The sequence below is a fragment of the Lytechinus variegatus genome, chromosome 14, assembly GCF_018143015.1.
Source record: "Lytechinus variegatus isolate NC3 chromosome 14, Lvar_3.0, whole genome shotgun sequence".
Lineage (NCBI taxonomy): Eukaryota > Metazoa > Echinodermata > Echinoidea > Temnopleuroida > Toxopneustidae > Lytechinus > Lytechinus variegatus.
Window position 1 is genome coordinate 26,987,672 of NC_054753.1, and position 143,645 is coordinate 27,131,316.

Consider the following 143,645-nt stretch of genomic DNA (forward strand, 5'->3'; position numbering starts at 1 on the left):
GTAAGACCACAGAGCTGTGTGGAAAGTAACGACTTAGATGAAGATGAAGTCGTGTTCGACATCGTCTCACTGCTATCTTTGAGGAATGGAAGCTGGAGGATCCTCGCTTCTGACATAGCAACAAGTGTTGAATCCTGCTGCATTAAGAATGCCCGGGCGACTCGGGCGTCGTCGATTGTGATGTCGAGCTTGACTATGAGGTCGAGATCGCATTCTTCGATGAACCTACTTTGTCGATCCAATCGTAGTTTATTTAGACCCACTGTAATATCCTTGGTATTTTCCTGGATAGCGGATGGGGTTACTGACCGGTTACTTGCAGATTTGACCGAGTCTGATGCGGACAACGACTGACACGACACAGCACTATCTCTATCCTCCTCGCCGCCGTTAAGGCAAGCCAATGTAAGTAGCGAATCCTCGATTAACTGATCCGTCTCATCATCCGGATAGTCGTCGTCATCATCGCCTTCGTATCGACTTTCCAGTCCTTGGTCATCGCCGAGTTCGCTTACGGTCCACGAAGAGCACGACGACATCGACAACCGATGCACTGCGTGCAATAAATGATCATCGTCTAAATCGGTCGACAACCACGATGACGACTCTGAACAGACGAAAGAGCCAATGCTCTCGATGCTACAGTTTGACAAGGGTCGACCGCCAGAATATCGGTAAGGAAGATACCCAATCATTGGCCTACTCGACGTCGCGCCTCCAGATACGCTGATAATCGGCTGTTGTTGCAGCGGGTGAAAGGCTCTAGCGGTTTGGATTTCACTCTCCATTTTTAAAGTAAATTCCACCGAAATCCTATAAAAACACGTGTATTGTTGTAGGAAACAATTTTCTCACTCTCGACACTCTAGAACCTGTACAGAGTTTCCAAGGTGCTTGCTTAATTGTAGGAAGCGTTAGATCGGCGTTGTCTTTGCAAATGAGGCGTTTGATTTAGAGCTCATTACGGTGGGGGTTTGTCGTTGCTGAATGAGTGAAATTAAGAACAATGACGTGGAAACCTAGGAGATAGAAAACAGGAGACTTCCTGAATCCTGACTAGGGGTGATATATCAACCCCTCCCTTGCCCCCTCACCTGAACAGCTGCAGGCAGAATGATGATCGCTGTCTCTATTACTCATTCATTCGATATATATACATACCAGATCCGTGAATGTGGCACAGAGGGAATTGATATATGCATGTATCGCACTATTTTATCCTTTGAAGAATAAATGACATATAATATCTAACCATTTAAAAACTTTTTAAATTTTTTTTTAGCATGAATCGAATGCCAAAACAATTAAGAAATGGGTACTTGAACAATCAATTGCATAGTTGTCTATAATTATGTTAATCTATTAATCATAACGTTTTATCATTATCAACATCATCATCACCAGTAAACGAAATTGCTAGTGGGAATTAAACAACCCTTTCTACCTCCACCGCTCCCCCCCTCACTCCCTGGCTGCCTATCTCATCTCCCTCTCTCTTTGGGGCAAATTGGAGCAGGTTCCCCAACCTTTTGAGGACCTTTTTTAACAAGCGGGCCCTCTTTCTGGTATATACTGAATCTGTTCTTAATATTGGAACAATAAAACAAAAGTTAGTTTTGGTCCTTTAGTATATATGCTGGCTGGCCTCTAATTTTTTTTTTATGAATTCAATGGTTTAACAGAAAAGTTGACCTTTGAAATTTTGAGCACAACACCTGACATATAATTGGCATTGCAAAACACAAAACAAGAGGAAGGAAAAGAGGGAAAGTCTTTAAAGAAAAACACAAAGAAAAAGGTGACATCTGAGAACAATAATTATACTGTCAATATCTTTTTATTGCCATATTATTTCAATTGGCACCCAACCAGCAAAATTACAAAGCTGCTTTTAAAGGGCTGTTTTCAAAAAGTCAAATTGTAACAAATATTTACATCTCTTCATATTGCCCTTAGTGACTAGTCATGAATATTGTTACTATCATATTTGTATAACATTCTAATTTGTATCGTGGTATGAACTATGAAGTAAACAGATGGAGGCCTACATGTTTCTTTATTCAAATAGATTGCAATATTGTTTTAAAACAAAGTTACATTTCAAGTACAACGTAGGATATCATGCCAAAGGTGTGCTGAAACTGATATATCTTGGTTCAACTTTCATGATCTATATTTTGAAAACAACCTTACAAAGTGCTTTTATTTGGCAAGTGTCATGATCAAAATTCAACAATGAATAGTAAAATAGTAATGTACACTGTTTAACATTGAGTATTTGGACTGTGACACACATATTATGACATTGTAAAACTCACAATTAGCTGTAAAAAATACATATCATCTGATTTGATCTACAGACAATGAACAAAAACTGAAAAGTCCATGGAAAGTCTTGTTCTGAAGGGGGGGGAGTGAGTTACCCTTGTTGGAGTTCAAAAATATCAACAGCCATGGGCCAACATTCAATTTGGTTAATGAATAAGGGGAAAAACAATACAAATTCTGCGTGGCTTTGCAAATGAGGCTCATAACATTCAATTTAAATACACGTTCTTTGAATTTGATTACTCAGATTAGAATCAGAATTGTTACTAGTGCATTGTCACATCACCTTGTCATTTCAAAAGTTACTGAAAGATGCAATTAAAATCTCACACCACTTTATCACACGAACATAGTTATTCTCTTCAGTCAAATATATATATTGTTTGAAAGTGCACGACAAACATCACTTAATGTATATTATGTTTTGGTAACAAGAGAGATTGATATCATAAATGACAATAGGTCCCGAAAACCCCAAACTCTGATTTGTAATCTTTATTAAAATTTCCATTCAGTTTATTTTTTTTAACCAGGTCCACCATTGCTCCATGATAAAAACTCTGTAAAATACAATTTCCCAAGAAAATAATAAGTGATAGGACTTTTGCCATATTAACAAATATAATACACAGTTCTAAGAAAAAAATATTTCCAGTTATCACATCATGAACACATATTCCCATAAGAATTGGAAATACATAAACTGCTAGCAGGCAAGCTCCCAAAATCAAGCTATAAAAGATTCCTAATGCTCTTCTTCTTGGTTGGATTTTCATAAACCGTCATAATTTTGTTGTTGCATTTTAATTCTATTTGTAAAACCAACTTGATGCAAGGATACCCTCCCCCCCCCCCCCCCCCCGCATTCTTTAAATAAGAAGGCAATGTTAAAGCATGTGGCACCCTCTACAATTCATATGAATAACATAAGATAGAAGAAATGGAGAGAACACTATACACATAGGAATTGCAGGATATTTCGAATGGGTAAAAGGGGGAGGGGGTGGTTCAAGATTACGCCCAATGGTAATGTTAGTTCTGGGTTTTTTTTTTCAATTAAATAACTATAATGTAAGATGGCAAAGAACTCTCTCTTTCATACTTTTTTTTTCTACATTCTTCTCCCTCTTAAGATATTGCAACCTGAGAAATCAAATATCATAACCCCCCCCCAAAAAAAAAAAAACCTGGCCCTGCCCCATTGAGTTGATCAAGCCAATACACTGAATATATGTTCTATTGGTGCATCTCTTGGCATAAATATTTGAGGCTTCATTAATAATTTACTGCACAATTTCATCTCTAGTATTTAAAAATAATTACACATTTACAAAACAACACACATCTTTATTGACAGAAGAACATAAAGCATATATTCCACTTTAAATACAATACAGCACATTACTGTCACATTCAAATAAAGACATAAGCAAAATTTTCCAAGTCATTTAGTTATAATGCATCTTGCAATACTAAATCACAGTTGAATTACTGATCACCTTATAGTAAATATCAAAAAGATTTCAAAATATATTTCACTTAAATATGATTTTCAAAGGATATGAAAAAGCAAAATTAAAGCATAATTTCATTTAACTTACAATGAAAAAAAATAATCAAGGCAAGATATTTGTATACATGTAATAAGATATGATAGGATATATTTACACATATATATATTTATATAATGCACACAAAAGTCACTGAGTGTGAGTGCGTATGACATACATTAATCATAGTACTTTTCATCACGAAGAAATGACAAATTATGATAAAACTTCTTGAGTATCAAAATGCAGGTCCATGCTTTAAATAGTCATATTTTACATACGATAAACCTTGCTGCTCCACAATTGGTCAACAGTTCGTGTAATCGTGGCTCGAAACACAATTTGCTCATAAATCACCCAAGAAAAGCTGCTTGATGAACTCATACAGGGTGGTCCGTGCATGTTTTGTGCACCTTGCCAGTTCAGGGACCCGTTTCATGAAACTTGTTGCAATAACAAATTTACAAAAACAGTTAAAAGCTATTGAAATAATTGTATCTGATTGGCCGATAGTAAATTTGCTATAGAAATTCTGAAATTGTTACTGTAACAAGTCTTTATGACACAGGACCCAAAGTGCACAGAATATATTATCATACTATCTCTCTCTCTCTCTCTCTCTTTCTTACTGTCTTTTTCTCAAAACCAAATACCATACTTTGTAGAGATGTTAATTTAACAAGAATTGATTTTCTTTATATTCAGTGATTTCATTCGTCCCCAAACATACTAAAGCAAATTTAATGGTGCAAGATCAGGCAATATAAAAACACCTTTAGCTTTCAAGCGATGGGATGTACCAACACTTCCATGGCACTTATCAGACCTATATGCTTTGACATCATTGTACCGCCATCTTAGAGGCTGAATCCATTGCCTTGCATGTGTTGGTGATCTGCAGCTGGTGCAACTCTGACAACTCCGTTTATACACATTCCTATATCCTCTGAGGGAGGGCGCTATGAGATTGTGATGTCATATGCAGAAGGTTTATAGAAATATATCTCTTCTCAATTTCAATTTAAAAAAGATAGCTACATCTAAATTGCTTACGACATCTAATCATCAGTATACATGGTGGCTAATTATTCACCATGTTGACAATTACTGGTACCGAGTAATTCTTTGCCTGCATGTACAAATTCATTTATTGGATTCAATTTATTTACAACTACATGTATATTTCTCTACATTTTATTGCTCATTTCATTCAAAGAATGAGTGAGTTACTTTAAAGAATACATTATGAAAATACAAACTTCAAATAAAATTTTAAAATCCAGTATGAAAATTTTTTGAAAATAAATATTTCCTGTAAATGATTTGCATTAAGGTGATGAAGTGAAATTCTACCTGTCCGAATAATTTGATTACATGTATTTGATAGAAACTAAATAACCCACTAGTAAATTGATTATTTTGGGTTTTACATGAATATTTGTATGTGAACTGCATTTATCTTTTGAATGATGCAACAATGGCTGAACTTTTCATGGTATAACAAGAGACCGGCTAATGTGAGAATGCTAAATTGTCTCGGCAATAGCTCAGGTAGCTCTGTTGGTAGAGCAGCGGTCATGCAAGACAGGCACCTAGGTTCAAATCCTTGTCAAGGCAGGATGAGTTCCAAGATGTACTTAAAATTCTAATCTTATTGGCATGATAATGAATTTTAACAGAATCACAAAGCAATCTTTAATTGTAAGCTAGCTACGATAGTGGTCCGCTGAAGCTTGTACTACGAAGCACAAAAGTTACCCAAAACGGGTGAATTTCCCTGATTCTGAAAAAAAAAACCCAACTAATTTCTCCACTCATTAAAGTAATGAGCTACTCTGCCTCCAGATATCCACCTAATCAAACAATAAGGCAGGCATGTAGATCCACTTCAAAGAAAATATTGAACACTTCGCTTCTCAAAAATTCATAGTCTTTGATCCTAGGTTGTCATACTGTATCATTGCTTCATCTGATTGAATTAAGTTTCTGAAGGTCGTATTGGGCAAGGTTTGTGAAATCTTGGAAGATACTGAACACTTCGCTTCTCAAGAATTCACAGTCTTTGATCTTAGGTTGTCACTATACCATATCATCGCTTGATCTATTCCGATTGAGTTTCTGAGGGTCGTATTGGGCAAGGTTTGTGAAATCTTGGAAGATACTGAACACTTCGCTTCTCAAGAATTCACAGTCTTTGATCTTAGGTTGTCACTATACCATATCATCGCTTGATCTGTTCCGATTGAGTTTCTGAGGGTCGTATTGGGCAAGGTTTGTGAAATCTTGGAAGATACTGAACACTTCGCTTCTCAAGAATTCACAGTCTTTGATCTTAGGTTGTCACTATACCATATCATCGCTTGATCTATTCCGATTGAGTTTCTGAGGGTCGTATTGGGCAAGGTTTGTGAAATCTTGGAAGACATCTTGGAACGTTTCATCGTTGGGATTGCCGAGCTCAGCGTCCTTCATCTCCTCATTCAGTTTAGATAACCGGAGCCTAGCAGATGAACAAACAAGAAAAATTGTGTTAAGTCTCAGTATATATTTCATGAATGATTTTTTATCCAGTTTATCATGAATATATAATGAAAGAGCTGATTATAATATGATGGTAGAGGTATTACCTAAAAAGGAATGGATGGCAGGATAACATCCTTAGAATTTCTAAATTTGTGTCAGATCTAATATCAAGTATGTGATCCTTATAATAAAAAAAAAGTGTGTGTGTGTGTATTTGTTTATAACCCTTTTTTTATCAGTTATGTTATTTGTATATTTGTAGGGCCCCGGCTATAAGCAGTCTTGCTTCTTAGGGGTCCTGACCATTAAAGAAACTTGTAACCTGTTACATTTTGAATTTGTTGTATCATGTTATTTTTGTAAATATTTTGATGTCTTTTTAATGGTCAATAAATTGAATTGAATCGAACTATAAAAAAATTGAATTGATCTATAAAAACCAATTTTGGCAGAGGTATATCAGACCGTTCCTTGGATTACACATTTTCTGGGCTTTTTTATGTCTACGATATGGGATTAGGTTTATAGGTTTGCAAGAGGGTTTTATGTAAGGTTTAGGATACATGTAGGTTATGGTGTGATATCAAGGGTTGAATTGGTCATTCCACTAGTGTGTGGAATTTAAAGTGGAGTAATTGTCGCTGGAGCAGATTTCATGGACCCACCTTGATGGGGATGTCACCACTGGCCCATTTCATAAAACTTGTTAAAATAATAAATTTGCTGTAACAGTTTACCCCCCCTGCCCCCCTGAAATAGCCCAATTGAAATACTGTACATGTAGGGTTAAAACTACCAAAATCATTCGATCTGTTTGGCTGAAGTCATAGTCATACGTCCCACTTCAAAATTTGCTATTTGCGTGAGCCCCCTCTATTTCAAAATCCTGGTTCCGCCTCTGTGCATGCCATGATAATTTGAGACTATTTCAACTTTCCATGTGAACTAGAAAAATTTGGGTTCATAAAATCAGGAAGTTTACACACATTTGGAGTCACACATTGTCAGATACTTTCCTGAAATGCATATAAAAATCAATATGAACAAATAAACAAACGAATGCAAAATTATCAAAAATTTATCTCTTCTGCAAAGTGAAGAAAATTAGAAGAAATACACCGGATTAATACTCACAATGTGACTATATCTGCATTGGTTGTTGTGATGGCGATCTGCAGAGGGTTCTGAAAATAAAGAGAGAATAGGTCTATAAATACAAAATCAATTTCATTATCATGGTAAAATTGGATATTATGAAGTGCACTTTGAAAAGACAAGATCCTTGGACAATTCCAGTATCATCCTGGTCTGGCTTTAATGGTTTGTTTTTGGTGTTTTGGTGTTCAGATGACTTTTTCTACCAACACAATGTGCTCAAAATAATTCAAATAACACCTATCTTACAGTTTTACTGTACACTGTAGGTCACATAACAACAGTTTACTTAATCTATTTTCTATTTTCGCACATGGGGAGGTGTACAAACATGTAGTAAGAACTTAATTGGCAGTTCACACTTTGTATCTGCCCTTGACACTCAAAAAGCAAGAAGGGAGGGACGAAGAATAGGAAAAATAAACAATGCACAGTCAAAACCAAAGCATTTTTCATTATCAATTCAATTACAGTGTAAATGATTTTCCACAATTTTCCACAATTCAATGAAGATTACTTCAAAATTGTGGAATAATCAAGAAAAAACAATGAAGGAAACAATAAATACACATGCTTAAGAAATGCACAACTCTATAATATTAGTATACACAAGTAAGATTTTGGTTTATTAGGTGATCTGTCAATTGACAGATCACCTCTTGTGTTTCCAGCGTTCTCGCCAGTGTATAATACGCATGGTGCAAACACCATGCGTGCGGAAATGGAGACCAAGTGGAACCATGCGTAAAATTTCAGCGACATGCGTGGAAAAATTAAATGGAAATATTCAGAAAAAAATAATACACTCCATGAACTCATCTTAGTGATAGCAACTTCATTATCGGGTTGCGCCGAAGTCCCACCAACTTAAGACCACTTACAGGCCTACTACGGCTAGGAAAGTGGCAAGGCGCCCAGCTAGCTCGCGGCTGCTATTGCGGGCATATGACGGCACGGTACAGTCGTTCCGTTGCCTATTCCCCCGTCTGCCCCGCACATCACACCGGCTATGCTCCATGACCTACCGGTAGCTGCGCTTACTGATATGATGGGAGTGGAACTTGGAATAAATGCATTGTATATACAAGGAACATGTACTTGTACTGTGTTTGTCATTTATCCCGCCCTCTATACACACAATGAACGAATAGCAAAGGAGTTGTACTGTGTCTCATTTTATCCCGCCCTCTCTGCACACAATGAACGAATAGCAAAGGAGTTTGAGAACTGTGCATGACCGCTATGGTGCATGGATGTTAGGCCTGGGACAATTGCCGTTTTTACCATTCAATTATTTCCTGAAAAAATAATCGAATGATTCGATTGTTCGTCGGGAATCAGGTCTTTTAAGTCACAATAGTTGACCTACTTTATGGTGAAATCTCCATCAAAGTCACATGTTTAGAATAAATGAAAGTAGGACCTTTTTCCCCTTCTCCATGATATATATATCAAAAGAAACTACATGAAATGAGATTAAAACTTTCAGTTTATTGTTCCAATGAAAATCCTTCCTAAATCCATGCTGGTACTCTGGTATTATGCATGCATCCCTCCAAGTGCCACACCCCTGCATATGAATGAATCAGCCCAGATCAGCCAGTGCAAATTCCAAAGCCCAAAGATGTAAACAACTCATTCATGAACTATTCTTTGAGACTGACCCCAGGTGGAGCATTTCTTGAACAATTTCATCCCTTGCCCACACTATGTCCCCGCCCCCACTTGTGGCACTGCCCACGATTCTACACATGTATTTCAAAAAAATATTTTGCAAAATATTTAATTTGAAATACCTTTTAAAATTACGATTTTTTATCATTTGAACCTACATGTATAACTGGGTCTATTTTTGGAGACTAGTCGAGAAAGTACCAGTGAAGACGGGCGCATGTTGGAATGTAGTTTTCATTGTGTGAGGGGGATAGAAAAAAGGTTGCATTATTGTTTTGAAACAAAGGAATTCTCCGGCTCCCACTCTTATCTTTCTCTCTCCCTCACACACACACAGATGGGGGAGGGGTCAATTTATTTCTGAAGTCATGACCTCTCCTGATAAGGGAACCACTGCCTTCTTCTTTGTTTCCCCAAAAGTTTCATTGGCTATCCGAAGGTCCAATCAGCTCAAGTGAGCTTGGTTTTTTTTTCTTATTGTTTTGTGCACGCAGACAATGAACTCATTTTGTGTATCGAGGGCAAGGTTGGGTGGGATTAAAAAAAATTCGGAGCGCTTTCATGTTGGTGTGTAACTGTGAATGTAATACAATCATTGATTATTTTTGAAAAATTATCTCGGTAACATAATTTTTAAACCTGTATGAAGTGTCATCATTGTTTTCTTGTCATTTTGTTATTATTACTTGGGTGAGTTCTCCCAATGTCATAATCGGGATCTGCCGAACATTCGATTTGTGTAAATTTTGCTTATCGATTGGTGATTGGCGGCATGCCAATCGAACCATTTGATCAATCGATGTTTACTCCCAGGCCTAGCATTTATGTGCATTTGTGTGGGCTTAAAAATACGCCACAATGGGGCTCCCTTGGCGTCTCTATTTCATGAAAAGGCCGTCGCTTCCGTGCTCCGCACCCAACCCCCGGGAGTGGCAGCAAAAGACCCCGACATGGGTGAATTTTTTTCTGAGCGAGAACGCTGTGTGTTTCTACGAATTTTCTTTTTTATTTACTTCTTTATTTATTCTTTTTATTTATTTTTCTTTTTCCACCCTTTTCTTGTTCCACCAAAATCATCAAAACTATTCAATCAATTTTCATCAAAATATTATCAATTATGGACAGTTATCATACAATGTGTACGAAACAAGTTCAACGTCAAATGGTCATCGTGACGTCATCTACGCGCCATTTTGTAAAATCACATTATCAACAATATCTCCATTATCAATCATCAAAAATTAACAATATTAACATCAAATTAACTTCAGATCAAGGGTCAACTGTCCATGTCATCAAAGGTCATTTACAGGTCACGACGCGCATGTACGCGCGCGTCAAAATTTTAAAATGCTCAAAATCACTTTTTGATCAAAGTAACGTCTTTACGCAACACACAACTGCACTTTATTTTACATCAATGCATTCTTTATGAAATTCCCAATAAGTTGATACCTTAACCGACCTTCTACGACCAGTAATAAAGGAATGCGCCTCCGTCAAAGTTTGAATTACGCGCGCAAGCGCGCGTTCACAATAGGCCAAATATGTGCAAAAACATGCTTTTACAAAATTCTATATAACTCTTCAGATAGTCCGTTGACCCCCAAATTTTCTTTTATATTCGGATAGAGTAGGACTTGTAGATGTGATTTCATGTCACATTTGACAATACATTTTATCATAACGTCTTCAAATTGGCGTCAAAACTAAAATTTTCAATTTTTGTTTCATGTCGTTTTAATAATTTTTCAAATATGACTATAACTCCGTAATCATTGGTCGTTTTTCGCCCGGTTTTCGACATATTGTAGTTAATTATATATTCTTCCAAATTATGTTACATTTGTAATATTTTGAGCAGGAGATCATCATAAATATTAACAATGTATAGAAGTATAATTTATAATATAACTTTCACCTTAAAAATTCAATTTGAGGTTATATTTTATCGTTGCCTTGCAAGTGTATGGCAGTTACTATGGTCTGATGGTTAGTGCATCTGCCTTGTAATGCGAGGGTCCCTGGATCGAAACCCATCAGCATCTATTATTTTTTATATTAAATTTTGTCTCATTTTGCGTGTAACCCCTATAAGCCAGTTTGGGGTTCATTCTGCAAATGATAAGAAAAAGTTCATTGGTACTAAAGTGACATGATTGTTTTATATTTAATGAGATATTAGTAACAACCTTGATGTCTTGATTATTCTTTTAGATTGTGCGATTCAATACATGCAAAAAACAACAATGCGTGTACTAGCAACTGGTATTTCAGAGTTGGCTATGTATTGTTATAAGAACACGGCTAACGCTGCACTCCAGAAAGAAATGCAACAAATGCCTCCGTCAGTGTTCATTGCTTTGCTATTCTATTCACCTGGTCTATGCAATTGCTCCAACCTGCTATGTAAGGCATGCTTGTATAATATCTTGCAATGAAATCTACATATCGTCATGTAAGAAATTAAATGTCATTTAGTCATTACTGCTCATGAGGCAACTAAATACTGGTCAATGCATACTGGTTTAATTTTTTTTTTCAAAACTGGATTCTAGAATCTTGCTTTCGTCAACACTATGCTCACTATTTCGTGTTATTACTTGCTAAATTGGAATTGACATTCTTTAGAAAAACAAGATTTATAAAACCTTTTATTTTAATGTTTTTCAACAGTATTTAACAGGTCCTTTCATTGATAAAACTACGTTTATTGTGATGATATTCATATTGATCTGCATTGAAATGATGATCATGATTAAAAAAATAGATTGTGATCATGAGATTCACAGACAGATCACCTAATTCGTCCGTAAGACGAATTAAAATTCTAGTTATTCATTGCATATAAAAAGCCCAAGGAGGAAATATGCAGATGGTATTTTAGCTATTATCATTTTTTTTCATGGCAAAACTAGTGATTGCTAAAACTGTTCGTGACACTGGGACACAGATACTTTGTTCAAATGATTTATTGGACCTTTACCTGTTATTTTTTTATCAAAAGTCATATGTAACTTATATATCCTTAACCCTTGGAAATTTGTATACAATAAACAAAAACAAAAGAAATAAGAAAGAAAAGACATACCTGTCCATCACTGTCTTTTGCATTTTGATCTGCACCTCTCTTTAAACACAAACATACCAGCCTGAAAGAAAGAATTATCAGAATGATCGTTACTTGGAAGAGCTTTAGAATCTAATAATTCTTTGAATGGCGTAGTGCTCTTTCCAAGCAAAACAAAGTACTACAGAATTACAAGGATCGGATTAATAATAATAATAATATAGGATATTTATATTGCGCACATATCCACCTTGTTAGGTGCTCAAGGCGCTCCTATATTACCCGGCTAAGCTAGGCGTTCATAGCGCACACAGCTTCTTAAGGAATTACTTCCTACCGGTACCCACTTACCTCACCTGGGTTGAGTGCAGCACATTGTGGATCAGTTTCTTGCTGAAGGAAATTACGCCATGGCTGGGATTCGAACCCACGACCCTCTGTTTCAAAGTCCGAAGACTAATCCACTGGGCCACAACGCTCCACGATTAATATCGATTGTGTATCAAACTTTTGGCCACATTAAGAAATTAAGAAATAAGAAAAGTTCTACATTAAAGAATGGACAATCAGAAAGCTTAAATTGTGTCTCTGCAGAAGGTCTTGGCCAAAAAAAAACATCGACAGAAGCATGTAAAGCAGAAACAGCCACTAGGTGAAGTACTGAAATGAAGCCCCTTCGAACTTTCCAGTGCTTCATTTTTTGGAATGCATTGTATTTCTGTTGTCTTACATGTAGCATCAGCTTGAAAGTGCTGCCAAAGAAGCATAGCTCACTAGCTCTCCTCATCATCATCTCTGTTTTTAGCTGTGTTTCTGTGGCCTGAATTCTCAAACGTGGTTTTGAAAACCCGCGGTTGAATCCATTGTTTATGCAGATTTCTTGCATAAATGAAAATTAATATAGCTCGTATAGAAAATTTTTAATGTTGATGTGCGCTTTGCCATAGTGTGTCAAATTGATGCCTGTTACCATGGTTAGATACGCTACTTTATTCATGAGTCCACTATTTGAAGAGCGGACTCATTAATTCAAAACAGTGGACTCATGAATAAAATAGCGTGGACAACCTCAGCAACAACCTCGGCACCAATTTGGCGAACTGTGACAAAAGCGCGCATCAGCATTGGACATTTTTTAATATACGTGTAATTTATACAGGAAATCTGCATAAAACATGGACTCAACTGTGGGTTTTCAAAACCACCTCTGTGAATTCGCGTCTATACATGTCTTCCTGCCTCTTTATCATTCTCTATCAATCTCTCTGCTCATCTCTCTTTTTTTCTATCTTACCCTGTATTTCCCAGCATGGTAGCTAAGTGGAGTATTGTCCTTCCATTTGCATCAGGTATGTTCACTTTGGCACCGTTCAGTAGAAGGGATTCCACTGAAGTTAAACTTCCCTGGAATGAATAAAAAAAAATTTAAAGGTCTAGTCCACCTCAGAAAAATGTTAATTTTAATCAATAGAGAAAATTAGACAAGCACAATGCTGAAGATTTCATCAAAATCAGATGTAAAATAAGAAAGTTATGACATTTCAAAGTTTCGCTTATTTTTAACAAAAGAGTTATATGACAAGCCAGTTACATCCAAATGAGAGAGTCGATGACGTCACTCACTCACTATTTCTTTTGTTTGTTATTGTTTGAATTATACAATATTTCCATTTTTACGAATTTGATGATTAGGACCTCCTTGCCTGAAGCACAAAATGTTAAAATAATGTAATTCCATGTGTTCAGGGAGGAATGAAACTTCATTTCACATGACAATGATGAGGAAATCAAAATATTTCATGTTTCAAACAATAAAAAACAAAAGAAATACTGAGTGAGCGACATCATCGACTCTCTCATTTGGATGAAACTGGCTAGTTTATATAACTGTTTTTTTAAATTAAGCGAAACTTTGAAACGTCATAACTTTCTTATTTTACATCTGATTTTGATGAAATTTTCAGTGTTATGCTTGTTGAATTTTTCTCTTTTTATTCAAATCAAGTTTTTGTTGGGGTGGACTTGTCCTTTAAAAAATAAAAAAAATTAGGCAGGTTTGGGAATTCAATTTAATCAAGTATTCAGGAAGTTCAAATGTGTTTTTGAATTACAAGATTTAGCATTTAGTTCTGACTGGCAGACTAAAAAAATATATAAATTTTGTCAATATGTAGATGATTAAATAAAATAATTTATAAATGAATTAATAAATGCATGGGAGAATGGATGGATTGATGGATGGATGAATGAACGAATGGATGGAAGGATGAATTGATAGATGAATGAATGGATAAATGAATACATGTAAGTGAATGAATGAATAAATGAATGAACGAAAAATGGATGAATGGGAAGTGTATGAATGAATGAATGAATGAAAAATGTAAGAATGAATGAATTGATAGATGAATAAATTGATAGAGGAAGGAATGAATGAAAGGATGTATGTATGAGTGAATGAATGAATTGATATATAAATGAATGGAAGGCTGAATTGATGAAGGCTGCATGAACAAACATTGATAAACGAATGATCAGCTACTTACCAATGATACAGCTTTATGTAATGCCGTTCTCATATCATCATTATGATCAGGTTTGTTAATATCTGCCAAGTGTGCTATTGCATTCATCATCACCTGTTCACTGTTATTACAGGCTCCCTGTCACATTGAAAGATTGGAGGAAATAAGAAAACATTAATGTGGGTATCTCCATAAAATATCAATATTTGTTTGGCATTCATCTGTGCCTTGAGGAGAAAGCGAAGTGAATCACTATGGCCCGCAGGTCTCTTCTCCCGATATAACTGATTGAGGGAAGCAGGTGGACTACTACACCAGGGTTTTCCTTTACTCTTATACCAATAATGCAGGTTATTCCCTATCTAGGACGGGGGGGCTAGTAGGCCCCCCCTAACGAATCGCGCAATATTTTCGCCACGCAAAATTTTTTGACCGCGCCGCTTGCTGACTTTTTACTTTCAAGTCTTGCGCAACTTTTGAGACCAATATTGTGTCACCCGGGTACGTGGTTCCGAAATTACACAACATTATGTAAGTGCATGTCAGACCAAAAATTGCTCAAAAACGTGATTTCGTGTACAAAGTCAATGCAAATTGTGTTTTGAACCAAAATTCAAAATGCATGATTATTTTTAGTTTTGCTGGTCTAAATGTATTTATTTTATGCTTTTTATGATCACAGAAGAGTCCACAACAAATTTCATTGAAAAAACAATGAAAAACAAAAGGTAAAAAAAACCAAAGAAATACATAAGAAATTCCAACAAACAATATAATACATAAGAAAATGATTTGATATCGCAATTTTTTTCATTTACACTTGCTAAGAACACCTTAAAGAGTTTCTATACCAAAAATTAGTACATTTGGAGCTTTATTTAGGGAGTATAGAGGAACAGGTATAATTTCGCATACTAATTACGCATAACTTAGCATAATCACTTAATAGCAATTCTCATGAAATAAATTACAATACGATCTTGTAGATTATGTCCCAGGCAACCCGCGTGCCAATTTTCGGCGCGATCTCGCAGTCGACGACCGAGATCTTAAGGGGGGGGGCTGGGAGGCCCCCCCCCCCCGGCCATATGAACTCCAAAAATACCCCGGCCTAGATAGGGTTAACATGCAAAGGTGGTGATTCTCCTCTACACGGGGCATCCATTTAATGTCCTATCCATGGGACCTTTCCAACTTTTCATTTGAACTGAAAACAAAGACAAATCATTTCAGGAGGTCCCACATATTGGGCGTCTGACATTCATATTTCATGGCATTACCCTATAATAATAATAATAAAAGAGAGTATTTCTAAAGCGCCAAATCCACATTGATTATGTGCTCAAGGCGCTGTGAAAAGGAAATGAGAGAAAAATTACACGGTACTGGAAGGGACAAAGATAAAAAGAATGAGTCATGACAATGAAAGGAAACTACTGGAAGGCAATTTTAAACAAATGGGTTTTTAGAGTAATTTTGAAATTATCGATATTTGATATACTACGAATGGAATATGGCAACTGATTCCATAAGGATGGCCCAGCATGTGCAAATGACCGATCCCCCCATGATAGGTAATATTCCTCGCAAATGACCGATCCCCCCATGATAGGTAATATTCCTCGCAATGAGAACCACCACATGAAGCTCAGCAAGGCTATCGCTGACAATAAAAAAAAAAAAGCTTTTAAGGAATAATGGCAGCATCAGCAACCCAAATCTACTTGCTAAACAGTAGATTCTCTTTTGACCAGTTCAAGAAAGCCAATAAATTTCATCTATTTTGCTACGAGAACAATTGATTGCAATGGACTAAGCTGACCATCTTAGGTGTAGAATTGTTTTAGTGGCCCAAACATGGAGTAGTGTATGTATTTTGTAACCCCCCAAAAAGGTGCTCTATCAAATTCCAAGTGGATTGGATTAGACATTTTGTTCTAATACTACCCGCTATCTCAATTTTTGAGAGGGGGGGGGGGGTGTTGGGCTTACCAGATAGAGCAGTTCTTGTGCGGTGATAGGATCCCCTTCTAAGGGTGAAGTAGGTACTTCTAATTCTCCTTCTGAGCTGTCACTTGTTACGAGTCCTACACATGCACAGAAAGATAGATGGTTAAAGCTATCTGCTTTTCCATACAAAGTACAAAATGATTATTCTTCCGGTCAGATTGACGACATCTTTCACGAAGAGTGCATTTTGTTGACCCCAGACTTTGTGGAAAGTATTGGGAATGCCTGTAACATTACCGTCTTATAGGGGTAAGCAAAATCCGGTGTACAAGCAAGAAATTGCTTAGCCTGCTTTAATAGCCTCGGCAACTGTCAGGCCAGGGAAAGCAGGATGATTACTTTTCCATAAGGCACTTTCCAGTGGCATTATACATGTATAACATCTGCTTCCCCTGTGAAAACAGACAATAATCTCTGTTTAATAATTGTATTCTGATGACAAAGCCGGTGCTCAGAAAAGAGACATTTGAAAAATTTGTTCGAAAATGTCAAGATGATAAGAGGCAATTATAATAGTGGATAATATGTTGTTGCTGATAATAGAAGAAGACATGACGGGAGGAGCAAGATAAGGTCCAACAGATCAATTAAAAAATTCTTAGTTATAAACTTGTGAACTGTTGGTGTTTCATTATTACAGCTGTTTGCATATTTATGATAACAACTATGTGCGAAATTTATATAGCGCTTAATACAAATGTCTTCAAGCACTGCATACTATTACCCTGCCTTTAGCACGGCTATCTTGATCCAACAATTGAGCATTCAAGGAATAAACGCTTGCCAAAGGACACAAGTTCTGCAGTGGGATTTGAACCCCGGACCTTGTGGTCCAAAGTCCGGAGTCTTATCCACTGAGCCACAACAACACCTATTTACAACGTAACACATGAGAGGAACTTGTCTGGGTGCTAAAAAAACTAAATACTCATTCATTTGAATTAACATGGGGGGTTGGGGTGCCCTAAAACATATCAGTGTACAGAGAGTAGAATATGTTTCTATCCTTTTGACAATGAGTAATATGTTCCTTCCCTCTTACCTTCATCATGGTTTAAATCAGGTGGTATCTTGTCTATGCTTCCTCCAAGACCACTGTCATTTGACACGCCTGCTGGAGAGAACAAAATGATACAGCTTATAAACATGTACATGTAGGATTTTATTGTATGAAGAGCAACTGGCTTGTGGTGTCGGTACTAGTTGGGGTATCAAAAAGAGGAATTAGAAGAAAATTCTGTATATTTTTTTGAGGGGGGGGGACGACGCGGTGGGGTATGTAATTTATGGGAACATAAAATGGCTGTTGCGTATTCTTTAGTTTGGTTCTTGTTACAAATTCAGATACTTATTTTTTTAGCTATCTTTTCATTTATCTATATATATACATATAACTGGGTGCCCATTAAATCACTGCTCCAAGTTCCAATCTACATTCATCCATCCATTAATCTGTATACCCATCCATCTATCTTTTTATCAATCCATCCATCCATTTATCCATCCATCCGTTTATCCATCAATCCATCCATCCATCTTTTTATATACCTTTCCCCATTCCATTCGTAACATCACCGCTCTCTTCATCATCCCCCGTCACACCATCACTGCTCGTCCTTCCAAGTTACGTCTACCCACCCACCCATTCATCCCTCCATCTCCGCATCCATCCATCTTTTTATATACCTTTCCCCATTCCATTCGTAACATCAGCACTATCTTCATCATCCCCCGTCACACCATCACTGCTCGTTCTTCCAAGTTACATCTACCCACCCACCCATCCATCCCTCCCTCCATCCATCTCTGCATCCATCCATCTTTTTATATACCTTTTCCCATTCCATTCCTCACATCACCACCCTCTTCATCATCGCCCGTCGCACCATCACTGCTCCTACTTCCAAGTGACATCTTATCTGCTGATGCCAGATGACTCTGACTCTGTCTCTTTCCTCTTCTTTTTCTTCTCCTCTTCACGATGGGCTTCGTTAACCTCTTGGCAAGAAACTGGTGCTGGACATACTTTGCTTTGATCCAGCTCTCACGAACATTGCTATTTATGAGAAAATGTAAAATGGGAGTTTGTTTCATCAAATTATTGCGGGACATACCAATCATAATTATTTTATTTTGAACTAAAAGGAGAAGCATCATTAAGAGGAAAAAATAATGAGAAGACAAGGATCGAAAAAAAAGAAGCAATTTTGAAGCAATTATAAATTAGTTGCATCACACTACAAAAAAGTTTAAAGTTATGAAAAATCTCAATTCATTTTGCTTTGAATTGTGGGCTCAAGCTAATAAATGCCATTTTCTTCCAATAAAGAGATTTATTAAACACTAACCTGTTACATCCTGGTGAAGGGTGGACCAATGATAGATCACTCAGATCAGCTTCATAAATCCTGTTTATTATTGTGTTACCAAGTTTCAACATCACCTGGAAAAAATATAAATAAATCACTGATCAACTTTTAAATTGGCAACATATTTCAGCAGAAGATAAAGCCAGAAAGAAAGTCTATTTCATAACCATGATGGGTACAGTGGCTATTTAATTAAATCATATATGCTTTTACTGCAAATTACAAGGCACTGTTACAAGCCCCTGGCCAAGATGAACCATTTCAAGAAGGGTCTGCATATTGGGGATCAGACATCAAGAGTTTTTTTTTAACAACCATACCATTATTAATTCATCACATGCAATATTCCGGTTGCTTATTGAAATAAAGAAGTTGATATCAAGATTTAAACACAGTTCTTACCTGATATGTTTCTGGTTCCCATTGGTCAAGTAGCAATGACCTGACCTTTGATATGTGGACACCAAGACTTCTGTGGACACCAGAGCATTCTATACACAATGTGATACCAAGATTGATGCTTGCCCATTTAGGATCTGTACAGGAAAAAAATTAAGATCATTGCACACCTTAGAGTTTGGCCCATGATCCAAATATCTGTAGACATGCTTTACATACTTTATATTTTTTAGGCAAGGCCACTGGGGGCATCAAGGCCAGTCAACAGGGCATCCAGTACCTAGCCTAAGATGGCTTCGGATTGGATTAATCTAAGCCCTGTGTCTTAGCAAAAGACATTTTCACATACATACCAGAGAAACTATGTGGTCCTGGACCTCATCAACCCGAATCATTTAAGATCTCATATATCACCTGCTTATGACCTACTAGTAATAAAGTTTGGTACAATTCATCAATTATTTTGATTAAGTCAGTTCTTGTATAGCGAATAGCACATTATGAATAACTTCTCTATGCACTTCCAAAGGACTTGGATATCATTACCCCGGCTGTAGCTCAAGCAGCCTTCAAGCGCTCAGTGCAGCACAATGTGGATAAATTTCTTGCAGATTCCTCAAAAGTAACGCCTTTAATAGGAAACAGTGTCCTTATGGCTATCTCTGGCTACCAGTCAATGGGTCTTTCAGTTTTCAATGTATTTGTATTCCTTTTGCCAGAAATAAAATGAATAAAATAAATGAATAAAGTATCTTACTGTCAGCTTTACAGTCGCAGCATTTGTCATTTCCTGGCATAGCCATGATCTCAGCTCGAATCCCTTCTTTCTTAGACTCATTGGAGAGTTGGATACTGACAGGAGAAGGTGAAGCATTATCAAAAGCACTGACCTACGAGATAATAAAAAAAACAAGAAGACAATGAAATAATAAAAATATTAATATAATCAACACTTCATCCAGCTTGCTTTAACCGAGAGTCTGAAGCTTTCTGTGATAAAAGAAATCCATCAAATTCAGGGAAATGTTTTTAACAGTGTTTGATGGTAAAGTTACTGCCTGGCAAGCATGTTCAAATTCCACTGGCTATCACATTCTTATCAATGTTTTTTTCATTTTTAATGCTATCAATTATTATAAGTTTTCAATATTAGTTATCTATTCTTTTATTTATTACCATTTATTTGTCTCAATTTAATCTACAGACTTGCATGCAAAATCATGGGAGTGTTTCATAAAGTATTTTTTCCATGATTTTAACTGACAAAGTCGCTTTCAGCCAATCAGAAGCAAGGATTTCAGTAGCTTATAACACTTTCCAGAGCAAATCACTGACTACATGTTTCATGAAATGCACCCTAGGATAACATACTCACCTCTCTCTCTAAGGCAGCAGGTGGAGTCTTAGCGATAGGACTGTTGAAAGCCGAGTTAATACCGGCTTGTAACGCCTGAATCCAGGCGTGACGGATGTTGTCATTATCGGCTTGAAGCACCGTGGTTCTGGAGCAAGACAAGCAAAGGAAAAATTACCTGATAATTTGTAGTAAACCGACATAATCCCCTATCTTCTGCAGCCCACTGTGCGTTAGTATCGTGTACAATCATCATTTTAATTCTTTTTGCCTTTTGTATATTTTGGAAAGTAATATCTTTAAGATTAAGTTGATGAAGTCCTAAAGTCAAATTCAAGTAGAAAAAAATATCTCATTTGAAGTTCAGAGTACACGAATACTAAAATTTGAGCTAGGATTTAAGATGGAGTAAAAGCCAAAGAAGTTACATACCATACCAAGGTCCTGTTGCACAAAAGCTACCATTATGGCAACTTTGCGTTTTGTATGTTTTGAAAGAAATATCTTTACGATTAAGTTGTTTGAAATTACTTTAACATCAAATTCAAGAAGAAAAATAAAATATCTCATTTGATGTTCAGAGTACACGAATACTTAAATTTGAGCTAGGATTTAAGATGGATTAAAAGCCAAAGAAATTGCATACCATACCAGGGCCCTGTTTCACAAAAGCTACCATTATGGTATCGTTGCCATACAATGGTAACTTGCATGGAATCCTTGATTTTGATTGGCTGTTGATCAGCGTTACCATGGTAGTTACCATTGGATGGCAAAGTTACCCTAATAGAAACTTTTATGCAACAGAGCCCTGATCATAAAGACTGCTGTGAAATCTATAGCAATGGGGCTCACTTTTGTACTTCCAATAGGGGCTCCGATTAGCCAAGAATGTCGACTATCAATATTTCCACTTTTATATATTTAAAAGAAATAATTCAGTATGTAACTGGGCGTTGTGGCGTGTGCCTGTAATCCAAGCTGTGGGGAAGTTACAAATTGATGCACAGGTTCGAGCCCTGATCACGTCTTTCGGATGGTGACGTTAAAGGTCGGTCCCAGACGTAAATAATCATACATGATTGATACACGTCTGACAAAACTCAAATACACACACACACGTACATGTACATTGGTTGTGCAGAGTATAGGAGGTGTTTACAATGAAACATATTTTACATACTGTGAACTAATTCCGGTGGTTACCCCGAAAAGGACAAATGTTTCATTAAAAGAAGGAAATGATGGCTCTAAGAATTGTTGCTAACTTACTTGCCAGGTGAGACCACTTCAAAGCAGAATCGTCTATCTATCTCATCTAACGGTTTTACATTGCACAGTCTAAGATCATCGGAAGCTATGCTCACTTGACCCTGCCAAAATGAAAATTCACAAAGATAAACATAAAGGTGAATGCCCATTGTCGGAACAAACTCAAAATGAATCAAAACGGAATCCAATAAAATGACCATCCAAATGTTCATATGTAAAAAAAAAAATATGTGCCTATTAATCTCTTATAAATTGTGAAATGATAAAAAATGAGCATGGCTTTCAGCCAAGTGAACATTCTTACCAAGGAAAATAATAGGTCAACTGTCCCACGTGTGATTATCTGTGTTGGTGATCGTCAGTTTAGTTGTTTGGTTGACACTAAAATTGTGACCACATTATAGAATGTATTTCTCCACACAAACATTCAAGGGGGTGTTTCATAATCCTGTTCATGATTTAAGAGCAACTTTAACTAACGACCGGTGAACCTTTCTTACAAGCTAAATAATCACAAATGAATATTCAATGGTGAATATCATTTACCACAAGAAAGGATCACCAGTCATTCTCAAAGTCACTCTTAACTTACAGACAGCTTTATGAAAACAGCCCCCAGCGTAGTCCTTATCTAAGAATAACGTTGTGCATATCATCTCAATATATATTTCATACTTATTGTCACTCATTAATGATCGATCTTTACAAGTTGAGATTGATTGAAATCAATGTTCATTAATCACATTTATTACATGTAGGTACTTTTTAAACATTATTACATGCATATATGCATATAATAACGTTTAAAAAGTACCTTGTACATAAAAAGTACCTAGTACATATATGTCAACTGACTTTTTCACTTCCCTGAAACCAGACTATCCCTTCCCTTCCCCTCCCCCTCCTTTCAATCATGATATTCTCACCTTAGATCTTTTCTGATATATCAGTTGGTTGTCCTTTATTGTAAACCATCGTCTGAAAATTACAAATTAAAAAAGAGATCAAACTCATTATGTATCATAAAAAAGAATTTTCACATACAAAAGTGGAATTAAAATATGACAAATACTAATAAACAGATTTTCCTAAAGAATGATGTTCAGGGCATGCAACTGATAAAGAAGTTCCCTGCGACTCCCCTCTTCATCTTTAAAACCACTCCCGAATAGCCTAACATAAATTGTTGTTGAACGAGGAACAGATCCCCAAACTCAAGCTGGCATACAAGGCCCATTTCATAAAGAGTTAAATGAAAATCCATAATTTATTGTTCGAAATAGACATGAAATGAAATACTCCGAAAATTTGCTTTGCCCAATTGATCGTGGGCCCGGCAGCCACCATGCAGCACCAGATCGACGAGTCTCTATCCCTTTAATTGATGAATGCCAAACAGGGAAGCAGCAACTCCCATCTTTAAACGTCTTTTGGTTTGACGCGGCCGGGGTTTGAACCCCCAACCTCCCGGTTGTGAGACGGACGCTCTACCAACTGAGCCAACACACCTGTACACACAACTACATAGATGGTAAATTTGCCAACATGATATGCGAAGCTTGATTTTGATTGGCTGCTGAGCCTTGTTACCATGGTAGTTTACCATAATTGATGAATTTTTCCCCTGCAACTCCCCTCTACATCTTTAAGCCCACTCCCAACAGTCAAACATGGAACATTCTTCAGCGAGGAACAGATCCTCGTGAACAAACTCCTGCTGGCATCTGGATGTCATCCAGAAAGATGAATTTCCTGTTTACATGTCTAAGGAAAATAGTTGACCTGATATGTGTACTATTTGATGCATGCAATAGGGGAAATTGTCACATTCCTAATGTATGGAGGATGGGTTGAGGAAACAGACATTAGATGACAGAATTTGTTCACAGGACTTCCAAGAATATGTAGAGCTCAAGGAAAATACAAGATTTTGAAGTTTAGAGCAAGGCGCATGTCCACGAAGGCATGATCAGAGCATATACTCAATGAACTACAGAATCTTCTAAAAGGATACATATTTTGAAGTGACACTTTCTTTAAAGATACTCTGTTGTCTCCCTCTCAAAATAAAACTGTGTTGAAAAGCAAATGGGGAGGGAGTCATTATCCCTTCACTTACACGTAAGTTCAGTTGGACTTTGCAAATGGCTTGAATTAAAGCACAATTGTTTCTACAACTTTATAGAGTATGAGTTGTTAAAGGTAGGTGTTCACTATAAATAATATTGTCAGTACTCATTTTGGTGGGTAAGAGATATCTTTTCCCCAATCTGTATGAATTTATCTGAAATACTGTAGTATTTGAAAAAAAAAATACAAGCCAATTAAAACTGTGATACCAGAATTTGACACTTCAAAATGTAGTCATTCACATACATGTAGTCAAGTGCAACCAACAAAATGCTTGACAAAACCCATTACTGGCTACTATAGACCAGTTTAGATTTCATGGATGGAGATAAATGACCTCCTGCAATTGCACTTTAAAAGGGGGTAACACAATAGATCCCCATTCCCCCACCCCCTGAATAACCCTATGATTCCTACTTGAATCTATGCCAGTGGCATGCTATAGGCAGAACAGCAAAACCGAGTCCAGGGATTTGTAACAAAAAGGTTTGCGATGGATCGGAAATATGAAAGAACTGCAACTGATTGGTCCCTGGTCAGTATTTTAAACCAAATGCTCCAGTAACATTGATCTTGATTGATCAGTTCATCTAGCGATTGATCGCTAATCTTGGTGTTACGGAGCCCAGATCAACAGAAACACCTGTCAATAATAATACCAATGACATAACATCGGCAGGTTTGGAGTCAGTCTCGTTGGTGTGCGACTGTAGGAAGCATAATTGGATGTGAACATACCTGTGCCATGTTTTGAATGCATTCGTTGCCCGTTTGTACAGGTAACCTTCCATAATAGGGGTCTTGCTCGGGTCAAAGGTCATGTTCCACAAGGTATCCTGTTTCAACAATCAAAGTATAAATATCAAGAGATCATAAATATATGAATCTCGGATTTTCACTAAATGTACAATAAACAAGGAAGAATTTCAAAAACAAATTTTGTTCTGGATATCTTATACACAAATTCTTTTTGAAATAAAATGACTTATACAAACTGAAATATATACAAAGTGAAATGAATGTGATATGATGAAATTAAACTAGTTGTCCAACCCTTTCCACACTAATCTAAAAAATTTATTGAACTAAAACACATATGAAATCAATGACAGCTTTTATTCAAGTTTATTAACAACTGAAATCCTTTATAAGATTGGCTAACAGCAGCTTTGTAGGTGAAAATCCCAAACAACATATAGTATCAATTCTTCTTCAAGACTTTACTCAAACAATTTTTAAAAATCAATTCTTATAACACACCAATGCCCTCAATCCACCATCATATTCAGAGCTATGAATGACCACAATAAAGAGATCTTAGAATATCTGAAATTGCAAAATATCCTTTACTTTAATCAGGAATGTGAGTGGTAACAAATAAAGATCTAAAAAAAAGCTGAAGAGTGTTTTGAGGGCTGCATTGCCCCCAGCCCCCGTGTAATTTTTCTGTGTGGTATACAAAATTCAAAAGGGCCGTATTTTCTCTGAGAATGACATGTTACACATAAATCTATAGAAAATTGTTTTGATGTGGAGTGTCGTGGCCCAGTGGATTAGTCTCTGGACTTTGAAACAGAGGGTCGTGGGTTCAAATACCAGCCATGGCGTAATTTCCTTCAGCAAGGAATTCATCCACAGTGTGCTGCACTCGACCCAGGTGAGTGAGGTAAATTGGTACCGGCAGGAAGTAATTCCTCAAAAAGCTGTGTGCACCTGAATAGGAAGTCTAGCTTAACCGGGTAATGTTTATAGCAGGGTCTACTGGGAGAACAATTTTTGGAACTGAAATGGCTACCCTGGGTAAATATACCGTTATTATTATTATTGTTATTATACAGTGCGTCCCAGAAAAAACAAAACCGAGATTTAGTGATGATTCATCATAACTTAATCATAAATAAAATAGACAAATGACCTACCAACGTAGAGCTTAGAATCTCCTCTTTCATCTGGTACCACTTAGATTATTCCTCATTCACGCATTAGTGAGCAAAAACAATTCAAAGAAAGGATGCCAAAAACTCATTTGGCAGGGGTATCTAAATTTTAAAAAGTCACAAAACTAAAAAGTTCAATATCTGCTCTTTTTTTTGATACCTTAATCACAAAAAATGGTCAAGAAGTAAAAAAGTTATGATCCCTCAAAACAATGCCTTTATTTCCATAATTTCAGTAAATAAACATGTTTTCATCAGTTTCCCAAAGAAGCTATCGCATGGTAACAAAAGAGTTAATGCATGGCTGATCGTCAACAAAACGGAGAGTCGAGTGAGTTTGAACGCTAGCCTGTAAAACCTCTTCATTTTATGAAGTTATTGAAATTCAAGCCTTATTTCAATAACCAGAACTTTGTTATTCCTTGACCATTTTCTGTAATTGAGGTATCAAATTAAAGAGCAGATATTGAACTTTTTAACAATGTGGTTTTCTTTTTAGAACCCAGATACGGCCCGCCAAGTGACTTTTTGGAATCCCCTTTTCAAATGGTTTTTGCTCATTAATGCGTGAATGAGAAATAATCTAAGTAATTCCAGATGAAAGAGGAGATTCTAAGCTTTAAAATGGTAGGTCCTTTGTCTATTGTATTTGTGATCAAGTTATGATAAATCATCGATAAATCTCGGTTTCGTTTTTTGTGGACCCACACTGTACATGTATATCTTACCATTTCTTGGACCAGTGAATGTCTGTCTTCCATTTTTCTCTTCTCAGTACTTGCCTTGGTGGTCATTCCTTGAAGCTGAAAAGACATTTAAGAACTTGGATTGAATACATATATCAAAGAGTAGTTCTGAGAGAGTATCGGTAAACAAAATTCTCAAGTGTGCATGTATACATGCTCATAAAGTTTCACTGTCGCGGTATACAGAGCATATTCATAGCCAACGCACACCCACTGTCTAGCATTTGTGCTTGGAAGCCTTTGCAGAAATTCTTCCCCAGGGAGTGAAGAACATCCATAAAACTGTGTTAGTGGGCAACTCAGAATCCAACGACAGGGTAATAATTTATTTGTAAAGAATTTACAATATATCGTTGCACGCACCACAAACCGTCCTTTCTGCGCACTTCGATGCAAAAGTTAGATTTGCAGAGAACGCATTTAAAAAAAAGGGTTTTAAAACCATCAATAAGTGCATCCACAAGGAGAGCAAATTATTAACCGGTGTCTTTGTTCGATAGTTCAGGTTCCAAAGTTTCATCCCATATCTTTACATTTTCTTGAAGTGATTTATTTACGCTACAGTGGGTATCGTAACAGAGAGGACGGTTCGTGGTGAAATCACGAGGCGAGATAGCGCACTGTATCTGCGCAGAGAGGAGGGTTCGTGGTGCGTGCGACTATATGTAGTATCATCATGTGTTCTAGCTGGACCCATTTTAGCAGTGGTCGCTATTTCATGGCATTACCACGATTTTTCAGGCCGAGTTAGCGGTCTTAAAGCCAAAAGTGAAGGAACATCAATGTAATAAAAATCTGACATAAGAATCTTTAAAGATAAACAAATACTTAACAAATATAAGAATACTTAATGTAAATTATGCAAATAAAACAAGATTAAAGTCTTAACATGGAAATTAATGCAAAAGCAATTCTGATTGTAAGGATTTGGTTTTGAAACACTTTTCATTTTAAATTAATGGTGGACGGAAGCAGTGTTTTTCATGAGTGGTGGTTGGAAATCTGTGCTGGTTGGGCCGACCACTTCTGTCCAATGTACAGTATGTACAGTGGTTATAAAACTGATCATCATCATCATCGTCATCATGATCATCATGATCATCGTCATCATCATCATCATCATCATCATCACCATCATCATCATCATCATCACCATCATCATCATCATCATCAATTATCATCATTATCACCATCAACATCATCATAATCATCACCATTATCATCATCATGATCAATCATCAATTATCATATACTTCACCTGTATAGCAATATAGTTCTAAGGAACAAGGTCTTGAATACCGGTAAATATTTTGAAAGAGAATTGTAAAAGAGCAGCATATCTTTAGAGAGTTCTCCTTACCACATTTCTTATCAAAATGTACTACATGTACATTTTATATGCAACTTTCCTTTCAAAAACTCTTCCATTTTTAACCATGACTTAATTTCACCGAAGCTTCTGTAATTGACATTGAATATATATGATTTTGAGAGAGGGGTTTCTACAGGAAAAGCATTTTGAATCCTACACATGCATTACAAAACCTTGTTAAAAATCATGTTTATATTTAAAAAGTTGTTTATGTTACAAATACATGTATTGTGCAAACGCTATACCAGGTTTCAAAACCATGTTTCTAACCATTAAATTGTTATTAATAATGCAATCTGTATCATAGAAATTCCAGGATATCAAAGACAAAAAAAAATATTTAAAGAGGATTCAAGTGGGGATTCCAGAAAGCCGATCTCACATTCGGTGCCATACATTTATAACCCTCAAAAGAAAATGAGTAGTAGGGTAATAAATCAAGTGAATCCACAAAACTTTATTCATCCTTATGAAACAAAAACTGACTTTTTGTCAGTCCTGAATGACAACAAAAGGAGTTGGTGTAATTGGGGTTAAGTAGAGTTTTAATCTGAAATTAGTCAATTCCAAAAATATTGATGATTCAATAACCTATTGATTTTCTAAGGATTTTCCATATACATTTTTGTTATTAAAGGATTGATGTATCACTTGCAACTTTCACATTTTAAAGCACATGTGAAGCACAATTGTAAATTTAAGGCTTATTTTCAATGGTCTAATTCCAATTCGTCCATACAAACTCGTCTACTATCATGGTCTACTGGTATCTGTTCATCCACTTTCTAACTGCCATTTCGGCTACTCACCATTTCGTCTAATAACCAGTTGGTCCAATAGCCATTAAGTCCATATACCATTTGGTCTAATTGGACTATGTGTTCATTGGGTGAAATGAATGAAAACGAAATGGGTATAAGACAAACTGGTAATGAGACAAAATGGTAATTATACAAATTGATGATTAGGCCAAATGATTTTTAGACGAAATGGCATCAGACTATAAAATGAAGGTATACCATTTGATGAGTGGACGAGTTAGAAATAGACAAATCGGTAACTTACCAACATAGATTCCTTAAAAATCAAAAGAACAGGTCTGGGGAGTGTTTCATCAATATTTTTGTCTGACAAGTTGTCAGATCTGACAACTTTCCTTGATTCTGATTGGCTGAGAGGTACTGTTACTATGGCAATTGGCCAGATGAAACAGGACTTGCCGGATAAAATCCTTTCATGAAACGCTCCCCGGATGGTGATCAATCTATAATATTTTTTGAAACTATAGAAATCATTGCATTGAAGTGGGGCTTTCAGCATGCAACTGATGTCATAAAATTCCTTGTCCTATATACAGTATATGTACAAATCTTTAAAGGACAAGTCCACCCCAACAAAAAGTTGATTTGAATAAAAAGAGAAAAATCCAACAAGCATATCACTGAAAATTTCATAAAAATCAGATGTAAAATAAGAAAGTTATGATATTTAAAATTTTGCTTAATTTCACAAAACAGTTATATGCACATCCTGGTCGGTATGCAAATGAGGACACTGATGACGTCATCCACTCACTATTCTTTTGTATATATTATTATAGGAAATATGACATATTCAAATTTTCTCCTCATTGTCAAGCGAAACAACAATTAATTTTTCCCTCAAAGTGTGGAATTAGCATTGTTTAATAGTACATGGTTCATTCAAGTTGGTCCTTATGTAAACAAGTGGAATGCCTCTGGCCGTCTCACCTGCATCACGCGGTTCAATATAGCAGCAGTGCTGACTTTGAAAACTACTCTAACTTGCACAAGATGTTCAGTGATACATGGTTACTCTTATGTCCACTTTTTATGAACTAGACCAATAAACTTACAGAAATATATGATGGTTATTCAACAAAAAAACCCAACATGGCCAAAGTTCATTGGCCTTACATGACCTTTGACCTTGATCATGTGACTTGAAATTCGCACAGGTATTCAGTGATACTTGATTACTCTTATGTCCAAGATTCATGAATCAGATCCATAAACTTTCAAAGTTATGATGGTAATTCAACAGATACACCCAATTTCGGCCAAAGTTCATTGACCTTTGACCTTGGTCATGTGACCTGAAATGCGCACAGAATTTTCAGTGATACTTGATTACTCTAATGTCCAAGTTTAACGAACTAGTCCAATAAACTTTCGAAGTTATGATGGTAATTCAACAGATACCCCCAAATCGGCCAAAGTTCATTGACCCTAAATGACCTTTGACCTTAATCATGAGACCTGAAGCTTGCACAAAATGTCCAGTGATGCTTGATTACTATTATGTCCATGTTTCATGAATCAGATCCATAAACTTTCAAAGTTATGATGGGAATTCAACAGATACCCCCAATTCGGCCAAAGTTCATTGACCCTAAATGACCTTTGACCTTGGTCATGTGACATAAAACTCACGCAGGATGTTCAGTGATAATTGATTAACCTTATGTCCAAGTTTCATGAACTAGGTCCATATATTTTCTAAGTTATGATGACATTTCAAAAACTTAACCTCAGGTTAAGATTTCGATGTTGATTCCTCCAACATGGTCTAAGTTCATTGACCCTAAATGACCTTTGACCTTGGTCATGTGACATGACACTCTAATAGGATGTTCAGTAATACTTGATTAACCTTATGGCCAAGTTTCATGAACTAGGTCCATATACTTTCTAAGTTATGATGTCATTTCAAAAACTTAACCTCAGGTTAAGATTTGATGTTGACGCCGCCGCCGCCGCCGTCGGAAAAGCGGCGCCTATAGTCTCACTCTGCTATGCAGGTGAGACAAAAATGAAATATTTATAATTTAAACAATAAAAAAACAAAAGAAATAGTGAGTGAAGGACACCATCAACAGTCTCACTTGCATGTCACTGATGTGCATTTCACTGATTTGTGAAAAACAGAAATGTCATAACTTTCTTATTTTACATCCGAATTTGATGAAATTTTCAACATTATGTTAATTTGATTTTTCTGTATTTATTGAAATCAACATTTTTCTGGGGTGGACTGGACCTTCAACCTGATACGGAATGTTCATAGTCTTCTGTTCCAACAGTTCACTCAATGAACACACAGCCTATAATGGCTTGTGTACTGAAGGCCTTCTCTCAATTGAAACACCAAGTTTTATACATTGTGGCCTGTATTCTGAAGTCAGGTTTAACTTAGACCATAGTCTAACTCTGTGCTAAAATTATGGGAAGCCAAAAGTGACAAAATTTTAATCAAGTTGTATGTTTCTAATTTTTCACTGTGCTCTTTCCTGATTAGCGATGGTGAAGACAATCATCTATTTATACTTCCTATACAATTTTTGAGAGCCAAATGAGCTGATTATGATATCTTTACCATTAGTGAAGTGATTTATGTAGCAATTGGCTTTCCATACTTAAACCACAACTTTAAACCTGAGTTTAAGTTAAACCCGACTTCAGAATACGGGCCTGTATGTTTAATCTTTGATGTTTGATCAAAGTTTCAATCAGGGTCTGTGCCTGCAGTCTGTACAAGGGTGAATGCATGCATGAGGAGAATTGAGAGTATTTGATACATCCCTGGGTATTGGGTGAACAGTTGCTTCAATTTCTGTTGCCATTCACTCCATGATTTGACAGATCGGGGAACAAAACTATCTGACTCACATCCTTCAAAATAGTAATCAACCTTGTGTTTTAAATGTTCCGTTTGTTTATATTTTTTTACAAATCTGTACAAAGTTCGATATAAAAAAAATAAATTGATATACACAAAACATAATCACAATACTGATCTTTTTATTTAAAATACACTTTAGAAGAGAATTGCAATTGGAAAATTCATGTTCGACTCATCATCAGTGGTATAACCTTTAAAGCAGTTGATCAGTTCTCAGCAGGTTAATTTTGAATTGAATTATCAAATTAAATCGCTCAATTGTATCAAGAGTCTAAACTTTACATTGGGCACCAGATAAAAAAGTTAAACCATTCTAATTCCCAAATTGAAGTTATGTACAATACATGCATCTGTTACATTGCAATGATATTTTTCTACCAATTGTGGTAAGTTGTAATATGCATACTGTACAAATATCTAAAAATATATAAAGAAAGAGAATGTATACATTGGAATGGGCCATGGTGTATTAGGACGATTGTCACTAGTATGAGGTGAATTTGGCTTTTTATGTTCAATAGGAAAACAAAAGTCATTGAATATTCAGAATTCTCCTGATAAAGGGACATTGGAGCTCTTCATGTTGGAGTCTTTCCTGTGACAAAAGTCATACATAAGTTCAAAATAATATTTCACGTTAATGAAAAAAAAACCATGATAATAATAATAACGGTACGTTTACTCAAGGTAGCCAATTCAGTTCCGAAAACTGTTCTCCCAGCAGGCCCTGCAATTATTAATACCCCTGCTATAAAGCTAGGCTACCTATTAAGGTGCACACAGCTTTTTGAGGAATTACTTCCTGCCGGTACCCATTTGTACCTCACTTGGGTCGAGTGCAGCACACTGTGGATGAATTCCTTGCTGAAGGAAATTACGCCATGGCTGGGATTTGAACCCACAACCCTCTATTTCAAAGTCCCGAGACTAATCCATTGGGCCACGACGCTTTACTAATGAGCTATTAATGGCCAACATTATTGGCAATATTGGGTGAGGTCATGCATGCTACTGAACAGCATCAGGAAATCGACTGATAATTTTCTACTTTTTAAATCTTGTGGTGCCACAAGTAATGCCATGTATAAATCAAATCCTTTCATATTTTTTTCTCCAGACCCATATGTTTCTCTGATCTTTTTCTTTTCTCCTATTAAAACCAACCAAAACCAAATTAACAACGTAACTATAAACTATGCCAATTATAGCTTTTACACGATGCCATCAACTGGGAGAGGGTTGAGGGTGCATCACTATTACATATATGGAAACCACGCTGTGTCCACTTAAAAGAATGGCAGTACCCCCACCCCCTCCCTATCCCCATGGCATCAGACAAAAAAGATATTTAAAGAATCTCTCCAGGTTTATTCTTACCTGTGGAGTCATGGCAAGTCCAAGATAACGGAACATTTCGGCACAAGAGCACGCCTGACAATCTTTCAGTTTATTTCTCATGAATCGTCCTTCACACAGATTCAAACACAAGGAGATCAAAGGAATCTCAATGGAAAGGCACGTGGAGTGACTGCAATTTTCTTGATGAATTAGATCTGGATCAAAGCCCAAAAAGGAGTCATACAAATGATTGTGATTTCCTTGCTTTTAGAGTCAAAAGCCCATTTCCTTCAAGCTTGAATCAGACACTTGATGTCTTTCCTACTGGGGCGTCAGTGAAGGAACACAGTTCAAGTTGGCTAAAGAATGAAGATAAATACATCAAGGTACTACCCACTTGAAGCAGGTGTTTGAAAACTAGTTCTCATTTATTTTTTCTAAAAACAATTTAAATGCCATACTTGTTGTAGGACAAATATTGTAAGTCAGATCTGACAACTTGTCAAATGGAAAACTTGATGTCTTTCCTACTGGAGTGTCAGTGAAGGAATACAGTTCAAGTTGGCTAAATAATGAAGATAAATTCATCAAGGTACTACCCAGTTGAAGCAGGTGTTTGAAAACTACAGTAGTACTCATTTATATTGAATGCCATATTTGTTGTAGGATAGATCTTGCAGGTCAGATCTGACAACTTGTCAAATGAAAAACTTGATGTCTTTCCTACTTGGAGTGTCAGTGAAGGAATTCAGTTCAAGTTGGCTAAATAATAAAGGTAAATTCATCAAGGTACTACGCAGTTGAAGCAGGTGTTTTGAAAACTAATTCAAGGTGATTAATATCCTTTGTCCCACATGTATTTATGTAGGCCTACATGTATGTATGTGTATTCATGGTCAACTTCACTAACCACACTTGAAAAATGAGCAACTATCATGGGATTTGTATCCTGACAAGTCCAATTTTATCCGACAGTTACCATAGGAACAGTGCCTCTCAGCCAATCAAAATCACGGAGAGATGTCAGATCTGTCAACTTGCAGATGAAAATATCGATGAAACGCTAATCATCTTAATGTGACAAGAAATAACCCCTAAAATAAAGATGGATTTTCTACCCTGGTAGAAAAGGTGATAATCTGAAGCTTCTCCTTGATGAACCACCTACATTAACTACTGAGGACTCTCAAAACTCGAGTATCTATGAAACTAAAACCGATTGAGGAGAAACCAATGACATTAAAGAGGCATGAATGGTTTAATACCTGATCAAAATAAAAACAAAATGACCCAGGTGCTATTCTGCACTTGGGGCCATTTCATAAAGCTGTTCGTAAGTTAAGAGTGACTTTAAGAACGACTGGTGATCCTTTCTTACACGCTAAACCATCGCCAATGAACAGTTATATACTGTGGGTATTGGGTATATACTGTTCACCACAAGAAATGATCACCAGTCGTTCTTAAAGTCACTCTTAACTTACAAACAGCTTTTTGAAACACCAACCATGTCCTCTGTGTAAGCTGTAATACTAGATGTATAGTACCAATTTATCAGAAAGTGTCATTCATCTATTCAATTTTCTTGCACTAGCAAACTTATCATCAAACGATCCACACTTCACACTGAGTAAAGACAGTCGAAAGACAGTTCCTGTTACTATAATTGATGCCATTTGAAGCCAAATATACAGGAAATACACAATTATTCTCCAAATCTCTGTTATAAAGTCATTCAAAGCACAGTGCTGAATCCATTTATTCCTCGATTGTCCAATTGAAAGTATCAAGATTATATCACTCCAGAACATGCATTTTTTTTACTAAACCTCCTACAAGTTAAGTTACTCTAAAGACAGTGCTGAATTCATTTATTCCAAGATCGTCCACTGAAAAGAACCACAAGATTATCAACACTGAACACATCATTGTTTTATAATCAAACATCTCAAATGAGAGACAAGGGATACAGCCCCGAATCGGCAATCGAAGCACATGAACTTGGTGTCTTGGTGGCAGGACAGACGTATTTAATCATCCACAGAAAATCCAATATTCAAGGTCTCAAACTATTCCTAGAGGATCAATTGGAAAACTCCTGTAGTATCAATCAACACTTCAGAAACAATTGTATAATCACATAAAAAATGCAGTGAATTCCGAGAAACCATGTCTACTTGGCAATCTCTTTACAGTAATTAGCATTACCGAAGTACTAACAAATATTGACATTCTTCTCAACCCGAATCACTATCAAGTCTTAGAGAACATCCTAGCCTTGATCTTGGCCTTCAGGTAAAATGATACAGTCATCTCTGCAATCGTAAAGCTCACACGAATTTTACTGCATAATGCAATTTCGATCCACACACTGCTTGTCAACAACTACGGTGGCTTTGCTTTCTTAAAAAGTTCCCAAGATTTTTCCTTGAGGATAAATCTCATCTAGCTCAGGAAATTTTCTTTGAGCGATCTTTTAATATCCCATCGGGGGCCCTGTGCGGTTGTCAAGTCGAAGATCAGCTAAGCAAATGCTTCATGAAAGCATTACAAATACACCCTGATCAGGAAAAGATGACAGAGCAACATGAAACTTGAAATTGAGAAGAGTTCAACTATCTTGCAATTCCAAATATATAAAACCGATTTTTATCACAGGAACTTGCAGCTAAGGATATGGAAAATCTCCACATTGATAAGCGAGATTAGCAGCATGTTCAACACACAAGATATTTTAAAGACGAGTTTCATATTCATGTATGTCAGACCCCATTCTCACACGCTTTCTTAAATCAGACTATTGTGCAATGGGAATGCTCGAAACAGACTTAGAAGCAGTCTTAACAAGTGGTGGATATGGCCAGGTCAAAACGTTCAAATGCTGTTCTCATTTGCTTTCTTAATTCGATTGTAATGGGAATGTTTGACACGTCTGAGAACCGATCTTAAGTTGTCTTCTCAACCAGTTTTTAGAAATCCACCTCGCAATGTGGTTTTCAAGACCACTTTGCCTCATTAAACTGGTTTAAGAGTAGATGAGGACACAACTCTTCTTTGGGAAGTCATCCTCCGCCCGGAAATAATACAAGAGTGTGCCATGCTCGGCGTGAAACTCAGTACACACCGTGTGCAGAATACATACGGTGCCTTTATCAAAATTTCATGCAAAACATACGACCCAACGAGGTGCATTCCCATAGTAACGTGACTGCTTTATGTGAAGTGGTTTTTAAAAAATTTCACAAGACTGTGATGAGATCAATAGCAAAGCGATCTTCTACACTGGTTTTGGAAAGTGGATTACAGGAAACCCGTTCAAGAAAGTACACACCGTGTGCAGAATACATACGGTGCCTTTATCAAAATTTCATGCAAAACATACGACCCAACGAGGTGCATTCCCATAGTAACGTGATTGCTTTATGTGAAGTGGTTTTTAAAAAATTTCACAAGACTGTGATGAGATCAATAGCAAAGCGATCTTCTACACTGGTTTTGGAAAGTGGATTACAGGAAACCCGTTCAAGAAAGTAGATTTAAATGAAGTTGAAGAAGAGAATAGTCAATGAATACTCATGGGCTTGAATTCTGTTATGGTACCTTCTGCAAGGAAGACATTACATGTACATGTAAGTGTTTATTTCAATTACTAAAATTATGAATCATTTCTATTCTTAATATTGGTCTACTGTAACTGCAAAATTATCGTTTCCACCAACATCATCATAATCATCATCACCATCACAACCACCACCACCACCACCACCACCATCATAATCATCATCACAACCACCACCACCACCACCACCATCATCATCATCATCATCACCCCCCCCCCCACCACCCACACCATCATCATTATCCTCATCATCATCACCATCACCACTCCCACCATCATCATCATGAGTGAAAATGTATCACATATTATAACAAATGGGTTGCAGAGATTTTACGCATCAAGTGAAAGAAAAAGTCACATTGTGTACATACAGGCAGATATACTGTGAAATTAAAGAACAAACAAAAACTGAATCAAATTGTATTTCAATCCTGCATTTTGTAATGGAAATTCAAACACATCTAGGCCTATATGCACTCTGTACACTGTTCAGTATCAGTTTGTCATATCGTTCAAGTACAGTATAAAGATAACTTGTGATCATGCCATGCAACGTAAAATAACTGCACACAAACCTGCAAATTTGAACAATACCATATCGCCATCTCAACAGAGTTTTTTTTCTGCAAGTTTCTTTAATATCCAAAGTTTGTTTTCCAGAACCCAACTTAGGTCCACAAGGATTATCAGGAAGAAAGCATAACCTCACAAAGAACTGTCAAAATGCTAGAGATACTTGTATGAACCTTGTCAAAACTATTGATCATACAATGCAATTTAGAGTCCTAAACATGTATACATGTACAAACATATCTTGGCTCAATCCACAGACAGTTCAAAATGAGTTTTATTTTACTGTTGAATAGTTTTGGCACATCATCTAGCATTGTTGCTCTCGTAAACTGCTTGTGGGTGCCGGTCAACACTTGCTGTGATCAATGCATTCCCACGCTATCTCGTCAATCAATTAAGACTGATTAGTAGGCATGTCATATCAGTTCCTGTTATTTGCTAACAGACCATGTATTTCGTAAGACGAACAGCGGAGAAAAGAGGAAACTTCCAATGCAGAATGATATTGTCTAAGAATGACACTTCCAGCCAGTGGGCAGTCATTGAAGTGGGTGTGGCTTCATGTACTGACCAATGAAATACCCCCCCCCCCCTCCTTTACGCTTTAAAACAGTACTCCCCCTTTTAAATCCATTCAATTTTGACAATTATTGCTCACCACAATTATGATAAATATGAGATATTCTTTACAAGGGTACAATTAGTGACTGACTTTTCTAGAACTTTTAAAGACCATCCTAAACTGGCCTTTATTGGTAAATTACTTTAAATAAAAATTGATATTTTTCTGCAGATTCTCAATCCCTCTATAAATAAAGTGTGAATAGCTACATGTATGACTGTATAAAAAAGGGCAGGATGTGTGGATAAAAGACAAAATAGGACCTTGATGTAAATTTACTTGTTATCCTACACATATCCTACTCCTCAGTTTTATGCTACCCCTGTATTTGTAATATGTTTTTTTTATCTATAAAACGTTTTTTGTAACAAAAAACCAACATTATTATGACAAAGAATCTCAAATTTAAATCCATGATGGATCCCACTTCATGGGACTCTTAAACTGTACCACAGTACCAGTAAAAAAAATCCAAAATTTCTTGAGGAGAGCTAGCTTGTTTGTAAGATGATACATGTATGTAAAGAACAATCACATACTCACAAAGTTAAACAGATTCTTTAAAGCACAATTCTCTTCGACACCAATTTTGAACATGATTTGTTCAATTATTGACTGATGCATGCAAATCAAATATTCCCAGAGATTCAGGAATAAATATTAAATCCAGTGTATAACGATCACAGTGACATTACTCTTAAATGGATAAATTATGCTACATCATTACAGTTTATTAAACTACAAAAACAAACCAGTAAAAAGTAGGTTTATGAAGTACAAACTGCAGATACAGTATTTCCATAAAAGGATAAATGCACTATACCACAGATTGTGGGTCGATAGTATTTTCTTACATGTATAATTTTCCTGTAAGTGTCATTCATAAAAATCATAAGGAGGAAATCAGCTGGCATTGTTTCAATGTCCAAGCTATAAACCATGACTCACACTCTTCCTGTGGGAGTAACATTGTCATTCTACAATGTACACGGAGATAGCAGAAAATGAAAGTCAATCCATGACCTCATCAGACATCATGTATTATTGGACATAAAGGCATGACTCATTTGCCATGAAGCTCTGGGTGAATAGTGTATACATTTAGATGTACATTTAGATGATTTGTGGTAGTTTTTATCTCATATTTTAGTGCCTTATTTGGAACATTGTATATGATCTGGGGAAAGGCGATTTACCTGTGACAGGCAAAATAAAGTTTCATTTTAAAATATCATTTTTGGGGAAAACTTTCCACAATCTTATGCACAAATCTTCAACACTCGGTAAAGCTTTAAAGGTCAAGTCCACCTCAGAAAAATGTTGATTTGAATCAATAGAGAAAAATCAGACAAGCACAATGCTGAAGATTTCATCAAAATCGGATGTAAAATAAGAAAGTAATGACATTTCAAAATTTCGCTTATTTTTAACAAAATAGTTATATGAACGAGCCAGTTACATCCAAATGAGAGAGTCGATGATGTCACTCACTCACTATTCCTTGTTTTTTATTGTTTGAATTATACAATACATGTATTTCAATTTTTACGAATTTGATGATTAGGACCTCCTTGCCTGAAGCACAAAATGTTTAATGGAATTCCATGTGTTCAGGGAGGAATGAAACTTCATTTCATATGACAATGAAGAGAAAATCAAAATATTTCATATTTCAAACAATAAAAAACAAAAGAAATAGTGAGTGAGTGACATCATCGACTCTCTCATTTGGATGTAACTGGCTCGTTCATATAACTGTTTTGTTAAAAATAAGCGAAACTTTAAAATGTCATAACTTTCTGATTTAATATCCGATTTTGATGAAATTTTTAGTGTTATGATTGTTGAATTTTTCTCTTTGTATTCAAATCAAATTTTTGTTGGGGTGGATTTGTCCTTTAACACCGCAGTGAATGGGGTTATCCAGGGCTCTGTTAAAGGGGAAGTTCACCCTGAAGAAAACTTTGTTGTAAAAATAGCAGAAAAAATAGTAAAAAATATTGGTGAAGGTTTGAGGAAAATCAGTTAAAGAGTAAGAAAGTTATTAGAGTTCAAAGTTTTGGATTTGTGACGTCATAAACGAGCAGCTGCCCCATGTGTTATGTAATATAAAATGCATGAATTTCAAATTTTGTATGGTTCCTGATGACTTAATTTTGTTTCCTATTCATGATCGGGTGTGAAATGATTTGTCTATTGATATACAAAAGGTACAGTGAAAACCATTTTCAATTTTCTGAGAAAATGACATTTCATTGATTTTTTACCATTCGCTATGTAGGAATGCTGCTCGCATATGACGTCACAAATCAAATAATTGAAATTCTAATAACTTTTTAATTATTTGATGAATTTTTCTCAAACCTTCGGCAATATTTTTTATTATTTTTTCTGCTATTTTTACAATAAACTTTTTGTCAGGGTGAACTTCCCCTTTAAGCATTTTTATGGTGAACTCTCCCATACAACTGACTGTGTGTGTATTTTTTTTTCTGACCTGTGATATTTAAAAATATGTCATAAGTGCTGACACTTGCTTTATCAGGAGTCTCTAGAGGCGCTCTACAGAAATGCAGCATCATTACCATAATAGTGTTTCAAAGATTAAATATTTATCAGGTACCAATTCACCTCACCTGTGTTGAGTGTGCACAGCCTAAAAAGTGGGTAAATTTCTTGCTGAAGGAAACACGCCAGGGTGGGATCGAACCCATGTCCCTCAGATTGAAAGACTGGTGTCATAACCACTTAACCACGACATAGGAAAAAGCTGTCCCAGAAACCTGACAATACAAGATTGGCACAACCATTTGTTGTGCCACAAGGGAATGGGGTCTCTTCATCCCCTACCCCCTTCAAATTTCAATATCAAATTTTTGTGCAGTAGCCTATGGGAGGGGATCATTGTCTCGTCTTACAAAATCTTACAAAATCGTTGCCCACTGGCACAGGATATAGCATTCATACCACAGCTCATCTGACTCAACTCAACTCCTGGATTGGTTCCTGAAAATATTTGATTGGTGTCTCCATGTCTCGCTAGCTAACGCTGGCCTTAATACAAAAGCGCCATCTACCATGTTTGTACCATGTTTGAGCCTTCAGTCAGTATAACAATGCTGACATTGTGAAGCTGCAATACCGCCGCGATGACCTAATTGTATAACTTAGTTTCATTGAATCATTCTCTTTCTTTCGAGGTATGCTAGATGTATAGATCAATCATTTTAGCAGGTAAATTATCCAACAGTTTTGGCCATCAATCGATTTCGTTTGGACCGTAAAAATACCACCTATAATTTGCACTGACACTGCAGTGAATACTGTCTGGGGAGGCAGCTGTATGTATTTAATATTGGGTCTCCCAGATCCGGATAAATCCGTTATCCGGATTGGTGCTGGTCCCAACGTGTCCGGATAAGAGAGGTCGGACTGTAGTTTGATTTTCCCACATGACTCATTTTATTCAAACAGTAGAGGGAGCTCTATCTAAATGTCTATTATGCCACTTCAATTATACACACCCCTGTAAGAATGAAGATTCCATGCTTGTCCACATGCAGCATACACTTACAGTCAAATTTCACACAAATTTTCTATGGTAAAAATAATAGGATAAATGTATTTACCATATATTTCAAGAGGAAATGGTTACTATTAAGAGGTACAATAAAAATGTACATTGCTTTATAACCAGGTACGTAAGAGGTTTTACAGTTGCTTAATGACAGGCACGCAGGATCATTAAAATATGAAACCAAACCACTAAGCCACTTGTGGCGGCGAATGCATGATTGATTGTGGTTTGTTCCTAGACCTATATATAAACAATGTGATTTCTTATTGCCCCAATATTAAAAGCATGAAGCACAGCAGGTTGAAGAAATGAAATAAAATGTTTTATTTGCAAATGATCGAAAGAAGAGTAGGGAAAATTCTACAATGTATTTATTAACATCTCTAGTTTTACGCAAAATGGAAAAAATTTCTGGAATTCAGGAAAAGCACAAAATTCACAGCATTTCAAGAAAATTTTGCAAATTTCAAGGCAAAAAAAATACAGTGTAAATCATGAAAAACAAAGCAAACAAAACACAAAATCATCACCTATCTGCTGATTAAACCATTCTGCAGTATTTGCCAAACCTTATCTGCGTTGTTTTTCCATGTATAAATGGAATTATATGTTTGTTTATTACAGATTTTCACTATTCATGATAATTGTTTTTATCTTGTTTTGAACATGCAATCAAAAAGAAAATATAATTTGCATTCTGGTAGACCAGAATTCAGCGAGTCATCAAGAATTCTCCAAAATAGATAACAGATAGTTTTCTTGATGCAAGTTCTGGATTATAACTTGGTTATTTAAAATTCCTTCGCTAGAGAGAGCTGGATATTAAACATTTTTAACACAGATCAAAAATTTTGATTGCTTCATGGCTCATTCTCAGTACAACGTAAACACTTTAAAACTTCTGTTGATTTGTGACAGGTTTAATTTACATTGTACTCACAAGTGGTTGCTCATTTTCTGTTAAAAATTTCCCCATTTCTAACAATCATTTCCAGGTTTTCCATTGTGCGATCACAAAAAACATTCTATTCACGACTTCATAATAAAAAGGTGGTCATACCTTGTTGCCTAGTTCCTTGAAGGTTGGGTTGAGATCCTTTAGAAGATCATAACCTTGATGAAAGAATGTGAACTGGGCATGCATGAAGGACAGCAACTGTACGTGGAAGGAATCAGGAAATGTAAGGCATGAACAGGTCAGTTCACATTTACAAATTAAAACTAAATTAAATTGGTATAAGTGTAAGTATGAAACACTGACTTACAATGTACAGTAGACTAACAGCCAAAATAAGGCTGGTAGATGTTCAAACATTAATTTCATTTGATCATCGAAACCATTGAAAGTTTTCTGTATCAAAATTAGAACATCTCACAAAGTACAGACAATATTAACAAGAAACAAGGGTTGTATTTTTCTGCAAATTATGAAATACTTTAGAATTAAGGTAAGGAAGTAAGAAAAGCATACTCAGATATTATTGAACACAAATCTGTTTCCCCATCAAAATTATCATTTTTTCCATCAAATCTACGATTGTTCTAGATACCTTTACTCTTTTGATCTTTACAACGTAGGTATTAGATGGCATTTATAAACAGAAAAAAAACATACCGTGTTAAGAACTTCATGTCTCTCTTTGGACTGGACAATGTTGATCTGTAAATATTAAGAATAATCATGAAATTTGTCAAAAAAATTTGAAACAATTATTAGTAACATTGATTCATTATTGTGCATCTTGCAATACTGAGGGTGCTACACTCATTAACAAGGCGTTAGTTGCAGCTTTATCCTTCCAGCATATACATGTACAGTTCATCCACAGAATCAATCACCCTGGGAACCATACAGTATGCTACCATCCCTGCCAAAACCCCCAATACATTGAAGTTGCTAGGGAAAGTTCTGTAAAAGACGCTCTTATATGCAACAAAATACTATTGATTTTAGGGCCCATCGAAATTCCCTGACTGGAAAAAGTTATTTCTCCTGATTTCCTTTATTTCCCTGAATGGCTGGGAAACCTGTGGCATTTTGTCCAATCTGGCAGGATCCACCACCAGCATAGTCTCAAGGTTTCACGACGAAACACCATCTTTAAGGATTGTTGATAATTGTATCATAAAATACCTGAAACACATAATCGAGCGCAGTGTGACCAAAGGCGGAACGAGTTGCAGTGAGGACGTTGAGAGTTTCTTCCGCTTCCAGCGGTTTAGTCCGGACAGTCTGGGCATTCTTGTGTAAGGCATTGTCGTAGTCGTCACTGATCTTGTAAAACAATCGCTTTGCTTCCTTGACCTTCTTCAAGTCTCTAGAGTAAAGGAGGGAATCACATAAATAATAGCATTCAATTTTTATACAGTGCTTGACAGATGAATATTAATCTCTTGGAACACTTTGCTGATGTATATCATCTCTCCACTTATCAATCTCTGGCACACAAAAATGTTTACAATTATGCGATTGTTTAATTTCATGCGTTTAAACAGAGTCAAATACAATGACCACCCATTCAATGTGAAATGTTTCTTAGAAACTTGGCATTCCAGCTGAGTGTCAGGACTTTTTTCAAGCAATGAAAATACAATGTCCTACATGTGCTGTCGATAATCTTCCTTATGCGTATTCAGACCGCCTCGATTTATACCAGAATACCTGTTAAATTACTAGAATTTGTGCAGGCCTTAAAATACCCAATTACTTTTTTTTGCATTCACACCAACCTAAAGAAGTCCCTAAGTCCCCAAAGTTACAAGCATGCCAAGTATCAGAGACACTACAATGGGCAGACCGGACGCTTTGACAATTTTTTGCAATGCTTGATTTCGCTCATGAGGAGGGGCGTTCAACAGCGTTGAGTACCGGTATTAAAAAGTGAACCTTCTCACATCGGCACACGGCTGTGTATGAAATATATGGGGAAAATGAGGGGTATTTAGGAGAGGGCAGAAAGGCAGTGCATGTGGATAATTCCACCTTTACTTTCCAAGAATTCTCTAGAAAATAATTTCATATCTAATTTTAGAAGAAAAAATAATGAAGAAAAAAAAAATTGAAAATGTAAAGAACTTCTATTCCTTCACCCCTCCACGATTTCTCATACAAGTTTTGTACACAACAAAAAATGGCGCTATACGACTGTCTACTTCACACTCAACAATGTAGGGCACTCTTCCCAAGCGTTTCATTATACGCTCTACCAATTGTCGAGTCTTCCCCTTGTACAGTCTTTGGAAGTATCGTCTGATAAGAAGGCAAGGCACAAGAATAAAAATCGGCACACCCAGCAGCCACCCATGGCACCAGAACCCTACTAAACACTGGGGTAGGAAAGTTCCCGTAATTTGCTTTCACACTGCCTAAATACCTGTGATCTTCGAAAAATCTCCACGAAAATTCTTGTAATTTCGACAAGTTTTTTTCTTTTGGGGATATTACACATGATCTGTTTTCATACTGCCAAAATTACTTGGCATTTTTTGATCAGGTTAGATCAGGGTACATTTCCCAATCAGAAAATACTTGGAACTGACAAATAGTAATACCAACATGCTTATATAGCGCATATCACTGCCAAATGCGTCCCTATGCGCTCCATTGGATATTATTACCCTGGCTTTAGCCCCGCAGCCTTTTACAAACTTTGAGGCGGTGTGAAAACACCTTATGTGATAATTTTTCAGCTCAGTTTTAATGATTTCAAAAGCTAGTTTCATGTACATGAGCCAGATCTAGATTTATTTCAGATAAAGTGAAACAAATGATATTTATATAAATAAAGAAAGTGATCTCACCCTTTAATGAAAGTGCTCAGACTTTTAGAGACGGCTCTTAGTGCCTGATCCTCAAGTATCTATAAAGGATGAAAAATATATAAATAATTTCATTGCAACATTAATGATGCTCATTTACAGGGCTATTTATGACACACACTATTATGTAAAAAGACAAATTTACTTTCAAGTGTAATTTATCTCAACATCTACATTCATTACATCGATACTGGACTAATTAATGAAATCATTAATATTACATGAAGGATTGTTCTAATAATTAAAACTTTCAGTGCAAATACACCAGTACTCCTTCACCTACATTAAGGGTACATGTACCTATAAAACATAACTAAGAGCGATTGACCAATACGTTAACAAATACATGTAGTTTTCCTTTCTGTTTCCATATTAATCTAAATCAGGCAGGTGTTTTCATAAAGCTATAAAGTTTCGATCGACTATATGAATGACTGGTGATCCTTATTAATCCGAGAATACTATAATTATTACTGGTGAACTTTCTTAAAGGACAAGACCACCCCAATGAAATGTTGATTTAAATAAAAAGAGAAAAATTCAACAAGTATAACACTGAAAATTTTCTCAAAATCGGATGTAAAATACAAAAGTTATGACATTTAAAAGTATTTTCTTAATTTCACGTATTCAAATCCTGGTCAGTATGCAAATGAGGAGACTGATGACATCATCCACTCACTATTTCTTTTGTATTTCATTACATGGAACATGAAATATTCAATTTTTTCCTCGTTGTCGAGTGAAATAAATTTTATTCCTTCCTGCACATGTGTAATATTATTGTTTGAACATTGTTTTTTTCCAACATGAGGAAGCATACATGTATTTTCAAATCTGTAATAATCAAAATGTTGTATAATTCAAACTTTACAATAAAAACAAAAGAAATAGTGAGTGACATCAGCAACTCTCTCATTTGCATATCACCGAGTTGTGCATATAATAATGTAACTGTTTCGTGAAAAATAAGTGAAACTTTGAAATGTCATAACTTTCTTACTTTACATCCGATTTTGATGAAATTTTCAGCATTGTGCTTGTCTGATTTTTCTCTATTGATTCAAATGAACATTTTTCTGAGGTGGACTTGACCTTTAAGGAGTACATCAACACCAATGAAAATCTGGTGAGCATCATTTACCATAAAAAGAGATCACCAGTGATTCATAAAATCATTCATTCTTACGAACAGCTTTATGAAATTAAGGTACCAACCCGCTTTTGCATTTAATAGCCTATATGTAATACACCATAATCCTAAAAAGGCAAACAAATCAAAGCTCATCAATTTGCCTATTTTTTTCTTTCATTCTATAAATGATTTCTATTTTGACATTTCATTATTCATTCTTGTACATGTTGTAATAACTTTCATTGGTATACTTGGAGGCTGTTAGATCAGTTTACCAGTTCATAAATAAACCTCAGTACAATGAACTTCATTTGATCAAAGTACGCTACTATAAAAAGAATATCAAAATCTGGGGCCTGTAACACAAAGCTTTATAGCAATGATCATCCATGTAGAACATTTTTCTACGATTGATTGCATTGACTACAATGCACAATCAATCGTAAAAATCAAGTGTACGATCAATCGCTAACCTTTGTGTTATGGGACCCTAGGAACCCGTAACACAAAACTTTAAAAGCAATGATCACTAGAACATTTTTCTATGATTGATTGCATTGATTACAATGCACAATCAATCGTAAAAATCAAGTGTACGATCTATCGCTAACCTTTGTGTCACAGGCCCCTGGAGCTTTATTTTAAGGTTGAGATAAAGAATGGATAACTACATAAATCATGCATAAATTAACATTTAATTAACATTTACTGTAAACATATCACTATTCCAAAAGATATTGGACACTATGCCATTACACTACATGTATGTTGTACTAGCCACTCCCAAACAAACAATAACAAAATATCTCAGAATAGCCAATGTAAGAACTTACCGCTTGGTAATTTCTGGTCTCATTCATGGCACCCATGAATTTCAGGAGGTAGTCCTGGAGGAGATGAATTAAAATTATTTATAAGCAAAGTTGACTACAGTCATAATCTATTAGATTTCAATTTTGAAGAATACCAATCATTAGTATCCTCCAGTGTTGTACAAATGAAACTACATAGTGATAACTACCGACAACAAAATTACCATCAGGAATACATGTATTAAAAAGGAAATGAAAAAAAAAATCTATTTCCTCTCAAAAATAGAGAAATAGAATCAGCTGACACCAAATGGTTTACCTAAACCACTCCTGATAAGCCTCCAAATCACTAATTGTATTCAATCACAGGGGCCGCGGAACCGGGGGGGGGGGGGGGGGGGGCTGGGGGGGCTTCAGCCCCCCCCACTTTTTTCCAAAACCGTGTACAAAAACGCAAAAATGATCATACAATTGTGATTTTTAGCATGTTCAGCCCCCCCACGTTGAGAACCGTTCCGCGGCCCCTGAATCAATTGTTCTAAAAAATTACACAGCGAAACATTCAATCTTCATCAATCAAATAGCCAGCATTGACACCCAAGGCAAATACACAGAAGTTCATGATCTGGTCAAATGTCAGTCATGTGTACTACATGATAAAAAGTGTATCACTCCTACAGATCAAAGTCTATATTGATACAATCCATGAGTCAAGATTAAAGCTACCATATATTTTTTTTCTTTTTGTACTGTAACTATTTTGCAATACGTATTCTTTATTGAACCACAGATTAAGGAGCTTTAAAACTTTCACAGGAACTTAGAAGAGCCCCCCCCCCCCTCCTTACACCATCTATATATGAGGTGATAACTTCCAACACCTTTGAGTCCCTTTCATATCCTTTTCTTTAATGAAATCATTATTTTCATTATTTAAAAGTGAATGAATTCTACAGTAATTCTACATGTACAAATATGCTTTGAAATCTATTTTTTAAAATCCCTTTTCGATTCTTTGGACCCCCCCCCCCCGAAAAAAAATTACAAATCGTTTCTTTGAAAATAAAATAGTATCCTGGGGAGGATTTCATTCAACAAATAGTGAGTTTCACCAACAATTTTGCTCTGAGCCAATCAGATGCAAGTATTTCAGTAAATTATAACAGTTGGCAGGGGAAAGATCAATGACAATTGTTTTGTGAAACGGTTTCCTGTTCTCACCTGTACGGTATCGTCTCCTTTGAAGTACTTCATAATCTCATTAGTACCTGTTATAAAAGACCTGAAGAAAGTGACAAATTGGTAAGCTGTACATCTACATGTATATGTACCTGTATAACATCAGTATCACATCATGCATGTTGTATTGTTGGTTTTGAGTCAAATCCCTTCAAAAAATAATTGTTATGGTTATAATTTTGCTCAATTAAAGAGAAATGCCAGTAGTTACAGTAAACACTGATTTCATGAGAAAGTCTGTAAAACCAGGCTTAATTGTAAGTATATCATCAAGGATCTAGATCTGGTACAGTCACATAAACTGAACTTTGTGAAATCTTGAAATCTACTCTGAAAAATGTTCACACTAAAGATCACGAACACAGATAAGCGCACGTGGGACAGTGAATTATTATTACTTTGAATGCCGTGCCCGACGCTTGACCCGAATCCTGTGCTTATTTGCTAATTTCTCAGAAATTACACAATTTCTTCCAGAATCCTTTGGCACATTTCTTTATTTATACAAACAGACACTTTGTGGTCAATTCATTGGATTCTGTACGAACTCATTTTGATATCGTTACCAAAACGGGCATTTACCTTTTATGTATTGATTTCCCTTTGTATTTCCTATATTAAATGCATTATAATACATTCTGATGATTAATTTATTTTGCATAGCAAGAGACAGTAGTTGCAGCAAACAATTATTTCATGAGAAAGTATTTCAAGTCAAAGTTAATTATCAAAATATTGAATACATCTGTTACATCATTATGCAAACTTATTAGTGAAATTCATGAAATCTTACATGTACATGTAGCTCAAAATTGATAATTCTGATGAAACACACAAAAGCATATGTGGGACAGTGTATTAATATTGTTTTGAATAATTGTTTATTTTGCTAATTTATCAGCAATTATGCATTTTCTTCCAGAACTATTCAGCACATATGTTTTATTTATACATGTACATACTCTTGGGTGGTCATTTTATTGGATTCTTTTTTAACTCATTGAGAAATCGTTACAACTTATACATGTACATCCTCTTTCTATCCTCTCTCCTCCTCTTTCATCCAAATGTAAAAGGGAATCTATTTTTCAGCATGATATCTGGAAAAAAGAACTTGGAAAATTGACATGTTAAGCACATGTATTTCAATTTCAATTTGATTTATTTCACTTCCATCAAACAAAAACAAGTTGTATACCATATATAAACATTTAAGTATTTGTATCCATTGCAAAGAAACAAAAATAATAATACATATGTTGTGAAAAAAAAACACATAATTTGGGCAACACATTGGAGGTTTTAAATAAGTATACTGTTTTTCAATAGAAATTAAATTAAGATGGAAATGGAGGGACCCACTAAAAAGCAATGCTTGTACACTGTCTGGACTCTGTAAAAATAGTTGGTACGATGAAACATTGAGCAAATGTACACGTGAACAGGAAATACAGAAAGTACATGCAGGCATGTACTAAAGGAGAATCAACAGTAGTGAAACAATGTACAGTATGTAAAAATGAAATGTTTACTTCCTCATTTAAAGATAAATACCAGTTGTGGTAATGATCTCAAAATAAGTTCAAACAGAATCCGATGAAATGTTCACCCACAAGTGTTGGTATGCATATTATGTGCCAAATGGCTCTGAAAAAATGTGTAATTGTTAAGAAATGACCAAACTACATGTAAGCATGGAACTAAAAGGTTGGGCATTTTTCTTTTAAAAAATATCAATACCTGTCCCACATTGCCTTTTTGTGGTGGTAATCATCAGTATTATCGGTTTTCAGCGCCGAATCCACATTGATTACCTGTATAAGCTCAATTAAGGTGCTGATTACAAAAAGATAAGTTTATTTCAATCTACCAGAACTAGATCTTTGATAATATTGGGGCATTTAAACTCCAATTTTTAAAGACTTCTCATGATATAAAATCATTTGTTTGCTGGAACTACTTTCTTCTACCTTTAAGTGTAGACGCTGATGGACATCCATTGGGGCGGTTCCAATACTTTCATCTAATCTATTAATGTGAACCTTCCCCCTCCCCCCTTAGTTTAATTAAAGACTCTCCCAAAGCTCAATCCGTATTACCGTGTTTACACTTAATCAGCATTTGAATCGGGTTTTTCATAGTGTGTAAAAACAAGTAACTTGCATCGGCTCACGGTTCAGAACCGGCAATTTGCACCACCAAAGTGGAAGGTTCTGAACCGCGAGCCGATGCAGAATCGGCTTTTTTTACTACGTGTAAACAGAAAGCCGATTCTGCATCGGCAATTTGTGCGCATTTCATTTACTTTACCATTGTGACGTAATTGTAAGCGCACTGATCCAGTGTTGTCTTTATTATGATGCATATTGTTGGTGTGCGTATCATTTCAGGTTTTTGCATTGGCTCGGGGTTCTGAACCGCATGCTGTAACAACGTGTAAATGCAAACCAAAAGCCGATTCTGCAACGGCTTTTGGTTCTGAACCAAATGCTGATTAAATGTAAACACGGTATATATTGACAAATGCAGACTATTGTTTTGAAACACTCTTCCAAAACACAGTTCAAAGTTACAAGTACTTTAATACACACACAACTTTTTCAGGATTAACTGATGCGTGTATATTACATGTATGTATAAAAATGTAATGTAATGTACATTGGACTAGGAAGAAAAGTAAAGGGTACTATATAAACGCCAGGTATGCACTTTGTGTGTTTTGAGATCAGCATATGATATCGGCATTCCAGATTACTGTTTAAACAAAGGGACACATTATTCAATTAAAAGCCTTAATCTGACACTCCCCTGTACTGTATACTATGCAGTACATAAATGTACTGCAGGGGCCTCTCGATACTACATGTACCATACACATTAGATATTGAACATCGATTTCAAGGTTCCGTTAGCTCATATCCATTAATTTCAATTTGCTGACATGCGACCTCAGAATCAATCAACTGGTCGACTTACCCGAAAGCATTGTTGTATGCCTTTCCTGCATCTACCATGATATTGCACAGCTTCACCAGCTTTGAAAAGAAAAAGGAAAAATTATGAAATGGGCAACATTCAGATTTACATTCACTCAATTATCGATCCATCAAAAAATGAAATTATGTGTATGTGTATTTTGTAGACATGCCACCATTGACAGTAAATAAAGATATATATATTTTTAACATTTTTTACTCATTCGGCACAAAGGGCAAGATGAACTTATGCAGTGGCGTGGCGTCTGTCGTCCGTTGTCTGTCGTCCGTCCACAATTTCAAAATGAATATATATTCATTACATGCTTATCTTTTACATGGGGCCAAGGGACTGCAGTAGCCCTGCCATATCTATCTACTGTACATAAGAGAGTCAAAAGGGGCCTAAGCTTTCGATCCTAGCAGAATCTTCTTCGGAGGCAAAATGACAAACATATAAGGTGGAACAACCATACATGTAATATAGACCACAGACATTCAACAGCAACACTGGAACAAGGAGACAAAAGGGGCAATAGTGAGAAGAGATGACCAATCAGGTTTGAAGGGGACGAAAGAAAAGGAGTAGGCAGACACAAAGGGAAGTTAGTGTGAGTAAGGCCAAAGAAAGACTGTACATATACATACTCCACTATGATGGAAAGGTGTGGTCTTCAAAGTAATTAAAGGTAATATCACAATAAGGTTGCAGATTTGCAGTACATGCATATAAAATGAAAAACATATCTATCCTATCACAAATGAAGCGAGAAAGTCTGAGATGTGTATTTTAATCAATTTGATCCTTTCTTTCAAAACCAAGGGCGGTCATAGGTAAAGAGTGCTATCTCTTCATCTTTATTGGGCAGGAAAATAGGATACCACATGAAAACATATATCAAAAGAGTGTAAGTCACCCTTATGATGAAATCCTGGAAAAATAAATATTTGGGATGTTTGAAGAGTTGCATGATGGTCTGAACGATCCCGGAAATCGTTTAATGGAACGCCATGCATAAAATCCTGGAAAGGACTATTGAGAAAGTGGAAAGAGGTAGAAGTGAAATGGATCTAGGCAAGAAAATGAAGGTTTGAAAGTAGTGTCTCTTTTGGAAATGAGAGTACATGTAGTCCTAAAACATACTGTGCAGGGAATAATTTTGCTTTACAAATTTGAATAGCATTTTTGCTCATAAGAGGAAAGCTCTCAACTATTAAAGGTAATATACAGTCCTATGTAAAAATATGCTACACAAAAGACTTTATGCATAGCAGTCTTTCAAAAATGTGGAGAAAATTGCGATGAGATACCAGGAAAATGATTCCCTGCTGTATATCAGAAAGAGAAGAAAAGTTTGAGTAGAAAGTGAGATGAGAGTATTGAGTAGAAGGCTGGCTTGAGTTTGGAGAGGGGAGAGAAGGCTGGCTTGAGTCAGTGAGTAGGGTTCAAAAGCAGGAGCAGAATGGGCCGTCTTCACCGGACCAAGTTTTCATTTAATTAGCGCGCTATTTCTGATCCAGCAAATTATCCCGATCTGAACAATCTTGAGATGAGACGCAATTATCGTGCTAGTTCGCAGGATTATTATCTCGAGATTACAATCCCAAGTCAACTTGGGATTATTTGCAAAATAGCGTGCTATTATACGAATTATCTTGCCAATTCGCAGGTGCAGACGCATGCGGAATGATTTATTCACAGCATAGACCATAATGCATTGATGTATCGCTCGAGCAGGAATCGTTCTTCTTGCGATGGTGGAGACGGGGTTTCTTGAATCTCAAGATTAATTGTGAAGAGGGCCAATCGGGCTAAAATCTCGAGATTGAGCAAACTCGGGGTGGTGCAGCACCACCTTTTGTGTCGGGCAGGTGGACTGTCGAGCTTCAGGAGTGGAAAGAAACAAAATTGTTGTTTACCTTTTCAAGTTTATGCTCCAGATCCGAGATATCTGCCTCTGCATCTTCAAGAGCTGACCTGAAATTAAAAAAGAAATAAAATTTTGAATATCAGGAAATCATAACCTTCAGCTCAAGCAAAATGAAGCTTAAGGAAAACTAATTGAGAACAGAAAATCAAAACATTTTCATGAGTTCCTTTTTTTTTAGATCACTTTGTACATGTCAGTATGCAAATGTGGAACTGATGACATCATTCACTGTCTATTTCTTTTGTATCTCATTATATGAAATATGAATTTTAATTTTCTCGTCATTGTCATGTGGAATGAAGCTTCATTCCTCCCTGAACACGTGGAATTCCATTATTTTAACATTTTGTGCTTCAGGCAAGGAGGTCCTAATCGTCAAATTCGTAAAAATTGAAATATTGTATAATTCAAACAATAAAAAACATAAGAAATAGTGAGTGAGTGACATCATCAACGCTCTCATTTGGATGTAACTGGCTCGTTCATATATTATACTATTTTTTTAAAAATAAGCGAAACTTTGAAATGTCATAACTTTCTTATTTTACATCCGATTTTGATGAAATCTGAACAGCATTGTGCTTGTCTGATTTTTCTCTATTGATTCAAATCAACATTTTTCTGAGGTGGACTTGACCTTTAAGAATTTAAGGGCCCGCTGGTAGAGCAGTTTTATAGTGATACCCTATGTAAATAAAATATTATCATTATTACATGTATGTATGTAAAATGTAAAGCCTAATTCAGATCACTCAGAGTTTCACATATTTTCTCTGAATATTCAGGCAGAACTTTGCTAACAAGTGTACATGTTGCATTAATTAGAGAAGCAATGATCTGATTTCCTCAAAATGGACCTCACTTCCTTTTCAAAACAAACTACTGTTGCTTTACAAGTGCAATGCAGTCATACTGCATCTGGTCTTCAATCATACAGTACATTGAAATTGAAGAGGGGGGGGGGCAGTCAAATACATGTATGTTGCTGTGCGTGACCCCCCCTAAAAAAAAATGTGTTTAAAGGGTGTTTTGTTTTTTCAGTTACGGGTGTTTGTAAATGATTTGGCTACGCATGTGTAGAGTAATACATTTGACAGCCCCCCCCCCCCCCGGATCACTTTCATATATGAGGTGCATATTAAAGCATGATCAATGCATGTGAACATCATTTACTAACAAATATCACCTCCCCCCCACTGAATTACTTTCATCCTGAACTGTTTGGGAGGGAAAAATCACACGTCTAGTCGTCTGTATTTTTTGCTGGTACTTCAGCAGATGTTATACTGATCAATATCTCAATTCAAAATAGAATTATAATACATCTGGTATATTATGATAGAATGTGATGTGCTCAAATCTATAGCTTGCACGGTATTATCTATAAATACTTCCCTGTTTGGAAGGTCAAAACTTGCATTGTGATATTATACTCATCTATACTACAGAAACTACATGGATGACACAAAGCTACGTACAATGGAGTATGCTTTTAAAGGGAAATAATGTAATACCCAAATTCTCAAGCATTAATTATTTCTTGAACTTTTCTTGCAAGAGCTTACGCATTTATTTCCTCAAACAGAAATCATTATTCTCTATAAAATCAGCAACATTGCAATTTTTTCTCATCAAATTTCTTGCTTTTCTTAGCCTAAGAAATAAGAAATAAAACTAGGCCCAATAAAAACATATCGAACTTAGAAGAAAGAATTTTTCCAATTACCCCCCCCCCTCATTCCATTCCACTACTGATTCAGGGATTACAGTGAGATTAAATAGCACTGTAACAAATTTATAAACCTGAATTTGAAAAATATGAAATGGACAAAGCAATTGCTTTTGGCTCTCTCTCTCATTATCTTGGAGGAAAGCAGTTCAAAGGAAAAAAAAATTTTTCCCCTCCAAACTTAATATCAAAAGGGAAAGAAGTTGCAAAAAGCTTGAGAATACCTTCACCTTCAAGCCTCAGGCAAAGTTTCTATTTATGACAGGTTGATCGTCTGCAGCCTCCCAGCCATCCAACGAATAAAAGCAAAATAAAATGCATTAAATGTAGGCCAAAGTACACTACATCTCTCATATAACTGTATTATTACAGTGCAATAAAGGGGGGATTTCCATCTATACTACATGATCGGAAGACTACTGAAGATGTTCACTGTTGGATTTATCCATCATCGAGCATCATCTGAAATGAGCATAGAGGTATTCCTAGAATGACAGGCATCTCTACACCAGGGTTTATGGCAGGCCCCACAACTTCATAAATACAGCCAAGAAGTGCACATGGCAATGCCATTGGACTGTGTTTTGCTTTGTGATTTATATTTCTTTGCACATTCCCCTTCACTTGTTATGTCTATGGCTCACATACATGTACATGTATATCATGTATACAGTGGGTGGTGCCTAAAAATTGTACTTTCTCATAGGATGTATGAATGACCATGTGAATTAAACTATTACAAGGGGTATTAAAGAGTTTTCACAGCCAAGATCTTTTATTCTCACACTCTTTTCCCTCTTCTTTTTTCTACACTGTATTCCAGTACTTGAAAAACTACTGTATGGGGGCGAAAGTGGTCAGACCCCTTCCCAGCCCCCACCCCTGTCGCCACCAGGAACTGTGAAAAAGCATGATACTTGCAGATTTTGTATTTTGCAGCTTATTAGCTTTTAATTGATGTCTTTATGTGTAATTCAATTTCATTTTTCACCCAAAAGCAATAAGATTGATATAAAGTGGAATTGAAAGGAAAAGAAGGTGGATCGGAAGAGAGGGCGGGGATGCATTTATAATAATAATAATAAAGGGTATTCATATTGCGCACATATCCACCTTGTTAGGTGCTCAAGGCGCTCCTAAATTACCCGGCTAAGCTAGGCGTTCATAGCGCACACAGCTTTATAAGGAATTACTTCCTACCGGTACCCATTTACCTCACCTGGGTTGAGTGCAGCACATTGTGGATCAGTTTCTTGCTGAAGGAAATTACGCCATGGCTGGGATTCGAACCCACGACCCTCTGTTTCAAAGTCCGAAGACTAATCCACTGGGCCACAACGCTCCACATATAATCCACCAAGGTCCCGTCTTACAAAGAGACTTTACAATTGATCTGATCAACCTCAATTATATGGAAATCCATCAATGTAATAAATCACTGCCCTTTGAAAACAAAGCTCTAGAAGCATACTTAATTGTCAAGAAAACAGAGAATGTATGAGTATACATGTACATCATCTAGAAAATAGTTACTTTGAACAATCATGTTTTTAGATGTTGACGTTGTTTGCTTTCCATATAATATATGTAGTTTTAGTTTATTGGATCAATTGACCCTATTCGTAAGACAGGGCCCAGATGTACATGTAAGTACATTTTGTCTTCCATGTTTTGCTGCATCTCCACAAGACAAAGACATAAATGTAGCATAACAAATTTGTAGTTTGGTTTTGTTACTATTTTTTTGCACATGACTATATTGTACAACAAAAGTTGAAGTACAGGTACCTGTGATCTTTCTATCCTGGGGGTATTCTGAAACAGTACAAGTATTAGATCTATTAGCTTTCTGGCTATACATGTATATTTAAAACAATGAATAAAAAAAATCCTGGAAACAAACAGATACAGTCATACCTCTCTATTTATAAAAAAGACCAAATTGGTGGTTTCAGTGAGTCACTTCTAGGGGTAAACAAGTGGAATGCCTCTGGCCGTCTCACCTGCATCACGCGGTTCAATATAGCAGCAGTGCTGACTTTGAATACTACTCTAACTCGCACAAGATGTTCAGTGATACATGGTTACTCTTATGTCCACTTTTTATGAACTACATGTAGACCAATAAACTTACAGAGATATGATGGTTATTCACCAAAAAACCCCAACATGGCCAAAGTTCATTGACCTTACATGACCTTTGACCATGATCATGTGACGTGAAACTCAAACAGGATATTCAGTGATACTTGATTACTCTTATGTACAAGTTTCATGAATCAGATCCATAAACTTTCAAAGTTATGATGGTAATTCAACAGATACACCCAATTCGGCCAAAGTTCATTGACCTTTGACCTTGGTCATGTGACCTGAAATGTGCACAGGATGTTCAGTGATACTTGATTACTCTAATGTCCAAGTTTAATGAACTAGCCCAATAAACTTCCAAAGTTATGATGGTAATTCAACAGATACCCCCAATTCGGCCAAAGTTCATTGACCCTAATGACCTTTGACCTTAATCATGAGACCTGAAACTTGCACAAAATGTTCAGTGATGCTTGATTACTATTATGTCCAAGTTTCATGAATCAGATCCATAAATTTTCAAAGTTATGATGGGAATTCAACAGATATCTCCAATTCGGCCAAAGTTCATTGACCCTAAATGACCTTTGACCTTGGTCATGTGACGTGAAACTCATGCAGGATGTTCAGTGATACTTGATTAACCTTATGTCCAAGTTTCATGAACTAGGTCCATATATTTTCTAAGTTATGATGACATTTCAAAAACTTAACCACAGGTTAAGATTTTGATGTTGATTCCTCCAACATGGTCTAAGTTCATTGACCCTAAATGACCTTTGACCTTGGTCATGTGACATGAAACTCTAATAGGATGTTCAGTAATACTTGATTAACCTTATGGCCAAGTTTCATGAACTAGGTCCATATACTTTCTAAGTTATGATGTCATTTCAAAAACTTAACCTCAGGTTAAGATTTGATGTTGACGCCGCCGCCGTCGCCGCCGCCGTCGGAAAAGCGGCGCCTATAGTCTCACTTTGCTTCGCAGGTGAGACAAAAAAAAAAGACTGAAAGGACTTGAAACAGAAAGAAAGCATGACCAAAACTCAAATCCTATTATCTCCCATTACAATACAATTCAATCATGCAGTAGCTACAGTTTGACTGAATGGTGACAGACACAATAGGAATCATGGACCACAAAAGCTCAATAAAACTATTTAAAAAAAAGACCATTATACATTTTGGCTTTTAAAGGAAACCAAAACCCAAGAAGAGAAGTAATCTTATTGGAAAGAGTAAAATGAGAGGAACAATTTAAAAAAAAGTTTCATCAAAATTAAGCCTGAGTCGAATCGATTTTAAAATCGGTGTTCGATCGATGTCATCGAACACCGGTGCAGATTTTGCAAAATCGGTGCATCGAAAAAAAAAAAAAAACGTCGGCCGGCCGATTCGTTTGGTTTACACAATCATCAAAATATCAGCAATGTCCAACTTAACTACTACTTCCTTGATTTCTATTGCCCCCAAAATGAAACCGATTGAGTAATTATGATGCTATTCACCATTAATTTGAAGTTTATTTCGATCATAGTTCGAGTCTTACTCGTCTGCTCGTGCCGAGATAATTTATGCACGATGAATTCATGAATGGAAGTCATGGCCATCGATCGTGCATGCGCAGTAGGATGGGGGGTCGGGTGTCCGGACACTTCATTTTTTTGAAGCCATCTTTTTTGTCTGTGGATTACATTAAAAATAGGAATTCATTACTTGTAATCATTTTCTATTTTGTTCTTTATATTTCCTAACATTTTGTACTAAAAATTGATGAAACTTCGCTTGTAAATTTTTCCAAATGACATTCTAAAATTGATCGTCCGGACACATAACCCGTGCGGATACACAACAACTGGGTATACTGTTCTTTAATCAAACCAGAAAATGGCCGGAAATTGACGCGATCAACGTAAAATAAATCTTGCTTTCATGAACAATATTAAAATCATGACCATAGAACATTATTTAATCGTAATATTTAACAATAATTTGCATATGATAATCATTAAAATGAATTTAGAGCTTGATGTGAAACATTTGTATTTCGTTTCAATTTTCAATGGCGGACATCTCATGACGATCGACTTGACTTCTTGAGTCGAGCTAGTGCACTTGTCTAAAAAAAATAATCATCACGTCAGGATTAATTTTTGAACATTGTCTACATGCAAAAACTCTGTTCAAGTTCGTAATATCACCATATAATAACATTTTACATGACAAAACAGAGAAAATTGCGTTTGATTTTTTTCCCATCAATTTGAAGCTAGTTTGTGCCCAACTTTGGGCTCTGATTTCATGAATGGGAAAATATGTCATACGTCATCGAACACGCATGCGCATTGTGCTTATTTTCTCGGAGCTTGGAGGAGATCGACGTCCAGAAATGGAATCATAGAAATAATCCCAGTATTAATTCTTCCATATGAACATAACATACTTTGCTGACATCGTCAATATTCTTAGTATGACCATAAAATCTTGTTAAATCGTAATAATTTAGATGAATTTAGGGCTCGATTCGAACCATTCGTATTTATTTTGATCGCATGCTCAATTGCGTCTAAAAAACTGGATTGTCAATATCAGGATTAATTCTCGAACATCGTCATAACTCATATTCCACAATCTTTCCTCACAATCGTTATATCAGCATTGAATAGCAATTCAAATGACCATCCAGAAAAAATTACGTATTTATTCCCATAAATTTATTTGGAGCTCATTTTGGATCCAACTACACAATCTCAGGCAAGTTACAGCGCTCTCCGTTGATTGCACTTGTTTGCTGGCGCTGACGTCAAGCACGCCTGTCGTTTCGGGAGAGTGAGTGTACGGAGCTGCGGACGGGGCTGGTGAATGGCCTGCGAATGCTAGTTGACCGAAAATCATTCGGATCGACTCTGCGTCATTAATGTCTTTATTATTGTTTCATTTTAAACTTATATGTTGTCATCTGCAAATATCATTGTTGAAGATATTTTGGGAAGAATTCTGCTTTGGTCCCCGGCCTTTTTTGTGTGTTTTGTGATCATGGAAAATACAAACATACTTTGCTCTGTCATCTGCTTGTGCAACGCTCACCCGGCCAACGCCAGCAGCGCATACCGTCAAAGCGCATTGCATCGACGCAAAAACAAGACTAAATTTTCCCCGCCTTCAATATTCGATGCATCGATGTTTGATCGAATTAGAGCTGTCGAACACCGGTTTTCAAAATAATCGATATGACTCAGGCTTAATCAAAATCGGTTATGAAATAAGCAAGTTATGGGAGTTTGAAAACTCTTGTTGTACTTTCTATGGGCATCTTCAAATTGGCAAACGTGCTTCAAAATGGCTGATTTTGTGTCAGACAACTCTCCATTTGTTTTTTACACAAATTTTCAGATTTTCCTCATTATCTTTCAAATTGCATCTTGCCTCCTTCTGAGCACAACATATGTCATGGGAAAATATAATCCACACCATACATGTACATGTATATGTCAAGGTCAGCAGGAGATAATGTGAAATATGTAAAATAAAGGGGAAAATCTGAAAATATGTGGACAAAACAAATGGAGAGTTGTCCACAAAATCAGCCATTTTGAAGCACGTTTGCCAATTTGAGGATCCACATAGTAAGTACAACAAGACTTTTGTAACCGATTTTGATGAAACTTTTTTTAAATTGTTCCTCTCATTTTACTCTTTCCAATAAGATTGCTTCTCTCCTTGGGTTTTGGTTGAATCCTTTAAGTAAATGCCACAATTTGCTTCATCAATACAGCTCCATGTACATGTACAGACATGGTACCAAGGGACCTAAAACAGAATGCTGTACATGGACAATGCACTTTATACATGTACATGTAGCATCACCTGATTTACAATCCTATCATCACTGACATGTGGAAGTTTGACTCTGAAAGTCAGATTAGGATTTAGGAATAATTGAATGAACGAATTTATTTAGTATCCAATGCAACCATACTAATAATTTACAAGTTTACAGCCAATCAGTATAGATCAGCAAAGATAATAGGAACCAGAAAACAGCATGAATGCTAGTCAAGAGAGTCACACAAAAGGGATCATTAGCTCAATAAAAAATGCCTTTTAATAAATACAGGCTTTTGGAGACTTCTCTGTTCTATATTTGATTTATCCAGAGGCTGCTGTATGACAGGAAATAATACAGCATGACCTACATACATACACTGTACATTGACTCAAATCCTATTATTCTCTTCTAATACAATTCAATCCAATCACACAGTAGCTGAAGTTGGACTTAATGACTGAATGACCCAACAGATCATAACCACAAAAGCTCAACAGTATAAAGGGCCTTTATGAGATTTTGTGAAGATAAGCGTGCTATATTTACTTTTATCTAGGGGCGGTGTTTCCCATACAATAATTGCGCAATGATGCAATTATTCAAGTTTGAAAGGATATCCCTCAATACCTGAATGGATGAAGCTGGATGTGTCATAGCAAAGTGTGACTACACCCTACAGTTCCAGTACACAACATTCAAGTGTATCTTAGCAGGCTTCACACGCATTGATGGTGATGATGTCATTGTAAAAACAGCATGCATTCAAGGGGAGGGGTGGGGGGGTGTCTAATTGTAATTGATACCCACATGCACATGTGCTAGTAAAATATGTACATACTGTACTGTACATTCAACAACCAAACCTGCACTATCTAAAGGACAAGTTCACCCCAACATAAACTTGATTTGAATAAAAAGAGAAAAATTCAACAAGCATCACACTGAAAATTTCATCAGAATCGGATGTACATGTAAAACAAAAAAGTTATGGCATTTAAAAGTTTCGCTTTATTTTACAAAATAGTTACACATCGAGGTCGAGATCGAGGTCAGCATTGCGCTTGTCTGATTTTTCTCTATTGATTCAAATCAACATTTTTTTGAGGTGGACTTGACCTTTAATAAACCATTCCCTGCTTTTGAAGATAAAACATTTTGCAGCATTAGACAGAGAATCAGAACACCTTTAGCCTTTTCAAAAATGTCAGCGTGTATTCACTTATAAGGGTTCATCAAGGTATTAAACAGAAAAATGTTCCAATCAAATTTTAAAAAAAAGGGTAGTAAAAGTCGGAAGCTTAAAATTGTCGAAAGACATCTACATGAAAAATCCATGGTCATGGATGCCTTATTGATTGGTCTGAATGCTGACTTTCATTGCATATTTTTGTGCCCTTTTTATGGCTCTGATGTGTTGTACATTATATTTTGAACCGTACATGTGCATACCGTACATACATTGTACTTCTTTATCGACCAACTTTTAAAAGTCAAGAGGATCAAATGAAATGTAACCCGGGGGGGGCCACTTACATTGACGAGTGGATACCATGCGCGACCAAAAAAACATGTAAAAAGGATGTCCTTTTCACGATAGGGCACGTTACGTACGTAACGTGATAAGGGTGTCAAAAACACAAAAATAATGAAAAAAGGGTATCTACCGTATTTCGCTAGGAAAATTATGTGTTTAGGGTCGAATTTGCGGGGATGATAAAACAAAATTAAAATGTTTTATAAAGGATGTTCTTTTGCCCCAATACTACGTGTTTAGAGTCCTATTTGCGCGAGGTGTAGAAGGTGAGGTCGTATACTAAACCAAATAAGGTAAAGCCGACGACCGAAGGACCCGTAACAATAAAACATTCCTGTACTTGTTTAGGGGTTCATTTCAGGGAATATTTGCCAAGAGTATCGTTTTGTTTCCAATACTTGTTAAGGGTAGTGTTTCACACGCCAAAGTGCATTTTCAGAATATGGAAATTACGTGTTTAGGGTGCTTTTCGAGACCCCATGGTCGCGCATGGTATCCACTCGTGAATGGAAGTGGCCCCCCCGGGAATGTAACATTCATGTTTCTTTTTCCATATTCATTTGAAAACAGGAACAATCATACAAGTCCTCATAACAATCCATCATTACCATTGGTGAGGAAGGAAATAAAACCGGAATGAGGGGATGCCTGATTTGCATGTATTGACTTCCTACATGTAAACCAAGGGGTATTTGACCTTCCACCACAAAACCAACCCAACGATATAGATATAAAACTGTAATTTGCAACAGAAATTCCATACATTTAAGTCAGGAAGTCACCATTCAATATTATCAAAGACAAAGGTACAGTGACCACTCATACATGGTCATGCGTCATGAGCTCGCCCCCCAAAAAGGGTGGTGCTGTTACACATTTTCGCTTCGTGCTTTAGTAATTCTGAATTATTTTCAAAACCATAGAGGCTATTCCAACAAATTTAGTATCATTTTAAAGCTGAATTATTAATGCAATAGCCTGGAAAGTTTCATTGCTGTAGACTTTTTAGAACTTGAGTTATAGCTCTCAAAAGTCAGGACACCAGAGGTGATGAGGGGTGGTGCCGGAAGCGGCGCCGCCTGTACAAAGTCAATGGGAAAACGCAATTTTTGGTGTAATTTTTGGGAAAGCATCAATATTTTTGTCAAAACTTGGCCTAAACCTACAAACTTGGTATCAAATTGAAGCTAACATACTCTTCTTTACTGTCTAATGATTGAAAAGTATGTTTTTCCATGTCATAGACCTGTGTGATTAGGTTGAAACATAAAAATCTGATAAATTTGCAATGTCTTAATTTTGACATTTTTTCCAGATTGACACATATTTGAATGACAGTTATTGTTAGCACTAAACTTGCATCAATTACAAAAAAAAACACTTCCTACAATTCTGAGGGGATGAAAATACTGCTCAGTATTAAGGCAAATCATCCAAATTATTAACTGACAAAGGTCAATGACCTTCAAACATCCAGAAAATGTGTTATGAATTTTAGAAAGTTTAGCATTATTTTCTTAAAAGCACCAAGTTTGTACATCTTCACTGATGTCTTATTACACATTCATGTATACATATTTCACTAAATACACACACTGACATTTAACAATAAGTGTCTGTGTGAAATGGTCAAATGGACATAACCTACCTCAAATGCTATCATACCAAAGGACTGCATACTATATTTTGGCTTTGAACTCATCAAAACCCGCCATGGCTTTAAACTATCAAACACAGACTATGTGGATATAATGCGTGCAATTGCACTTTAGAAACTTCTTTCATGAAGCTGCAGTAGTCATATAAATTGATGTTTGTACATACAGCATCTGCAAACTTGTTTCCTGAAGTCTTTACTCCTGAACCTATAGACATTGTCTCTTGCATGTCGTCATCACTTGGCAGATCATTGTAATAAGAGCCTCGGTATAAAGCAAATTGTGTAACTTACACATGTACATTTCAATTGTTACTTTTTCTTTGAATTGTTTATGTACCTACATGTACCTTCAATTCAATTTAAAATGTTAATAACTTATAAATTCTGATATGTACAAGTCAAAGAAAACCCAACAAATGTTGGTATTGCAAGCATTATAACACCTGATATATAGCAAGGCTCCACATTAACTTTTTTTGGTGGTGGCCCATTCGGGCCACCAAAACCTTCAAATAATTTTTTTTGGTGGCCCACTAATAAAGTTTGGTGGCCCGAAAAATATAAAGAAAAACATTAATTAAAAATGAATAAAACAAACTGAAATATTCTGCAATCACTAACACGTACCACTATTCTTTGTACATCTTGTATATAAATCGTGCTTGCTGTTATTTTACTTTGCATAAAACAAAAGAAAAAATGAAGAAAGAAAAAAACAAAGAACAGGTCATAAAAAAATTTGAGAAAAACAAAAGAAAATTTAAGAAAAATAAATAAAACAAAATTATCAAAAAATGGGGAAAATTATTATTATTCAGTGGAAACATGTTCTTTAATCAGGTATTTTCAATGGGAAGGGGTATAAATGGTTTAATCACTGAAAAAAATGAAAGAAAAAAATAAAATGGCAAAAGTTATCTGGAAAAAACAGTGAGACAATTCCTTCCCTATATTTGACAAAATGATGGAAAAAAATCACATGTCATATCAATGAAATGCCTTCCCAAAGTATTTACTTCCTTAAGAGTGGTTTAAGAAGTCATTTGTAAACAAGAAAGAAAGAGCGGCCTATTTATTTTTGGCTCAAAGAGACACAGCTTCGAAATAAACCAAATATCAACATACATACAAATGCACATATGGGACTGTGATGTACTCACCTATGTGTATTAATGCATTTGGAAATCGGTCTTTTTGAGTCAAAAGAGAGGTCATAATTCCTCCTTTTAATGCTTTCAATTAATCAGGTTTCAGTAATATGGACTGTAGAAGGGCATTTCATTGGTGTAAAATGTGACTTTGACGTAGATTTCCAAAGTTCTGGGGAAGATTTCTTAGCAGTAACATTTCGTATCGCAGCTCCCTGGGTCTGAATAGTCTGCTCGTGCACAGCTAGCTGCATTGGTTTCATGCATGCAAAGCTCAGCCAGACAGCCGGCGCGGCCGGCTGAATAATAGTTACTGTATGCTAGCGGTAGGCCTACATACTGTCATGACTATGCACTCTTTGTGTGTAGATTAACAAAAAAGGCGCATGACGAATTGGCTTGCAATTTTAACTGTAGAAGGTTGATAAATGCATGCAAAATCGGGAGAAAAATTGCGCTACTTTGAAAATTATTGGTTGCCCGATTCGGGCCACCAAAACTTAACATTTTTTCAATAATGGTTGCCCGAGATGAATTTTTGGTGGCCCCGGGCCACCGGGCCACCGCTAATGTCGAGCCTTGTATATAGTATATGATTCCTGAAACGCATGATTTTTTTGGGCTAAAGTCGGGGTCAATTTTCAGATCATTAATTGAACATGAACCCTACACAATTATATATTGTTAGAAAGGTCTGAATGTGTTCTGTCATAATATAACATTATTTTTGTCATAGGGGTACTACACAAAATTTTATGACAAAAACCATGAGATTAAAAAAATATCAGAATTTCCCTATTCAAGTCCATTTAAAACTGTTGCCTTACACCTAATGCTATTTTTGAGTGCAGATTTGGATTCCTTGTGCAATTTCCTTTCAGAAAATGTATACTTTTGCTATCATAGGGTGTATACTTTGTCAGATAAATGTTTTTAAAGTTGAAAGTGCGTCGCGAAAGCAAAAATCACAATGTAACGCAAAAGGGGGCGACCTCATGACGGTGACCACATGTATTTTGTCAACATTTCCAGTTCAGATGTGAACTGCATGTATATGTACAAGTTATTAAATACATGTAGATGATCACTTGCCCTTTTTGTTATGGTCAGAAATTTGAAAAGGTACACTGTATGATCTTACAAAATTGGATCTGTGGTCTGGTCCTGATAATCTGGTGCCGACAGTGACAGGTCGCCAGTGGCATAATAAACCAAAACTTTTTTTTAGGCTAGATTTGGCATATCCCATAAAACTTTAAAAGTTGAGGGTGATCAAGGAAAATTTTTGACAATTTTATTACAGAAAATCCAACGCTGCGATAGACTTTAATTAAAAAAATGAAATTATATTTCACCCTTTCTCTCTTTCCTTTTCTATTATTTTCATGGTTGTGTTTTTTTTTTGGGGGGGGGGCAAGAGGCGGCCATCAGGTCACTATCACCAGCAGACCACTGATTCAAATACATGTATTGCATTGCTAGACAAAAGCTCAAAGAATCTCACCAATAACCAAAAATGTAAAAATTGAAAAATAACTGAAATAGAGCTTTACATAAATTTTTAAAGAGAAGGAAAAAATCATTATACATGTAGTGCCAATAGTTTCAGGTATACAAACCCCTTGAACATTGTTGACAAGATAAAATGTATGATCTGAACCTTCTTTGTAGTCTGAGAAATACCGGGGTAAATATTGTTGGTACATACAATGATACATTACGATGATGCGCATTTGAAAGGAAATCAGCATACTCAACGTGACAAACATGTGCTGACGACGCGACACTTAAGCCAAAGACACTACAGGAAGAGCGCCAGAAAGCGTTAGGTAAGTTGGTATGCATTCACATATTGTCAGTTCCAAAAATTGGAATTGTCTTAAGCTCAACTGACACTTGCACGCATTGTGGTTCCCGCATAGTTTGTGCATGGGCACGCACTCATGCGTGCCAATGCGAGAACTAAGCGTCCCAGCTTGCGGATAGGTGCGTGGCAGTGCGGGCCAAAATTTTAAACCAGTTGAAAATTTTGGCACGCATTCCAAATTCGTTAACTGTTCGTGAACTATGCGCAACCCATGTGCAACCTAGTTGTGCCACTGCGTACCACTGCATGGTATCCAAATATAAATTTTGTGGTGCAAAGAATACATGTAGTAAGCACACCCCCCGGGTAGTGGCATGCAGTTCATGACTAGTTCACGACAGGGTCAAGCATACTTTGCGAATAGGCCAAGCATACTTCACGCATATTTTGTGAATGATATGCGCAAAATTGTGAGTGCAGACCACGTGATCAGTGTGAGTCGTCCTAATCCACGAACGTAGAGCCGGGTGTAAACACCAGAATATTCAAACTTGCCCTACATGTAGATACGCCACAGAATAGGGTGTTGAGAGTCTGTTGCTGAAAGCACGTCTGGACAGTGCGTGAACACTGCGCGAACTATGCGCAAACTTGTCATGAACGTGTCGGGATATTGCGTGAACTGATATAGCCAAGTCGTGCCATAAAGTATCCCGCACTTACACGCATCAATGCGGGCACCACAATGAGTGCAAGTTTCAAGCAGGCATTAGAAAATAACAAGGATATCCCTATAAACATCGACAAATCATGTCTCGATAATAGGCTAGAATTTTCTTCGAAAAAAGTTGGGCAGTCATCATCAGATTGAAAAAAAAAATGGTAACCCATGTCTTCGCACCCATTCACTTTCCACACATTATGGGTATATTGATGAGAAACTATTAAAAGGATGCATTTTGAGGCCATCTCAAGAAATGCCCAAAATTCATTATTTTTCCATTTTGAGTCAACTCAAATTTGTCTATAGTAAAATGTGTTGCATGTGTTAAGTTTGGCTGTGTACCGTACCTTCTATCAAGTAGGATGGGGGGTCGGGTGTCCGGACACTTTATCTTTTTGAAGTCTTCTTTTTTGTCTGTGGATTACACTAAAAATATGAATTCATTACTTGTAATCATTATCGATTTTGTTCTTTATAATATTTCCTACCATTTTGTACTAAAAATTGATGAAACTTTGCTTGTAAATTTTTCCAAATGACATTCTAAAATTGATCGTCCGGACACACAACCCGTCCGGATACACAACAACTGGGTATACATGTAGATACGTGTGTGCGCAGACAAGGGGGACTACGCCATACAAAACCTAGACCAAACGCTTCAGTCTCTGTATTTTGGTTGTTCCGCTGAACTATGTTGGCTCCACTCACCATACATAGACTGAAGAGGTTGGGGGTCCGTGGCTACAGACGTTATAGTGAACTAGCGTTTTATTAGATCGCGATTTAAAACTGTTTTTTACAGTTTAATGATATACATTATCAGGGAAATACAAATAATTTAAGTAATTGCATACCTTGGACCGGAGTTATTGAAAAAAAATCCACTGGATGATTGAGAAATCTGTCATCTAAGACATTTTCTCCTGACGTGACGGTTTTTCTTGCAAGATGCCATCTTGAATGACGTCATTATCGTTAATGTCTCGATATATCGCGATTATAACTATTATCGTTTGTCTTCGTGAGTGTATCGTATCGTATTATTGCCTTGTAGGTGTGCTGGTGGAATGCAATATCGATATCACATTTGTATATTGTTGACGCCCTCTCCGTTCGTTTGTAAATATTTCATAGTTTGGCTGCCTTAATTTGGATCGATTAGCTGTGCTTTTCCCAACTAAACATCGGTAAAGTATAATTTTCATGCATTTTCATCTATATCGTTTAAAGTATTTTAAAATTGAATAATTAAATATTTTTAATTTGTAGTTTACATATCCTTAGAGTGTAACTTCGATGTGAAATATTACACAAAAGTTTGGACTCTGGTCGGACAAAAATAACAAATGGGAGCCCACACGGACACTTTACCGTCGGTGAATGGGGATTACAGTAAAATGTCAGAAATTGTTGAATAAATCCCCAGAAACGACGGTTATTCCTGTCTATACAAAACCATGCCTGAGCCTGGCTTATTTACACCTCGCACGCGCACTACGTTAAAAAAAAGTTTTTAAAAAAATTAAGATAAGAGCGTTAAATGAGATACAAAATTATAAATACAACAATCATGACAATAAATTGAATAATCATTGAACGATTGATAAAACTGATGAAAAATAAATGGCAAAATGAATAGCAATTAAATAAACAATGTTAAATATACATTGACATGATTGACTGTCACAAACTGCGAGAAGCTCGGACGGTCGGAGAGCGCAATCGGCACCAAGCCAGGCCCAGCCAGAACGCCTTCATTTGTACCGGGGCGGCACAGGCGTACCGTAGTGACATCGTCCGTGGAGGCTGGCTATGGCCAGTCGAAAAAAGGGATATCTTACCTGAATTTCGGTGAATCTCGCAGACATTCTTCGAATTTTATCTTCGGCTTCATCTTCAGTTGATTCTTCTTGAAAGAAGAGTAAATGAATTTAGTTTTCTTTTCCTAAAAAGCCTTCCAAGAAAGATGAAAAAAGAGCAGGGAGTATTTCCTTGATTTCCTCCGTGCACGCTGCATCCGACGACCGACCGCAATTACGCACCGTACGCGATACGGCGTCACGCCCCCACATTCGCTCGCACCAGTTTCACGGCCCCACATTTTTCATTCTTTCAAAAAAAAGTAAATAAACTCCTAGAATTCAAATTTGCAATATCCCTCGGGCCTGTAGTACGGGCTAATGCTAGGCGTCTTTAATTTCAATTGCATTATCATCCAACATCATCACCACCACCACCATATGCCATACCCAAAGCTACAATAGACACATACAAATATGCAATGTTCCCTAGGACAGTACGGATATATGGAACAGATTACCAGGACATGTCATTCTCCATGGAAACCCAACTACATTCAGAGAGGCTGCACTACCTGTCATCAGCATGATGCAGCCTCCTGTTGGGTCCCACATGCTATAAATGGACCAATGCATGTTTTTACTCGCACCCCTGCATGCTCATTTTTATTGTTTATATGTGAGCCAACCCAAATCCTGCACCTTGTCACCTCCATTGGCACATGACATTATTGACATCCCAGTATAGCTTCCAAGGAGCTGCGTTTTGGGATTATTGCGACAAGTAACAAGTAACCATCATCATCACCATCATCATCATCCCACCATCTCATCATCACCATCATCATAATAATAATCATCATCATCAAAACCCATATGTAGTACAACTAATATTCTTTGGATATATTAATCGTTTTCTATATCAAGTATATTCTTGGGAGTATATTTCTCAATTTAGTGTTCAGATTTAAAAGCCCTTTAAAGGTCAAGTCCACCTCAGAAAAATGTTGATTCGAATCAGTAGAGAAAAATCAGACAAGCACAATGCTGACAATTTCATCAAAATCGGATGTTAAATAAGAAAGCTATGACATTTCAAATTTTCACTTATTTTTAACAAAATAGTTATATGAATGAGCCAATTACATCCAAATGAGAGAGTTGATGATGTCACTCACTATTTCTTTTGTTATTTTATTGTTTGAATTATACAATATTTCAATTTTTACAAATTTGACGATTAGGACCTCCTTGCCTAAAGCACAAAATTTTGAAAAAATGGAATTCCATGTGTTCAGGGAGGAATTAAACTTTATTTCACGTGACAATGAGAAAATAAAAATATTTCATACAATAAAATACAAAAGAAATAGTGAGTGAGTGATGTCATCAGTTCCTCATATGCATATCGACCGAGATGTGCATAAATGAAGCAAAACTTTAAAATGCCATAACTTTGATTCTTATTTTACTCAGATTTTGATGAAATTTCCAGTGTTATGCTTGTTGAATTTTCTCTTTTTATTCAAATCAAGTTTTTGTTGGGGTGGACTTTAATATTAAGTACGTAGATTCATTCTGTGAAAGTTCCATTCATTGGCCTCGCTTCCTTGGATTATACTGTCTATTTTGAAAGCTCAGAGCTTTTCAGCCCATTTAAGTTTAAAATGAAAGACTGAAGTGCCTTAAATGTGTACCCTTAGGCTGAAAATATGTGATCTTAAGACTAAAAAGAACACTGAAAATAAACAAGCAGAGTTCTAAAATGAATACAATCAAGATATTATTTCTGGGAATCAGTTCTATGTATGCCATATCATCAATAGGCACAAGAAAGCTATGATGTTATCAACCAATTTTATGGATTTTATTATATATATCAAATTATTTCATATTTCTATTGAAATAATGCCTAAGATCATAATTCTTCTGATTAAATAACAAGAGCCTGTATATGTACCAGTTTCACAAGGAATTTAAAAAATATTTGTTAAAAAAAATGCTCTTCATAATCTGATATTTGAGAAATTGTACTGACCACCCTCCTCCTTTTTTAAAATGTGTGGTTATTTAAGGGATATCCCAGATAAGCATATTTTGCTTTGTTATCCCCCTCCATGAACTTAATTTACTCGCAATTAATTTTATTTTTATTTTTCCCCTTCTTCTTTTCTTTGTATTCATTTTAATGGATTAGTACATTTGTTTTTGCACTTGTATGCTTTTTACCAGTACTGGTAAATAATTTTTAAAAAAAGAATTGAATTGAATACTTCTGAAGAAAGACTTAGTAAGTGGGCTTTCTATAGAAGTAAATTTGGGCATATTACTTCACTAAAATGAGTATATTTTTTAGTAATCATCTAATAATGGTTTAGAAATGGGACATTTTGGGGAAGGACATGCTGCATAACAAATCATTTTATCAGCAAATTCAAATAACAAATGTTCGTGTTGAAAAAAAACAGATATTACACAAGGTATACAATGTTCCATTTAAGGATTTATTAAAAAATCATTTTACTGTGTATGCAATATTAATTGGTGAATATGGCAAAAGTAAACCATATCTTACAAATTTGATTTTCAGGATTTATCCCATACAAGATGGAATGTCACTCTTTTAAAAACAATACCAATCAGTATCAGTAATATATTGTACATTTTGTCACTGTTTTGACAAATGACAAAAAAATCAATGAAAATTCTTGCAATCATTCTTCCCTTGAACTAGACTGATTGATGTATGTCTATAATCTCACAAATTTGCAGTGTTGTTTTTTAAACCTTTAGTGAAGGGTCAGTAACGTGATCTTATTCTCCAGTATTACAAATAGTCATTAAATGATTAGTCGTCTTAATTTACTTTTGGAATTTTTTCCTCGGTCATAAAAATTACAATTGATATCTAGCACACTCATGGTAATAATCTTATTTTCATTTAAAAAATAGTCCATTGAGCAATCTCCTGAAATTTTCAGCCAATTCTAAGCTCAAGAGGGGATTTTATGAAACAAGAAAATAAATGTGTCTATTCTATTTTGATAGAGCGCCTGATAAAAAAAGAACAAAAAAACTATGAAAAACCTGTGAATTCAGCCAATAGAACTGTTATTTCTTATCACTCTTATCATATCTACTTATATATAGGACACACATATTAATATGAAATACTAGTAGTAATGACCTGGAATAGTGAAATGCCCATACAGGGGGTTTATCCAAACCAAAGATAAGCTTTAATGAATAGAAGACTAAGCAATCAAAATGACCTGAAGATTAATATTACATTTCATTAAAAACTATATGAGACATGCACAATGCCTTACGGTTACTTTTAATACTGACCGACTTAAACATGCATAGCAAGCATGCTATTATTGCATATCTTTTTTGTTTTATATGGCAAGAAAAGTGAATATGTACAATATGTACAGTGTATTCTCATTGTTGGCAGTTATTACTCATTATTATTACTACTCAATGCACTGATCATTAGCATTAAAGGGTGCTACAGAGTTGTCAACCTTTGGAAGAGCAAATTGGAATCATGTACTGGTACCTCCAAAATTATTAGTTTTCCATAACAATAGTTATTTCTCCGTCAACCCAATATTGAGCGATTCCATTCTTTCTTTTACTTTTCGAACTGACATAATTTGAACAAAGAAATTATCATATTTTGGAAAAAAAGAAAAGCATGTTTATAAGGCAACAATAGTCAAAACTGACTAGTTTGCCTATTCAAAATAACAACAACAACAACCATGTGTTGTACAAGGCATTTAAATTTCTAGTCTCTTAGCTGATTGCTTAAGCAATAAAATTGTCTTTGTTGTCAATGATAAAGTTATATTGGGTAGCCATAAGAAAATATAACTAACAAAAAATGTTTGATAATAGGTGAATTAAAGGAATTACATGTAAAAGTGAAGATGCTGTGTGTTGCATGGGGCTCAGAAATGTCCCTTACAACATTCCACATTTTCACATCTTATTTACCCATGGACAACATATAATTGTTGGTTGTCATTTTGTTTACATGACTACCCAGTAGTATTTTAATATTACAACAGAGCATATTGAAGTTCCTTGTTTGTTTGGACAGGCAGGTTGAAAATTGTTGTGAAAATGGCTGATTTTTTTTCCAGCATGGAATGGCCGTATTTTGGGTTCACCATTCATCAAACATTCTAATGCAGCATCAATGCACAACTAATTAAATCTACCAAGCGGTATACTTGTGTGACTATACTAGTTTCTAGATCGTTCAGCACAGGGGCCGGACGGCGGGTCAGGCTGTCCCCGATTCTTCAGCGCTTGTGTACACGCTAATACATACGATAGTACGTACATGTATTCCTTTGTAAAAAAAACTAGCCCTTTCGCTCTCCCCTCTTTTTTTCTTTATTTTTCCCCTTTTTGGTGATAAATCCAAACCATTTCCAGGATCTTTAAATCTTTTATAATTCTGTCATATTTTCATAATAAATACTATCTTCATTTCAAAATGGTTGGCAGCTCTGAAATAAACATTTTCAACATTTCCATGCTTTCAAGAAAATCCCAGACGCATTTATATAACCATGTAATCACTTCTAAACTGTTTTACTAAACTCCTGCTTCTCTTCATAATCCTTTTTAAAACCTAAAAATCTAGTCTGGTGCTACGTCAGATAAATAACATCAACATGCATTTTAGAAACTCCATTATGATAACAGAAAATATTTATAGTGTGTTATGATTGAGATAAAACTTGGTATGGATATCCTTTTCTATTGTAGATATACAAAAAAAAACATTTGAACTCTTCTCCTATATGGCATTCATGATAATGATGCACATGAAAAAATATATATATCAATAATATATACATGTATACTAGCAATTAAAAGTCATATGAGTTGGTTAAGTAGAATTTGTATACCCTGTTTTATGACATAACAGGAAATTAACAAAAATTCACAATCACATGGAAATATCTTAGAACTGTTATAAAATTAATTAATGATATGATTTAAAATACATGATACGTTTTAGATTTCAAAAGTGAAAAAATATAATTCAATTGTGATTAGTATGTTAAAATGAAATGAAGCACAATATTTTTCAGAATCTATGAATCTACTATATTGAGGTCAAATCTAATAACTATGGAAGCACACAATACAAGCACCATCAATAATATAACATTATTAAAGGGATGAATTGGCATCAAGTTTCTCAACAAAAGCAGAAACATTAGAGAAGCATATCATCAATGATGGCTTTGTGAAAAATCTGTCAATGAGTAACAAAGGAATTTTCATTTTTCATGGTTTTATTTTGCATTGCCATATGCAAGCAAAAAACAACTCTTGTATGCCATGTGATATAAATTCCATAAAATTATTTTTTTTTAAGACATTGAGATGCTTCTACAAGATTAGACTAATATTTTCACTCATTGTGAAACCTTAGAAAATTGAAATGTATGAATTCTTTATCATATGACACATGGGAAAGCTGCTTGTATGAGAAATAAAAAAAATCAAAAGTTTTGAAAATAAACAGTGTCAATTCTGTGATTTGATGGTTTATTACTAAATCCTTTAAATAATCATATTTACATGTTTTTATCATATTTTCTGCTTTGATTGACATTAACCAGGTTCCAATTTCATAAAGACTTGCTATAATAACAAATGCAAGATTTCTATAACAAATGCACTATGAACCAATCAGATGAAAGGATTTCAGTAGATTTTAACTGCTATTGTAAATTGTTATTATTACAAGTTTTATGAAACAGGCCCCTGACGTATCCCTCTTTATTATGCAACATGAAAGGAGATCATAAGCCTCTTAAACATTTATTTCTGCAGCAGGTAAACAGCAAAGCAATGACGGAATGATGAAACACAAACTATCATGAAATATTTCAAACATGAATCAGAGATATGTTTAGGATTGTCCTTGAACGCACAATTCTGTGATGGTTTCTGGATGAAGTAAACAGCACAATAATGACAATAAAAGAAAAACAATTTTTAAAAACTTATAGCAACTACAAAAATATGCACCTGGGACATGCTTGGATTGCCCTTTAATGTAAAACGTACTAAAAACAGATAACAAGACGGTACCCTGCAATATTTCAGCTTTTGAACTCTATTTCCATGGATAACGAAAATATTTCCATCAAACATGTACATGTAAATATGGAAAACAATGAAATAAATATTCATACTGCGTGACCTCTATTGTCTAGTAGAGGTTGCCCATGGGGCAAAGAGGAGACATTACTAGACCATTTAGCCCAATGTGCACTTTTTCTACTTCTGCTTCACATTTTATTTCTTTAAAATCAGGATTTTATTGCATCTATGTTGGAGTCTTGTAACTAGTGAGTTGTCACGTTTATTCAGGTTGTTTTCTATCTACTTGTTCTCTTTTAGCACCAATGGTTTGTGTAGGGTTTTTCCTCTTTCAATAATATATATTCAGAAGATCATTGAATAATATCCTAAGATGTTCTTTATCTTTTATATCTTATTCTATTTCTCTGCATTTTCTCCTCAAAAGTGGAGGGTCGTTGGCATATGGTATCACCTCCCTTATTGTGCAGAATTGCCAATAAAGTGATGAATAAATATAAAGAGGAATAGCGGTCTAGTGACACCAAATATGGCTAGTGTTTCCACATTCCTGGAAATCTTGACACTTTCCAGGTAATTTTTGAGAGTTCAAGAAATTGTTGTAAATTCAAAAATTAAGTTTAAAGAGTATAAGTTTTGATATTCATGACATTGATAAATCTGTCTTATTTTCATTGTTTTTTTTCCGTCTCTCGAGAACTGCGTGAACAAATAGGTCATAAATTCCTTGATTTTGACTCAAGGCATGCTGTATCATTGTTCAAACTTTTTTTTTGTAATAGAAAATATCCCAAAAAATCCCACTTAATTTGGGGACATTTGATATTGACTTCTGGGAAAACTGTTTTGAGCTGCAGAATTACCCTCACAGGTAATAGGTTTAAGCCTACCCACTCAGTCCCCATGAAAATCACGTCATCCGCCACCACCCCACAGTAGTGGCTCATCTTGAGAGGAGGCATCATGGACGCACACCCCGCCCTCTATTATAATTATTAAATGATCCCCTTAAAGGACAGGTCCACCCCCAAAAAAAACTAAATTTGAAGAAAAAGAGAAAAATTGAACAAGCATAACGCTGAAAATTTCATCAAAATTGGATGTAAAATAAGAAAGTTATGGCATTTTAAAGTTTCGCTTCATTTTATAACAAAACAGTTATATGCACATCTCGGTCGGTGCAAATGAGGAACTGATGACATCACTCACTCACTATTTCTTTTGTATTTTATTATATGAAATATGAAAAATTTTTATTTTCTCGTCATTGTCATGTGAGATGAAGTTTCATTCCTCCCTGAACACGTGGAATTCCATTATTTTAACATTTTGTGCTTCAGCTAAGGAGGTCCTAATAGTCAAATTCGTAAAAATTGAAATATTGTATAATTCAAACAATAAAAAACAAAAGAAATAGTGAGTGAGTGACATCATCGACTCTCTCATTTGGATGTAACTGGCTCGTTCATATAACTATTTTGTTAAAAATAAGCGAAACTTTGAAATGTCATAACTTTCTTATTTTACATCCGATTTTGATGAAATTTTCAGTATTGTGCTTGTCTGATTTTTCTCTATTCATTCAAATCAACATTTTTCTGAGGTGGACTTGACCTTTAAAAATATCTGTCAATATACATGTAGCTAAATCTAAGAAAATCATCATCTTAATCGCAGAATCCAATGCGATATTTTCACTACTTATCTATCATAAAAACTTGAAAAAATGTCCAATTCTAGGCAGTTTTAACCTTAGTTTTGATAAAGTATGGGTCCTTATACCTTATTAATCCAGGGATATTACACATAGTCTTAACCTTTTTTTAAATTAAAAAAAGTTGGGATTTGGCCTTTTACACATTGCCATAACGTCTGGCTATTTGGAAGTCCCCTGTGGTATCGGGCACAAAAAACTTCTCCCATACCAGCGTGTGTTGTGAGTTATGTCCCCATGGTTTGAAGCGACCGTTCCAGTGAAGAAGCTTGGCAGCCTTCAAGAATGCGTCCGAGTATCGTGCACCGGTAGTAACACCTAATGAGATGAAATACAATGCAAGTAAAATCTTCATCAAATTGTCAACATCTCTATTTTCTTTTATGTTTATCTTACAAAAATTTAAATACCTAAAATGAATAATGAATTGAGAGAAAACAATTATAAAGCAAAAAATTCTGATAAACATAAAAAAACATATTTGATATTTCCTTCATTTTACTGGCAATGCCTTATTTTGTTTTACATTTACTCTAATTATTAAACAATAATCCACTATCATAAAGACATCCTTACAAAGATCCTCTCATGAAATTTTACCCCTATATTATTGGCCACTAATAACAGAGAAGTAGCTCTAGCTGAATGGGAGCTTAGTTTGGGGCATCATGGTCTAGTTGGTTATGACTCTTGTCTTTCAATCTGAAGGATCTGGGTTCAGTTCCAAGCCATGGCATGTTTTGCTTCAGCAAGAAATTTACCCATAATGAGCTGCACTCAACGACCCAGGTGAGGTGAATGGGGACCTGGTCGGAACCTGGTCTGAATTTATTCTTTGAAACGCAATGTGCATAACAGCTGCTCTGCTAAAGCCGAGGTAATTATGCTGCAATACTGTAGAGCACTTTGAGACTTCTGATAAAGTAAGTGTTAAGTGCTATATAAGCAAGTATAATAATTATTATTATAAATTTTGAGAGAATTTGAATAAATCTCCGAGTACATCTATTTCCAGAACGGGAGCTCTGTATTTCTAGCCATCAAAAAAAGTAGCATACATGTAGGTTCACCTTACACAGTTACTGCAGACTTGACTGCAAAAAGTTTTTGTATTCCTTTAGATTTAAAACCCTGTGAATGTCACTATTTGGGAAAAATAATAAATCTACCTAAAATTATCATCATTAACCCAATATTACATTAACCCAGCTTTAGCTCGAACTGCAGGTAACTCACCAAGATGACGTATGTGCCATTCAGGAGGAATAGGTGAATACTTCATGTAGAAAACAATCATCATCGGAGGACCAGAATGACCACCACCTCGTTGACTACCATAAACATCTTCTCTGTAATGTTGAAATAGAGAAAATCATTATTAGTATCCTCACTGACTACAACCTTGTTGGCTACCATAAACATCTTCTCTGTAGTGTTGAAATAAAGAAAATCATTATAAGTAACCCTCACAGACTACAACCTCAATGGCTACCATAAACATCTTCTCTGTAATGTTGAAATAAAGAAAATCATTATTAGTAATCCTCACTGACTACAACCTTGGTGGCTACCATAAACATCTTCTCTGTAGTGTTGAAATAAAGAAAATCATTATAAGTAACCCTCACAGACCACCAACTCAATGACTACCATAAACATATTCTCTGCAATGATGAAGATAAATCAATCACCATTTGCAGCCCACAGTCAGGTCAACTACCAAAAAGTTTTTCCATACATAATATAGAACTTCTCTGCAAAGATAAATAAAACAGCCTAATTAAGAAGGCTGAGAATCAGCAAATAAGTGCTTGGTGACAATCTATGAAAATCATTATTTTACTTTGTTTATTTATACAACGTATTCATGAAGAATTCCAGGGGATGTCTTTCACATGTAGCTGAAAAGGGATTACAATAATACCAACATGCTTATATAGCGCATATCACTGCCAAATGCCTCCCTATGCGCTTAATTGGATATTATTACCCTGGCTTTAGCCTCGAAGCCTCTTACAGCGCGATGGCATTTCAAGGAATAAATTCCTGCCAAGTACCCATTTACCTCACCTGGGTCGAGTGCAGCACAATGTGGATGAATTTCTTGCTGAAGGAAATTACGCCATGGCTGGGATTTGAACCCACGACCCTCTGTTTCAAAGTCCGAAGACTAATCCACTGGGCTACAACGCTCCACAAATGAGTCATGATCCTGTCACATCTTGTACAATTTTCATGAAATTGATACCCTCTCAGAGAATGCCGAGATGTCGAGCGCAGGCAAAGTATCAATACTTTTTTATTATTGGGGACAACTTTTCACAACCTCTTGCCTGATTTTGCAACATTGAATAAATTTCAACATGACACTGAATGGGGATTCCCCCCACCCAGGTAAATTATTACTAGCCATCCCAAACCAAACAATATGCCGCCAGGTAAGGTTCTCAATAAATAGCCAAAATAATGTGTTTGTCTTCAAAAGGTAAAGTTCTGAAATGTAGAAATTATTCTTCTTCACATTGCCAACTTTGAAGTTGTAAAGTTGAATAAAAGACGATATACAAAAATTCTTTGAGGCAATTTATGGGGGACTGCTTATAGAAGTTTCACCAAGATATGTACGGTTTGCTTATATCATGCTTGAGTGAACCCTAAGTTGCAAACACTGTTTTCTCCCAATTTTTAAAGGCTCTCACTGAATTTCTTCGACATTCAATCAAGTACTTTGTGTGGGTTATACTTGATCAATACATCATGTGAAAGCTAGGAAAATCCTTTTTCAAGCTCAATAAATATCTCAAAATTTCTTCTCCGGGCGACTCATATGGTTTTCGGCTGGGAGATCACAAAGACCCAAACATACACCACACAAGCCACTTACTTTGAGTTGACGGTTACCCAGTAGTCTAGCTTGGCAGTGATGTTCTGTTTTCTCCATTCATCTACGTTAGCAACAAAGACACCAGGATTAAAAGAACACTCCATGGGGTTGATGCCAAGACCTTGAAGCTTTTCATTCCCAAAGTTCAAGTAGCTCGCATACCGGTTCTAGAGAAAATACAAAACACAAGAATGAAACATATACACATGTACATTAAAAGAGAAATGCCAGTAGTTGCAGTAAACACTGATTTCATGAAAAAGTCTGTAAAACCAGGCTTAATTGTCAGTATATCATCAAGGATCTAGATCTGGTACAGTCACATCAACTGAATTTTGTGAAATCTTGAAATCTACACTGAAAAATATTCACACTGAAGATCACCAACACAGATCAACGCACATGGGAAGTGTATTATTATTGCTTTGAACGTCGTGCCCGACGCTTGACCCGAATCTGACAAGAAAATTGTTTTTCTTTCTTACATGAATCATCAGAGAAAAAAGAGCAAAGTGTACTATCAGCCTCACACTAGTCCATACCATTATAACACCATATCTTGACGTGACGGCACTGCAATCATCTGAAAAGGCTACCACGTGTCCGGGCTTGATGTCGATTGCATTGAGTTCTTCGATGTCGCCCTGGGTTATGGTGTCGCTGTCCACAAAGATGACACGCCCTTTCAGGTCGGGGAATATTTTGGGGAAGTACAAACGGGCATAATTGAGCTGAGGGGGAAAAATAAGGAAAATCTATCATTCTGCTGCATGGATATAAAGTAATCATGTACAACTAAAACACAATGGGCCGTATTCTGAAGTCGGGTTTAACTTAAACTCAGGTTTAAAGTTGTGGTTTAAGTATGGACAGCCAATTGTCACACAATCACTAACAGTAAAGACATCATACTTCAGCTCATTCGGTTCTCAAATCATTTACTAATTGTGTAGGAAGTATAAATGATTGTCTTCGTCATCGATGAATCAGGAAATAGCAAAGTAAACATAAGAAACATACAATTTGATGAAATTTTGATACTTTTGGCCTTCCATACTTAAACCACAACTTTAAACCTGAGTTTAAGTTAAACCCGACTTCAGAATACGGACCAATGTCTCTGAAATACAGCTATAAAAAGGATAAATATAAAAGAAGTGTATGAAGTATCAATAGGAGAAGTTGTAGTACATCATCAACTAGTAGTCCTGAAAAAGGACTGCTTGCATTTTTTCTTCAGTTTTCAGAACTGTTGTTCAAGTTTCGATCGCTGTACTGTGGTCATCATCAAAACTATTGGTATACCGGCTTTCACATCCTACTGGATATGGATTCATTCATCAACATGATATACACTAAATATTGATTGAAAATAAGAAAAGCTGTTACAGTAGGTATTAAACCTCCTTTTTTTCTACAACAAAGCCATTCTTTTTCAACTTTAATTTATACATCTTATTTGCAAATCACATTCACTTGTACTTGGAAAACTGCAACCCACGTACTGCTACCCATGTACACCTTACTACGCATTTCATTAATATTTTTCAATATAAAGGTGGCATTAATTAATTTCAGACTTGATAGTAACACACAGTTAAGATTTACTGTTCATGTTTACAGATACAATCAAATGTATCTCTTTCAGTGGCGTAACGGGCCCAAAAATGTTGAGAAGGCCAGAGAAGACCGATAGAGCAAAAATTCTGGAAAGAAGTGAGTGAACAAAAATGTTGACCTTTCTACTAAAAACATCAACTCAAGAAAAATCAAATTAATAAGAAAATGATATCATATTTCACACTTTCGCTCTCTTACAATTTTTATATCTATTTTCCTTGGTTTTCTTGGTTGTGGAAGATGTCAGTAGTCTCTTAAGTATTTGTCTTGTCATACAGTTGAAATATCATTAGCAACATCAAATGAAACTTTACACATGAAGAGAATGAGCTTATTTTGAAATGTTTATATTTGAAAATAAATTAATTGCATTTGGAAGGACGAGGAGCTACTTACCGGTGATCCTAACTCTTTTCTTTTATCCTTCAAAACTATTTTATCTTTGACCCAGGATTCATCAAAGACTTTTATGTAGTAGTCCAGCTTTCTCAAACTTGATTGACTGAGCCATTTGCTGAATAAAGACAAAGAGAGAGAGAGTAGTAAACCTCGTGATGGAATTTATAAATCATCATCTACAAAATTACAAAATATAAAAGAATACGTTTCGTGACATTTGCTCTATTACTCAATTGCTCAATTACCACACACTAGTAGAATGACAAAATTAACACTGGATTTAACACAATAGTATCATTAACCTAACCCTACACCTAACACAAAACCATATTGCAACCCTAACCCCTATATCTTAGAAGAAATAAAGCCCGGAACGATTGTCACCACTGTATTATTTTGAAATTTCAGCCTATAACATGCTTGAGAAGTGCTACATAACAAAGAAAGGGCACCCACTAAAAATAAAATGCTGTAATTAAAGTGCATTATTAGCAAAACTTTATCCTATAAAACATATTATTATTTGATATCCTCCACATCATGAGGCATACATATTGAATTGGAATGGTGACATGAAATTTGGGGGGGATTTACCATACCATAAAACCCCAAAATAATAATTATTGTGTAAAAATTTAATGCTACAAACACAAGAAAGATAGATTTCTCAAGTACCAAAATAGCACAGGACAACTCAAATACATGTCTTTGGAGGTGGAAGGATAAAAAAGCAAATCAAAGACCTGTTTCATAAAACTTCTTATAATAACAAATTTGCAATAACCGTTTAAAGCTACTGAAATCCTTCAATTTGATTGGCTGAGAGTAAACTTGCTACAGAAATTGTGCATGAAACAGGACCCTATCTATACCTTAGATGGTCCAAGGAATCTTGGTCAACCACCAGATAGAACTTGACATGTGCCTTGGTATTGAGATAGATGCTATTCATAGCTGCAACCATGCCGCCGAGTGTGGTGGCATCTGAACAGATCAAAACATTGATGGTGCCGTTTGCCGAGGCGTTCTTACTCAGGTCACGCTGCACACTATGCCTGGTTTCATGGTTCACATCTGAGGGAGTTGAAGAAAAAAAAGACAGGAAATATGTCATTAGAGGGAGTGTCCTGACAAACACTTTGCTTGGTCTCCTACTGTTTATTGTCTTTAATGAAACATAACTTTTAAAAAGATACCAGAGAATAAATCAGAGTACAATTTTATTTATATTTCATAAACAGAATCTGAAATGTTTTGAGAGGTAAAGTACTTGCTTCACTACCTGGTAAAATAATCACTGCCATAATGAAAGTACCAAGTACTGAATTAGTCATACAAGTGGGCCTGTATTACAAGACTACACTTGCTCAGAATGGTGCATTATGGGTTAGCATTCTAACCAGATTAGAGAAGTTGAGGATTTGAGGTATTACTTATACAAGGATGCTGGTTCATATTTGCGTTATAAATAACAAAAATATCAAAATAATGCAAACCCAAAGCTAACCATTTGAAGGCAAGTGAAAAAGGAAAATATATTCAACCAGTGAATGCTTCTTCACAGACATCCAACAGCATCTTAAGTGTTAAGGCATACAGACATCCCTTCTCTGAAGTTCTGCTTTATCATAACTGTAATTAGTGGATAATATGACAATCTGCTTCTATTTTCTTTCAAACTTTCAAATTTACTTGGATATTTCCATTAAAAGAGAAAGTCCACTGCAACAAAAAGTTGAATTGAATAAAACAAGAAAAATCCCACAAGCATACCCTTAACCCTGAAAATTTGAACAAAACCAAGCATTTCACAAAAATAATGCATAATGCGGTAATATGTCAATGTGAGAGTCAATGATGGCATATGTAAGGTGCATTAAAATGTTTGCAGATTTGACAATAAAAAATATTCATGGGAATCACATAGGCTCGAATTCACAAAGGTGGTTTTGAAAACCCACGGTTGAGTCCATGGTTTATGCAGATTTCCTGTATAAATTACGCCTAATTTAGCGCGTATCGGGCGCATGAATGAAACATGTCCGATGCTGATGCGCGCATTTGTCACAGTGCGCCAAATTGACGCCTGTTACCATGGTTAGATACGCTATTTTATTCATGAGTCCACTGTTTGAAGAGTGGACTCATGAATAAAAACAGTGGACTCATGAATAAAATAGCGTGGATAACCATGGTAACAGGCGTCAATTTGGCGCACTGTGAGAAACGCGCGCATCAGCATTGGACATGTTTTATACACGCGCCGGATACGCGCTAAATTAAGCATAATTTATACAGGAAATCTGCATAAACCATGGACTCAACCATGGGTTTTCAAAACCACCTTTGTGAATTCGGGCCAAAGGGTTTATACAATAACGGCAATTCCACAAGTTTGGAATGGGATTATACTTTGTTTCTCTGTCATATTATAATGTAGACCAAAAGCTTCAGTCTCTGTATTTTGGTTGTTCCGCTGAACTGCGTTGGCTCACTCACCAATACATAGACTGAAAAGCTTGGAGGCCCGTACGTACAGACAACGTATTTTAGCAGTAACGTTAGATCGAACAGCGGGAACCCGATTTTCCGATCGCTTTTTTGTACATAAAATGTCATATTATGAAAAAGAAATCACATCCATATTTACGAAAAAATGTTTAAAATTCAGAAATATCGTACCTTAGACCTCAGTTACCGCTAATTCTTTTGAAATGATGATCGAAACATCGTCATCTTCAATCCTTTCGTTGGTCAAGGTAAGTTGCCATCTTGGATGACGTCATCATCATTACAGACGTATTTACCAGTCGCTACCTATCGCGATTTGTGCCGCTGCTTTGCGCTGCGCTTGGACATATTGATGTGCGTGCGTTCGGAACTTGTCGCTCGCATTGATTGGCCAAGATATCGAAAATTTAATCGGAAAGCCTTGATAAAAGCACAACTCGTTGACGGCTGCCATATTTTCCTCTCCGGCAGAAAGTAAAAAAATAAGGAATAACCCGGGGAATAACTCATCGGTAACGTATATTTTCAAAATATTATAAAATGTATATGATATCAATAGAAAGATTAGAGTCTAACGAAAATAGTGGACCTTCGTCCAAGATAATATAATGTCATTTAGAATCTAAAAGAAGTAACAAATCTGGACAAAACCCGTCCGCCGAATTGTCGGACCAGATTACACATGAAGGCTCGTACTGACACATTGCCGTCGGTAAATGGGGATTGTATAAAATGTCAGAAATTGTTGAATAAATCCCCAGAAACGATGGTTATTCCTGTCTAATTATAATGATAAGGAAAATCTGAAAATAAATACAAAGAAAAAATGAATGGTTGACATCTCTAGTTCCATCGTTTGCTATACTATCCCTAACCAGGAAGTGCATGCAACCTTTTAAACTTTAATTGACACTTTATAAAATTAAATAACTTTCTTATTTTACATTAGATTTTGATAACATTTCTAGCGTTATGGTTGGGTTTTTTCCCTTGATATTCAAATAAACATTTTGTTGGGGTGGAATTCCCCATTAATCTCACAGCTTTACATCTTATTACATTACCTTTGACCTCGGCCACAGCTTCTCCCGAAGCAGATCTTGGAACATGGAAGTAGAGAACATAGATCGCCAGGGCAACCAGACATAGTGTTATAACTGAATTGAAAAGTAAAGAAAAATTCAAATGATAAAAAGGCATTTATTGTAAGTATTCGAAATTTGCTAATATGCCTTAAGATAGAGATCCGATAAATGAATATGCAAATCAGTGAAACAATCCCGATCTAAAGGAATAATCATGTATATTCATGTGTCTTGAGCTGTGATCCCTGCTCATGCGTAATTTGCGATGATTTAGGATCGGCAGTGAATAATACCTGTGAGGAAATAGCAACAGTTCATAGATTAAAATCATTTTTCCATTAAATAATAAAATTATATTTTTTATTGTAAATGATTATTATGTAATAACTATTATTTACATTACAATCAAAATTCAAACTTAATTATTTATTGTAATTAAAACTAATTTCAATCTAGAATTGTTCTTCGAAACGGCACTTCATAACATAGCTAATCGAAGCTAAATCCTATCGAAGCAGTTCAAGGTTCAAGCCTATTGTATATGCAGTGTTTACAAATGGATACACTTGATCATTCTGGTAAGAAACCTCTAATTTTTCTTATTGTTTGCGTGAAATAGAAGTACCGGTACCTGACATCAAGGCAGACTGGAACCTCAATTTCTCAAAAAAAAAATTTATACCCTCTGGTCTCGATCTCGATCGGCCGTTTTGTTTTGAATTTTGAAAGGCAGAAGGACTCAAGAAGAGGTACACCGACAGAACTTTTTGTTTTCTAAGGTTCCAGTCTGTGCCTCGCCTCGATGTCAGAATTTAATACAGGATTATAAATCATTATTATGATTATTTATAGGCCTAATCATGTTTTAAATTTTAAGATTATTACATGTTGCTGGTTTTACATGGTTTAAGATGACTTAGATTAACTTAAAAGTTGAAATTCAATGAATGACTACAACTACAAAAAAAGTACAAGTAACATTACTTAGTTTTAGATTCCAACATTTCAACAACAAAAAGATAAGCACTTTCAAAACTATACACTCACACGTTGTGACATGGATACGAGCCATCTTTTTAATTTTTTCCCTCTGATCAAATCTTGAGTTTATCTGTTACGTCTGAAAGTTAGAAAAGGAGACCAGCATAGAATATGTGACTGCCACACTCAGCTCAGAACCTCAGACTCAGTGCAGTGTCAACAACAACAGCAACGCTCCAAGTCCAACAGACAAAACAAACAGCTCAGCTCTGAAGATGACTCCCTCCAATATCAATAACCGGGACTACACAAATGCAAATTGAAGCATCAGCAAAATTCATCATTCGAAGACTTCCGTCTATCAAATGCAAGCGAAAATTCCAAAGATTTACAGGAAACGTGTCAATTTCTAAGTGATGCAACTCATTATCAGAAATTTAATTAAGATGTAAACTTCAACAAGTCAGGGGAAAAAAATTGAAATCGAGTTCGTGGACGTGGGCCCAGGGACCTCTCTATATGCGAATCCCTCTAACGCTCGCTCTCATCTCTCGCTCGATCGATTTGCATGACGTCGAATTCGAACGCGCGCCCCGTTGCTGGCGACGTGGCATCCACAGTGCAAATTATACGTGGCCAAAAAAAAAACATGAAGAAATTCGTGATTAGGAAGTTATTTTGACCAATTAAAAATACGAGTCATTGGGAGGTTATCATCAGGCTCATCAAATATAGAGCCAACAGATGCATCTACTGCAAAATGCGGTCATGCCGCAGGCCAGGGGGGGGGGGGGGGGCGATATTCATGTTCACATAATAGACCTATTAATGTGTTGTTTTTGTTCCTTTTTGCCTAATCAACCATGCAGAATATTTGTGATGAGGCTATCTTTATCAGCATTTATTTTACCCCATTGACATTTATAATTTCAGGGTATATTATAACGAAAAAGAAAAAAATCACTAAGAAAGAGAAACATATAACAGGAAAACATTAAAATTAGTTGACTTCTTTATCTCATCAGGGGCCGCGGAACCGGGGGGCTGGGGGCTTCAGCCCCCCCCCCCCACACACACACTTTTTCCCAAACCATGTATAAAACCGCAAAAATTACCATACTTAGTGGTCAGCCCCCCCCCCCTTTGAAAACCGTTCCGCGGCCCCTGCTCATGCTTGGATGAAAATTTGATGATACAATTTTCCTATAATTGTTTCTCTCCTTCGCCGGCATCCCTCTTTGCCTGCTTACTTTTTAAACAATGAAAGAATTCATGAGTATTTGCGAGAATTAGCACATTTCAAGCTGATCTTTATTTCCATGCATGGCCCTGGGAAGCGATCGGGGCTGCTGACGCAAGATTTTCATTGAGGGTGCTTCGTTTGTGCTATTTTCCAAAGACACTGAAATCTGGTAGGTATATAGGCGGTATGATAAATGGCAGAAAACAAAATTAACGACATGTTGTTGCAATGGGCCCCCACTTTTTTTTGCTTGTCAAATTTCTCAGGACCAAAACCACCGTCTTCATTTTTTCGTGATCGAAACCATTTTCCTTTTTTTGGATTGTCAAATTACTTCAGCACCCCAATCAAAAATTATTCACAGAAGGGCTCTGTTTTTTCCCATCTAGATTTTTTTAAAGATTATTTGTTAATCCCCCTCTATTTTTCTTTACTATTCTTACAAAACATGGGGACATTCGATTATGATGTTTTGTACGCTACGAGATTGCACATTATTCAATTCAATTCATTTTTTTAATATCATTTCTATTCAAAACATAATACAAAGTAATATAAAGCAATACAAATCAAGTACAATTTTATAGAAGGGCATTCTTACAGAAAAAAACAGTATAATAATAAAGCATATAAAAAAATGCGAGCACACTGTAGGCCTAATCTGCATGATTAACAACTATTTGTAGAAGTGAATGAAATGTACAAAAATAAAACAGAAGTCCATGATTGACATCATTATAACTTGCAAACAAAAATGAGATTTATTTACACGTTTCATTGATAATTTTGGATTTAATTATTATTATTTTTTTTTTTGGGGGGGGTATTTGTTTATTTTCAATCGAGTAAGCTGAACTCATTCGCCATTGACATTGTGTTTTTATCAATTTGTGAGGCATCGATCATTATTCATTATAAAATGTGTTGAAAACACTTGCTTGCAGTGGATAAACAATCGGCATTTTACTCATGTAAAGTTAAATTTAGATATATAATATTTTTCATTTCATCAGTAGGCCTATACACCTATTGCACATCATGTCGCATAAACGCCAAGACACCAAAACAGGGGCCGCGGAACGGTTTTTAAAGTGAGGGGCAGTGGCGTAACAGGCGGGGGGCGGGGGGGGGTCACTTACATTGACGAGTGGATACCATGCACGACCCAAAAAAAACACGTAAAAAGGATGTCTTTTTCACGATTGGCCACGTTACGTACCTAACGTGATAAGGGTGTCAAAAACACAACATAATGAAAAAAGGGTATCTATTTCGCTAGGAAAATTACGTGTTTAGGGTCTAATTTGCGGGGATGATGAAACAAAATTAATATGTTTTATAAAGGATGTCCTTTTTGCCCCCAACACTTCGTGTTTGTAGTCCGATTTGGGCGAGGTGTTGAAGGTAGGGTCGTACTATAAAACCAAATAAGGTAAAGCCGACGACCGAAGGACCCGTAACAACAAAACATTGTTTAGGGGTTCATTTCAGGGAATATTTGCCAATAGTATATCGTTTTGTTTCCAATACTTGTTAAGGGTAGGGTTTCACTCGCCAATACTTAAGGGGTGCATTTTCAGAATATGGAAATTACGTGTTTAGGGTGCTTTTCGATATCCCATGGTCCCGCATGGTATCCACTCGTGAATGGAATTGTGCTAATAGAGGAAATAAAATAAATTACAGGAGACAACGTATAATGAAATGAATGAAAACAATGAAATGTGTTATTTGCTGAATATAATGGAGAAATCTGTCACATAATTAGAATTTAATTTCAATAGGTAATTTTTTTTCCAGCTCGCTTTGTTTGCTGGCGACCTTTTTCCCACATTGCTATGTTTTGCCCCCTCAAAATATTTGGTTCAACTGGGTTGAATATAGATGTTTTGTGGAAAAGCTATATATACCCGCGATTTGATTAACTAGCGGCAATCTACAAGGTTTAAATGGCTTTAATATCAAGATGTATAGGGGGCTCCGCCCCGGACCCCAACCACATAGCACTGCGTATGGAAGGGTTGGGCCATGGCCCCAAAAAGTTCTACAAACAAGAACCCCCCAAAAGAAGGAAAGACAAACAAAGGAAAAGTGTAGGATATGATTTTATTTACTGAATGTAATGTCAAAAAATATATCAAAAATAGATTCTCATGATAACGTGATTTTTTTCGCTCGCTCGGGACTTTTATTAAGCAGCTTTTTAGCACATGGACCATACTGCGCCCCTCTTTTTTGTTTTGTCTACTCTGCGCGCTACTGCCGCAAATAATCCTGTTCACAGTGGCGTCAGTACAGATCACAAAAAAAGGAATGGAAAGAGGCTTGAGAAGAGTGAAATATATTCTCTGGATATCATGTCAAAATCTATCACAAAATAATTGGATTTTGTATTAAAAATGTCAAAATTTTGCTCGCTCGCTTGGCTCGCAACTCCTCCTCTTTATTTTTAAAGATGAATTATGCCTAATACGCAATGTCTGGCCCTCTCAAAATCGTCGCCCCAGTCGTCGCCTCATTACACCTCATTACACCTGTTCATATCATGATGTGACCGGGAAATGTTTGGCTCTTGCCCCCCCCCCAGCCTTCGACCCCTGTTCCGCCGCTGGTGGGGGGATGACCGACCAAAAAATTATAATCTTATGGTCATTTTTTTACACGCGATTTTGGCTCCTGAAACGTACTGAATTGGCGAAATAACAAACGAAAACAACAACACAGTCGTGTTTAAGGTCTTTTTATTCTTTTCATTCAATTTTATTTTTTTTATTGCATATAGGAAATAAAATTCGACAACGAAAATCGATTACTTAAACTCATGAAAATATTGACTCCATAAAAAGTCAGGATGAGGAGATTTACTTTCTCCAAATTCAAGAGAACCTCTTTGATCTATAGTTTTCCGGATATAAAAATGAGTAAAATTGTATAAATAAAAAGTATGATTTTTGTTCAAAGACATTTGCACTAAATATCTTATATTTAATGAACAAGGAATATAAATTGAATCATTCATGACTAAAATCTGGGCAATTTCATAGAATATGTACACCCAATACATTATTTGTAGAACGTTCCTGAATTATTATCTGTTTTCTAGTTCTTAACAAAATATGTAATACTTTCAAAATTGGCGTGAGCAGTAGGCCTGTATGCTACCCGAAGTGAAGTAAGAGTGAAGGAAAAGGGAGTTACGCGTAGTTTTTTTTTAATGAAAAAGGCCTAAAGAGAAAAACGGTACACAATATCGTGTAAGCAAGGGAATATACACGTTTATTGGGTAATAAATTACATAGATATTTGCCCAACACTGAGTAAAATTTACACAGCATTTGGCGTTGTTTTATCAAACACACACGGCTGGTGTGGCTCCATCATCATAGGTAGAATGATACAGATATCCACTGCACCGTCTGCACATAATTAGGGGATTTCGACAGTTTGCGACTAAATAGAGATGTGACGTTATAGCTCTTATCAAGTCAAGGTGCGAGTAGCCCGTGATAGCTACAATTACAACATTACATGCACTTCAAATCGTCAAAGGGAATCGATAGCTCATTCCAACTTTCACCCAATCAGTCAGCAGTATTTTCGTGACGTCATAGCAAGGAGCAGATCTATATCGACGTAGTCTCAAGTTGGGTGTCGAAGCTTGAACCCGGCTACATTCTCAAGCCCACACACTGTAAAAACTGCGGTGTTAAAACTGACACCAATTGGTGTTAACAGAGGACCACACCCTGAGGTGTTAAAATTACACCCTGGAGATTAAACATAACACCAAAGAGTGTAAATGTAACAACAAAAGGTGTTGTAATAACACCTATAGGTGTAAGACTAACACCACCAATTTAACACCGGTGTAAAATAACTGGTGTCCTCTATGTACACCGGTTAACACCACCGTTTTTGCTGTGCAGGCCGGTCGCGGATCAATCGGATCGTATATCGGGGTGTGATCATTTCATAATAATATAAAAGCTATCTTGGATGCAGTCTTAAAATAAGTATGTGATCAGTGCAGACAGCAGAGCCATAAGCGAAACGCGAGCTGCACCCGGGATGATGCTCGTGGCAGAATTCATACACGCGTTCGTCGAGTCATATTGGTCATAGCATCCCGCGTAGCGCATCACGTGGGCAATATAACTCTGTTCCTGGACCCCGTGAAAAAGGTGAGCCATCGGTCCGGTGGCATAGATTGCTACATCGTCACCACCGTGGGTTTCTGAGCTGAGTGGTACTATAGCCTCTTGGAGGTAATCAGCATCCTCTATGAATAAAATGATAAAAACAAAAGTGATCAATCGAAGCAGTAAAACAAGGGAGAAAAAAATGGCACTTCTAAGCCTTTCAGTGAAATTTTGCTTAACGCTCGCAGAATTTGAAATTTTAATATCTATATGTGTTTTACATAGCAGGTCTACTGTTTTGGGTAAAAACAAATAATGGGAGAGAGAAGAGGGAAAAATAAACTGCATTCTGCTTTGTAAATGTAATTTGATAAGTTTTATTCCTGGGTTGTCATGTTTTTCAAGCAATCTGCTTATGACAATCCTTCTGCAACTTTAAATGTTAAATTTTCTTTTTTGGTAGTAGATCATATTTGTTTAGAATGACTTTTTTATTTTGTTTTTTCTTTGATTCATACCAAAATCAATTACCGACATATTATGTTTGTTACGTAGTATTAGTATTCGTCACCAGGAGTCGTCGTCGTCGCAGTAGTAGTAGTAGTAGCAGCAGTGTTAGTAGTAGTAGTAGTAGTATAGTAGTAGTATTAGTAGTATAGTAGTAGTAGTAGTAGTAGTAGTAGTAGTAGTAGTGATAGTGGTAGTGGTAGTAGTAGTAGTAGTGGTAGTAGTAGTAGTAGTAATGGTGGTAGTAGTATAGTAGCAATAGAAGTAGTAGTAGTAGGAGTAGAAGTAGTAGTAGTATAGTTATAGTAGAAGTTGTAGTAGTAGTTGTTGTTGTAGTAGTAGTAGTTGTTGTTGTTGTTGTAGTAGTAGTGGTGGTGGTAGAAGTAGTAGTAGTTGTTGTAGTAGTAGTAGTAGTAGTAGTAGTAGTAGTAGTAGTAGTAGTAGTAGTAGTAGTAGTAGTAGTAGTAGTAGTAGTAGTAGTAGTTGTTGTTGTTGTAGTAGTAGTGGTGGTGGTAGAAGTAGTAGTAGTTGTTGTAGTAGTAGTAGTAGTAGAAGTAGTAGTAGTAGTAGTAGTAGTAGTAGTAGTAGTAGTAGTAGTAGTAGTACTTGTTTATTAATGGATTTGTTGATTCGGCAACTGCTGCTGATTGAAATAAAAGGGAGGTTCACCCTAGCAAAAAAGTTTATTGTTAAAATAGCAGAAAAGAATGATAATATTGGTGAAGTTCAAGAAAATCGAAAACTTTGAATTGATGGATTTGACGGATTTTCTTCAAACCTTCACCAATACTTTTGAATATAAATATAGTATTTTGACAACAAAAGTTTGGTCGGGGTAAACTACCCCTTTAATGAGGGAGTTGATGAAGAGTGGCTCACCGGTATCTATAACAGTTAGGTTTGTTCTCATAGTAAAATTCATGTAACTTTCCCGAACTGCTCTGGCACCAGGCCCGTTCAGATAAGCTAAAGTGGTATAGGGTAAATCGTCCTCCCCGTCAGACCCGGATAAACCTAGTGACAAAGAAAAGGGGGAGGTTAAACATAGAAACACACAGACTGTCTCGGTCATCATGAGAAAATTTCACGACATTACACAGATGCTTTCTGGAACGTTGAGACTCTATTGTCAAAAGCCCTTCCTTACAAAGCAGCCTTTGTCGAAAATCGGGGAATCAAAACCGACAAACGACATGCACTACACTGTAAAAAACTGCGGTGTTAAAACTGACACCAAGACCACACCCTGAGGTGTTAAAATTACACCTTAAAGATTGAACATGACACCAAAGAGTGTAGATGTAACAACAAAAGGTGTTGTAATAACACCTATAGGTGTAAAACTAACACCACCAATTTAACACCGGTGTAAAATAAGTGGTGTGGTCCTCTATGTACACCGGTTAACACCACAGTTTTTGCGGTGTACATTTGCAATATTATTTCTCGTTAGCTCCGAACCCTAGGACAATCTGCTGTTCCGGTTCACAAATCTTCGACAATGACCTCTAACCTATTCATTCACTAAACTGCGGTGTTAAAACTGACACCAATTGGTGTTAATAGAGGACCACACCCTGAGGTGTTAAAATTACAACCTAGAGATTAAACATAACGCCAAAGAGTGTAAATGTAACAACAAAAGGTGTTGTAATAACACCTATAGGTGTAAAACTAACACTACGAATTTAACACCGGTGTAAAATAACTGGTGTGGTCCTCGATGTACACCGGTTAACACCACAGTTTTTGCTGTGTGTGGATTCCAGCATAACCAAAATGTTTCTTTTCAGTCTGATTAAATTCCAACCATGAAGGGCAAAAAATAGTGACGACTCACAAATGTCACAGGTATCAGCGTTGCTCAACTCCTTAATTTTGTCTGCAAAAGGGTTTAGTTCCACTAAAATTCGGGTACACCGCGACGCAAAACGCTTATTAAAAAATAGAAAATACATTGTCGATTGCCCTTCATGACAGTGTCCAACCAAGAAGTCTCCGTCGAAAATCTGTTATCAAAACCGTGGTTTCGTCATGGACTCTGGACAACCGACACTTGCAATTTTTCGTCAGGTCCGAAAATTAGGACGAACTACTGTTCCGGGTCACCAATATTTAACAAAAACCTCCCAGCTGTTCTTTGTCATTTGACGGACATTTTCAATACATTTACTGTGTCTTTTAATTCTTTCCATTGGGCGCAAGGGCGGAAATCCAGGGGGGGGGGCACGCCCCTTACCCAAAATAGTAGCGGGGACACAATATCAAATGCACCCCTATTTTTGGTCTTTTATGATGGAAAGAAATACATCATTCAAAATAAAGCATGTATTTTGGACGAGATGACCAAACTTTTTTGGTGATTACCTTCTTCGTTTTTTTTTGTAAAATTTTCTGGCCCCTGCCTGGTCCCCTTACCTTTTGGGAGAGTTTTCCGCCATTGGTTGGGAGCGCGGGGGGAGGGTCGGTAGGATCTTTCTTTATGTCATTCGTATCCTTACCGAGAATCTTATTACCCCTTTCAGGGTATCCAGCAATCCCCATCGTGTGGGCGTGGTCTGCGGTTACTATGATAAGTGTATCACTATCATCCGTCATCTCTAAGGCCTTAGCAACGGCGTCTGACATTGCTATGGTGTCTCCAAGGGCGTTGTAGGCGTTGCCAGCATGGTGAGAATGGTCGATACGTCCGCCTAAAAGAGAGAGAGAGAGAGGGGGCGGGATGGGGATTATTATATGATTTTTTTATAAACACGTTTAATGATCTCAAGCAGAAAAAAAATAATGATTTATTATCATTGCCATGATGATTAAGTTTATATATTTTGTTAGATCACGTGACTCATTCAAAGATTGACATTTTTAAAAGCATTTTATATTACAAAAAAATATGGGGCAGCTGCATGCTCGTATATGACGTCACAAATAAAAAAAAAGGAAATTCTATACTAGTAACTTTCTGATCTTTGACTGATTTTCATCAAACCTTCACCAGTATTTTTTTCTGGTGTTTTTGCAACAAACTTTTCTTTCCATTTAATCAGAGGGCTTCCGCTCAGAAAGAGCCTTCGTAGCTTTATAAAACACAATATTAGTAAGTGAAATACCTTCAACAGCGAGGAAGAATCCCTTTTCTTCTCTTTTGAGGATCCTGATAGCTTTTTCCGTCATGGCAGCAATACTCGGATCATTGCCCTCTTCGGACTCGCTGGCATATCTCATGTGAGACTCTTCGAAGAGGCCTATAGTGGGCGAGAGAAAAATAAGTCAGGATCATAATCCTGGAGGTGCCGTGGCCGAGTGGTCTAAGGCGGCTAGCTATACATAAAAAGTCAGTGGTTCGATCCCCGGCCGCGGCACCTACGCCCGTGAGCAAGGCATTTAATGTGCAATGCTCTTTTATCCTGCTTTCAAATAAATGGATATAGCTATACAGTGCGTCCCAGAAAAAACGAAACCGAGATTTAGCGATGATTTATCATAACTTAATCGTAAATAAAATAGACAAATGACCTACCAATTTAAAGCTTAGAATCTCCTCTTTCATCTGATATTACTTAGATAATTCCTCATTCACGCATGAGTGAGCAAAAACAATTTGAAGAAAGGACACCAAAAACTCATTTGGTGGGGGGTATCTGAATTTCAAAAAGAAAATCACATGACTAAAAAGTTCAATATCTGCTCTTTTCTTTGATACCTTAATCACAGAAAATGGTCAAGAAGTAAAAAAGTTATGATCCCTCGAAACAATGCTTGTATTTCCATAATTTCATTAAATAAACGTATTTTCACCGGTTTCCCACAGAAGCTATCTCACGGTAACAAAAGACTTAATGCATGGCTGATCGTCAACAAAACGGAATGTCGAGTGAGTTTGAACGCTAGCCTGTAAAACCTCTTCATTTTATGAAATTATTGAAATTCAAGCCTTATTTCAAATAACCAGAACTTTGTTATTTCTGGACCATTTTCTGTAATTGAGGTATCAAATTAAAGAGCAGATATTGAACTTTTCAGTCATGTGGTTTTCTTTTTAAAACCCAGATACGGCCCGCCAAATGAGTTTTTTGTATCCTTTCTTCAAATTGTTTTTGCTCACTCATGCGTGAATGAGGAATTATCTAAGTAATACCAGATGAAAGAGGAGATTCTAAGCTTTAAAATGGTAGGTCATTTGTCTATTGTATTTGTGATTAAGTTATGATAAATCTCGGTTTCGTTTTTTGTGGGACGCACTGTATAGTCATTATTGGTAACTTGGTGTGCACTTGCTTTAAAAAAAATATATATCGTTAGCGAAAATGACAAGACTGAATAACGATTCCCCACTAGAAAAATCACAGTCTCTCATGGTGTGTTTACAGAGTGGAACACAATGTGAAATCACCTTCACACTGTTAAATTTGTGAATCACATATGCATAAAGTCGACCATGTGAACAAGCTGTGGACAGTTTCACGGTCGAGGTTTCCACAGCCTGGAAATATCTTCACACTGTTAAATCCAGGAGGCGCGCTGGAACATTTTTTTTTTTTTTTTGGGGGGGGGGCAAAATCCCGAAGGGGGCACAATATATTTGACAGCGTGAGATACCGAAGCGATCGAGCGGGATAGGGTGTGGGGGTGGACCCCCCCCCCCCCCACGGTAAGGACTTTGTGTAAAAATTGAGTATATAAGTTGCGTTTCTAAGAGCATTTAAAAATAAATTTCTTGAAATTCAAACATAGAATTCACTACAAAAGACTAGAATTCACTTCGAAAGACTATACTCACAATCTATGAGAACCTATGAAATCTACGCGCAAAACGATCGCTTCGGAATGTGTTTTTGTGTCTGATCAATTAAATTTCCTATATTGACTCAAAATACCAGAAATTACATTTTTCATGCAATATCTTTTCAGTAATATTTATATGTACATTTACATACACGGACAACGCGAGAGAGCACAATCATAAGTTTCAAGTAATTCCTGTCAGAACAAGGAGTGTATTAAGCGGAAGAAGCGCAACAACAGAAAGAAAATAATAAATTCTAATGAATGTCTTTTCAAGTTCAAAATGTCATACTGTTCTGACGTGGCAGACGCCGATAAGCACTTAAATACCCATTCTATGCAAATTTTATTTATTTATTTATTTCCGTTCAAACAAAAGATATAATCCAAGTACAGTGTAATACATGTTCAAAATAATACATACTCAAAATAATACATATAGTTTTATAACATTTCATAACACATATTGAAGATAAAATTATCTGAACGGAGGGACTTGCCAAGAAAAGCAGAGCTTGTAAAAAAAGCAAGTCCCCAAGAGACGGGTGGGAAACGAAATTAAAATACATAATCTACAAAATACCAAAAACAGAGCGTATAAGCGACAACAAAAAGTGGAAAATAATTTGGATAATAATTGGAATGACAAATCACTTCTGACATCAGCATTGGAGATAGTCCCTGATTATGCATGCATGGGCAATACATTTCATATTTTGTAACTGAAGGAAAAAGAAATATGTCAAGCTTAATTCTCTAATAATTTAAAACTTTTCTGAAAATCATTAAAGTTTAAAACATTCATTGCTCGATTTATGTGTTTCCTTTGACATGTTTTGTATGGCTGGGGAGCACTTTTAGATGACCCCTTCAAAATCTTCTTTTTTCTTTACATATATTCTGGGGAAATGTGACCATAATCATGATAACTAGGAAATGAGGATTATGAAATTGTAGGAAATATTCATTTGTAAATAATCATGAAAAAGGGATGGTCCGGGCTGAAAATATTTATGTCTTAATACATAGAGTAGAATTCACTGAGCAAAATGCCGAAAATTTCATCAAAATCGGATAACAAATAAAACAGTTATTGACGTTTAAAATTTAGCAATATTTTTGTAAAACAGTCGTCATGAATATTCTTTAGGTGGGTTGAGATGATGTCACATCTCCACTTTCTGTTTTCTTATGTTATTACATAAAATCATATTTTTTCATTATTTCATACTTGTGTGAATAATATGTCTCTCTTATGATGAAATAAGTTGCAGCAATAAATATCTAATGCACTAAATCGGATGTCAATCCAATTTTGCTAGTTCTTGGAGGAAAAAAATTGAATAAACCTATTTTCATATAATAAAATACAAAAGAACAAGTGGAGATGTGACATCATCAGCCCACCTAATGAATATTCATGACGACTGCTTTCACAAAATATTGCTAAACGTTTAAATTCAAGTACTCCTGCTCTGCATTCCATTCACCGGCTCAAGCTAGCATCTTCTCATTTATCCAATAATCCAACTACTCAAGCCTCTTCAACTCTTTAACCTTTTCTGTTTTACAGTCATTTTCAGATTCCATATGTTGCTCGAGTAAGTTCACGCGCGTTAGTGATATCGGATCCGGTCTGAGCGTTTGTTAGCCGACACAACCAGCATTGCATTGGTGAACCACTTTCAATTTGCCTTTCGGTTTTAGTCTGAAATATATTCATTAAAAGGTTAAACGTTATCACACTGTAATAAGATGGAAAAGGGGCATCTCAAAGGTATGTTTCATAGAGGAACATTTCCGTCAAAAGACGCGAGGCTTACTATGATTATGTGATTGCCCCGTCAGGGGCGAAATTTTTTCATTTTTGACAATGGAAATGACAATTTTTAGGCAGAAAAGTGCCTTCATCGTTTACTTTTGTCCTTGAATAATTTATCATTTTTTTCTTTAGGGGGGCACATTGGGGGGGGGGGGGCAAAATCTCGTTTTGCCCCTGTTGCACCCACAAATGTAATAACGCCCACAAATGTAATAACGCCCACAAATGTAATAACACTTTACCCACAAATGTAATAACGCCCACAAATGTAATAACACTTTACCCACAAATGTAATAATTTTTGATCGCCCACAAATGTAATAATGACTTTACCCACAAATGTAATAAATTTGAAGGGATTTTCGGCGAATCCGTTCTAAACTAAAATCCTATAGTAATGCGTTCATATTGCACAAAAGTCCATTTTTTCAGACCAGGTTAATAAAACATCAAAGTACAAGTCCAAAGTCTTTCTTCCAGACCCGGTTGTTTCAAAATTATGATATAAATCCAAAGTCTTTTTTCCAGACCCGGTTGTTTAAAAAACATAACAAAAGTCCAAAGTCTTTTTTCCAGACCCGGTTGCTTCAAAAATTATAATATAAATCCAAAGTCTTTTTTCCAGACCCGGTTGTTTCAAGAATTTTAATAAGTCCAAAGTCTTTTTCCTGACCTAGTTATTTCAAAATTTATAATATAAGTCCAAACTAATATACGATAATGATATTTCTGTGGAAAAATGGGAATGGAGCTTAGTCTTTTCTCCAGACGCAGTTAATTAAAACTGGTGGAATTAATGTCTTTGTTGTTGTTTCAACTTATATGGTGTATATTGTGAATATATGCACTACGAGTAAATTGAGAATCAAGCGTAGTCTTTTCTCCAGACCCGGTTACCTGTTATTTACACATTATGAATAACATTTCAAAAACAGTATAAAGACCCCATAATCTTATTAATGCTGGATATAGCGTAGTCTTTCAGCCCGACCATTTTTTTCTTAAAAAAAAACGCTAATAGTAAGAATTACAAAAAATCAAAGTCTAAGACCAAACAAACCTTCAACCTAAGAATCTGTTTTAAAAGAGGTTTAGAGTGTTGTTATTATTCCAGACCTAAAACAGTCACGAAGAAAAAATCTTCTTAAACATACGACCTTTTATTCTTATTCTCGTGGAATAACACGAGTTTTAAAACGTACTCTTTCCTCCAGACCCGGCTATTTAAAAAAAAAGTAACTGAAAAACTTCGAATCTAAGACCAAATTTCCAAAGTTTCACCCAGTAAAAATATGTCTTTTTTAAAATAATACTACTACCCCTACAAAACATTGTAATAACGCGTGGGTAAAGCAGACATCCTTTCTCCAGACTTGGTTCCTATTTGAAAAATAAAATAGTTTTTACAAATATTCTAAAGCGAATACCCAGTAATCTAATTACTGTGGAACCACAAGAATACCGATTGTCGAAGATCGACTTTCCTCCAGACACAATTATTTCAGGAATAAAAAATCAATAAAAATCAACCCCCAACAACGAATCTAAGAACCAACAATCCTCCAAATTAAGACCATGCATGTAGAAAAGCACATGTTTAGAGCGTTGTCTTTATTCCAGACCCGGTGATTTAAAAATGATTTAAACAATCCTAACAACAAAAGACTCATATTCTTATTCTTGTGGAATAACACGAGTATTATGCTTAGTCTTTCGTCTGGACCCGGTTTTTTAAAAGATAAAGAAATATTGAAAAAAATGACAGCTGAGACCAATCTTCAAAATTAAACCCACTTAAAATGCTTGGGCTTAGAGTGTTGTCTTTACCCCTCACCGACGTATATTATAACTTTTGAAACGACCGGGTCTGAAAAAAAGACTTTGGACTTGCATTATAATTTTTGAATTAACCGGGTCTGGAAAAAAGACTTTGGACGTATATTATAATTTTGAAACAACCGGGTCTGGTAAAAAGACTTTGGACGTATATTATAATTTTGAAAAACCGGGTCTGGAAAAAGACTTGGACTTGTACTGTAATATTTCATTAACCGGGTCTGGAAAAAAGACTTTGAACTTTTGTGCTATATGAACGCATTACTATATAGGATATTAGTTTAGAACGAATTCGCCAAAAATCACTTCAAATTTATTACATTTGTAGGTAAAGTCATTATCACATTTGTTGGTAAAGTGCATTATTACATTTGTGGGTAAAGTGTTATTACATTTGTGGGCGTTATTACATTTGTGGGTAAAGTGTTATTACATTTGTGGGCGATCAAAAATTATTACATTTGTGGGTAAAGTGTTATTACATTTGTGGGCGTTATTACATTTGTGGGTAAAGTGTTATTACATTTGTGGGCGTTATTACATTTGTGGGCGATTATTACATTTGTGGGTGTAACAGCCCCCCCCCAAAAAAAAAAATATTTGGGGGTGCCCCCCCCCCCCGCTTCCGGCGCCCTTGGTTAAATCTGAGCATAATAACTTTACGTGTGAATCATACAGTCACACAGTCCACTGAGCACACTGTGAACAAATTGCCTTGACACTGTGTTCTTTTCAGCAGGGATACATCGCTCTTTTTCTCTCTTTCTAATATTTTGGTTGGTAGAGACTTTTTTACCGGATTGCTAAGAGAGCATGAATGCTTGGAAGCAAGCGACCAGAGGACCGACGCGACGGCCCTCTCCGAGGGATCTGGTAATGAGGATCAATGCCATACCAAAGGGCACTAGCGCGCCAAGTGGGAATCGAACCAAGGGGGAATTTCATCAATATTTTCGTCCGACAAGTTGTCAGATCTGAAAACTTTCCTGGATTCTGATTGGTTGAGAAGCACTGTTACTATAGTAACTTCGGATAAACAGGACTTGTCGGATAAAACGTGCGACAAGTCCTTTCATGAAACGGCTCCCCAGGTCGCCGGAATCCAAAATCCCTGCTCATGCTCCACCGACTGAGCTATATCGCGCCTCCCTTACATTTTCCACTCATATTAGCACACAACCCCCCCCCCCCTTCTCTCCCGCTCCCTTCTCCTATCCTATCTCTCTCTTGTAATTTCTCCCTTGGAATTATATTTCGTAATTGATTTTAAATTGAATTCTCAATAAAACATGTTGAAAAATTGTATACAAAAACATATCTATGATGATTATAATTGTGAACTTATGATACTTTCCCAGTGCTGCCTTTGGAAGACAAAAATAGATCAAAGGGAATTGAAAGGGGAAATACTCGCCAAAGAGATAGTCTGTGGTGCTCTCCTCAACCGCGTCAAATTGTTCCTTATTCCAAACGTAGACAGCGTTGTCCTTGCCATCCCTCCATTCATCAGTAAGATTTCTCCCGTCTATTCGGTATCCACTTTTACTTGGATCTTCGGGACTGGCTTCAGATGCATTGTAAAAGTTTCTTCTACCTCCTCCAAGGATTACCTTCAAATAACGACATGATTTCTTCATTGATGATAAATGATGATGATTATGACGATGATGATGAACGATGATGATGATAATCATTGGCGGCGGAAGCCAAAAATTTTAGGAGGGGACAACAAAAAATTTTTTGACAAGCAAAAAAAAAAGGGTTCTCAACCCAAAAATTTTAGGGGGGACGTAGGAAAATAAATTGACAAGCAAAAAAAAAACAAAAAAAAAAAAACGGTCATCAACAACAATTTTAGGGGGGGGGAACCCCCTCATCAAATTTAGGGGGGACACGTCCCCCCGTCCCCCCCCCGCTTCCGCCGCCTATGATGATAATATGTTTGTTTGTTTTTATTCATTTCAATACCGAATTAAACAAAATGTTTTCAGCCGTTAGACCAGGGACGCAAGAGGGAGATTTAGCCATTGTTTATATTACAATAAAACAGAAAGATTATAATGATAGTGATAATGACGATGATCCATTTTGCAGATGGGGTGACACATGTCCGAATTAAAGAACGTGTATGTTTGAAAGCATCCACTATAATAATACTTCCCAATGCATTTAAAAACGTTTGCGTTGTATATCATGAATTCTTCAAATTATCAAAATAATCTGGGAGAGGCATGTTGGCCCCCAGAAAATGTTCACAGATGGGCAATATAGCCCCCCCCCAAAAAAAAAAAGATCGACGCCTCTGTGTGGGCCTATAAGCCTTTGATTTCCTTTTGCGGTTAGTATGGGGTTGAAAAAAAATCACCTTGATAAATGCGTTGTCTTCGATGAGTTGGAGGGCGATGTCCTTACAGCCCAATCCGTCTTCATTATCTTCGACAATGTACTTATCCGATTCCCAATTTCTACTGGCTGAATGTGAGTACGTGGCACCGGGCGTGGCATGGGTGATGCGAGCTGTACTTACGATACCCGTTGCTTTCCCTGTAACACACAACATATTTCTGAGAAGGTGTCAATTTTGACTCCGAATGGCACCAGCTGGGAGTCAACGCTGTTCGATGGGAGTCAAAATGACTCGTTTCTGAATAACTTTTAACTCTGAATTGTATTGAGATCGGACTCTGAGTCGCTATAGCTCAGGGTAGATTTTTTAACTACATGTATGTTCGGAAAAATGACTCTCTACTCTTTGATGACCCCCCCCCCTTTCAATTTGAAATAAGTCTTTCGGCGTTCATGGACTATCCTGTCAAATATTCCTCAAATTCATTGTATCTCACATCACCTGTGATATTCTTGACGAATAAAATCAATCAATAAACACAACCCAGACCTTGACTTTACTATCAGCATCTCAGCTTGGTGTGCGCATGCTCATCGCAAGCGTTGGCTCAGTATGCGCCCTCCACAAATGCCCATCTCCCTTTAAAGAAATATACGAAAAAGAAACCAATAAGAGATTTTTTTCATTATTCAAAGCATTTTTGTTTTGGTAAGATGCTGTAAAGAGTAAAATTGAGAAAACATTTCAGAAATTCTCTTTCTAAGAAATCAGTTGTTGGGAATTAGAAAGTTCGTTTTTTTCAAACCAGATTAGTATGGATACTATAGAATGGGATTATTTTTTTTTCAATCATGCCTGGAATTTCCTCTGATCAAAAGTAATTACTACAGCCATTTTATGGGGGGGGGGGGGTAATTGCCAAGAATAATACTCTGTTCTTACTAAGGAAAATGATGCGTGGGGAAGCTATAGACCACTAACATGCATATGGGGCTTTCCCTAAAAAAAGATATGCAAGGAAAAAAATGGGAAGAAAAGATTATAAAAAGAGGGAGAAATGTGATATAATTTGTTGAACAGTGGGTAAAAATTCAAATTAGATATTAATTAAAAAAAAACAATTTTTTTCGCTCACTTCGCTTTCTAGCGAATATAGTACAATTTTGGCTCTTTGCACTTAGATATAATTACCGAGATTATGGGCCTGAACAAGAACGGAGTCGACTTCGCCACCCTTGCCGCTCTCGCAATCTTTGTATTCGACGCGGTCGTCGATGCCCAAGACTCCTGATTTTGTCTTCACGCCTGAAAAGAAGGCTGTCGCTGTTCCGGCAGAATCAGGCACCTGGGCATCGGTGTTGTACGTCTGTGATCGAAAGATGTAAATGGATAAGTAAGACCTCTTAAAATTTCCTTTCAACCATACACTGCAAGAACTCCGGTGTTGATTTAACACCAGCCCGGAATCTATTATGTCCACACCAGAGAAGTATTGAAACAAAACCAGTTTGGAATCAAACCGATGCTGTTTTGATACTAAGAACACCTATCTGGTGTTAGACAAAACGAAACTGGTGTTTTAACACTTCTCTGATGTGGACCTATACATTCCGGGCTGGTGTTAATTCAACACCACTTTTTTTGCAGGGTAGGACACATTGTTAGAAATTGAATGTGTGTTCTGTCATTTAAAAGAGAACAAGAGCTCTGAAAGACCTAGGCAAGCTAGGCCACAAAAGAATTGCTTGACCTTACAAAGGTCTTCCAATTAACTTTCAAAGATGTCCGAGGTCTTACACAATTCCTGATAGACCTTTCAGTGATCTTCTTGGTCTCCATAATCTCCAAAGCTTTTTGAAACGATTCAAAACAGTCTTGTATTTTGATGGTCTTTCAGCAGTCTTTCAGCGGTCTCTTGATGATCTTCCAAAGTTCTTATCAGTCTTTCTATGATCGTTTGACAGTCTCTCGAGAATTTTGCGGAGATCACCGAAAGACTCGTAAGAAATCATTGTAAGGTCATTGAAAGACAAATCAAAGATCTCTACAGGATTAGTCTAAGCCCAATAAGACAAGAAGCATCAGTCAGTTTTCAGAGTTCTTTGATGGGTCTTTCGGGGCCATTCCACAGAGATGACAAATTTCAGTGATTTTGGAGACCGCGACCTTTCCGTTTTTTTGTCTTTCAAAGGTCCTTCTAATGTCTCCTCATAGAGATATATACTTAATAACATACATCTCTATGGGTCTCCTGTATATATGGAATAGGCGCCATAGGCCTCCATTCCAGAACTGAATGCGAATGAATAAAAGACTCATCTTATAAAAAACAGTACAAGAAAATGAAGTTGGAAGAAAAGATTGCAGGGATATACACGATGGCTCATGGTCTGAAGTCAGGTTTAACTTTGGCCATGGTCAAACTTTGTCAAAAGTATGGATAGCTAAAAGTTTAAAAACTGCGTTATGGTTCGTTTCTTTCTTCATATTCTAATGATAAAGAGAACCTATTTTTCAGTAATCATTTCCGGTTAGTTCTTAAAGGTTTGAATGTCATATGAGATGATCATAATACCTGTCACAAATGGCTATCCATAGTTTAAAGCCACACTTTAGACCTGGGGGGTGTTTCACAAAGATTTAAGTATGACTTAGAGTCGCACTTAAATGTCTAGTTGCGCGCAGTATAAAAGGCATGACAGTATTGGTCAGATCATGCCAAGAGGACGCGCACTACTGCGTATTGATCAATAAGATTGCGCGTTGCATATCATGTACGCGTCGACATTTAAGTGCGACCTAAGTCATACTTAAATCTTTGTGAAACACCCCCCAGGGCCCTGTTGTACAAAGAGTTATGATTGATCCATAGTGATGTATTGATCCGATCAATCGTAACTCTATGGAAATCTATCAGTGTCATAATGTTTTCTACGAAAAAACTGCACAATGTCCTTTTTTATGCAAAGAGAAGAGCAGTGAATCTTCAAGAAAACAATGAATGTATAAATATACATCACAGCTAGAAATTTTTTTGAACAAACATGCATAATAGATGTTGACGTTGCTGGCCATCCATAGTTACGATTGAAGTATCAGTCCTAGCTCTTTGTACAACAGGGTTCTGAATTCAAATGAAAATTCAGAACACATGCCATGCAATGAAAGTACATTAAAAGGCCTTTCTCCACGACTAGACTCCTCACCTTTATCAATCCCACATGTGGGAATGTTTCCCAGGCTAGGTTATTCTCCTCCCCGGTCTCGCCCCTGAGTTGCCCCTGTCGAATACGGGCTGCGGTTACCGTGGGTACACTCATTCCATCTCCCAGGAAGAAGATGATGTTCTTTGCCTCTCCGATGTTCAGCTTCTGTAGATCAAGAGCCCGGCTGATGGCTTGTCGAGCTTGGCTATTCCAGAATGCGGCATCTGGGATCAACGAGCAAAAGCGGTTAGTACGATCACAAGAAGAGGGAATTGGGGTACTAGACTGGTTCTTGACTCCTTGAAATTCTTGATATCCAAACTTGGTCATTGTTACTCATATTTTGACCAGGTTTTTTTTTAGAGTCGATCAGACTGTTTTTCCCTTGATCCCATGCTCGACAACGCTGAAAATATATGCATTTATTTGCATAATTATGTTACCCAGCAGATTTTGGTTCGGTCATAAATTTCTTATAAAGAACGGCTATGCGAACGCCGTACGAACGATTTTCGACCATTTCGTAAGACATGCTTGCATAGTCACACCCTTTAATTCATTATACATACATTGTTATTCTAATACTAAACATTTGTTCTGAAAATAAACATTTCTTTTGTCTGACTCTCGCAGTGTCAGAGTACATATAAACTTTGAATATTTACATACGAATGTTTATACAATACAGCCTATATCTTGGATGACTATCGGCATGTTTATATAAAACAAACTTTCGTGTTCAAAACGTCACTTGCCGTGGAAACGATGGCATCTTTCGTGTCCGCGCTGCAAGATCAGTGATAATACCTTGCTAATAACACCCACACAACCCGCATGCAGTCGGATTTTCCTTCCGGACCTGCATGATGTAAACGCGGTAACGACAAGGAGGTGGCAAGAGTTAGCACGGAGGCATCACGTTCTCATGAAGAAGCTACACGCTAAAACTGCGGTGATGCGGAGTAGAGGGTGAAAGCTGAATCTACCCTCCTTTTCGGGGAGTTTCGTGTTACCGACTACCGCGCCAATCCGCGTTAGCGATGTGTTCAAAACGTGTTGAGAATGTAAATCACATCGCGTATATATATATATATATTTTATACTAGAAACTCCCGAGCCTCAGAAATTACTATAAAAAAACATCACCCATACAAAATTGGTCTGTGTTGACTATATGGGTATCGAAGGCATAATGTACAACTCACAAATTCTGTTTTTACTTTAAAAATGACACTAAAATATCAAGTCATTTTTGAAGAAATGTATATTTTTCCCATGACGACTTGTAAAAAAGAATCTGACTCTGACCGTGCTAACCTATGGAAAAACGTATATGGAATGAAAACCCGGCAATTAGGCCTGCTTTTTTTACTGCAATCATGGCATAGCGAGCGAGGGAGTTGTCACTTTTCTGTCATTTTTTAGTCATTTATTTTGAGATGTGCACAAATAATTTTAATTATCTTTTCAAGCATCGACAAATTTCGTATTCCATATACATTAGCTTTCAAATCTTTACCATCATGACCATCGATTTCCTTATTTTCCTGATTTCAAAGTCATTCTATTATCATCTTGATTGGTATAACTGAAAACAGACAAAGTTACGATGCGAGTTATAGCCCGTCGAGTAAATATTCCTATAGTTTCCTTGCCATCGCCCAAAGAATCCTGTTGATCAAGGATGTCAAACAAATTTACTTTAACAAGATCGTCTTCCCAAAGATTGAATAAACCACTATTAAATATTGCACTTTGATACGAAGATCATGACATGCATGTTGTTAGTATTTTGAGGGATGCCTTGGATAACAAAATGCATTTTGTTTTCATTGTGAAACGCCGGTGCTGTCATCTTGTATCTGGAATAAAATAATCACTAATTCATCAGTCACAAGCCAGTTCTTCTTTAAATTAAATCGATATTTCCCATATTTCAAACGATTTTATCAATTTCACCTTGTGATAGTTTCATTCGTCAAAGTTAGAGGTAATAGCCTCAAATATAATTCTGAAGTATCTTTCAATCGTCCTACCCGTTGTCTTTTCAATTTCATTTGACTAAAACTAATAAAATGATATAAGTTTTGTTTTAAATTTCTCATACTAACAAAATGAATCTCTCTACCACATACCACTGATCACTAATATTAACACCCTCATCTCTTCCCATCCATTTTATGAAGTATTACTCTTATGCGCTATTTGGCACCCATTATCTTGGTATATATGATCCCCTCTTCGTAAATTGGGGCGACCTTCTTCATTTATCATCTCACTTCTGACAAATGAGTAAATTAGTGTTGATTAAACACTGCAAAACGCTTTCAAAATTGTCATGTTGTTTAAGACCGTCACACTAACAATTGTGTATTGTGTAAGGATTGTTAAAAGTTGTCTAAAAATTAAACAAGATGTTTAAAAAATTAACAACCCCCCAAAAAAAAGAATTTGTTGTAACGGTCTTAAACAACGTTCATATTTTTCTTTGAATTACTGTGAACAATATCGAAATTTGTTCGTTCTCATATAATTTTTTTTACTATGATTTAACACATTTTAATTATTTTCAATTCTATTGCAATATTGATAAGTACCACTTCATTTTCTTGAAATTTGTGCCCTTTGCTTAAACGACGGGGAATAGTTTTTAAGGCTTGCACACAACGCTCGGTCGTAATGATATTATATTTAGTTTTATTCTGTCTCTCATATAAACCCCTTGCAACACTCTAAATACTAACATTTACTCGTTCGCTTCAATCGCTCCCACAATACATGTATCATTAGGTCGAGTCGTAAAGTATAATGTTTATAATTAAGTATACTTAAAAACTTGAAACATCAATCGAATGAGCATATCTAACATCTTTTTATGTTACCCTCGGTTTTTTTTTTTGAAAAAGCCCTCCAAATTTGTTGAACTTCATTTCAATATACTGACATCACCCCTCCCATTGCTCGGACCGGATTTTACACCACTGACAAAGGGCGTCATATGCCTATAAAGTTCTATATATGCACATAAAACATTTATAATAAGCTATGTCATGTTTATGCGACTCACCTTGCCCGTATACAATGCTCAGCGGCGCCAACAAAAGTATAACAATTGAACATTTCACCTCCATTATTTCTTAATTAGAAGAGGCAATAGCTGTGCTGATAATAATCCTTCACAAACTCGGAATAAACCTGACGAAACCGTACCCTCTTAGATTATTTCTTGCTGTTCTTACGCCAACCATGTGATTGCCATAGAGGGAACATGCACTAGGATACTCCCTTTGTCATTTTGTTTGGTCTTTGATACTATTATGTTCAGTCACATCGGCGATACCTAGTAGACCGATCAAATATATTACGCTATTCCGATAGTAGAACCCTCGGTCGGTTTGGAGTCGGCTGCTTTCGTGTGACCACACAATTGAGAGAATAGATACAGAGATCAGAGTCCTGTGTTATATAAGGCTATTAATCTAACACGTCGAAAAACCAGTTACGATTAAGAAGCCAACATTAGATATTAACCAAAATGGTAATGACTTGATGTTGGTAGAAACCCTACGTTAATAATTGATATTCTGGGAATAGTAGTTTTATACAGACCAAGATCCAACCCATAAAGTCTGTTATAAAAGTAAAATAAGCTACAAGCAAAATAAAAAATGCCCATTGATAAACATAACGAACTTTGTTTTTTGTTCTGTAACATTTTGAATTAATCTATTGTGCACATATTTTTTTAGTTTGCTCTCGTTGTATATATCTGTATATTTAATTTGCATTTCAAAGGGCCATGATAAAAATTAAAATTTGTGCTGATTGAGCTACCATTTTTAATATGTGACATAAATAGATAAATAAATAACTAAATGAATAAATAAATTAATTAATAACTAACTAATAAATAAATGAATAAACAAACAAATAAATAAATGAATAAATAAATACATATTACATAAATCAATTGATTAATTAATTTATAAATTTTTCTAAGTACAAGTACCTACAAACACCAGGGATATTAAAATGCACTAACATCTAAGTAAAAGTTTCGTGAATATAATTTCTACATTTACGAAAACTTCCCGTGAGTTGATACAACTTAGAGGCAGTAGATAATTGCCTTCAATTAATTTTGATGGAGTAAGTACAACAAGATTCTTTTACAGTGCTAGTGGGGGAAACCCACACCCTAAGTTTTGTTATTCTCACTGAAAAAAAAAACATACACAGAACATTCAAGCAAAAACACAGAAGTTCAAGCAAATAAAGGCTGGGCAAAAATCAATTCAAGAATAACAAAGTATATTGTTTGTTTAATTTTTTGTGATGTCCCACGCGAGCAACGCCCCCGAATGCCATGTAATTTAGATTGTATATATAGTTACAGTATGTGTCATCTTCACAGAATATAGAGAACTTTTAAAGATCTTCACCACGAGCCTTTGCTTTTACGATCTTACACATTTTGTTATAAATAAAAACATATATTTTTATTCTTCATGCATGACAAACTGATTTTCGTATATGAATTTATGTTTACAAAAATTGTATAAATTGTGTGCAAAGGAAGAAAATTAATGTTGATTGAATTGAGTCTACCTTACGCATCAATTCGTGGAATTTTTACAATACGATACATTACAAGTTTACAACCATACCATTTTCAAGTGTAAAGGACCTCGGAAAACTTGATCAATTGAAAGAATGAGACAACAATCTCAATCAAATTCACTTAACTGTAAAACTTGGTCTGCTTGAGCACACAGGCGTTCCTGCTTACCATTTGCTTTTAAATTGCACTATTAAATGTACGATTTGTTTTTAATGCAACTTTACAACCTAGTGTTATTCCAGAAGATTTTAAGACAGCAAGAATTACTCCTGTACATAAGGGAGGATCTTTTGATATTGACAATTATAGACCAATTTCTGTGCTTCCAGTCCTGTCTAAAATACTAGAGAGAGCAGTACATGATCAATTGTATAAGTACTTATATGTAAATGATCTACTTGCAAATTGTCAGTCTGGCTTCAGACCGTCTTATTCCACTGCCACTTGTCTAACTGAGATTACAGACTTTTTGTATGATAAAATGGACCGAAAACATGTTACTGGTGGTATTTTCTTGGACCTACGGAAAGCTTTTGATGTTATTCCTCACAATTTTATACTTGCAAAACTTAAGTACTATGGTATTACTGGCAATGAATACAACTGGATGGAATCGTATTTAACAGGCAGAAGGCAATTTGTAATGATTAACAATTGTCGCAGTGAATTTTTAAAGATAAAATCAGGTGTCCCACAAGGATCTATATTGGGTCCATTGATATTTTGTATTTTTATTAATGACATGTGTAATTTGAAATTGCATGTACATTCTAAAATGTCTCTTTATGCTGATGATACCGCCATTTTTAATCACGGTGAATCAATTAAGGAGGTACAAAAGTATTTGCAAGATGATTTTGATTCAATATGTAAATGGTTAAACTTAAATAATATGCATTTACACCCGCAAAAAACAAAAAACCATGGTATTTGGTCAAAAGAAAAAGTTGAGGGGTGCTCATTTGCCAGTGAAATTCAGGAACATACAACTAGAAAATGTAAAAAAGATTAAATACTTAGGTGTCATGCTCGATCCGGGCTTGACTTGGTGTGAACATATTACTAATATCGTTTGTAAAATATCTCGAGCAATAGGTTGTATAAGGCGGATTAAGCATTTACTGTCCTTTGATATCATGAAGAAGCTGTACTTTTCTATGATTTTACCTTACATTGATTACTGTAGTACATCTTGGGGAAGCAGTGTAAAAATACATTTAGATAAGATACAAAAACTTCAAAATAAATATGCCAGGATGCTTTTGAAAAAAGATTATAATACATCACAAATATCTCTGTTGCAGTCACTGAAGTGGCAATCAGTAGATCAGCGTATAAAATATCAGTATTGTCTTTTTGTATATAAAATAATGAACAATTTAGTTCCAAATTATTTAAAACCTTTAGTATGTAAACGGCCCGTGAAATACAGGACACGGTTTTCTTTGCGATGCCCCCTTCAGCTTCCCAAAGCTAGAACTGAATATAAAAGAAAATCTTTCGCATATTTCGGACCCAAATTATTTAATGCACTTCCTTCAAATTTACAAGCCTGTACGTGTACCTCCTTGTTAGTTTTTAAAAACTTATGCAAAGCCTTTCATACGAATTGATGAAGAGCGAAATAATATTCCATTGATTTACAATGCTATGTACTTGTATGTTTAGATTGTCACTTCCCACTCTAAATTTTTTGATGTTAATTGTTTCTGATGTTAAATAGTTTGTATTTTGTAGTTTTGACGTTGAATGTTTTTTTGATGTTATATTTTATAGTTATCTTGACATGTATTTTAAACTGCAGGGCGCCTTTGTAAAGCAGTTTTAAGAACTGAACAGGCATACCCTGCAGTATAAAATAAATAAAACAAAAATAAATAAATAATAATAATAAAATAATAAATTTCCGGCACAACTATGTTCATGTAGTCATCATGACCAATTAAAGAATGGTGTCTTCTGGATTAGTATTGTACAACTTAAAGAGAAACGTCTCTTTATGACGTCACAAAATTTTAAATGAAGAATAATTATGTGGATGTTATTTTTGGCTCGGTTTGTTTGTATTTCTCTCATTTCTGCATATTTCTTTACTTTTAATAATAGTAATAAAATCGTGAACATTCGTAATGCGCCGGTATCCATCATGAAAAGATGCTCATGGCGCAATAAAGAAAAGAAAGAAAGAAGAAAAGGAAATTTTGTAAGGGGGGGGGGGGTAACAATTACTTAAGGAATGATTTTTCTTTAATTCCCACTGTTAACTACCCCGCACAAGATCTTTGATACTTATTCAGATGGTAAGTAAATCATTAGATCAGGCACAAATATAATAATAATCTGGTTATAATATATGATGCGCCTATTACTATGTCATCGGATTCAATCAGTCATTCCCGCAAGCAATGTATGTGCATCCTTCACTCCATGGGGAGTATTCATGCAGCCACAAACTACAATGACTTTCACATCCTACCGGGTATCCATTTAGCACCTGGGTGGAGACTGGCAAAGTATGGAATAACGCCTTGCCAAACGACGCTAGACCGCGGTTATGGCGGTGGGATTCGAACACACGACCCTCTGATTACAAGGCGAGAGTCAGAACCACTAAACCACAACTCTTTAGAATATAATAGAAAGACACATCCATGGTAATTATCATATCAGCTAGATGTATAAGGACTCATTTCATGTAAAAAAAAATGCTAAAGAAATCAATAACCCACATTATCTTTAAAAACAAACTAATGCATGCATCCACCATATATTATGAATTTTCATACTCAATCATGACTCAGGTCGCATGCTTTCTTAACAAGTATACCATTAATCTGTCGCTTTTCTGAATAGTCATTTCTAACTGAATACAAACAGTAATGTAACGAGACAAAACAAAATTGAGGGACTAGATAGTCTGCAAGAGGCAATGTTTTTGAAGCCGCGAGCAAAGCTAGCATTTTTTTTTTACCTTTTTAATATGAAAATTGCTTATTGTGAACGATTTTGACATAACATTCAGAAAACAATCTCCTATTTCAATATTTTTTTCTTACCTTTCGCTTCTTTTCCCTTTTTTCTTCGTCGTAAAACCTTTTTTATGGGGGCATGACCCCCTAAGATCCTTTCCCCCATCAGTACGCCAGTAATTTTAAAGTATTTAATTTAGTGATTGCCTTGTTATTTTCTTGTCTTAAACAGCCACGAAAAGATTTATCAAACATTGTTTGTATTGCTTCTAAGACATTAGTTAATTAAGATCGAGAAGGAGGTCAGTGATCGCTATGTATCAGGTCCAATCGGCCTACTTATGAAATCTTCTCCCAATGTGTACTTTTGTTCAAACAGAAGCCGCAGAACGGGGGTGGCTGGTCATGGGTGGGGGTTCAGTAAACTTTTATTTTCTGTAACAATGGTCAAAATCATTAAAAATCAAATTCTCATTTTACGCATGTTCCCCCTCCACCTTTAAAACCGTTCCTCGTCTCCTGGTTTGAAATAAAACTGATGGGGTAATTATTACCCTAGTTGTGTGTTTGTCTTTAAAAAGAAGTTTTCTCTTTGATACCCTCAATTCTTTATCCCCCTCCTCACTTCCCCCTTTCTCCCTTCCTCTGACACACTCTCTCTCCGTTTATCTCCAAGTTTTATTCTGACATACACACACACAACACGCACAAGCACACACACACACACACACCCTTGGAAGGGGTGATTCTAACTGTGTGATGTATACTGCATCGATGAGTGAGGGCTCGTGTGTCTGTGTGTCTGAGCGGGGTGGGAGGGTGGGTTACGGTATATATATGCGCGCAGTGATGCAATGAGCTAAACATAGTTTAAGGATGAAGAACATGGCATTTGAGGCAACATTTTTCTTCAAAATTGAGAAATAGACAAAATAATGGTGACCCTTTTCAAGATGAAAAATCTCAAGTTTGTGATAAACATTTTCTCATAATATACAGAAGATAATGTAATATTTCACCGTTTTTGCTTCTCTTTTATTGCTTTCTTTTTGTCGAATAGTTAATTGTAGAACTTTGGGGAAGAGGCACCCGCAGAGCCCCAATCTATACATCAGTATGTGTGAGTGGGTATGGGGCGTGTCAGGGCCTAGCCATGTGTGTGCATGTTGCATGCATACGTACACACACACACACTCACCCACACGCCCACCGTCACCCTCACCCACACCCTCATCCCATTTTATACATCAGTATGTTTGAGTGGGTGTGCATGGGGCATGTCGGGGTCTAGCCATGTGTATGCATGTTTACATGCATACTTTTTTTTTTTCATACTGTTTTATTCTGATTCCATGAACAAGAATATAACATTTCAATTTAACATTTCAAAACACATATTTTACATTTCATATTTTGACTTTTTTCACTAACTTAATACAAGCATAAATCATATATAACTTAGAGAAACAATGAAATCAGTTATAAAAATGGCATACGTATACACCATACACACCCACACACACACACCACACACACACACACACGCACACCCTCATCACTCATTCTCATTCTCCGTCACTCTCTACATTCCTCCCTCTCTGGGTTTTCACTGCTCTCTTACCGTGCTTATCTACCGTCGTGAAATCTCACAAATCTCTCTTAACAAAATTATGTCACCTATACACTCGGCATGCTCGGCGGAAATAAATTCATATTCTTTGATCTTTATTTTTTTAAACATGATATGTAAATATAAGCTAAACAGTTGAAATGAAACACGAGCAATAATTAGAGAAGAATAAACGATGTTTGCATATATCATGTTAACAATTATCAGCATGGAAAATTGAGCGAGGGAAGATGTAAATAGTGAGACTTCCTTCAAGTAAGTGCTTTGGAAAGGATGTCAATTCCTTCATTTCTTAACGTCGGAAAGGGTCTGATGGTGAAACGTCTATTTCGCATATATATTATTTAATTAATTTATTCATTTATTTACTTATTTAACTATTTATTTATTTGATTTTAATTCGAGTATGACTGTGGTAAATGGTGGGTAAAATTAATGTTCATCTTTTTAAGCAGTGGTTGATCCACAAAGCCCGGCGCACACCACACGATCCATTATGATCCGATTATCAAAGAAAATTTTGAAATCTTAACGATCAAAATCGTTCTATTTACCTGTATTTTCGAGTCTCGCTGTAGGAGAAATACACCTTTTAGTTCCAGGAATTGTCTTATTTAATGCAAAATACTATTTTGTTCAGAAATCGCGCCGCATTTTGATTGTGTAGCGTGTAGCGGGCTAATTCACGATGAAACGTTGAAGGGGTACTCCGGGATGAAAATATTTATATCTAAAGAAATAGAGCAAAATGCTGAAGTTTTTATCAAAATTGGAAAACAAATAACGAAGTTCTACAGTATTTTGTGATAATAGTTATATGTGCGTCATCATGAATATTCATTGACTGATAATGTCACATCCCCACTTTCCTATTTTTTCATGTTATTGCAGTCATTAAATCATTTTTTCCCCTTTTTTCATACATGTGTGAATAATGTGTCTCCTTTATAATGGAATAAGTTGCAGCAATTGATATCTAATGCACTAAATCAGTTGTCAATCCAATGTTTTCAGTTCTTAGTAGAAAAAATTGAATAAACATAATATCATATCATAACAAAATACAAAAGAACAAGTGGGGATAATTATAAATTCTTCAAGTTGCTCATTGAATATTCATGAAGGCATACCTAGAACTGTTTCACCGGAATAATGCACATGCCATTATGTACAGTTATTTATAGTCCGATTTTGATCAAACTTTCAGCAATTATTTTGTCTTATTTTTCTTTATCTGTTTAAATCATATCATTTTCAGCCCGGAGCATCCCTTTAACGGTATTAGCTCTTGGCTTTACAAGTGTATCATTTAAATTAACAATATGTACGTCACCATCGAAATGACAGGGAATTTTCAACATAAAATTAGCGTCCGTTGTAGGCGGGGCGAGCTCCTCTGATGCCCATGACGTCATCTTGGGATCCGCTTAAAGCGCACGCGCTGCTGGCGGATGCGTCAAGGCATGCGGCGTGACGCACGGCGTGTGCGATGTAGTTCTGCTCGTGGATTCCAGCGAAGAGATGGGACCATGGGCCTTGGGCGTATACAGGAACGTCGGCTCCACCATGCGTCTCTGCTTGTAGGGGGATGATGGCATCTTGTACCCAATCACGTGACTCTATAACAAGAGATGAAACAAAGGAGAAGTGGAAATAATGATAACAAACGTTTGCGATCCAATTTAAATGATGGAAAAAGAATCACGATAATTCTTATTTATGTTACATTGGCGTAAATCCGTGACGTCATGCTATGGTTGAAACAATAGATCATTCCCTCCCCCCTGAACTTAATGTTTACGGCTTGGATTTACGCTAGTGTTGTTTACGTATGGAATTGACTCTCCGTCAAGGAAAGTATAAAGTCATAAAGACTATTACAGATGTCTATAATTGATTAATCAATTTCTATCTAATCTTTCTCGACCTCTTCGTTGCGACGCTGTCGACCTATTGTATAGAGACCATTATAGGTGTTGGCCTATAATTGAAAAAAACATATAAAAAGAAAGAATCCACACACAAGTCCTGACTACCACACCAAATTAACTCCATCTCATTTTCCTTTTCCTGATCGCCCCCACGCATCCATTTCTCTATCCGCCCATCCATAAGACTTGCCTGCTACTTATCTGTCTCCATTTCTCATACTATCGTTTTCTTTTCTTAGGTGCCGTGGCCGAGGGGTCTCAGGCGCCTAGCTATACATGGAAAGTCCGGGGTTCGATCCCCAGCAGCCACGGCACCTATTCCCGCGTGAGCAAGGCATTTAATGAACAATGGTCTTTTAATCTGCTTTAAAATAAAGGGAAATGCTTTATGCATGTCCCAGAGTTGTACATTTTTGTGAAAAATAAGCTAAACTTTTTAAACTTTTATTATTTTGTATCCCATTTTCATGTAATTTTCAGTGTTATGCTAGTTTGATTTTTCTTTACATATTCAAATCAACATTTTGCTGGGGTGGACTTTACCTTTTAAAAAATCCACTCCCCAATTTACCCATCTCCCCCCCCCCCCTATTGAAAAATTACCTGTATCGACGCCACTATAATCTCGCCTGTTACCATTGTTCTCCCAGTTGGACTGGACATTAACGCCCCCTGGTCCGTTCAGATAGGTCAGTGTGGTGTAGGGTAAGCGGTCAAGCGACTCCTGGTCATCAACAGTACCTAAGAAGAGATCAAAGATGATTCCAGGGCACTCTCAAAGTTTTATTGCTATAGCAATATTTTACCAGTAAATATCAGGCGCAACGATTTTCCTGATTATTCGACCTTTCCTCTTATTGCTGGAGTGAGTCATAATAATGATAATGATAATAATAATAATAATAATAATAATGACAATTATAGTTATAATAATAATAAATGATAAGAAATGATAATTGTAATAGTGATAATACTGATAATAATGTTATCAATGATAATAACAAATAATTATAATAATATTAATAATAATAACAACAATAACGATAATAGTATATGACAATAATAACAATAATGATGATAATAATTACAATAACAATGATAAGAGCCATGATGATGATAGTCAAATTATGATAATAATGATAGTAATAACAGCGACAAAAATGTACCGTTGATGTAGAATTGTACGATATTTGTGACCTAAAGAAGTCGGACAAACAAAGAGAAAACGTTCTCATCTCAAATTCATGTGTTACAGTTACTCTTCCAAGGGGCAGGGGAGGGGTTGTTTGGTGCCCCCCCCCCCTTATGGGGGCACCAAACTTTGCCATTGTAACTTTGCCATTACGGCAACTCCCATGGTAACAAATAGCAGCCAATCACAATCAAGGTTCACATGGTACAATGTCAAAGCTTCTCTTAAAAAAAAGGCCCTTTCTGTAATGTCGTTGTTCCACAACCGGAGTTAAAGCTCCTAAGAATCTTGAAAGATTTCACATTATGATCGCTGATAAAGATTTTTTATGCAATTGATTTGCACATTTTCCCGTAGTCAACCATTGTTGGAATATTCCAAATAAAAACACACGATCGTGAAATGTTACTTACCAAGAATTGGGTTGTTCTTGCTGGGATATCCCATAATGCCCATGGTATGGGCGTGGTCGGATGTGACGACAATAAGCGTCGACGTTGGATCAGTCAACGCCATAGCCATCTCTACTGCATTGGCTAGCTCTATGGTCTCGGCTAAGGCATCGCCGGCTTTCCCCACGTGATGACTGAGGTCGATCAAGGCACCTTAACATGTAACGAAAACATATATATACATGTATGTATATAATTTTCATAAACCTTATGCACTGACGTCACCACGCCGCCATCTTTGAGGCTGAAGCCATTTCCCTGCACGCGTTGTTGATCTGCAGCTGGCACATTTCTGACAACTCCATTTACGTGTATTTCTATATCCTCTCAGTTCAGGGAGATGATTATGAGATTATGGCTTTATAATGTAAAGTCTTATCCTGATTGGTGTTTAGTCAATTAAATGGCGGGTGGATTTTTACTAATTTCCCCTGGTACGTCATCACGATTGTGCTTAGGGTCTATGAGCATTGATACTTCTTCCTCAACTTTTATTTACCTATTTTCTACACGATTCCTCGATGTTCCTCAATTTGTTGAACTGAAGAACATCATGACGATAAGCTTTATCTTCAGTTGCAACATTCCAAGTATTCTCTTCTGGCCTTTTCAGATCATTATTGTTGTTGTCTGGGGTTTTACGGCGCTTTAATTTAAAATCATTCCATTAAAGAAAGAAATTTTAAGAGATATAAGGCCTTAATTTGGATGACAAAAAAACGATTGATTAACAGTAGAATACCGTGTTTGATGACGACTTCTGTAATGTCAAATATAAACTTACTTTCTACTACTAGGAAAAATCCATCTTCATCTTTCTCCATGATTTTAATAGCTTTCTCGGTCATTTCTGCAAGAGAGGGTTCCCCGGCACCATCGGCATCGCGGTCGGCTCCGTATCGCATGAAACTTGGTTCAAACAGTCCTATCGAAATGAAACCAGTTATGAAATGTTTGATATCGAGTTTGTTTCATTATATTTTGATTATGAACATTTCGTCCGATAGAATAGAATTTTGAGAAATGGGAAAAATGTTTTCCTTGTATGAATGGATGTGTGTTTTTTTTAAATGAATTGCATGGCTTATCATTTTGAACTTCTTGTCCATTCGACGACCTCAATCATCGTCATCGTCATCAAAATCATCATCGCCGTCTTAGTAGTAACCCTACATAAGCATCATCATCATCATTATCATCATCATCATTTTCATCATCATCATCATCTTCAACATCATTTTCATCATCATTATCACCATCATCATCATCATCATCATCACCATCATCATCATCATCACCATCATCAACATCATCATTCATCATCATCCTCACCATCATCATCATTGTCGTCGTCGTCATCATCTTCCTCATTTTATCGTTTTTATGGCTGGTTAATTAGTCTGACATTAAGACGTTCTTGTAAGATCCATACCAAGTAGAAATTCAGTTGTCGTCGAGTCAACGTTGTCGAATTCGTCTTTGCTCTACACGTACCGCGAGTTGGCGCCATTTTTCTCTGCTTTCCATTGACCAATCAGGTCGTTCCCATCTGTCCGTCGACCATATACGTCATAATACTCGGGATCCTCATACATAAGCAGCAACATCATCATCTTCATCATCATCATCTTCTTCATCATCATCAACATCATCATCGTCATCATCATCGTCGTCGTCATCATCATCATTATTAACATCATTTTCATCATCATCATCGTCATCATCACCACCAAAGATTAGACCACAAAGACGTTTCCCTTCCAGAATGAGATGGGGGGGACTAAGTCAGAAGTGATGCGGGACTCTACAGGATGCTGAAGATCTAGCCAGGGGTAGAACTGAATGAAAAGAAGATCAGCCGTTGGAGAGTAAAGGGGCACACCGTTCTATGCACCCAAGTCAGTCATCACCATCACCACCACCATCATTGTCATAGTCCCATCACCATCATCATCTCATCATCATCATCATCATCATCGTCATCACCGCCTTCATTATCACCATTATCATCATCGCATTCATTGTCATCATCATCACCATCTCATCACCATCGTCATCATGATCATCATTGCCATTATCATTATCATCATCATTTGATCATCATCATCGTCGTCGTATTTATCATCTACATCATCCTTATTTTATCGCTCTTATGGATCGTAATTGGTTTGACAATAAGACAATATTATAAGCTCCATACCAAGTAGATATTCAGTTGTTGTCGAGTCAATGTTGTCGAATTCGTCTTTGCTCCACACGTACCGCGAGTTGGCGCCATTTTTCTCTGCTTTCCATTGACCAATCAGGTCGTTTCCATCTGCACGTCGACCATATACGTCATAATACTCGGGATCCTCAAGGCTGGATGGCAGGAATTCTTGTCTTCCACCACCGAGAATGACCTAAAAGACAGGAGAATTCAGCGAAAAGAAGAATTTGGGATTTATGTAAGGCAAAGAGAGCAAGGAATACAATATGAAGAAAGGGAAGGGAGATAAGGAGTTAACAGGGATTTTTTTTTCGTTTGCAGAAACACAAAATTTATTCATTCACAATTCATATAAATATAGGGACGACACAGGTCTATGAAGGTAAATTGCAAATTTTTCCACCGCCAACTCGTCTACTCACGACAAGGTCTACCTTCATTTAGTCTAATGTCATTCCGTCCATCAACATTTCGTCTAACAACCATTTGGTCCATTAACCATGTGGTCCAATCATCACTTCTTCTAATCAACAATTCGTCTATGACCGTTTCGTCTCAACCAGTTGGTCTAATATTCGTTTATAGTTTCATTAATTTTGCTTAATTAACATTTAGTCTAATTAGACCAAATGGTATATGGACTGAATGGCTTTTGGACCAACTGGTTATTAGATGAAACGGTGAGTGCACGAAATGGCAGTTAGACCTGTGGATATTTGACGGGCTAATGGTAGAGTGGTAGACCAAATTACAGTAGACGAGTTGGCAATTGGACGAATTGGCATTGGACCAAATATAGACGAAATTCAAGAAGAATAAGAAAAAAAAATTATTCGGGTTTGTCCATTAGGATTTTGGCTAGTTTTACAGTCAGTTATTCTCAGTCAATCATCCAAGGAATCAATGATTCAAATATTTGTGAATTAATCAATTAACAAAATAATTAATGAAATCTTACATTGATGAAGTCATTGTCCATGATCAATTGGTAAGCCAAGTCTTTACACCCTTCTTGCATTCGAGGTATATCTGCATCGCTGTTCCAATCCCTTTCCGGTGAGTGAGCGTAGAGGGCGGCAGTCGTGGCACCCGTGACGCTGTCCGTGGTGACGAAGCCTGTAGACTTGCCTGATTATACAGAAATATTGGTAACAGTGAGGGGAAAACGCCATTTTCAACATAGCTTGCCTATTTCTTGTGAGTCGGCGCATGATCTTGCTGGTCCTTACTCCACTTTACTGATAGAACTTAATAATTATGTTGCCGGGAACAGGACCTGATGTTGCCGACAAAAGGACATAATGTTGACGAGAAAATTACCTGACGAAATATTCAAGCAAAGATTTTTTAAGTTTCCTCCTTACTCAGTAAACAAGTTATTCGTTAATAACATTCTGTGATTTTTTTATGATGAATTGTTATCACAATGATTGTTATCACACCGAAGCAGTGACTTAATCATTAATGAGTATCCATTTAGTCGAGGAGAGTCTCAAGTGCCAATTGGGGTCAAGAGAAAACCCCAAAATTTGTTAAAATTGAGTTGTGATTGGACTTGGGAGGTTTTGAGTCCGAAATATAGACGGTGGTTTAAGGTTCACCATATTAACTTTAAAAAAAGTATATAAGTGCATTCGACATGGCAGATGATTTCATTGTGTTGTTGTAGAAAAAAAATCTTTAAGTCCAAATCTTTAATTTCCAAATTATGAGAAGGAAACAATGCGAACTATAACTTTTTAAAGTGGTCACGTCTCGAATAAGAGTCCATGGAGGGATTATATTTTAAAAAGGGCATACATATAGTCCCTGTGACGATCCCTCCCCTGGATGATCTGATGATGTCCTATCCCCCCCCCCCTCCCTCCCCCGACCGAAACACCTAAACACGAGAGTAGAATATATTTTACCTTGCGTGTGTGCAAGATGAAGATTGGAGACGACTTCGTTGCCGGCCGCCGAAGCACAATCACCGCGTTTGGCGTCGTCGTCGAGTCCGATCACCCCGTCCTTGGTTTTCACACCGCCGAAGATTGCGGTAGCGGTACTCGCAGAGTCGGCGGATTGGAAGTCAGTAGAATACGTCTAGGCATTCACGTTTGAATACGAGACAAGCCAGCCAAATAATGTATTATATTCCTCATTGCCTTTTGGTCTCAATACCAATTATCTTATATTTCAATACCAAAATGTTTTCCCATTAGTATTACAGATTTTTCTGGCAACACTGGAATGTTGTCAAGAAGGGGTAATAGTAGAGCGGATAAGCTCCAAAAATCACAAGAATTGTGCAAATTTGACTAAAGCATGAAACTTTCACAAGTATTAGTATATGCCGTAAGATTTATTTTAAAGATGGGAGGTAAATTTAAAAATGCCATTTTTCGGCCGTTGCCATGGCAACGGAATAATTTCTACAAAATGACATACATGCCCATGTAAATGGTAAATAAACATGATATAGATGAATAAAATGATAATTTGCAAGCTTCCAATTGAATATACATAAAATTTAGAAACATTCAAAATCAACAAGATAGTTCCAATTGGTCCGTTGCCATGGCAACGGCTTGTTTTTCCCCAGAAAAATAAAATTTTGATTAAAAAAACGTTGTAGAATATGATTTATCTTTAATTTCCCCTAATTTTACAGTGTTAAACAAAGATATTTTGGTTGCTAGATGTATAAATCATATCTCAAGCCATTGCCATGGCAACCAAATAACAACTGATTTACAAAAATAACATGGTTGACAAGACAATGGGCAGGTGGAAAAATCAACTGGAATTGACTTAATCTGTATGCTTTAGTTTTGACCCCCTCATTTGAACCAAAAATACAGAAAGTGTTTTGCAGGAGTCCTTTATAAAGATAAAACTTTAACTTTATGTTGCCTTGTTAATGCTTAAATTAAATAACAAAAAACAATGTTGCAAAGATCCCGTTGCTATGGCAACAGCTTATTTCCCTCTAGAAAGGTAAAAATATTGATAAAAATGTAGAATACATGTATAGTCATCAGTCCATTTTCAATCATTTTTGAGGTACTAATCGAGATATGCTTGTGACTAAATTTATAAATATAACATCTCAAGTCATTGCCATGGCAACCAGATAACATCTAATTAAAAACAACAACAACAGGGATGACAAGGTTATGGAAAGATGAAAAGTACAATAAAAATTAACTTATATGTACATGCATAAGGTTTGACCTACTCAATTAATTTAGGGGAAATAATACAGTGAGTGTTCTGCATGAAATAATTGGAATGATACAGATTGATGTTGCCTTGGTAATACTTGAATTAAATAAAAAGAAACAATGTTGCAAAGAACCCGTTGCCATGGCAACAGCTTATTTCCCTCTAGAAAGGTGAAAATATTGATAAAAATGTATAATACATGTATGATCATCATTCCAATTTCAATCATTTTTGCCTACTAATCGGGATATGCTTGTGACTAAATTTATGTATATGTAAAACATCTTAAGTCATTGCCATGGCAACCAGATAACATTTAATTTAAAAAAACAACAACAACAGGGATGACAAGGTTATGGATAGGTGAAAAACACAATGAAAATAACTTTTATGCATAAGGTTTGACCTACTCAATTAATTTAGGGGAAATAATAAAGTGAGTGTTCTGCATGAACTAATTACCATGATTACAATGTCCAACATTGATGTTGCCTTAGTAATACTTGAATTCAACGATAAATATCAATGTTGCAAATGACCTGTTGCCATAGCAACGGCTCATTTACCCAAGAAAAGTACTAGTTTTGATAAGAAAAATGACTATAGACTCTGATTTTTCTTTCATTTCTCCTAATTTTGTGATAAGAATTGATATGTTTGCTGTTAACATACAAATAATATCTGAAGCCATTGTCATGGCAACCAAATTACATCTAATTTGAAAAAAAAATATGGTTGACGACACAATGGACAGGTGGAAAATACAATTAGAATTAATCTGTATATGCTCAAGTTTTGAACCCCTCGTTTGAACATAAACAGATAAAGTACAGAACGAGTTCTGCAGGAGTTCTTTAGAAAGATAAAAAATTGTGTTGCCTTGGTAACGCTTGAATTAAATTCTTTTTAAAATGTTGCAAAGGGCTCGTTGCCATGGCAACAGCTTATTTCCCTGTAGAAAGGTAAAAATATTGATAAGAATGTAGAATACAGACATGTATGATCATCTTTCCATTTTCAATTATTTTAAGGTACTGATCAAGATACGTTTGTGACTAGATTTATAAATATAACATCTTAAGCCATTGCCACGGCAACCAGATAACATCTATTTTTTTTTCAAAAACAACATGGATGACAACATGGAGACTATGGACAGGTGAAAAATTCACTTAATGTGCATGCATAAGGTTTGACCTCAATCTCGGGGAAACAATACAATGAGTGTTCTGCATGAACTAATTAGAATGATAAACATTGATGATGCCTTGGTAATACTTGAATTCAATGATAAATATCAACGTTGCAAATGATCTGTTGCCATAGCAACTGCTCATTTCCCAAGAAAAGTATCAGTTTTGATTAGAAAAACTGTAGTGGTCTGATGTGTCCAAGACCTTGAGACGGCTTCCAAAAATGGAGTTTGAAATGGCTGTTGATATATAAATGGACATAGCTCACTTCATATCCGTCTGGGATAATTATATGATTTCGTGTCTAGACCATGGTTTCAATGGTCAAGTAATACACTATGACAAGTTACACGGACAGTCAGTTGTCCTGTATATTAAAAGAAATCCAAGATGGCTTTGAAAATGGAGTCTAAAATTGCTGTTGCTGCATTAAAAAACGTAGTTTGTTTAATATCTTGGAATAAGTTTATGCCATAGTGAAATGTGTCAAACTATACATAAGGACAAGTTAGTGGTCAAGTATGTCCAAAAATCCAAGGTGGCTTCCAAAAATGGAATATAGAATAGCCCCTGTTACTAACAAATGGACATATTTCGTGTAATATCTGCCAAGTGCATATTATTTTGATATCTAAATCATGGTTTTAAAAGTCAGTAAATACACCATGTACATTGGAACAAGTTACAAGGACACAAGGACAGTCAGTAATCCAGTATGTTCCAACATCCAAGATGGCTTCAAACAATCGGAGTCTATTGAATTGGAGCCTGTTGCTTAAAAATTGACATAGTTCATTTAAATCCACCAAGGAAAACTGATTTTGGTGTTCACACTTTGGTTTTAAGTTTTAAAAGATATGTTTAGACTTGATACAATGTATCCAGTTGTCCATTTTGCCTAAAAATCCAAGAGGGTTTCCGAAATGGCATCCAAAATGACTTCTATCACTCCAAAATTATCAGAGTTCATAAAACCTGTAAGAAACAATTTTGGTGTCTACACTGTGGTATGAAGGGTCCACTATTACATTAGGACAAGTAACAAGGATGGTTAGTTTTCAATTTTGTCCAAAATCCAAGGTAGATTCTCACAAGTGGATATCATATCCACTTCAAAGTAACAGTCGCCATTTTAGAATCTATTTATGGAAGCCATCTTGGATTTTCAGACAAAATGGACAATTATCATTTTAACCAGTCCCAACATATCATTTGATCCTTGAAATCCTAGTGTAGACACCAAAACAACATCCCAAGGTGTATTTTAATGTACTATGTCCACTTTTAAGTAACATTAAAACCCCCATTTTTCAAATAATCTTTGAATTTTTTGACACAATATTGACGCCTGACTGTCTATTCAACTGGACACAATGTACAGTATTAGTTGACCTTGTGTAGACACCAAAATCATATCCCCAATGTGTATTATTGATGAACTATATATTTTGAAGTAACAACAGTCAATTTAGACCCCATTTTGGAGGCCATCTTAGATTTTTAACATATCATTCCATTGATTGTCCTTGTAACTTGTTCTAATGCATTAAAAAATGGTTTCATGATAATGGTTGAGACATCAAAATCATATTCCCCAGACAGATATTGAACAAACTATGTCCTAATTTATTATTTGACTCTTGAAGCTATGGTTTCAACACCAAAATATATTTTACAAGTGAATATAAAAGGAGCTATTCCATTTTCAAGTATCAGCAACCGTTTTAGAATAGTTTTTGGAAGCCATATTGGATTTTCGAACACACCTGACTGTCATTGTAACTTGTCCTAATATTGTTAGACTCTTGAAACCAATGATTTAGACACCAATATATCATCCTTTAGGCCAATATGAAATGAGCTATGTACGCTTTAGGTATCAGCAACCATTCTAGATTCAATTTTTCGAAGCCATCTTGGATTTTTGGACATTCCAAACCACTGGCTGTCCCTGTATTTGGCCAAATGTACTACTTGATCCTTAAAACCAATGAAGAGAAACCAAATTAAAGCCATTTTATCAAGTAATGGATAAATTGTGGATTTTTAGCTCACGGCAGCCAGTGAGGGCACCATCTTGGAACACCCTTGAGTGCTTAAATTATTTTTAACCTTTCAACCAGTAAGGGTATATTTATCGTATTTGACCAGTCTACTTTTTTCATGTAAAATAACCAGTGAATAGATTAAACTTCGTGTTGAATAGATTCATACGTTACTTTAAAAATTATCACAGTATTACACAATTTTCTTCGTCAAAATCAGCAGTGTAATTTTGAGGGGGCCAGATATGACGTATCGAGCAAAATTTACTTTAAAATGTTCTCACCGAGCCAGCGACAGAGCAAAAAATTTCATTTTTTTTTTCATTTTGGGTACATTATTCGTAAAATAATATTTCATCCATCTCTCTTTCACTTTCTCTTTTTTTTTTTTTTAGTAATGATTTTTTTTGGGGGGAGAAGGGTTGCTAAATTACTGGGAATTTTCTTGATAGAAACTTTCCATGGGAATAAATTTGACTTTTGTGGGAATTTTTAAATTTTGGGGAATTTTCAGGAATTAAAAAAAAATGATGGGAATTTTCAAAAAGTAACAATTTTTCTGATATTTATATGCAGAAAATAGGCGTATCCTGGCAGATGATGCTTAATAGTGCTTTGCTATCATATTTCAAGCCAAGTATGCTAAAACAGTCAGACAAGGCATGATTTCAATGATCTCCATGTAAATGATGATTTACTGTATTTACCTTGATTTTGATATCAAGACCATGTCGACTCCTTACATAGACCTATGATTTTGAGTTTTCAACCCCTATAATCCCCTTATATATTGATATGATGAACAGCTTTAAAACACATATCACCCCAAGACGCTTTCTTCAAAATGGCCGCCTGCGAATACTTTGAACGAAATTGTCCAGCATCGAGTTTAGGGCATTTATGTGAGCCTACAAAACTCTGATACGATTTTTGTAGGTCTTATTTCGATACCATGTATAATGAAACAAGATTGTGCTTATCATTTAGCATTTTTATGTTCAGCACCCCTTAAAAAGGGGAAAAAGAAATAAATAAACATATTTTTATTAAAATTTGTACTTGTCTGGAGCCATTTGCAACATTGATATTCATCATTATGTTCAAGCATTACCAAAACATAAGTATTTTTGTCAACCTAATGAAACAATGCATAACACTTTATGTAACTCTTGTTCAAAATTACATGTAAAAGAGCAGGTCCAATCTTGCGCATATTAAGTTAATTTTATTGTATTTTCCGTCTGTCCATTATTTTGTCAGCTATAGTTTTTTGGGTAAATTAAATGTTATGATATTGCAATATCAATGCCTCAATATGTTATTTATACATTTAACAACAAAAATGTACCCGTATCTTTGGCACCCTAACTTTAGTGGAAATAAATGAAATATAAGATTCTACTAGGTATTTTTTTTCATCAAAGATGGTCTTTTCTGGAGGAAAAATGATCCGTTGCCATGGCAACAGAACACACATTTGCAAACAACGATATCATTTAGTTCAACCATTACCAAGGCAGCATCAGTTTTATCATGCTATTGTACTCATGCAGAACACTCACTGTAATTTTTGTTAAAACTTAATGACTGGTCAAACATTATGTAGATTAAGTAAAATTTTATTTTACATTCCACCTGACCATTATCATTTCAACAGTGTAATTTTTTTGTATTTATAAATTACATCTTTATCTCAGTGGCTGAAGATGTTATCTACATATTAACAACAAGCATATAATGCTTAGCATCCTAAAATTAGGTGAAATTAAAGAAAAATCAGATTTTACCATGTTTTTATCAAAGCTGCTGATACTTTTCTGGGGGGGGGGACATTTGAATTACTAACATTTGAATTACTTATATTTATCATTAAATTCAAGTATTACCAAGGCAACATCAATTTATTATTCTAATGAACTCATGCAGAATTCCTAGTGAATTTTTTGTCCAAAATTCCAAACCTTTCACACATTGAGTTATATTGTATTTTCCACCTGTCCATGATATTGTCATCCAAATTAATATTTTTGTAAATTAGATATTATTTGGTTGTCGTGTCAATAGCTTCAGATGTTATTTAAACATTTTGCATCAAACATATCGATGTTTAACACACTAAGATTAGGGGAAATGCAAGAAAAATAAGATTCTATAGTCCTTTTTTAATAAAAATTGGTACTAAATGATCCGTTGCTATGGCAACAGGCCATTTTCAACATTGATCTTTATCCTTGAATTCAAGTATTACCAAGGCAACATCAATCTGTATCATTCCAATTAGTTCATGCAGAACACTCACTGTATTATTTCCCCTAAATTAATTGATTAGGTCAAACCTTATGCATGTATATATAAGTTAATTTTTATTGTACTTTTCACCTATCCATAACCTTGTCATCCCTGTTGTTTCTTTTTTTAATTAGATGTTATCTGGTTGCCATGGCAATGACTTAAGATGTTACATTTATAAATTTAGTCACAAACATATCTCGATTAGTACTTAAAAAAATTATTGAAATGGAATGATGATCATACATGTATTCTACATTTTTATCAATATTTTTAACTTTCTAGAGGGAAATAAGCTGTTGCCATGGCAACGGGTTCTTTGCAACATTGTTTCTTTTTATTTAATTCAAGTATTACCAAGGCAACATCGATCTGTATCATTCCAATTAGTTCATGCAGAACACTCACTGTATTATTTCCCCTAAATTAATTGAGTAGGTCAAACCTTATGCATGTACATATAAGTTAATTTTTATTGTACTTTTCATCTTTCCATAACCTTGTCATCCCTGTTGTTGTTGTTTTTAATTAGATGTTATCTGGTTGCCATGGCAATGACTTAAGATGTTATATTTATAAATTTAGTCACAAGCATATCCCGATTAGTACCTCAAAAATGATTGAAATGGAATGATGATCATACATGTATTCTACATTTTTATCAATATTTTTACCTTTCTAGAGGGAAATAAGCTGTTGCCATGGCAACGGGTTCTTTGCAACATTGTTTCTTTTTATTTAATTCAAGTATTACCAAGGCAACATCGATCTGTATCATTCCAATTAGTTCATGCAGAACACTGTATTATTTCCCCTAAATTAATTGAGTAGGTCAAACCTTATGCATGTACATATAAGTTAATTTTTATTGTACTTTTCATCTTTCCATAACCTTGTCATCCCTGTTGTTGTTGTTTTTAATTAGATGTTATCTGGTTGCCATGGCAATGACTTAAGATGTTATATTTATAAATTTAGTCACAAGCATATCCCGATTAGTAGGCAAAAATGATTGAAATTGGAATGATGATCATACATGTATTCTACATTTTTATCAATATTTTTACCTTTCTAGAGGGAAATAAGCTGTTGCCATGGCAACGGGATCTTTGCAACATTGTTTTTTTTTATATTTAATTCAAGCATTACCAAGGCAACATAAAGTTTTATCTTTATAAAGAACTCCTGCAGAACACTTTCTGTATTTTTGGTTCAAATGAGGGGGTCAAAACTAAAGCATACAGATTAAGTCAATTCCAGTTGATTTTTCCACCTGCCCATTGTCTTGTCAACCATGTTATTTTTGTAAATCAGTTGTTATTTGGTTGCCATGGCAATGGCTTGAGATATGATTTATACCTCTAGCAACCAAAATATCTTTGTTTAACACTGTAAAATTAGGGGAAATTAAAAATAAATCATATTCTACAACGTTTTTTTAATCAAAATTTTTAATTTTCTGGGGAAAAACAAGCCGTTGCCATGGCAACGGACCAATTGGAACTATCTTGTTGATTTTGAATGTTTCTAAATTTTATATATATTCAATTGGAAGCTTGAAAATTATCATTTTATTCATCTATATCATGTTTCTTTACCATTTACATGGGCATGTATGTCATTTTTGAGAAATTATTCCGTTGCCATGGCAACGGCCGAAAATGGCATTTTTAAATTTACCTCCCATCTTTAAAATAAATCTTACGGCATATACTAACACTTGTGAAAGTTTCATGCTTTAGTCATAATTTGCACAATTGTTCGGCTAATCCGCTCTACTATAAGGGAAAGGGACACTACATGTATATTATTTACCGCAGGCCTATACAAACGTGATCAGAGTTTTTTTTAATGAATCCAACACTAGAGTTTTCCCCTCTTTTCATATATTTCTACGTTTTTTTAATCCCTGAAGTAAAGTGTAAACAAATAAACACTTTTCTCGATTCCATATTGATTTATCATTAAATAATTATTTTGTTTATGTATTTATGTAAATTTATTAATTTACTTATCAATCAATCATTTTCTTATGAACAATTTCTGTATTCCTATCTTTACTCGTTTCTTAGTTTTTTTAGTTATTGAATTACTTATTTATTGGGTACAAGGTTTAGGGAAAAAAATCAACGTATTCCGAAGTTCTTTTGTAGAAATGCAATAACAATAATCCTAAACGTTGATTCACTCTCTCCTCCTAAATTAAAATGTCCCTGCCCCTACACCTGGATCCATGATGACTCTTTTTCTTGACATGTTTGTTTAAAAAATGTATATGCATTTTTTTATGTTCACAAATGACATGTTCCGTATCTGAAAGGAAATCCCTGGTCTAAAGGGTCAAATAAGATATTATGAAAGGAATTTCAGAACATTGCCTGGCCCCCCTTTGCCCCCGGAATTGATTGACTCACACCATCTGGATGTGCTTTCCTCTATTTGGTCATAGGGTTGTTAACCGAAACTTAAACATCCCCTATTTCCGAGATTGAAATTTAATCTAACAAAACCCCACTTGGGCCGGTACACAAGTCCAAAAGAAGATCAAGACAATTCATTTAAAAAGATTTATCCAACAAATTTTTAGTTGTACACTTAATTTATTTTTGACCCTAATAAACAAGTGTATCTTGAAATGAAATGTCCTCGTCTGATGTTTGGAATTAAGAGAGTGATCGATGGTCTGGTTACACCACCGACACTGACATCAGAGCGATCAAAATTCTCCCATAATTTCGAATGGCATACAGTCGGTCGTTTTGAAATAAGTTTCCTTAGTGTGGTTGCTACTCAAGATCGACTGACAAAATATCATTTCCTACCTTTACAAGACCCCCATAAGGGAATTCCTCCCAGGCGAGTACGTTGCCGACCCCCTCAACGCCTTCCTGTTGGCCCTGTCGTATCCTGGAGGCGACCACGGTCGATACATCCATGCCATCGCCTACGAAGACGATGACGTTCTTGGCCGCTTTGGTGTTATATTCAAGGTTGAGAGCGTCACTGATACTGGATCGGGCCTGGGCGTTCCAGAATTCGGGGGCTTCATTGATAAAGTAAGATATACATTGGTATTAATAAATAAATCATACGATTTAACCAGAGTGGAATAGTTTTCTAGAATTTTCAATTGCCATTTGTATTCATAAGCGTCGTGGTGTAGCGGTTCGGGCTCTCGCCTTGCAATTACGATTAGAGAGTCGTTTGTTTGAATCCCACCGCAGCCTAGCGTCCGTTGGCACGGCGTCAATCCACAAGTTGCCACACTCCACCCAGGTGATATATGGGTTTCCCGGTAGGATGCGAAAGCCTATGTAGTATTTCCAGTGATAGAGTCTTAGAACTCTTGTTGGGATGTTCCCCAAGGATTGGAGAAAATACATTCATTTGTGTGCGGGCATGCCAGGATCCGATGACCGGGATATACAAAATAATCGCTATACAGTGCGTATCAAAAAAAAGTTTACACTTTGAAAAATCCTGTAAAATTATAAATTTGTAATATCCTGAAGATTTTCCACATTTTAACATTGGGACAGATCCATTTAAGCAAATGACGATATAAGTATCGAAAAATATTTCCGCTTGAGTGAGCACCACTTACTTTTGAAAAGTTAGTGAAAAATGATTTGCGCAGAACTTTGAAATAGCTATGCGAATAAAAGTAAACCTTTACCATGAAGAACACGTAGAATTTAGCAAGTAAAATTGATTCGAAGATATCTTTGACCTCTTTTAACTTGTTTCCTTGCCCAATACACTTCGAAGAGTGCATTGCGCCCCGCCCCACTCCCCCACACACCAAGGCCATCAAGACGATATTTGATTTACACTGAGCTGTGATTTACATAAAATGAATTAGGCTTGATTTTCATTTTGTTAATCATTGTCAAGCTTAGGAAAAGTGTGGAGAAACAAGTATTAAATGAACAATTAAATGTCAACCCACTTTAAATAACAAAAAGTTAGTAAAAAAGTGCTGGAGATGTCTGATGTAAACTTTGGTTTAGATTCAGTTATGTCCTCAGATCCAGCTGGCACAAAAAGGGTAAAAGTTGTGCTTACTAAGTGTTGAAATGTCAATTTGGGTGGCAAATTTGTTTAAAAATTCTTGGATGTATCTGTTTTATCTTAATTAACTAAAAGTGCTAGGGAAATGTAGGAAAAATGTGTCGCAGGGTAAGTTTGATTTCGCCCTTTCCCCTTGACACTGCGTGAAAACTAGCATTACTGCGCAAACAGATTTCTGCGAGCATTACAAAAATGGAGAGTGCTCACTCAAGTGTAACATTCTGTCAAAACTTTTACTTTCGTTGGATAGATGAGACCCAAACCCAAGATTATATTTAAAAAAATTACCCACATGTTGTATATTTTTCAATTCCCAGAGCTTTTTCAAAGTGTAAACTTTTTTTGATACACACTGTATAAACATGATAAATGCCAATATTATTATAACTATCATCTGAAAGTGAAGACTGTATATAGCATAACTACAATATTATGCAGTTATGAGAAAATGACGGAGGGGGAAGGGGGCATGAGTATTCACGGTAACCTACGAACTAATTTATGAAACAGATTCATTGTCAAAACAACTTCATAGCAGCGTAAGTTCTTACGGGTACCATTCCTTTTTGGAAGGGGTGTACACTCCAACCCTTTCCAGATTCGAGTGCATCCTCCCCCCCCCCCCCACTCCCTGGCGGGCTATTTTCTGGGCCATCCCAAAACCATGCCTCGTCGATAAACAGACACACTTGCGAAACCAATTTGAAGCTTGATAAAAAGTTACAACGTTACATCCAATGAGATACCATCTGTCGGTTTGGAGTCGGTTTCGTTGGTGTGACAGTGGCATCATCGTTATCATATGGGTGATAGATTAAAGCTTATTGTTTTCATACCAGTCAATATTGATCTTTCAACTTCAAGAACTTTGAATAAGCGATAACATGAAGAAATACTCTCAAAGCACTCATCTTGATCGTCATGATTATGAATAATGTTCACATACTGTACGCAGATTTTTAAGTTCTGGGGGAGGGCAAAACACATACCAAAAATTCGAAGAAACTCGGAAGAGAGGGGGCAAAGCCACCGATTTTGTTATGGGGCGCTTTTGTATTTTCGAAAGTGAAATTAAAGGATTTTGCACATGAAAAAAAATTAATCAATGGTCCACCTGGCTTCGCGATCTGTCATGAGAGTTGGTAAATCATTTAACAAATTATTTTTATCCCTACATAATTATGTATAATCAACAAAATTGAAGGTCTCCGTCCTCTCGCTTTATGAAGGAGGCGCAACAAAATACCTCAGAAACAACTTCCTTGTCACTTCGGAAACAGTGACCAGCAAACCGCCTACTACGTTTGATTATCGTGGTGGAGATAGGAAGAATGTCTCCATAAATTTCATCTTCTATTTTGTTTTGTTTCTGATATTGTAAGCAGATAACTCATAAAGGAAATAATTTCTATTCTTTTTTTTAATATTCCGCTTCTAATAACGCTAAACAATAAGTTTATAGCTCTTGAACGATTGTCGAAAAGCAGTGTCCGTGGAAGACGCAAATGAGTGAATAGATAGATAGATAAATAAATGAATAAATAAATAGATAAACAATAAATAAATGGAATGGATAAATAAATAAATAAATGACTGAATTAATAGATAAATACATAATAGATTTACCTATTAACTAACTAAATAACCATCCAATTTAATAGATACATGAATAGATAACTAATTAATCGAATAAATGAATAAACGCGCCCCTTCCGACCAGGGATCTGAGAACGATTTTTGAAGAAGAGTTGCTGTTTGTAAAAAAAAGAAAAAGACTAGCAAGAAATGTTTGTCAACTTTCTACAATTTAGCATATTGACCTGATTTGAAGGTGATATATGGTGTATAATATACGCAGTATTAATTCCCAGGGCCATGATTCCGACATCATGCTGTCGGCATGTTTTTATGATTAATCAATAATACATCATACACTAATGTCTGAGGTATATTAAATTTAAATGAAAGCAGGGGGAGCATAATAATGATAAATATACTTGCTTATATAGCGCTTAATACTTACTCTGTCAGAAGTCTCTAAGCGCTCTACAGTATAATTACCCTGGCTTTAGCAGTGCAGCTGTAACGCGCGCTGCGTTTCAAGGAATAAATTCCTGCCAGGTACCCATTTACCTCACCTGGGTTGAGTGCAGCACATTGTGGATCATTTTCTTGCTGAAAGAAATTACGCCATGGTTGGAAGTTCGAACCCACGGCCTTATGTTTCCAAGTCCGGAGACTATTCCACTGGTCCACAACGCTCCATAACACCTACACACTGTTTTATATGAATTTCAGAGCATCGTTGACAGCAAATTTCAAAATACAGATCGACAGAGTTGGAAAGCTAAAATACACATTCGCATCCTCTAGTCATCATATGCTATAAGTGTGGGACAGAGTGTTTATGCATTCTTTAGCCTGATTGGTCAGAGAGATAATCCCGTATTAACCCCATTTACTCCTCATGTTTCTTGACCAATAGATTACATTATGTACATTCGATGAGATAAAAACCTTTACGCCCTGCGCGTTGTCACGGAATACGGAAAATATTTACGTCCGTGCTCTATATACATATTCTACTCGGCCTCCGGCCTCTTGAAATATAGAACTGTGATATAAAAAAAGAAAAAGAAAATAAAGCCTTGTTTTTAAGTTCTTCCAATCAAGACGAGTAAACGAGTTAATTCTTATACTTACATTGCCCCCGGACTGGCACGTGAAGGCAAATAGCTAATATCAGAAAAATCTTCATTTTGATGATTTTGCTTCTTCCTCTACTAAATTTGTGACTTGAACAAAATGCCAAATGCATAACAACTTATCTCTCAAAACTGGACAGTGATTGCTGGGGGTAAGTAAGGATATTAATTTGCAATCAATGGTGGACTTTGATATTTTGTTTAAAATTGTTTTGCATATGAAAAGACGAAGAGATAATGTATCGGAAGATGGGTTTATGATGGCAGTTATCAACAAGGGTGGTTCAATCAAAATATGTTTATTAAACCACTTGTATGATTAGATGAGAATTACGTGTGATTGGTAAAACAAACAAAAATTTTTAAACTACTGATTAATTGCCCATTCGCAATGTTTGTTTCACCTACCATGCCTACAGATCGTCAATTGATACTAGGTGGTTTCAGACCGCCTCGAAGTTTGTCAGTTCCAGGTATTCTCTGATCGGGAAATTTACCCCGATCAGAAAATACCAGGTATTTTGGTAATGTGAAAGCAAACTACGCGTCATAGTCCCGAAAGAAAATACCCGCTAAATAGGTACTTGGCGAAATTACGAGAACTTTCGCGGGGATTTTTCCAAGGTCGCAGGTATTTTGGCGATGTGAAAGCAAATTTCGGAACTTTTAGCTCAGCGTGTCGTTGGGTGCGGCGCCGTGGGTGGCTGCTGGGCTCAGTACTGGCTGGGCTAGTGATTTTGAATCTCGCGCCTTGCCTGCTTGTACCAAGGAGATATAGGTTATATCTCCTTGCTGTACAGACCATACTGCGCCTGCTCGTAACTTCAAGGAGATAGGTGATATCTCTTTGGTAACTTCAGGAACTTATCCTGAAGGTGTATATTTCAGGGCGGTGTGAAATGGGTATTTTTCAGCCTAAAAAAGTTCTCGTAATTTAACGGGAATTGTGATCGAGGCGGTTTAAATCACCTACTGGGGTAGTATAGCCTATAATGCAGGCGGAGGTTGCAGCTATAGACCAATTTCACAACGTGAGAGGGCAGCAGACTGGTCGCCATGCTGCGGTGGGCGAATCAACTTTTATAGTACACAAGTCAATAGGGTATTTGGTACATTCGTTCGATTTTTTTTTATTTTGGACCAATTGAGCAGATTTCTTGTAGGATTCACAATGAGCATTAATCGGAGAAGTTCAGGTCGCAGCTGTGCTGTGTTCAATTGCCAAAACAATTGGAGAAAGCTTCAGGATTGGAAGCAAAGTGAATGTTAAATTCACTCGCCTTGGACTCATGAAGCCTGTTTGTGTGTGAAGCCGTACTCCCTGCATAGGTTTCCAGGCCGTGATGAAGGAATGCGTCGCCAGTGGCCCTCTCTTCCCCTTCCTCCTTTCTCCTTCCTCTCTGTTTTATTCTCTTGCCTTGCCCCCTCCTTTTGGATACTTATAGGCCTGCATAAAATGTGGTGGTGGTGGTTTTTTTTGTGGGGGGGGGGGGGGAGGGAGGGGGATTTATTTGATCATGCTTAGATGGAAATATCAGTCCCTCTCTCCCTCTCTATCTCACACTATCCCCCTCTCTCTCTCTCCCTCTCACTATCCCCTTCTCTGTATTACAACATCCCCCTTTCCCCCCTTTCTCACACACTCTCTCGCTAGCCCCCCCCCCTCTCTCTCTCACTACCCCCCCTTTCTCACTATTCCCCTCTCCCCTCTCACTATCCCCCTCCTCTCACACATACTCTCTCCCCCCTCCCCTCTCTCATCCTCTCTCTCTCTCACTCTATGTCTCGTTCACTCTCCCGCAGCTACCCTAACACAATTTACTAGCAACAAGAAGTGAGCTCCCTGATGAAAACCAACAGCGATTCTTGGTCATCATCAACTCACTTTTACTGACAAAACTAAGGGGAAAAAGTAGCCAAAGTGCAAAAATTCATCATACCTTCATCGGTCAGATATGGCCATAGTCTTACATCGTCTACCCAGGTGTCCATGCTTTATTTTATTGATTTATGATCAAGGTAATGACACAATATCAGAGCTTATCTGTAATCTTTCATTGAATTTGTACACAGAGCCAATCGCGGTCAGCGCACTTGCCCACCGCAGCAATGGCGTCGCCGATAGAGGGCCAAATACATAAACGGGCCGTGAAATTGGTCTATATACTGTCTTTGCCTGTACGACGAGTCTGATGCAGTAACACGAAACGTCAGGCGTAAAAGCAGCAGACTTGATTGAAATGGAACTTATCAAGAACCACTGTTATATTGCATGGGTATCAGATGAGGACAACCGCATCCAATTCATGACCTACTTTGTCATCATTCAGAAGAAAATATTTATACTGCAAAATGCAGAAACATGCTACAATCAAATCTCATTTTCATTACCAACTTCTTGCTGTTTTCCTCTTTTTCTGTCTGCCTTGTCTTTATAATTTTTTTTTCAGCATTTTACTTTTTTTAGAATTATTATTGTAATTTGGGAATACCCTCGATAAGCCTTCATGGCTTTTTCGTATTCCCCCCATATTCAACTTGTAATACATGTATACTTTCTTGCTCTTCTATTTTCAATAATTTTTTAAAATCTACTTATATATTTTTGTGATATAATTTCTTGTTTGTGATTTGCTGATTATATTTGTTTTTATCCATGAATTTGAATATAGAAATCAATAAAAATGAATAAACGAATGAAGGGCGGGGTTCCAGTCAAGGCGACGCGCCCTGACGCTCCCAACCCACCCCCTCTGTAAAACGAGGGGGGGGGGCTTTGGACGTAAGGTGGCTAGGGCCTCTTTTAAAGCAAACCCGACGAGACTCTACCCACACTTCCGGTAAAAGCTAAGAGAGAGAGATAGAGAGAGAAAAGTAAAGAAGGCAGGGAGACGGGGGACATATGAACACACACACCCACACACACTCATACACATACAATATTATAGTGTATATAATGTGACTATCTACAATCGTTACAGTGGTTTTTGTTTTCAAATAAAACAAATACTTTTGATTTAATAAAATTCAATCCGAGAAGGTTTGCATTCGCAACTCTGAATATCACAAAGGCCCTGATATCCTAAAACTCGAGAAAAGGAAAGAAGGCAGGGAGATGGGGGACATTATGAACACACACCCTCAACCACACACACTCTTCCACAAACATGATAGTGTATTTACATATATAGTTATAATGTGACTATCTACAATCGGTATAAAATTATTGTTTTATCAAATAAAACAAATACTTTTCATTTGATAAAATTCAATCTAAGAAGGTTTGCATTCGCAACTCTTAATGTCACAAAGGCCTATTATTGAACCACTTATTAGGGTGACCACATGCAGACATGATCATGAGTATGGAGGAAGAATTTTGATTGTATACACCGTCTTTAGACTATCTCCCGCTTAAGGCCGGTTTACATCGGAACCGAATCAGCAGCGAATCCATCCGAATACACGTATTCGGTTGGTGGTTTCGGGAGTATTCTGTTCTCCCTCCGTGAAAATTCAGGAACGATTTGGGAACATTCGAATTCAACGAAACCATCCGAATTAGGCCCAGTTCGGCTCGAACAGGTCCTAATTTATTCGGGATAGTTTGGTTTTGGTGTAACTCTGGCTTTACTGGGACATCCCCAAGTAAATTTCCCGGTCCCGGGTTTCTGGCAAGCGGGACATCCCCGAAAATCGCATAGTCTAAACGCGGGAGAAAAATTCTCTGTCCCCCGTTTTCTTGTCCCGTTTTTTTTTTTTTTGGAAGGGGGGTGGGGAGGCGACCTTGACTCGTCATAATCCAATGGGGCGCAGCTGCTTTTGTCTTTAGTGCGCACGCGCAAAATATGAATACAGTGAACTGCTTCGTCTCGCATGGCAGTCACCCACGACTCGTTCCCCTGAGACTGGGAGAGATGTGGACGCTCTGTCGTCCACCCATTGGCGGTGTAAGCAAAAAAAAATTAGGGGGGTCGCCCTAAAATTCTGGGATGGACACAGGTAAAAAAATTTGACCAAAAAAGGGATGACCTAAATCTTACGGGGGGGGGGGGGGACGCAGGAAACAAAAACCGTTCCCCTGCTTCCGCCGCCTATGCATCCACCTGTAAGCGGCGAACAGTGCTTGATTCAAAACATTGCTTATAGTTGTCGCAAGATTGTATAAGTTTTAACACTTGATTACTTTCGAAATCATACTCGAGAATCACATTCCTCTCTAGCAATCGACCAACGTCTGAAGGGATCTTATAATTTCTATTCAAAAAAAAGAAAGCAAAATTCATGATGAAATCAAACGAAGAATAGATATTAGACAAAGTTTATTATGTCATTCGAGTTAGGTCTAGTCTATACAAATTTTACAAAATGCAATTCCTTTCTTTCTTTCTTAAAAAAATAAAATACAGTTAATAGTTCTTATTCATCGTAATAATTAAACCTTTTTTTTATTTCAATTTATTTTACTCATTGATTTGTACAATTAAAAAATAACAAATTAACAAAGGAAATATAAAAACATGATAAAATCAATAGAGTAACAAAATTTTTGATGAGCGAAACAATGAACATAGTTGTATTTTCTATGATATATCGATTAAAAGAAGTTTGCATGGCAACCTCTATATACAATAAATCATGTTAATATTCTCAGGAAATGAAACATTTTAGATGAATATATTAATGACAAAGGTATGAATAATGTCATCAATTTTTGGTTATTTATCCATTCTCATTTGAACACATGATCTTGTGGAAAAATAAATCATTAATGTGCGACGAGGAAGCGAAACGAGAAGGCTTGAAAATTCGCCCTCTATATAACGTTGGCTAGCGAAAATCATCCTACAGATGGAAACGCCATTTCTATATTAAACAAGTGGAATGCCTCTGGCCGTCTCACCTGTATCACGCGATTCAACATAGCAGCAGTGCCGACTTTGAGAACTACTATAACTCGCCAAAGATGTTCAGTGATACTTGGTTACTCTTATTTCCACGTTTTATGAACTAGACCAATACATTTACAGAGATAGGATGGTAATTCAACAAATACCCCCAATGTGGCCAAAATTCATTGACCTCACATGACCTTTGACCTTGTTCATGTGACCTAAAATGCGCACAGGATATTCAGTGATACTTGATTACTCTGATGATAGTGGTAATTCAACAAATACCCCCAATTCGGCCAAAGTCCATTGACCCTAAATGACCTTTGACCTTGATCATGTGACCTGAAATTTGCACAGAATGTTCAGTGATACTTGATCACTATTATGTTCAAGTTTAATGACCTAGGTCCATATATTTTCTTAAGTTATGATGACATTTCAAAAACTTAACCTCAGGTTAAGATTTTGATGTTGATTCCCCCAACATGGTCTAAGTTCATTGACCCTAAATGACCTTTGACCTTGGTCATTTGACATGAAACTCTAAAAGAATCTTCAGTAATACTTGATCAACCTTATGGCCAAGTTTCATGAACTAGGTTCATTAACTTGCTAAGTTATGATGTCATTTCAAAAACTTAACATCAGGTCAAGATTTGATGCTGACGTCGCCGCCGCCGCCGCCGTCGCCGTCGAAAAAGCGGCGCCTATAGTCTCACTCTGCTATGCAGGTGAGACAAAAAACAATGACAGTAACTACTTAATTTAACATCTACTTATCACTTACTTTGTATGATGTTAATGAAAATATTAGATGCTTATATGCACTCTATATACACCGTGAACAAGCTGTCAATTTGTACAACACAAGATATTGTAGAGTCTGCCTATATGAGTTAGTCTTTTTTAGGAGTCGACATACATGCTAGAACCGTTTTA

At 36.2% G+C, this 143,645-nt stretch overlaps 4 protein-coding genes across 6 annotated transcripts; all 4 read right to left on the minus strand.

The window, feature by feature from the left end:
- Window positions 1-3,943: 3,943 nt before the first annotated feature.
- LOC121427234 (arf-GAP with coiled-coil, ANK repeat and PH domain-containing protein 2-like) lies at window positions 3,944-70,308 on the minus strand. 2 transcript variants are annotated; one of them, XM_041623538.1, is made up of 25 exons: window positions 70,126-70,308; window positions 53,746-53,803; window positions 51,827-51,885; window positions 48,833-48,893; window positions 47,633-47,686; window positions 45,647-45,705; window positions 43,980-44,163; window positions 43,461-43,505; window positions 42,906-43,001; window positions 27,025-27,099; window positions 25,098-25,195; window positions 23,156-23,207; window positions 22,230-22,330; window positions 20,979-21,105; window positions 20,361-20,493; window positions 19,607-19,740; window positions 19,184-19,278; window positions 18,668-18,891; window positions 17,878-17,946; window positions 16,818-16,912; window positions 14,847-14,963; window positions 13,595-13,704; window positions 12,322-12,382; window positions 7,536-7,585; window positions 3,944-6,378 (listed from the first exon to the last, which is right to left on the minus strand). In XM_041623538.1, exons 1-25 carry the CDS (start codon window positions 70,176-70,178, stop codon window positions 6,222-6,224), a joined length of 2,367 nt encoding a protein of 788 aa, XP_041479472.1. In that variant the 5' UTR covers window positions 70,179-70,308; the 3' UTR covers window positions 3,944-6,221. The 2 variants fall into 2 exon arrangements, with proteins under 2 accessions (XP_041479472.1, XP_041479471.1); XM_041623537.1 differs by having other exon boundaries at window positions 17,878-17,949.
- A 7,490-nt stretch (window positions 70,309-77,798) lies between these two features.
- Window positions 77,799-87,962, minus strand: LOC121427832 (glycosyltransferase 8 domain-containing protein 1-like). Its single transcript, XM_041624400.1, has 8 exons — window positions 87,482-87,962; window positions 86,414-86,506; window positions 83,711-83,912; window positions 82,836-82,953; window positions 81,362-81,550; window positions 80,820-80,986; window positions 79,172-79,284; window positions 77,799-78,253 (listed from the first exon to the last, which is right to left on the minus strand). Exons 1-8 carry the CDS (start codon window positions 87,504-87,506, stop codon window positions 78,075-78,077), a joined length of 1,086 nt encoding a protein of 361 aa, XP_041480334.1. The 5' UTR covers window positions 87,507-87,962; the 3' UTR covers window positions 77,799-78,074.
- Window positions 87,963-92,491: 4,529 nt separating this feature from the next.
- LOC121428033 (alkaline phosphatase-like) lies at window positions 92,492-110,567 on the minus strand. Its single transcript, XM_041624608.1, has 9 exons — window positions 110,365-110,567; window positions 107,298-107,521; window positions 105,283-105,457; window positions 104,110-104,288; window positions 103,159-103,354; window positions 96,412-96,546; window positions 95,806-95,997; window positions 94,184-94,318; window positions 92,492-92,937 (listed from the first exon to the last, which is right to left on the minus strand). Exons 1-9 carry the CDS (start codon window positions 110,426-110,428, stop codon window positions 92,663-92,665), a joined length of 1,575 nt encoding a protein of 524 aa, XP_041480542.1. The 5' UTR covers window positions 110,429-110,567; the 3' UTR covers window positions 92,492-92,662.
- Window positions 110,568-117,598: 7,031 nt separating this feature from the next.
- Window positions 117,599-137,937, minus strand: LOC121428046 (alkaline phosphatase-like). Of its 2 annotated transcripts, none has more exons than XM_041624618.1 (9): window positions 137,810-137,937; window positions 133,858-134,078; window positions 124,212-124,386; window positions 123,260-123,429; window positions 122,293-122,494; window positions 120,877-121,017; window positions 120,054-120,245; window positions 119,052-119,189; window positions 117,599-118,136 (listed from the first exon to the last, which is right to left on the minus strand). In XM_041624618.1, exons 1-9 carry the CDS (start codon window positions 137,922-137,924, stop codon window positions 117,883-117,885), a joined length of 1,608 nt encoding a protein of 535 aa, XP_041480552.1. In that variant the 5' UTR covers window positions 137,925-137,937; the 3' UTR covers window positions 117,599-117,882. The 2 variants fall into 2 exon arrangements, with proteins under 2 accessions (XP_041480552.1, XP_041480553.1); XM_041624619.1 differs by lacking the exon at window positions 137,810-137,937 and adding an exon at window positions 137,382-137,454.
- Between the last annotated feature and the right edge of the window lie 5,708 nt (window positions 137,938-143,645).

Excerpts from the sequence above, each read along its gene's own strand:
- LOC121428046 (XM_041624618.1), bottom strand. The coding sequence starts at position 137,924 with ATGCATTTGGCATTTTGTTCAAGTCACAAATTTAGTAGAGGAAGAAGC. Across the intron at positions 123,430-124,211 it reads TCATCTTGCACACACGCAAG|GCAAGTCTACAGGCTTCGTC; the intron begins GTAAAATATATT and ends CTGTATAATCAG. Across the intron at positions 119,190-120,053 it reads CAAGAACAACCCAATTCTTG|GTACTGTTGATGACCAGGAG; the intron begins GTAAGTAACATT and ends ATCTCTTCTTAG.
- LOC121427234 (XM_041623537.1), bottom strand. The coding sequence starts at position 70,178 with ATGAAGCCGAAGATAAAATTCGAAGAATGTCTGCGAGATTCACCGAAA. Across the intron at positions 53,804-70,125 it reads CGAGATTCACCGAAATTCAG|GTCAGCTCTTGAAGATGCAG; the intron begins GTAAGATATCCC and ends TTTTAATTTCAG. Across the intron at positions 45,706-47,632 it reads AGACCAGAAATTACCAAGCG|ATACTTGAGGATCAGGCACT; the intron begins GTAAGTTCTTAC and ends CATCCTTTATAG.
- LOC121427832 (XM_041624400.1), bottom strand. The coding sequence starts at position 87,506 with ATGGCTCGTATCCATGTCACAACGT. Across the intron at positions 82,954-83,710 it reads GATTCCTTGGACCATCTAAG|CAAATGGCTCAGTCAATCAA; the intron begins GTATAGATAGGG and ends GTCTTTATTCAG. Across the intron at positions 80,987-81,361 it reads CAAGATATGGTGTTATAATG|AACCGGTATGCGAGCTACTT; the intron begins GTATGGACTAGT and ends TATTTTCTCTAG.
- LOC121428033 (XM_041624608.1), bottom strand. The coding sequence starts at position 110,428 with ATGGAGGTGAAATGTTCAATTGTTATACTTTTGTTGGCGCCGCTGAGC. Across the intron at positions 107,522-110,364 it reads GAGCATTGTATACGGGCAAG|ATGCCGCATTCTGGAATAGC; the intron begins GTGAGTCGCATA and ends CGTTGATCCCAG. Across the intron at positions 95,998-96,411 it reads ATTCTTCCTCGCTGTTGAAG|GCGGACGTATCGACCATTCT; the intron begins GTATTTCACTTA and ends TCTCTCTTTTAG.